Raw genomic sequence first — 144,179 nt, 5'->3', positions numbered from 1 at the left:
GTCTTGCTGTGTTGCCCAGGCTGTTCTGCAACTCCTAGACTCAAATGATCCTCCTGCCTCAGCCTCCCAAGTTGCTGGGATTACAGGTGTGAGTCACTGTGCCCGGCCAATGCCCGTGCTTTTATTTGCTGCCTAATCTTCCTCCCTTTTGGGTGTAATGTTTACCCCAAACCTGAAGGGTAGCCATTATCAGCCTCATTTAACTAATTAGGAAGCCTAGTCTCAGCGGGGTTGGCTGTGTGCCCAAAGCCTTGCTGGGAAGAATGGGGTTCTGGGCCCAGGCATTCCAATGTCAAGTCCAGGTGTGCTTGTTACTCTTCGTGCCTCTCTGTGCAAGAGCCTTGCTGGGAACTGGGGGTTGAGGGCTCCCCCAAGCCTCCTGGCTGGACTTCATTCCGAGCGTTAGTGTAACAGGTGCTGTGTGGGGGCAGTTGGCTGTGCTCTGATGTGTGGCTGGGATCACAGGTGTCTTGAAGTGCTTTAGGAAGCCAGCAGGCGGGGCCCTGGTCGCAGGGGTGGGGAGTACAGGGAGTGCTTGACCAGAGGAGACTTTGGAGGCATTTGTGCTGTTCGCCTGGACTCTGTGGCCATGGCCTACCCTGTGATTGTCATCATTTCTACGTGAGAAAAAGCAGCAGCTGATTCACAGTGAAAGGAAATGGCCGAGGTTCTGAAACTTCCTGTTTGTCTGGTATCTGCAAAGATATCTGTGTTATGCAAATATCCTGACTCCTCAGAACTACTGCAGGCGCATACATACACATGCACACACGGACACGTGCACACACACACACATGCCCCCTCTGCTTGGCCCCATGCAGTGGGTCTCCTCTGTACCCAGTAAACGGAAACATGACTCTATGGTAGCTAGGACGCTGGGGACTCTACTGTTGGAATCCCTGATCATAGATAAGGGACAGCAGTTTTGGCCTTTGGCTCAAAGAGCTTTACAGATGTCCCTTGTAGGTGAGTCTTGGCTCCAGCTCCTGACCCACGGCAGAGCCTGGGAGTAGGGTCGGCAGATAGGCAAGGGGATCTCCCCCAGGCCCAGGATCTCCATTTCCTCTCAGCTTCATTCCTCCCTCCCTGGGCTCCCTGACCGTGCTGAACACAGCTCCCAAGCAGGGGGAGAGTCCAGATGATGACAGATGTTGATTGTTTGCTGTTGGTTCACTGTGTCCTTTTTGCAAGCCTTTCTTTCTTTCAAAATCTATTCAGGTTTGAGCCCAGCACTGCAGCTTGCTGAGTGGGTCTGTTCTTCTGAAGTGCGGTGGCTTCAGGTACAGGCCTGCCTGCGGGCTGCTAGCTGCCAGCTGCCTCTGCAGTGGGAAGCTTTATAAACAGCTGAATGTAAGCTTCAGCGTTAATAGGTGAAAGTGAAAATGACATGTGATTTCTAGACAGTTCTCATAGATTCAAAATAATTGTTCTCTGTAATGAGTAAAATCACACTTCGCAACAGCTGAATGCTTTTCTCACATTCCGAGTTGCCTGAATTAGGGGAAATGGGTATAAATAGCTGCAAGAGACAGTTTTGTGAGCTAGACATCTTTGTATAATCATATTTCATCCTTTAGTCTCTTCCTGTCCGACCCTAAGACCTTCACCTGGGAAGTGGGAGGATGGCTTGGAAGCTGATGAAGCTGAGATTAGAGGAAGCGGTTGATTGCCTAGCTCAGGGCTGGGCCCTCAAAGTCTAGGCTAGCGCCTGCCTGTTGTGAAAGTAGGAGAAGGAGCAGGGGCTGGGACGGCTCAGACCAGGTGGAAAGCTTGGCTCTGTTCTTTAGAAGCGGGGTGATCTTGAGCAAGTTGCTTAACCCTTGCTAAGCCTCAGTTTCCCTTTCTGCAGAAAGGGATTATCATGGGGTTGAAAGGGGATCCAGAACTGGAGCAGAGGATGGGGCGTGTACGTGGAAGGTGACGTAAGGATAACATATGCTGAGACACCCCCCACCCTTTCCAAGGGCACCTCAGCACTGCAGCAGGTCACATGGTGTCCGAAACTCATTTTTCCCCCATTGCGCTGGTTTGTGGAATGAAAAGGGAAGCCAGGCTTCCTTCTTACTAGCTCTGACTGTCTTGCTTTAAGGATCATTCACCCTCCCTAAGGATAGGATAAAACCTTCCTGTAGGGCAGACCGATCTCCTTTTTTATCCCTATGGTTCTCTCGCTGTGGCTGTGGCCTTAGGGGCCATTCCGACTTACATTTCACTGCTGCTTTCCCAGCCAGCTGGATAAAAAAACAGAGACGCGAATTCTGCCTTATCAAAATTTCTTACAGATGGTGCAGAGAGGTTGTTTCTTTTTCACCAGGGACACTCAGGACAAGTCTGGCTGCAGGAATGTTAAGCACTGATAAGAGAAGATAAAATCTCCACCCTCCAGGCCCGGAATTTCCCCACTCCTGAGCCCTGGCTTCCCTGTTTGAGACAGACTGTCAGTCACCTACCAATTCCCAATTTCTCTTTCTGCTTTACCAAAGTACTTGATTTGGAATGGGGTGTGGGGTGGTGGGCAGCAATACATCCAAGTAAAAGACTGTAATTCCCAAATCTCTTGAAACTCAGGACAGCCAATGAAGTATAAATGAAAATTGTTGGGGCTGGGGTCCTAAAAGCATCTCTCTTTTTTTGAGACAGAGTCTCACTTTGTCATCCAGGCTGGAATACAGTAGCAGGATCACGGCTGTAAAATCAAAAGTGTCAAAGACAGGTCTCAATCAATGTAGAAAGTTTGTTTTGCCAAGGTGAAGGGCACATCCTTAGCCTCAGGAGATCCTGACAGCATGCACCCAAGGTGGTTGGTGCCCAGCTTGGTTTTATACATTTTAGGGAGCACCAGGCATCAATCAGTATGTGCAAGATGTACATTGGTTTGGTCTGGAAAGGTGGGACAACTGAAAGCTGGGACTTCCAAGTTATAGGTGGCTTCAAAGATTTTTCTGATTGGCAATTGGTTGAAAGAGTTATTATCAATAGAAAAGAATGTCTGGGTTCTGATGAGGGAGAAGGGTAGAAGGAGGCATGTCTGACTCCCCGTTCCCATCATGGCCTGAACTAGTTGTTCAGGTTAACTTTGGAATGCCCTTGGCTGAGAGGAAGGGTCCACTCAGATGACTGGGGAGGCTTAGAGTTTTATTTTTGGTTTACGGGCTCAGTGCAGCCCTCACCTCCTGGGCTCAGGTGATCCTCCCATCTCAGCCTCTTGAGTAGCTGCAACCAAAGGTGTGTGCCACCGCACCTGGCTAATTTATTTATTTATTTATTTGGTAGATATGGGGTCTTGCCATGTTGCCCAGGCTGATTTTGAACTCCTGGGCTCAAGTTATCCTCCTGTTACTGGAAAGGGGTCCTGATCCAGACCCCAAGAGAAGGTTCTTGGATCTCACACAAGAAAGACTTTGAGATGAATCTGTAAAGTGAAAGCAAGTTTACTAGGAAAGTAAAGGAATAAAAGAATGGCTGCTCCATAGGCAGAGCAGCTTCCAGGGCTGCTGGTTGCCCATTTTTATGGTTATCTCTTGATTATATGCCAAACAAGGGTGGATTATTCATGAGTTTTACAGAGAAGGGGTGGGCAATTCCCAGAGCTGAGGGTTCCTCCCATTTTTAGACCATATAGGGTAACTTCTAGATGTTGCCATGGCATCTGTAAACTGTCATGGTGCTGATGAGAGTGTCTTTTAGCAAGCTAAAACGTTATAATTACCATATAATGAGCAATGAGGACCACCAGAGATCACTCCTGTTATCCTGGTTTTGGTGGGTTTTAGCCAGGTTCTTTATAGTAGCCTGTTTTATCAGCAAGGTCTTTGTGACCTGTATCTTGTGCCATCCTGTGACTTACGATGCCTAACCTCCTGGGAATGCAGCCTAGTAGCTAGGACTCAGCCTTATTTTACCCAGCCCCGACTCAAGATAGAGTTCCTCTGGTTCAAATGCCTCTGGAACTCCCACCTCAGCCTCCCAAAGTGCTGGGATTACAGGCTTGAGCCACTACACCTGGCCTTAAAAGCTTCTTAAAGGGATCTAAGAAATGTGCTGTTCACCCTCCCCACCCTCTTTCCTAACCATGAAACACTAATGAAATGGCTGGAGTTCTAGCAACCATATTGGGCCATGAGGCAGCCTTGAAAAAGGAAGCCACAAACTAAAACATCGACTCTCAACCTTTAATGCTGAGAAAAGAAAAAGTATCCCCTGACATCCAGGAAACGGCCTGACACTTTGAGCTAGGGCTTACTCTTATTAAAACTTGCCTGGATATTCTCACAGACACCGACATCAGTTGCCACTCTGCAACTGTGAATGAAAAGGTCAAGGGACCCCTTCATAACTCTGTCTAAGCACATACAAAAAAATCCCCACAAAACACTAAACACATCCCCACCTGGCTCATTAAGTGACAGCTTATCAACTCCAACTACAGCCTTGATCCTGTCTGCTGTCCTTATAGATAAGGTTTACTAACATACCCAGCAACAGAATTGTCCCATTTCCAGAGAGCAGACAATGCAGAGCGAGCCCTTCCCTGCTAGACCCTCCCCCAATTCACCTAACCAAAGCCCAAAGCCTGTAAGTCCTTTCGAACACCTTTTTACCGAAATGGTTCCCCCATGGTGTCTTCCTCATTGCAACCAGTAATAAGGCCAACTTGTTCAACTACCAGTTTGCAAATAAATCACTTGAGGATTTGTTAAAATGCAGGCCATGGCTCAGTAGGTCTGGAGTAGAGCTCATTCTGTGTTTCTAACAAGCACCCAGTGAGGCACCTGCCTCTGGACCGTGGTCCCACTCTGCGTAGCAAGGCAGCGAAGGGTGGTGGATTAGAACGCTGGACATGCTGAACCTTGACCACAGGACCACTGTATGCATCCTGTTCTGTTTCCCGGTGAAAATATGCCTGTGTTTCATGTAAACCACTGCTAAATATGTCTGCTACTAGCAACTTAACCAACACATTGTCCTTGCCCTTGGAAAAATGTGTGGTTACAGTTAGGTATGTGCAGGCCTAAACCAGGCTTGGGGATTTATGGACCAAATGTGATGCCTTTGAGGTGACACCTCAAGTAGTCTGAGAAGCCGAGTCACTCTGCTTAGTGGACAGGTGGAAAATTCTCAAACGGTCCTAAGCCAGCTCCAGGTTGGGCTGAGGACTGGAGATCTCAGAGGCTCCACCTGCCTGTTCAATTGCAGGTGTGTGGGCCTGGCCCCACCTTGCCTTCCCGCTCCATTGCTCACCGTTCCACACCTAAGGGCGCCATAATGTTTTGTACCCCCTTGCCTCTGCCTTTGCCTTTGCTGTTCTCTTTGCCAGGGATGCCCTTCCCACCTTCCTCCATGTGGCTGACCCTCCCTCAGCTCTGCTTCCAGGCTGTCTCCCCTGGTTGCCGAAGGCTGGCTAGGTGCCTCTTCTTTGCTCCCAGGCCACCCTGTGCCTTTCTCTGCCCAGCTATTTCCCAGCTGTGTAGCAGTTACTTTGTAATCATCTTCCCACTGGTCATTGGCTTCTAGAGGGCAGGGACCGTGTTCTGGGTTATTCATCACTGCATCCTCTAACATAGTCCCCAGCACTTGAGAACTTTGAAACTGCACCAAAGGCTCCAGCTCCCCCTAGCCTGCCCTTAACCTCGAGCCATCTGAAGGGAGATTAGGAGACAACAGTAATAGAAACCCTTCCCTAATGTTTTCCTCATTTAGGTTATGTGAAGTTGGCAGTTCCCAAGGGCTTTAGACTCGAAACTGTGGGCCATGTCCCCTTCGGAAACTTGGTCCCCAAGAGAAATGTATGCTTCTGAAAACCACAGGTGCATGAATCAGTGTTTGGTAAATGACTACGAAACTGAAAGTCCGGACTTATCTATATCTTAGCTTCTCAAACTTGAATATGCTTATCATCTAGATAGCAAAAGCATTCCTACACACCTGCCAGCGTGGGTGTCACCCGGAGCCTCTCGGAAAGGCTCATCAGAAACCACCCTGGAACGACTGAGACAGAATCTCTGGGCACGGGACCCAGGCCTCAGCATAAAACTCCAGGTGATGGAAGAGCTCCCACCTAGCAGGTGTGTTGACATTGTTGTAGGTGACTGACATAATTTCCCATCTCACAACTCCACCTACACTAAGAAAAGCCGTGGAAAATGGAGACTTTGGGCTGGATGTGGTTCATCCCTATAATCCTAGTGCTTTGGGAGGCTGAGGCAGGAGGAGCACTTAAGGCCAGGAATCTGAGACCAGTCTAAGCAACATAGTATATCTACAAAAAATTAAATTTATTCTTTTCTCTTTTTTAGTTTTCATTTTTATTTTTTATTTTATTTTATTTTATTTTATTTTTTTGAGACGGAGTTTCACTCATGTTACCCAGGCTGGAGTGCAATGGCGCGATCTCGGCTCACCGCAACCTCTGCCTCCTGGGTTTAGGCAATTCTCCTGCCTCAGCCTCCTGGGTTCAGGCAATTCTCCTGCCTCAACCTCCTGAGTAGCTGGGATTACAGGCACGCGCCACCATGCCCAGCTAATTTTTTGTAGTTTTAGTAGAGACGGGGTTTCACCATGTTGACCAGGATGGTCTCGATCTCTTGACCTCGTGATCCACCCGCCTCGGCCTCCCAAAGTGCTGGGATTACAGGCTTGAGCCACCGCGCCGGGCCTTTATTTTTTATTTTACATGGCCCACTGCAGCCTTGACTTCCCGTGCTCAAGCGGTCCTGTCTCAGCCTCTCAAGTAGCTGGGAGCACAGGCGCGCACCACACACCTGGCTAATTTTTTTTTTCTTTTCTTTCTTTCTTTTTTTTTTAAGAGACAGAATCTTACCATGTTGCTCAGGTCCTGTTGACCAGGAAAAAGAAAATTGTTTTAAAGAAAAAGAAAGAAAAGAAAAGAGACTGAGAAACCACAGAAAGAAGTGCTGATGACAACGCCTGCTTGCTGATGGTCACGATGATCACAGCAGTGTAGACTTTGTATGCCTGAAGCCTGCGGCTATATAAATGTATGGGGAAATACTTGTAAAGACATAAGCTATTAATGAAATAAGCTGGCAGTCGCTCTCCAATGCCAGCGCCGCCTCTCGCTCGCCGAGCTCCAGCCAAAGGGGGGTAAGTAAGGAGGTCTCTATACCATGGCTTGTACAAAGCAGACTGCCCGCAAATCTACTGGTGGTAAAGCACCCAGGAAGCAATTGGCTACAAAAGCCGCTCGCAAGATGTGAGTCCTCTACTGGAGGGGTGAAGAAACCTCATCGATACAGGCCTGGTACTGTGGCACTCCGTGAAATTAGACGTTATCAGAAGCCCACTGAACTTCTAATTTGCAAACTTCCCATCCAGAGTCTGGTGCGAGAAATTGCTCAGGACTTTAAAACAGATCTGCGCTTCCAGAGCGCAGCTATCGGTGCTTTGCAGGAGGCAAGTGAGGTATATCTGGTTGGCCTTTTTTGAAGACACCAACCTTTGTGCTATCCATGCCAAACGTGTAACAATTATGCAAAAAGACATCCAGCTAGCACGCCGCGTACGTGGAGAGAGTGAAGAATCCACTATGATGGGAAACATTTCGTTCTCAAAAAAAAAAATTCTCTTCTTCCTCTTACTGGTAGTTCTGAATGTTAGATAATTTTTTTCCGTGGGGTCAAAAGGTACCTAAGTATATGATTGCGAGTAGAAAAATAGGGGACAGAAATCAGGTATTGGCAGTTTTTCCATTTTCATTTGTGTGTGAATTTTTAATATAAATGCGGAGATGTAAAGCATTAATACTAGTTAAAATGTTTCAGTGAACAAGTTTCAGCGGTTCAACTTTATAATAATTATAAATAAATCTGTTAAATTTTTCTGGATAATGCCAGCATTTGGATTTTTTTAAAACAAGTAAATTTCTTATTGACGGCAACTAAATGGTGTTTGTAGCATTTTATCATACAGTAGATTCCATCCATTCACTATACTTTTCTAACTGAGTGGTCCTACATGAAAGTACATGTTTTTAATGTTGTCTGTCTTCTGTGCTGTTCCTGTAAGTTTGCTATTAAAATACATTAAACTAAAAATAAAATAAAATAAAATAAGCTAAAAGCATAGTTGCTGGACTATGACTAATTTTTCTCCTTTCTCTCATTTGAAATTAAATATTTGTATGATGTGTATAATAGAAAAATACATGTATTCAATTTTAAAAAGATATTCTTATTTTACACTTTATGGGACAAAAGAGGTTGTGGATTGGGATGGGTCAGGACCCCTTGTGACAACTCAAAAATGGAGATCTTAACCCTTTCTCAACCCACGTTGGGGGACAGGCAGGCGTTCGAGGTGTCAATGCCATTGGGGTAGTTTTTGGAAAAATTTCAGTGCAAGAGACAAAAGCCAAACTCTAACTGGCCTAAGCCAAAATAAGTGGGAAAGAGAGAAGCAGGGACAGGGAGGAAGAAAGAAAGAGGAAAGAAAAGAAAAAGAGGGAAATGTCGAAAGGCAAAATTACAGCAAATTTAGTTAAATGATCGAGTTGGCTTTGATTTGTAATTCATGAATTGGGGCAGCATCTCCTCTCAAACTTTAGGAAAAGTGTTCTGCTGAGCGGAACAGAGGAGCTTGGCTTTATAGGCAGAAAAGGGTGAAGAAAGCAGACACAGGGAAGAAAAAGCAGATTGATGAGATCACGTTACTTCAGGTTACTTTCCTTATAAGGGTTAAAGCAGAGGGGACTTCCTTATCCTGCTGGCTACAACTGGCCTGTTTGGGGATTTGTTTATTATCTCTCTCTGTCTTGAGTTTTGGGAAGGTCTGATGACTTAGTTTTAGCTTGGTGATATGGAACTTAGCAAGAGTGACTCCATCTTGGTTTGGTCTACTGGGGCTTCGTGCAGGAGCTCAGCCCAAATCAGTGACCTCCTATAAATTTCATTTAATAGAAGAAGCAACGAAGGAAGGAAGGAAGGAAGGAAAGAAGGAAAGAAGGAAGAAAGGAAATAAGGAAGGTAGGTTATAAGTTGCTTATAACTAAAAAGACCAGCTGGACCCAGGAGCTCTGGGGTTGCTTTCAGGCCTCTGTACATCTCTTAGTTTTCTATCCTCAGACAGGCTCTGCCCTGCACTGCAGTCTAGCAGTGTTGGTCAGAGGTAACTGACTGGCCCAGCCTGGGCTATGTGTCCTTCCCTGTGGCCAGAGAGATGTACCTCTGTGATGGCTAGGCTTGGGTCGTGTACTCCCTCCCCTACCAGAATCACATGAAAAGAGGGGAGAAGAGCTGCTTCCCCCGAAAGGAAAACTGAAGCGCTATTTGGTTGCTGAGCAGACCAAAAAAATGACACTATCTGCTCCAATGGCTTGGGTTGTTGGTGCTTGGCAGGTTTGCCGCAGGTCATTTTTCAGGTTTGGATAAGACTGAGGGTGACCGCAGGCTTCCGAGAGGAAAGCTGCCATCGGGGGTGTGAGGGGAGGGGAATTCTTACTTACCAAGGTTAACACTATGCACACTGTTCTCCGAGGAAGTGGGAATTTCCACATGGTGAGATCCCTTCCCTGTACAATGAATTACTATCTTGATGAGAAACCCGTGGGCAGCTGGTTGAGAAGAGAAAGATATTCTCTGAATGAGAGGGAATTTACCACTTCCTTTCAATGGTGACAGTTTTTTCTGGTGTCACTGCAGGGTGTGGATTGATTCATATACAAATACACACATCTATGTTGACACCATCCTGCTAGCCTCTGCAAAATGCATGCCTGGAGACCATTTCTGCTGCCCAGGAGATGTCACCTTTGTCACCATCACTCGCTCTCCACCACTCCCACATCCTGTAGGGCCCAGGCACGTGGGTGGGGAGCTCCCCAGCTGGAGGTCAGATTAGTGGTCTCTGTGTGGTGTGGATGGGGAGGGTGAGGATGGGAGCAGGGAGGTAAGCCACTGGCAGAGGTCAAAATTCCATCCAGGATCTGTCCTGAGCCTCTCCTGGGCTGCTGCTTCCAACATTGAATTTCTAACCTGGGTCTCTAAGGTTATGAATGTCTCATCACACATCCTGGGGTGCTCAGACATGTCTCCCCTGGGCCCCCAGCTGGGCTCGTGGCCATGACCATTGTCCTCGGAGTTCCGGCCTCCCAACAAAGGGACAGAAGAAACACAAGGCCCACTTTTCTGGATTCTGAGTTGGAGCCAAGAAACTCAATCTGTTGCTTCTTTCCCATTGAATTATCCCCCAAGGACCCTGAGCCCCTCCAGTCTCCTCCAAAGGCCTACAGCTGCACCAGTTCCCCATGAGAGACACCTGGCTCTTTCCTACCCAAAGTAAAACATAGACCTTTCCCCGGCCTGCACTGAGCTCCTGTGAGTGGCTGGGGAGCTGAGGAGGTGTGAAGAGCGAGTGCAGAGGAAAGAGGTGTCCCCTGCCACCAGGTACCAAGGCCTTCTGCCAGATCACCAGACCTGAAGCTTAGTTCCACCAGCCAGCTGTGAAGCATCTGCCCTGACATCAACAGCTGACCTCCTGCAGGGCCTAAGGAAGCCAAATTGTGGGTAAAAGAAAATGTTGTTTTTTGTTTTGTTTTATTTTTATAAATTTTCCTGGAGAGTCTTGCTATGTTGCCCAGGCTGGGCTTGATCTCCCGACTTTCAGTTCTCCTCCTGCCTCGGCCTCCTGTGCTGATGTTGCAGGTGTGAACCATCATGCCTGGCCAAGAAGCAAATTTGTAAAAGACATGAGGAAAGGCCTGGTGCAATGCTAATAGTGAAAAAAATTTTCAACACTTGCTGTAGAAACTAAAGAAACTCACAATATTTTGCTCTCTATTGGATCATTTCCATCAACATACAAATAAATACACTGTTTTTTTTTTTATCTTTAAAAGATGCCTTCATTATAAATGAGTCAACAAATTAGTAAAGGAGAAGAGAAAAATCTCCTCTATATAGAATTCCAAATACCATATGTAGATACTTTCCCCTCCAGGAGGCAGAGCTTAAATTCACTCTCTTTGAGACTAGACTGGATTTAGTGACTCGTTTCCAAAGAGTAGAGTATGGAAAGGGAAAATAGTAACTTTATAGGAAAGAAACCCGGCAGACACCTTGTTAACCAAATGATGAAGGTTAACATCACTGCTCATAAGTCATGTTGCTATCATGCACCTGCTGATATGATCTCATGAGAAGGGCACTTCCTGTCTGTGGTATTCTTCAAATCCATTGAATTATAAGAAAACATGAGATAAGGCCGGGCGCGGTGGCTCAAGCCTGTAATCCCAGCACTTTGGGAGGCCGAGGCGGGTGGATCACGAGATCAAGAGATCGAGAACATTGTGGTCAACACGGTGAAACCCCGTCTCTACTAAAAATACAAAACATTAGCTGGGCATGGTGGTGCGTGCCTGTAATCCCAGCTACTCAGGAGGCTGAAGCAGGAGAATTGCCTGAACCCAGGAGGCGGAGGTTGCGGTGAGCCGAGATCGCGCCATTGCACTCCAGCCTGGGTAACGAGAGTGAAACTCCGTCCCAAAAAAAAAAAAAAAAAAAAAAAAAAAAAAAAAAAAAAAGAAAACATGAGATAAACCCAAGTGAGAGGGAATTTAACACCTGACGAGTATTCTTCAAAGCCCTTAAGGTCATGATAAACAAGGGAAGACTAAGAAATGATCACAGATTGGATGGCTAAGACATGATGACAAAATGCAGAGTGGTGTCCTGGAACAGAAAAAGGACATTCATGAAAAATTGAAAAAAATCTGATTAGAGTTTATAGTTGCGCTATTATATTATATTATATTATACCAGTGTGCATTTATATTATACCAGTATTATGCCAGTGTGCATTTATATTATACCAGTATTATACCAGTATGAATTTCTTAGTTTTGACAAATATACATGAAGGAAAGCTGGGTGAAGGGTAAACTGGAGTCGCTACACTGTACTGTCTTTTCAACTTTTCTATGAACCTAAAGCTATTCCAAAGATAAGTGTATTAAAAAACAAACAACAAAACCTTACTCTAACATTTAAAGACGGACATGTAAAGAAAGGAGGGGTGGTCTAGAGAGACTTTCTCCTATCTTCCAAGATTCTTTTATCCTGCTGTATTGTGTTTATGGGATTAAAAAAAAAAAAAGTGGGGGAATCCAGGGAGCACCATCTCTGGAAAAGTTGCCCACTGGATATGAGCTCTTTGGCCCTGGTCTTTCCCAGCAGAGATGACTCCTTCCTGACTTAGGCTGAAGATCTGGACTGGGAATTATGTGCTAAATTTCTCAGAAAAAGAGCAATAAGGCCAGGCGTGGTGGCTCACCCCGGTAATTCCAGTGCTTTGGGAGGCCGAGGCAGGTGAATTACCTGAGGTCAGGAGTTTGAGCCTGACCAACATGGTTAACCCTGCCTCTACTAAATACAAAAAATTAGCCAGGTGTGGGGGCGCGTGCCTGTAATCCCAGCTACTTGGGAGGCTGAGGGAGGAGAATCATGTGAACCCAGGCGGTGGAGGTTACAGTGAGCCGAGATTGCGCCACTGCACTCTGGCCTAGGCAACAAGAGTGAAACTCTGTCTCCAAAAAAGGAAAAGAAAAGAGCAATAAAATTTATCCTCTGTTTCTGTCTTTCTCACTGTGCCAACTGTTAAGGAAAAAAAAAGAATAAGAAAAGCAAAAATGATTCACTAGAGATTGCAAGGCTAGAAAGGGAATAAGAAATGAAAACTACAACAAAATGTTATTTTAAATTCGCTTTAACAGCAACTCAGAGATGCAGGTCAACCACTTACGAGAGGGAAGTGCCCAATACTTCAGGGATGGACTCTGGGCAGGAGACAATTTAGGATGAGAACCAGGGAAAACACATCCCCTGCCAACTTGCCGCTGGGTCATAGAGAGTCTCCTTGGGGAAGCAGGGGTTGCTTGAGAGCTTGCCAGAACCATGCACACGTCCATCTGCTGGCAGAAGCGGGCTGCCAGTGGCGATGGGTGGGGGTGAAGGGGCTCAGCTGTGGGGGCGGGAAGTCTTTTCTTCCACCCAAATCCATTGTCTGAGTGTGAAAGTGCTTTCCTCAGCTGCAAACTGTATTTATGGCTTCTCGGAATTTTCCAAATGAAGTAACTTTTTTCCCCAGATCTTTTTCTTCACAACTGAAATTGGATCCCCACAGTCCATGGAGACAAACAAAACAGCATGACATCACCCGCCTGGGAGTTGTCATTTCAGACACCCGGCAGCCTTTTGTTCGAGATCAGATGGATGTGATTTGCCTTGTGGAGGTGGCATTCTGCCCAGGAGGAGGAGGGGATGGTTCTTGGAGCTCCGTCTCGAGGACCTGGGAGGCCAGGAGGGCAGCAGTTGCCCGGGCTGCCTGCAGGGCAGGACTGGGCAGGAGGGGCTGGTGGCAGCAGGTCCCTGTGCCTCCTAACTGCAGAGCTTTGAGATGATGCTCTATGACACAAGTCATGATGAAGACAGCCCCACCCATCAGGAACGCTGACGTCTGTGTCCCTTCTTTCTTGCCTTCTGAGGCTCAGGAGCACAGGACACTGATCTGGAGGTTGGACGGCCTGGATTCAGCTTCTGTCTTGCCTTGCAAAGCTTCCAAGCCTCAGTTTTCTTCTCTGTAAGTGTGGGGAAGTTAAAAAAAAAAAAAAATCCCAGTTCTGTTAAGCTGCAGAGATGTGCCAGGACCAGATATAATCATAAATATATAGAACCAGAAAGCATGGGCTTTCTCGGGGTGGAGAGCTCCAGGACCCTGCTTCTCCTCTCCCCATCACAGCTCTCCACACTCACAGGAAGGGTTCTGCCGCTCCAACTGTCCTTGGCTTCCTATAGGGAAGGCTGGGAAGATTGGCAGGGACTGTGTCCTCTTGAGCTAATGATTAAGGTATTATTTAATGAAAGCTCAAAAAAGAGCTGAAGCCTTCTGGGAACCCAGTTCCTATGGGCCTGACCAAGTACACAAGATCAGAGGTTGGTCTGTCTTTCAGCAAATAAATGCTTTCTAATGCAGCACAAGGCAGAGCTCTAGATCGTGCTTGGAAAGAGGAAGTAATCATATAATTACAGTGATTATTGAGAGCTACTGTGCACCAACATTGTTGAGCAGCTTACACATGGCAGCTGATGCCCTGGTTAGCACTACCATTCCCATGTAATGATGAGCTGAGTCAGGAAGGGATATCCCCATTGAACAGATGCTGCACCTGAGGCTAGGGGAGTTGGGGTAGGTAACCTGCCCAAGGCCACTCCCTCATAGTGTAGGCTGGGGATCCACACCTCACTACCACACTTCTGCCTCCCAGTCACAAAAGAGAGGGTGTCTGTGAGAAGGAGTGCCTTATTTTCTTATGCATCTGGCAAATGGTGAGGTAGATACCAAGTTGTGTGTGTGTGTGTGTGTGTGTGTGTGTGTGTGTCCTGTGGGGTGCTGAGGGTGGGCATCTCAGCTCAACCTTTTATGTCTATTCTTTTATCTCGAAAGCACTGTGTTGCCCGTTACTACTTATTTTATCCAAATTAAATAACAGAAAAAATCATATATACATACCTATTTTAAAAGGCTGACATTGAAATAAGTTGACTGTCTATATTTATTCCATGGTTGGGAATGTCATTTGAGCAGCTGTAAACTAATAAACCAAAGCTGGGCTACTGGCTGAGTCATTAGGGCTCCATTAAAGACAATGAAGAATTTTGGCCAGGTGTGGTGGCTCACACCTACAATCCCAGCACTCTGGGAGGTCGATGTGGGCAGATCGCTTGAGGTCAGGAGTTCGAGACCAGCCTGCCAACAATGGTGAAACCCCATCTTGATTAAAATACAAAAATTAGCTGGGTAGGGTGGTGCGTGCCTGAAATCCCAGCTACTTGGGAGGCTGAGTCAGGAGAATCACTTGAACCCAGGAGGCGGAGGCTGCAGTGAGCTGAGATTGTGCCACTGCACTCCAGCCTGGGCGACAGAGTGAGATTCCATCTTAAACAAACAAACAAACAAAAAGACAATAAAGAACTTCAATCAGTAGCAGAAAGGGAAAGGAGGCTCTGCCACATAATTCTGGAATTGGAATAACTTCTTTGTAGTGAGAATGAGCCTCTTTATTGAACAGAAGTTGCATTCTGAGCAGGGGCAGGTGTTTGGTCTGTAGAACAGCATCATCTCGGGGTGGGAGCTCCAGGACCCTGCTATTTATAGCATTCTCTGAGCCAGGTGCAGAAAGCAAGGCGGCTGCTTACCTTCAAGCTTCTCTTCCGCCAGCAGCTCAAGGCTAGGGCGGGGCAGGCCTTGAAAAAGTATAGAGTTTGTCAAGGAGAAATAAGATAGTTCAGAGCTCTTTCCACTGGGGATGGGGACTGGCACTTCCCAGAATGAGAATTCCAGAATGACTGGACAATGGCTGAAGTCGTTCACTGAGGACATAGTGCATTCCTGTTTCTTGTGACCAACACATTTTTTGAAGATCATAAGAAGTTTAATGGATTTCTGAACCCAGCCATTAAAACATTTTTGTAATTAGGCAAGATGATGTCACAACAGTTCTGAGGTTTTATAGTGTCTGCATAATCCTGAGAGAACAAAAATCATGAGAGAACAGTTTCATGCTTCCTAAACAGAAAAAAACATTTGAACCAGAAAGAAAATACAAGCTTCCATAATTCTCACTGACTCTGAGCTCTAAGAGTAGTTCTATTAGAGGAATACTTTTTGAAAGAGTTTTGCAATGGTGACTACCAATATCTGAATTTTTTCTCATGGAACTCAATCAAAATCATCCTCTTGAGCCTCACAGGATGTGCATTGGGCATTGTAAAATTCCATGATTCCTTAAAAATGATACACTTCCCTGTTCAATGTAAACCTGAGATTGGTCAGTTCAGGGGTTAGAGGCCTGGGCATTTTCCTTCTCCCATCACTGGAGCGGTCTCTGGCTCTACTGAGGCTCTATTGAGATGGGACTGCTAGAGTTCCTGAGATGCTGCCTGGAAGGTTCTATGGGCTCTTATAAGGCCATTGCTATGAAAAACCATGAACAGGATTTGTAATTGATAGTTCATACTTCCTCATTATCTCAGAAATTTTGAGATAGTATAGGGATGAGTTTAGCATAAAAACCTGGAGTTTAGTCAATAAACACATATAACATAGAGCCCCCACAGAGTACCAGGGCCTTTCAGATGTGGGTCTTCTTTCAAAGAAGCACCATGATGGCATAATAGTTAAGCATAAAATCACTAGAGTCAGTTAGACAGCATCTGGTTTCAAAAATGACTCTACTCCTGACTTTAGGAAACATGCTTAACTTTTTAAGTCTCACCTTTTTTAATGGGGATAATAACAGTATCAATCATGTAGGGCCTGGTACACATATGGCACTTAAATAAAAGTTATTATTTTTATTAATCATGATAGATCTGTGAGGTTGCTATTATTTGTTTTAAACATGAAAACAGATTCAGAAAATGTATTTGACCAAGGTGAGTTCACATTAAGTTGGGATTTGTTGGTTTTTTTTTTTTTTAAATACTCCCCCAAATTTTATTGAGTTGGACAGAAAGGATCTGTCTGGCATATCCACTGGGGATGAGGGAGAAGGGGAGCAGGATGGGCGCTGATACAGATTCTTCAGGATTTGCCAGCAGTCTCGGCCCGGAAGGAGCCAGACATTAGGATCTAAGTCTAGGAGGGGAGATATGCTGGTACAAACTCAGGGCCACAGCAAATGGGATCCAGGTTGCAGTGTGGACCCTGTGCCGGGCTGCACCAGGCAGGACCTCCCCTCGGGAGGGTGTTTTCTTGAATAACCACAGCCTCCACTATCTGATCCAAAATTGGAACTTACCTAAAATAACAAATAAATGTGGATTGTTCAATAAAATAAAATAAAAAACTGATAGCTGATGAAATATGCCTGCCTTTCCCCCAAACCAGGGCATCTACAAAGAGAATTACCTAAAACTTAAGTTATAGAGTAAGAATGCAAAAGCACTTTGGGGATTAGGGTAACATTTGGGGATCTCTAAATTTTATTTTTTTCTAAACTTGAATCATAATCTAAAAGAACAGACTGTGCTGGTGGAATTGTACTAACTAGGACTATCCAAAGTAAGTTACAGCTTTTTGCCAGTTTTCTGTGCCAGTGACCTAGAAACTACTTCAAAAACTATTTTTATTTCTTATGGGCTGAAATTTCAGTGAAACAGTCCACACAACTCTGACCCAGAGTCTTCAAATTTAGAAATTAATCCCCAAAGAAAAGAAGTAACTTTTATTGTGGCAGAGAATAACCTTCTCAGAGCTCAATCATGGGAAGAAATAACTAACTCTTCAATACCACATTTCCTCTTTGCAATTTATGATATGAAGATGCAAGAGAATTAGCCTAGCAATTATTCTTAAACCTCCAAAAAGTAACTTGGCCTAGGGACACATAAAAACACAAAAGCATTCTGTAAAGCTGATGTTGCATACCACAAAATTTTAAATGTACTTAAAGGGATACTGTGAAAAAGAAGAAAACCATTGAAATTTGCCAAGATGTATCTATCTGTAAAACAATATATGCAAACATTAATTTGTAAGGATTCCAGCAAATATCTATTTTTTTAAAAAATATCAGGAGATTTACTATGTGTATTTCAAGTTAAAATTTCCTTAGGTCAGAGCTTATGTTTAAATTGATTCTTAAACTAATTCAGACATGAAAAAATAACCCAAGTTAAAAACAACAAAACAACAATAATAAAACTTTATGGGAAAAAAAGGAAGAAGAATCTATTGAACATCCCAAAAAGCGTGATTCCTAAACAGACCCAATGCTTTTATCCTGAGTGTGGATTATTTCTCTTTCTCCTCCTCCTCCTCCTCCCTCCTCCTTCCTCCTCCTTCCTCCTTCCTCCTTTCTCCTCCTCCTCCTCCTCCTCCTCTGTTTTTGAGATGTGATCTCGGCTCACTGCAACCTCCACCTCCAGGGCTCAAGTCATTGTCATGCCTCAGCCTCCTGAGTAGCTGGGACTACAGACATGTGCCACCACACCCGGTTTTTGTATTTTAGTAGAGATGGGGGTTTTGCCATATTGGCCAGGCTGGTCTCAAAGTCCTGACCTCAAGGATCCAACCATCTTAGCCTCCCAAACTGCTGAGATTACAGGCATGAGCTGCCATGCCCAGCCCTATTACCCCATCTTCACACATATTTCACTGGCTTTTCAGAGATGCTTCTAAATATGTGGAAAAGGACAAATAGGAAAACATACTGAAGAGCTTAATACCTTGAAGATATTTCTGGCACACTGGAGAACCAGGCAGTAAATGTTTGTTTTGTTTGTTTTCTAATGCCATCAAAAAAAGGCATTTTATAATCTCAGGGCTTAAGCTGCCAAACGTTCCTGCAACCATTGATCTCCTAACTTGAATCAAAAGCATGCAGCAGACGATGAGCCTGATGAAATAATGGCTTTCATGTTAAGAAAGGTAATGTGACTAGCCAGGGCAAAATGTGGTACCATCATGGCTGCTCTTGAAACCCTGGGGCCTGCTGCTCAGCTGGTTCACAGCATTTCCATGGTGCAAGGTGCTGTACAGAGAAAGTGTATTAATTGAAATGGATTTTTGTTTGAGAAGTGGCAAGATTCTCAGAAGAAAATTGTTTATCAAGAGGAGATAAGTTTAGAGTCTCCTGCTGACACACAAATAGAGACTAGGTTATAGAAATCCACATCCTCAGCTATGACCATCAGCTTGATGAAAAGATCAGTCCATATTTGGCTTACCTATAAAAGTACACAGAACACAATAGTGAGACAGTCTATCTTTAGGTATTTCACACCAGACTCTTGTAATTTTAAGTAATATTTAGAATGGCACAGTGAGGTGGGGGCTGGTGATGGCAGCATGTGCGGGAGGGGCAATATGGAAGAGGGAGGAGCAACAGACTATATCTGGATTCAAATAACGGTTCTGCTCCTTTCCTAAGAATGGAACCATAGTCATTCCGTTCCCCTTGGTCTCCCCACACATCCCTCTCCACTCCAGATGACTTCTAATGCCCTATCTCTAAATTCTCTGATTCCAGTAACTTGTTAATGTTCACTTTTCAGGCTTCATTCAAATGAGTCATCAGAATGCTAGAGTAGAACTTAGGTCATTTCATTTCCATAGTTTAGAATAGTATCTGCTTATTCAGCCAAATGTAAATCCTGTTTTGGAACACATAAAGACACAAACAAGGTAAACTGACATTTCCAGGTATGCTAGAAACCATGATTGCATTTTGAATATGCAGCAACAAAGTATTGTTTCAAATTGCAAAAGGTCAACACATTTTCTGCTGTTATGTTTCAGAAATCAAAAAGTAATTTTCGTGGTAGTTCTATCAAATCATACTAATAGCTGTCTAACTATCCACCCCCATCATAATCTAAAAACAACTTAAGTAGGCTGAAGTGAACATTTAGAACAAGAAAACAAAACTAAAGATGAAGGTTAAAATCAATAGGAATGAGGTTCTAGTAAATCATCATAATGATGTTACAGTTGCTTGTGGTGAAACTCAAATTTGGCATTAAGCTTTTCAGCATCTAGTGTGAAAGATGAATTCTACCTGATCAATTACACAACTTCTAGAGAACATAAAATGAAATCAAAGTAACTGCTCAGCAGAAATCCAGCTGTTTGCGGTAAGAAGCAAAAGTTCCTTGTCAGGGGTCTTCATAAAGAATGGTGCCAACGGCATCCTCAGTAGCTTTCCTTGGAATAGATCCAATGGTTCAGTCCACGGGGTAGAAGACAACTTTTACTTCAAGACAATGTAATCACAACTAAGTAGACAGGCATCACAGCATGATGATGACAAGAGACCCCAGTCCCATTACCTGTGTTCGAATCCCTGCTCTGCCACTTGCTAGCCATGTAACCTTGCGCATGCTATTCAAACCTCCATCAAGTGCCTTAGTTTCTCTAACTGTGAGGTGGGGACAATAGCACTTGTGAAGATTGAATTAATAAGTATAGTGTTACCACTTAATAATGGAGAGCTCAGTAAACGTAACTGGACTGGGCACTGCCATTAGTACAGTTCAAGTACCCAGCTCTCCACTGACCTGACTTGAACTCCAGGCAGATTCTACAACAGTGTGGTCTAAAAGAACTTTCTGCAAAAATGGAAATCTTTATCTGTGCTGCCCAAGAGTATTAGAAATGTGGCTAAAATAATGAGGAAATGAATTTCTAATGTAATTTAAACAGCCTCAGGTGGCAAGTGGCTACTGCACTGGACAGCTATACAGAAAATCTTCAACGCTGTCAAGATTGAATAGACAGTTCTGCTCTAAAGCATCCTCCAAGCAATGCTCTCTAAATACTGTTATCAGCGAAGCTTTTGATGAGTGTTGGGTAATGAGGAACTCCAGATTGTAGTCCTTGAATCTAAGGAATGTAGCCAAACCTTCTTTTGTCCCCAGGAGAATGCTGAGGCCTATGCCTCTGGCTGTGGAGCAGTCCCTGGCTGTGCTGTGCAAAGTCAAGGATGAGCAGCTCAACAGAATGCCAGCCTATTGTGTGCTTTGAGGGGAGCCAAAGCCAAAATCCGCCCGCCTCCGAGAAAGTTGTTTTCAATCGGCCAGGCACAGTGGCTCAAACCTGTAATCCCAGCACTTTGGGAGGCCAAGGCGGGTGGATCATGAGGTCAGAAGATAGAGATCATCCTGGCCAACATGGTGAAACCCCATCTCTACTAATATACAAAAAATTAGCCGGGCACGGTGGTGCGCGCCTGTAGTCCCAGCTACTCAGGAGGCTGAGGCAGGGGAATTGCTTGAATCCAGGCAGTGGAGGTTGCAGTAAGCCGAGATTGTATCACTATGCTCCAGGTTGGCAACAGAGCAAGACTCTGTCTCAAAAAAAAAAAAAAAGAAAATTGTTTTGAATCTACTTGGAGCACAAAGGAATGAACCTAATCCCAAAGTTCTACTTTTATGTAGCACAGTGGAATTGTTTCGGCCTGAACAATTTTAAAGGTGTTTAAACAGATACTGGCCTCATTTTCCCTCAATGTTCTATTAACTTTGGGAAAGCTACTTCCTGGTGTTCACTCCAAGGTAAACTATTGGAAAATGTACATCAAGATGACTAAATAAGGCTGGGCGCAGTGGCTCATGCCTGTCATCCCAACACCCTGGGAGGCTCAGGCAGGCAGATCATTTGAAGTCAGTTTAAGACCAGCCTGGCAAACATGATGAAACCCCATCTCTACTAAAAATACAAAAATTAGCCAGGCATGGTGGTGCAAACCTGTAATCCCAGCAGAACAGCTTCAACTTGGAAGGCAGAGGTTGTAGTGAGCCTAGACAGCACCATGGCACTACAGCCTGAGTGAAAGAGCAAGACTCTGTTTTTTTTAAAAAAAGATTAAATAAGCTAAGCTATAGAATGGGTCCCAGATAAGCAGGACTTAGCAATTGCCAAAATCGATAAAATGATTTCACAAAAATCATGTAATAGAAACACGAAATAAAGGGAAAGAAATTTATAATAAAATGTGTATTTCAATATGTAAATGCTCAGGCACAACTACACTAGAAGAAACCACCAATTAATATCTGTAATAGAATGATGTTGGTGACTTAATTGTAAGTAGCGCTGCTGTCAATAACAAGATTTTTGGAAAGCGGTACAATCCTTTGATCAAGGATTGTACCGCTTTCCAAAACTTTTCAAGTTTTAAACAAAATGAGGTCGAATCTTCCCTTAATTATCTGGTGGTTCTATTCTTGGAAAATTCATGATACATTAAAACTATACCAACAAATACTTTGTTTTAAAATGTAAAATGCAGTTTGGTTTTAGGTTCAGATATCTAAAAGTTTGTTTTTCAAACACATGAATGTCCAGCAGAACATTCAATAATCATGTGGGATGTAGAACAACCTTTTGTTAGGCTAAACTGTCCCATGTACTATGGGATGTAAAAGACCTATGGTCCCTGCCCATGGTTTGCCAGGAATGGCCCCAATTGCTTCTAAAACCATTAGTCCAAGCCCAACATACGCATTCTACCAACCCCACCCCTGTAAGGACTGGTTCATCAATCCAGGCCTAAGTCAACCTGTGTAGGGTACTGGCTGGTTTGAGAATGGGGTCCGTGATACAATGTCAGCCAGTGAAACAGTTTAAGTTTGCATCAAAGTTCCCTACGAGGGAGTCACAGGAAAGACGGTCTCTTCTCTACGTGGTTATAAATGGATGTGATGCTTAAAAATTCTGTACTCACTGCAGAACCAGCTGGAGGAAGCAGCCAACAAAGAGGGCAAGCCAAGAGCACAAGGGAACTGAGCTAAAGATTCTGGATGATGTCACCCTTGGGGTTACCCTACCTCTTTATGTAAATGGGATTTATGTAACTGGACTTGGAGTTACATAAACTGGACATCCAGTTACATAAAAAAAAAAATACATTCCCTATGGGTTAAGCTGTTTTCAATTTGGATTTTGGTTCTTGCAGCTGAAAGCACTTTGATACATGCATAAACAATTTCACAATTCCAAGACTGAGGCATGGTTTTGAAATAAAAATATTAAAACCAAAACAGCAGCAGTGGCAGGTGAATATTGGTCCTGGGCTTCTATACCAAGTGGTAAGCCTGTGGCAGGCATCGCATATCAGAAGCCTGCATGCTCTGCAGGTGAGGGGCTCCACACTGCCCACCTACATAGTTCGTCCATCGAGCCACAGGCACGCTGTGGGAGGAGGACCAAGCACACACAGCTCACACCTGCAGCTTGTTGCGGGGAAGGCATAAAAGGAGCAGAGCTATTCATCTTGAAAAGAAAAAATAGAGCTCCAGGTAAAAAAGTAATGCTATTAGCATTTGTGTACAAAGAACTCTACAGGATGCTCTGTGGACAGATGAGGTTATAAAAACAGACCAAGTCCCTGCTCTCATGAAGCTTAAAATAAACAAGTTAGAAAGAAAATCATGTTTGCAGAGAAATAGATCAAGGAATGCAAAATACAAGTAATAAAACTGAGTATGGTAAGTGGTGGGGAAAGGAGGGATAGAGAAGGAGCAGTCAGGTACGGTTAACTATGGAAGACTTTCTGAACAAGCCAGGGTTGGGGTTTGAATATTAAAGCTTCTATCACTGGGAAGAGTGTGTTAAAAGGGAAAAAAAGTAAGTATATAGGACCACGAGTGGAAAATTTAGTAATGTCCTGCTGAAATGGTACTAGGTAAGGTTCTGGATAAACATGGTTCCATTTCCAGATTCACGACAGCAGGGCAGGAGGAAAGAGCAAGCCTAAGTGGGGCTGGAGCCTCGATCTGGAAGCCTTCTTCCACCAGGTCCTAGCTGTTTGACCTTAGACAAGTTAACCTTTCCTGTGTCAGTTTTCTCCTCTTATAAACCGGGAACATGTGGTAAAGTGAGGTGGGGCATGCTAATAACTTGCATAATTGGGAGGGGCTTACTTGTGGTAGTTATCATCATCCTTAAATCTATAAGCAATTCACTCGAATTTCAGAGTATTTATAAGGCAAACATATATGAAACTCAATATACCTATTACGTGAGGTTTGAAAAAAGCTGTGTTTAAAAAGCAGCTAATTGAAATCCATTAGAAAATTCCCAAATTAAAAGAAAAACTATGATACACTAAAAAAAAACAAAAAACAAAAAACAAAATGTGATCAAGGGATTTATACATACATTTATTAGTGGTATTACTGAACAATGAATGCAGAGAACAGAATACAAAGAAATCAGCACATAAAAGGAAGCATTAATCTTTAAAAATGCTACATACTTACATTTGGACCAATTTTGCATATTTGTTTAGATTTACAAACAAATGTAAAGCTAACTCCAAATTTTTCTTCTGAATATACTTCAAATTTGAATTGTAGTGTTCTCCATTCTACAGCCAGCTGTTTTTGCTGTATTTACACAAACTATGATTTATTTTGTTTGCATCTAACCTAAAAGCTGATCCTGAAGCAGCCAGTTACTCAGGCATTTTACAACAGCTATTAGGGAGGATAAAGCCACATGAAAGAGCGAGCCTCAATACTAGATATATAGATATAAAAAAAAATATCAAGAAGCAAAAAGAATCACAAAAATACCAATTCTACTCTAAAGCATAATTTCTAATTCTAGAAGCAATTCAATTAGCAACAGCTTAGGTGCCTTTATTCCAAAAAACAAAACCATTAGTTCTTTCACTATAATTTCCTGACTTTACCCAGTGAATAATTATCAAGCCTTCATATTCTTTTTTAATAACTCAAAAATATAATTCATACATCACAGAATCATTAATAAAAGAGGCTTTCCAACATACTTCTGAAAGCTGCAATACAGTTTGGGGACCAGATTTCAATTTACATAATATTACCATTCATAAAGAGTTTATAACACCCAGTACAATACTGTTCAGCACTGTTAACTCAGAAATGCTCCACCCATTCTTGCCATCAGAGAACTACAGATATGGATGGGATTGTTAAAAGTCTATCAGAGCCTCTAAATAGGATTGCACATGAAATCATTATGAACTATGATAAAACTGTGACAACACAGCTAGCTTATAGAACTGAGTTTTTCACTATAATAGCACTACAGAATTATGACAGTTAAATATCAGGATTATTTTTCCCTGCTAACTATTCAGTAGAAAAAGAATTTTCTGACTGTAATTCTGACTAACGGTTATCTTTGATGAATAGGATACTGGGGAAAATTGGAAAGTGAACAAAATGAACTCATTTATTTTTCACAGATATTAACAAGCAAAGCAGTTTACAAAATAAAAAAAATAAAAAATCATCCTAAAATAAATATAAGATCAAATCAATCAGTTTTGAACAAAATATGGCTCATTTTCAAAAGTTTTGTTTGGTTTGTGACAAGATTTGAAAATACTAAAACTGAATAGATCCTAACAATACTAATTTGCTATACAAGATGAAAAAAGTACTTCAAGTTTAAGATATCTCTTAACCCTAGAGAAAGTAAAGAAAAAGGGGCTTTTGCAAAAATAAATAAAAACAAAACCACCAACAAAAACTAATCATCTAAGATACTCTTTTTCTTTTTGAATACTTCAATTGGTCCTATATTAGGATAAGGTTTCGATAGTAAGGACTTCCTAGTCTCTTCCTTTATCTTCCATTCTTTAGTCATTTCTGCATTTTTATCAAACAAGGCTATGTGTAGGTTTTCCTACAAGGTCAGGTTGAGTCAGAGGTAGCATTAGGATGCAATATACTTTATCATAGTATGTAGTTAGTTCAAATGAACATATTGTTATCTCAAAGGATTGCAATAATTAAAAATGCAAAAAGAAACATGTACTGCCCTCACTGCTTTGCACTAAGAAAAATTCTGAGAAACTAAGAACAAATATGAGAAGCCAGGAAACAGGCTTAATTGCCTCATCTTCCATGAGCTCCTTTAATGCACCAGTTCAGGCTGGTTTTCCACAAAGGGTAGCACCCCACTCACATAATAGGCAATACCAAGAGACAGCAAAGCAATGACGAAGATCAAGAGCAACACTCTCCAGAAGCCCAGATCCTCCACAAACTCCTGCCACGTAGTTCGGAAGCTGGAAAGGACTCCTTCACCTTGCTGCAGGTTGGGATTGAGGAGTGAATGGCTTTCCATGGCACTGTGGAAGAAGAAAGAGCAAAAAGGGCATTAAAAAAAAACACAGCAATTCCAAAAACATAAAACTATAGGGCTATTATTTAGAAAAGACCAAACTTACAACACTTACAAAAAGAAAACTGATATATACGTATACACGTGTATATGTGTGTGTGTAAACTCTTACATGCTTATGTATCTGAACATATATCCTAAACTGTAAATTGTTAAATGGTAATAAATATGTTTCACTTGGTTTAGAATTTAGCAAAGTCAAGTTAAAAATTCTATCGAAAAGGCCCTGGCTGGGTGTGGTGCCTCATGCCTGTAATCCTGGCACTTTTGGGCAAGGATGGAGGATCACTTGAGCCCAGGAGTTCGGGACCGCTGTGGATAATATAGCAAGACCCCATCTCTCTATTTCTTTTAAAGATGTGCTGAGCAGAAGTCTTGAAATAGGCTAAATGAGTTGTTTCCATCAAGATATTAAATCACAACACATTCTTGTTATGTTAAATTTAGAAGATTCAAAGTGCAGACTCATAATTTAAGAATGTGTTAACAAGAATAAGCAGACATGCAGGTGATGACACCTGAAGAGGACAGTCATCTACAAGTCAAGCAGAGAGGCCTTAGAAGATACCAACTCTGTGACATCTCGATCTCAGACTACTAGGCCCTAGAACACCGAGAAAATAAATGTCTGTTTGAGGCGGGGGCGGTGGGGTGGAATGATGAGTAAATCTTAAAAGTCACTTATACATAGTGTGTGAATCTTAAAGTTAGAAGGGAATTTTTATTAATTTAATGATCTGACCAATGAAGGAATTCCTCTTTAAATGTAATTCTCTAATAATGGAAGCTTACTCCTCAGCCTGTTGTACATGTGGTCTTGTCTAGTCATCAGGAATTCTTTTTTTTTTTTTGGAGATAGAGTCTCACTCTGCTACCCAGGCTGGAGTGCAGTCATGTGATCTCAGCTCACTGCAATCTCCACCTCCCCAACTCAAGCAATCCTCCTGCCTCAGCCCCCCAAGTAGCTGAAACTACAGGTGCACACCACCATGGCTGGCTAATTTTAGTATTTTTGGTAGAGACAGGGTTTCGCCATATTGACCAGTCTGGTCTTGAACTCCTGAGCTTAGGTGATCCACTGCCTTGACCTCCCAAAGTGCTGGGATTACATGCATGAGTCACCACAGCTGGCCTAGTCATTAGGAATTCTTAATAGTTTCTACCTACTGGTTTTAGTCTATCTTGTACAATAAGACAGAGTATGTTCATTTCTCTTCTGCATAAGGGCTAATCTAGCTGGAAATAAGGTAGTACAAACACCATAAAAACACTGATTCTGGTTTCCAGAACTTGATCAGTGAGAAATATAACCACCACAGAGAAACTGCATCTGACTCTGGTACTTGGAAGCACTAAGGGAAGAACACCCATGGTTATATCACAACATACAGGCCCAGTAAGAGGGTATCATTTCAATTAAAGCCATAATAACCAGGATCACAGAAATCAACTAGCTACCGGTTATCAAAGGTCTTGACTATCCTTCCTAAACCCCTTCCCTTCATATCCTTCTAACCATCTGAGGACAATGAAAACAGCATAAAACAATGTCTTAGCATTGCATTCACTATGAACTATGAGTAAACACATGCCAAACTGGTAATTTTTTAACCTACAACTTTTTTACTTCTTGACACCATCAAACAAAAGTCCTTCAGCCTTTACCAGCATTAGAGGTCTTCTCTAATCATGGTGGGCTGACTTCCTAATGGGCCAGTCTGCTTGACACTCAAATATTTTTTTTTGAAATAATTAAAAGACATTTATTCTCTGAGTAAGTGATGATGTTTTCAGTGGGAATCTACAACAATACAGTAATTTCAGAAAACTTTAGAGCAAGCTTAAAAATAAGATTAGAACTTTGAGAGGGCCTATAAGAGTAAAACCATAAACAGATAAAGTTCTGGAGAGGCTTAGTTCGTCTTATCTAAAATTTATTGATTATGAGTTGACACGCCTTTATACTCAAACATGTTAGGTATAAAATGAAAATTCAATGAACATTCTCTCATTGCTCTTCAGAGTTCGTGAAGCTCTGCCAATCAGAATTTTCTATAGAGACTTTATCCAATGAAATGCTTTCTATTGTCCAAGGAATATCTGATTCTAACGTAATGGAATACGTATATAATCTTTTTAAAAAATGCGATATCTACACTGTCTTTAGGGGGTGTGTTTGTATCTTTTTTTAAAAAATGTGATATCTATATTGTGTTTGTTATCCCATACCTAAAAAGCAAAAAGGAATTAAGGTTTATATGGAAGAGTGGGGAAATATTTTTCATTAACTTGGTTTATAGTCCCGTATAAGGCCTGTAGAAGCTGTGCTATGTCTCAGGGAATCCTAAGAGACATGGAAAATATTATAGTAAATACACTTAAAACCTTGCTTTATCTTCTACTCTAGAAAAAGCCATTACACAATTATGGCATAATGCCATATACTAGCCAATGTCTTTAAACCTTTTCCTCTACTTTTGTCGAGATATAATTCACATCCCATAACATTTACCTTTTGAAACTGTACAAATCTGTGGCTTTTCATATATTCCCAAAATTGTACAACCATCTCTTCTAATTCTAGTCCACTTTCAGCATCTCTATAAGAAACTATGTACCTGTTAGCAGTCACTCCCATTGCCCCTTCTCCCAGCTCCTAGTCCACTTTCTAATCTACTTTCTGTCTCTACAGATTTGCTTATTCTGGACATTTCACATAACAGAATCACATAATATGTGGCCTTTTGTGCCTGGCTTCTCCCATGCGGCATGTTTTCAAAATTTATCCACACCGTGGCATGTATCAGTACAAAATAATAATATTAATGATATTCCATTGGATAAACAAATGATGTTTATTCCTTCATCAGTTATTGGATATTTGGGTGGTATCCATGTTTTGGCTATTACGAATAATGCTGCTATGAATGTTTGTATATAAGTTTTTGTGTGGACATATGTTTCAATTTTCTTTGATATAGTCCTATACCAAAATAAGGTATAGTTGGAAATAAGGTAGTACAAACACCATAAAAGACACTGATTCTGGCACTGCTGGTCATATGGTAACTCTATGTGTAACTTTTTGAAGGATTGCCAGATTTTTCAGAAGAAGCTGCTCTACTTTCCATTCCCATCAGCAGTGTATGAGGGTTCCAACTTCTCCACATCCTCAGTAAGACTTGCTATTATCTGTCTTTTTAATTGCAGCTATCCTAGTGGGTGTGAAGTAGCATTTCACTGTAGCCCTCATTTGCATTTTCCTAATGACATTACCTTTCAACTTTCTAATGTAAGCTTCAACCACTGAATTTCTAGGACACTGAGGGGTAGCAGTAAGATAGGAAAACTAGGTAATACAAATGTTAATAACGCAACTTTTGAAAAACGAGCTTTATACAGTGTTATAATGAATACAAATTCTCAGGCTGCAGTGAAATGGCAGGTATGTGAAGGAAGCAGGAGTGCTTCATCTGTTCATCCTATTCATCAATCACTGTTCATCAATCTGTTCATCAATCACTTCTTAGTAAGTAACCACAACTGAGGCAAACTAATGCTAAAAGGTTTGCATTTAGAGGTGCCAAGAAACTGGCACCTCTAATTTCTGCTCAAGAGGTGCCAAGAAACTGGCAATTAACAAAATAAAGGCCCTAAAAATACATTCTTGGTTGTTTTTCATGGTAAAGAAACTTAAAGTAATTTAATAATATTTTTACAAAGATAAAAATAAATTTCAAGTTATTTTGGAGGAACAAATCTTTAGCAAATAATAGTTAACTCAATATTGTTAAAGCGCTTATGCAATTCTGTCAATCCAGAGTACACAGGAGAGAAAAAAAGGGCTTGTAAATAAATCTCTAACTTCTTGTTTATCTGTCTGTCAGTTTTCAGTGAACACTCATGAGGAGTATGCATTGTTCCAGAAGAAAAGCTCTTGGATTTCTTTAGGACTGTATTAAGTGCTTGAAAGTATCTAAACAAAACAGACCTAAGCTCGAGAGTGGAATTAATGATCCCCAAAGAACATCAACTGGCACACGGGAAGAGGAAAGCAATCATGGGTACAAAGGAATCAAATGAAGGGTGAGCTACGAAAAATAGAGAGGATTTCATTTAGAACTCACAGAAACAATGATCCCAGTGGTCTAAATGGACTATGTGATTCTAAATCCAAGTCTTAGTCCATCAGTTAGTAGGTACACAGCTGATGCGGGCCCTTGTTTGTTCTATTTACAATCTACCAAGAATGTTGGGAAGAGACTATGGAAGCTAAGCATCATTCTTCCTTCACTTGTATAATCTGGAAGGCTGAAACTGCATGGTGGTCAATCAGAGTACATGCTACTAGAACTAGGTATGGCCTATTCACTTTACCTGTTGAGCCCAGTGATGCCAGGAGAAAAGATGGTTTGCCATCTTTTCAGAGCTCCCTGAACCTCGTTGTCCATTGCTTCTAAATGAGAAATGATGACCTATTCAAGACCCTGTCAGTCACCACATCTTAGCTTAAATTAGTTACAGGAGTCCAAATTTCATTAGCTCCAACTCATATGAAAGTCACTTTCACTTTCACTTACTGAACTATGCACGTGTTAAATACTATCTTACTTTCCCTCTCCTCTTTTTTGTTTCTCAGCACTCCACTTCCCGACCCTTGAAACTACCTTTTGGTCTTTTCTAAAATTGTACAACTTCTTGGCTTTACTTATACTTCTCTTTTTTTTTTCTTTTGAAAGTCCATTCTTTTTGTGACCTGTACTTAAAATCCTCAAGCTCCAGCTTCCTTCCCTCAGATTCAGCAGTTAACTACCACTCCTCCTTTGTACTGTCAATACAGCAGGTGGCTAACAGAACATTATGTGCACGTGACAGGTAGTACTTTCTGTTAATAGCTTCTCAACTGTAATCTGCAGCCATAAGGTCCTATATAAAGTTCAAGTCGCACTTAAAAGCAAATGAATATTAAAGCTCACAAAGTTGCCACAAAAGATCCAGGTACTTAAAGTGACTTTCCCTTAAAAAATTATATTAATATCTTGCTGGGCATGGCTGCATGTGCCTATAGTCCCAGATACTCAGGAGGCTGAGGCAGGAGGAATGCTTGAGCCCAGGAGTTCGAGTCCGGCATGATTAATATAGTGAGACTTGGTCACTTAAAAAAACAATTGTATCTCAAGTACCTTTCACTCTCAGCTGTCTGCATGGTCTCCAGTTTCGAGTGAGTTCCTCTGTTAAATCCTTTTACCTCCTGTTCTTCCAAAGATTCCAGCAATCGGATGACATCTTTATTTACTCCTCTGCGCTTTGCCAGAACTAAAGGGGTAGCACCTTGATGATTGCTGAAAAAAGTTCACAAAAATAAAAAAAAGTAAGAAGTCATCATAGCAGTCTTACTGCATTGTCAGTTCCATTGTTAGTACCCATTTGTGTAGATCTCGGTGAAGAAAGGATGGGCCTGATTAGGACCTACCCGAGGGCCGTGGGAAACTAAAGGAGCATTTGGCTCACTGCAACTCTTCCATGTGAGCCTTGACCAGCAGGCTGGGATCTCTGCACAGTTCATCACAGAGACCGTTACCCTGTGACCCAAACACATCCCCCACCTACAGCCCCTATCCTCACACTGAATGTCTCCTCAACAGCAGGTTGTGGTGGAAGTTAGAGTCATCTGCCTCTATTTATTTTCTGAATTGTGCTACAGAAACAAGTGTTTATGAAGAATAAACAAACCACCAGAAAAAAAAAAAAAAAAGGATGGGGCCCAATTAACTCAAAAGTAAAACCCAGAGCTGAGCCAAACATCCAGTGGAGCTGAATTTTGAATTAACCCGTTTTTTTTGTTTTGTTTTGTTTTTTACTTCCAGGGAAAAGAAAAAAGAGAACATATAGTCAAAACAGTGAATAAATCTACTTCTAGACTCACTCTTATTTGATATTTATACTTTATGAGAAGAGTACATTTTTTTTTAGTCTAAGAAAAAAATGTCAAATAAGCTGCTTTGGTTCTCACAGCTATTTAGCACTATCAATAGGAGAGAACTCAATCACATTAGATCCTGCAGTCAATTCCTACCCCATTCTGTACTGCAGCAAGAGAAATATTTACTGTCTTATTCAGATTTAGGGGCATTATGGCACCAATAAATTAAGGGAGCATGTAACTGTAATTTAAAGGTCAAGCTCAGTTTTACAGGTGACCTGACATCTTTCCCACTCAAAAAGCAGAGTATCATGAAAACAAACAAAAAACCCCATGACTTCCTCAGATTGTTCAGTCTAAAAAGGATCCTGGACTCCAGGGAGATTATGGAGCTCACATGGTACATTACATGACAGAAAGCACACAAGCTTTAGAGTTAGCAGAACTAGGTTCAAATTCCAGTTCTGTCCCTCATAAACTGACCTTTACTATTCCTCTATAAACTGTGTGACCTTTGTCATCTTTTGTTTAATCATTTTTTGTCTCAACTATCTAATCTGTAAAAGAAGATAACACCTATGGTGAGAGCTCTTCATTCTGAGGACTAAATGAGCTAACAAGTAAACAGGATTTTCAACAAATGTTAGTTCTTTTCTTCTTCTTCCCTTGACATAACTACATAATTAATTAGTAGCAGAAACTGTCCAGTATTTTCACAGAAAAAAATATGCTGCTTCAGCAAAAATCTAGAAGTCAGCCCCTCATTCTTTCACTTGCCTGACAGGATTACACTGTCTTCAATGGCTGTCTGAACTTATCATTTCAATTGATAAATGAACAAATAAAATCAACAGAGACCCAGCGATAAGACTATCAGTTGAGAGAGTAATGGGAAGAAATGACTAGACTTCTAAAACCACAGAGAACTTACCAAATATCAATTTTGAGTCCATTGGAAACCAGAAATTGAATAGTATCCACATGGCCACAGAGGTGAAGAGCTGTGTTTCCTTGATAATCTGTGGCCAGAAGATCAGCACCAAATTTATGCAGTAACTGGCAGATGTCTACATTCCCTCTAGCTGCTGCAAGGTGAAGGCCTGTTCTGCCCCTGCTGTCACGAATGTTTGGGTCAAAGCCACTTTCCAAAAGACGCTTGGAATAATTAAAGTCCCCATCAATACAGGCTTGTAGCAAGGGCACGTTAGTCTGAGAAGAATCATTTACAAAAACGTACGACATTGTTCTGATGTGGTGGATGGAACACGCCTGTAGTGAAATAGGTGAGTGAGATTCAATGAAGCCAAATGAAATTAAGACAAAGAAGTCATTTTCTCATCTTTTTTGGCCTCCTGCTTCTAATAAATAAATTACCTTACCAAACAGAAACAACAACAAAGTTATCAATTATATTTTATTTTTCATTAAAATGTTTTATTTTCTTCACATCTGCTGGATTAAAATTCCAATTCAATTACTATAAAGCTCTATTTTGCTTTTCACCATGTAAAAAGCTTAAGAGATATTTTTTAAGTTAAGCAAGATATAATAGCTTAGATTTAAGTATTACATTGTCAGAACACACAGATAACGTGGTGTTTAAACATCAAAGAAGTATCCATATATAAATGCTGCTGCTAGTAGACATTTTTATTTAATACAAAATAATTATCTTTCATATATTTGCTTTTTATTGTATTTGAGATATTCTATATGGTGACCAAAACTACTTGCATGAAAAGAACTTATACTCAACGAGGACCTGTAGAATGTTATGTTTATAGCACAAATTTTAAGTTCTCATAGAGAGAGAAAGGCTAAGAAAAGTAACAAACTGAATTTAAAAATCAAAAATATGAAATCGATTCAGATTATGCTCATTTTTACAGTATTAATCTTATTCTGCTGTGCTCCGTGGTTATCTCAATATGTGATTATGCCAAATTCCCATTGTCCAAACTTAGAGACGAGGAAAAAAAAGTAGGGCTGCCTGGGAATACCAAGTCAGGAGAAAGCCACAATCCTAACTAGGCCCAATGTGAATTTCATCTCTTGGACTCATCCAGCTCACCAGGTTGCCCACATGTCTTTCATGGACGTTTCCCGGACCACTGGTGCACCTGAACTCCCAGGACATTCTAGGTCTACCGAAGTGCATGCAACTAGGTCTCTCTCTCTTCCCCTAAGTTCGTTTAAGAAAGAGTTAAAGCCTGTTAAAAGAAACTCCACTAGGAAATTGATGAGAAAACAAACAAGAAAACAGAAAGGCAGAGACCAATGCTTTTCTAGAGACAGCGTTTTTATTCTTAGATTACAAAAGCTTCGTCACAGATAGACTTGGCTTGTACAGCTGATCAGGGAGACTCTCTTTCTGAAACACTGATGGAATTGGATGCTGGACCCATCTATTCTTGTGCCTAACCTCAAAGCGATTCAGGGAAGCCTGGTTGCTGAGTTTGGTGAGATTGCTGCCCTTATTCCTTTCCACTTGGCTTCCCAGCAGAGCCATTGTCCCAAAATCTGGGGCTGCCTTATGCAAGGGCTCTGCGGCTGCCATGGGCTTTCTGCGGAAAGAGTGGGTATTAGCATATACTGAGACTGGTTCTGAGCCAGGTACCAACTAGGAGCGCTTAATGAATTTAATCTTCTTAACTCCACAGTAAGGTTTATTTTACCTGAATTTCAGTGAGGAGCCACTGACTGATTTTTTTTTTTTTTTTAATTGAGACAGGGTCTCACTCTGTCACCTGGGCTGGAGTGCAGTGGTACAATCATGGCTCACTGCTGCCTCAAACTCCTGGGTTCAAGCAATCCTCTCGCTTCAGCCTCCTAAATAGCTGGGATTATTATTTCAATGAGTCCAATCCACTGAAGGACTTTTAAAAAATCTTTTCTATTTTTTCCTTTTATATATATATATATATTTTTTTTTATTGCACTTTAGGTTCTGGGGTACATGTGCAGAACATGTAGGATTGTTGCATAGGTACATACATGGCAATGTGGTTTGCTGCCTCCATCCCCCTGTCACCTATATCTGGCATTTCTTCCCATGTTATCCCTCCCCAACCTCCCTACCCGACTGCCCCTCCCCTATTCACCCCCCCAACAGACCCCAGTGTGTGATGCTCCCCTCCCTGTGTCCATTTGTTCTCATTGTTCAATACCTGCCTATGAGTGAGAACATGTGGTGTTTGATTTTCTGTTCTTGTGTCAGTCTGCTGAGAATGATGGTTTCCAGATTCATCCATGTCCCTATAAAGGACACAAACTCATTGTTTTTTATGGCTGCATAGTATTCCATGGTGTATATGTGCCACATTTTCCTTGTCCAGTCTAACATCGATGGACATTTGGGTTGGTTCCAGGTCTTTGCTATTGTACACAGTGCCGCAGTGAACATACATGTGCATGTGTCTTTATAATAGAACAATTTATAATCCTTTGGATATATACCCAGTAATGGGATTGCTGGGTCAAATGGAGTTTCTATTTCTAGATCCTTGAAGAATTGCCACATCATCTACCACAATGGTTGAACTAATTTACACTCCTACCAACAGTGTAAAAGTGTTCGTATTTCTCCACATCCTCTCTAGCATCTGCTGTCTCCAGATTTTTTAATGATCGCCATTCTAACTGGCGTGAGATGGTATCTCAATGTGGTTTTGATTTGCATTTCTCTAACGGCCAGTGATGATGAGCATTTTTTCATGTTTGTTGGCATCATATTTGACTTCTTTTGAAAAGTGTCTGTTCACGTCCTTTGCCCACTTTTGAATGGGTTTGTTTGTTTTTTTCTTGTAAATCTGTTTTGGTTCTTTGTAGATTCTGGATATTAACCCTTTGTCAGATGGGTAGATTGCAAAAATTTTTTCCCATTCTGTTGGTTGCCTGTTAACTCTAATGATTGTTTCTTTTGCTGTACAGAAGCTGTGGAGTGAAGGATTTTAAGTCAAAGAAATGGCACAGTCTGGTCTTATTAGTCTTTCAGAAAGATTACTTGGGTAGCAATATGGAGGGGTTGGATTGGAGAAAAAAAGACCAGAGGCAGGGAGATCAATCATTCGGTCACTGCAGCTATCTAGGCAAGAAATGAAAACCTAACCTAAGGCAGCAGCAGGCAGAAGGAGACATACTGGAGAGGAATAGAGAAGATAGGATTAGCACAACTTAATAACTCACTGGAGATAAAATGAAAGGTGAGAAGAGGCTGTTAAGAATAATTTCAAATAAGAAAAAATTAATCTGTTTATGATTAAAATCTACAGAGGTTAAAAAATCAAAATAAACTTTAGATTATGATACATATGTTGACTTTTGAAAAATCTGGCCAGGCACAGTAGCTCACACCTGTAATTCCTGCACTTTGGAAGGCCAAGATGGGAGGACAGCTTGAAGCCCAGGAGTTTGAAACTAGCCTGGGCAACAAAGCGAGACCCTGTCTCTATTAAAAACATTTAAAAATTAGTCAGGCGTGGTGGCATACGCCTTTGGTCCCACGTATTCAGGATGCTGAGGTGAGAGAATCACTTGAGCCTGGGAGGTCAAGGTAACGGTAAGCTGTGATTGAGCCACTGCACTCCAGCCTGGGTGTCAGAGTTAGACCCTGTCTCAAGAAACCAAACCAAACCAACAAACAAGAAAAACCTCAATGAGAATAATTTACTCAATAAAATAGTCAAGAATTCTTTTGTGATGGTAATCTAAATATTTTTCCCTTATAGCAATGGTGTTCAATCTTTTGACTTCCCTGGGTCACAATGGAAGAAGAATTATCTTGGGCCACACATAAAATGCACTAATGATGGCTGATAAGCTTTAAAAAACTGCAAAAAAAAATCTCATAATGTTTTTTAAAAGCTTATGAATTTGTGTTGGGCCGCATTTAAAGCTGTTCTGGGCTGCAGGTTGGACAAGCTTGCACAGTATTGAATCATAAAAAAGGAAAAGCTATCACTAACCTTTTTAAAAATGAAATTCCACATATCAAATGCTTTTCAAAAGGTTATGTGTTTTGGTTAAATTTTGTAAGAATAGATAATTTTAAATATCTGCTTGGTGTTTTTGATTCAAACACAGTAAGAATTCTCATGGTTTGTAGACCAGGATTCTTCAGAATGTTGGCTCAGCAAGAAATACGAGTCCCTGTGTCTATTTGTTAGGTGAGAATAAGTGTGTATTTTGTCAGTTTCTCTGTGTCCCTGAGCAACTGCTAAACTTACTTCCACATTTAATAAGCCCAATGATAGATATTTTTCATCTTGATCACAGAACTGAATCTGCCCTAAAGCAGTTCAATGAAGGCTTCATATCATGTGAGGAAGTCCACAGTAGTAAATACTCACGTAAGCCTTAAGATTAGATCTTTCGTTCAGTGGTCACACAGCAGTTTCTCTGAATTCTCAAGAAGGTTCAACAAAAATATTCTTTAATGTGCTGGCAAGGATCTGCAATAAATAGAAAATTCAGTTATAATAACAGTATCGTGAGAAAAAGAACTCACCGTTCTATTAAATACAGACAGGTTACTGAGCCTGTAGAAATTCTCTAGAAAATCTGTAGGTGAGGCATCAACTAGTGAGGCCAGAAAAATACCTGACAAGAAACAAAGTAGTGAAGGGCCGGGCGCGGTGGCTCACGCCTGTAATCCCAGCACCTTGGGAGGCCAAGGCGGGTGGATCACAAGGTCAAGAGATTGAGACCATCCTGGTCAACACAGTGAAACCCTGTCTCTACTAAAAATACAAAAATTAGCCGGGCATGGTGGTGTGCTCCTGTAGTCTCAGCTACTTGGGAGGCTGAGGCAGGAGAATCGCTTGAACCCAGGAGGCGGAGGTTGCGGTGAGCCGAGATTGAGCCATTGCACTCCAGCCTGGGTAACAAGAGTGAAACTTCATCTCAAAAAAAAAAAAAAAAAAAAAAAAGTAGTGAAAAGGAAGCAAAGAAGGGCTTAACAGAAGCTGCTCCGTGGCCCACAAACAAGAAAGCAAGACAGAAAGATAAAAAAATAACAATCAAGTCCTGTGCCATCAGTAAAAAACAAATCGGGCTCCAAAAATTCGTTCTCAGTCATTACTTGGAATTCAGAATGCATATTTTTCACATTATAAATGGAGGCTAGATCCCAGATTATTTGACAAAAGCATTTTTAGAAATGAAATGCTATTCATAATTGGAAAAAAATAAAACTTTAAAAAGCTGATACTTACATTTAAACCACCATGATGCATTTAAGAAAAAATATTTCTAATCTACCTTGAATGCTGATACTTAAATCTCTTTAAATCTGTTCCCTTCCCTGTCTCTTCAGTGTGAAAGCAAACCTGGCCCAAATCTATCTGTGATCTTCTTTACGTCGCCTGACCCTGCTTCCCCTGAACTGTGGTGCTTTTCCACCCAGGCTGCACCCCTCTGCACTGAGAGAGACTACGAGGGCACCCTGTCTGCCCACTGAACTCTTCTGTGGAGGGACTGTGGAAGCAGGGTCATGAGCAGGCAGTAAGGACCATAAAAATAGCAATAATTGTTCATAAAACAAACATTTACTGTGTGCCTGAAAAGTGCCAGATACCATGCTATCAAGTCCAAATCCCACATTCCTGGTCAGGTTGAAATACAGGTTAACTTTTTACTGGCCATCCATGCTCACCATTATCAAATCCCTGTGAACAAATTTATAAAGGGAAATAATTAATGGTCTTTTACAAAGCTCCATCAACAATACGTAAGTTAGGTTGTGTCATAAGGGCTATCGGTGCTAGGCTGGAACTGACGACATGGCTGACAAACTGTTATGTGAGAACCAGTGTCAGTAAATGCCATGAGGACACGGTGATACACAAAATACCTCTGCTCCTCATTTCCTACTTTTGCGATACTACAGTATCAGTTTAGACAAACTTCCTATCATGGAGCCACTTAATTTGACTTCCTTAGACAAATACTCTGTATTTACCCAAAGCCTAGTATTTTCTTCTCTTATCCTGACCACTACAGCTGAGTTTTTAATGAGTACAGTCTGTCTCTAATGTATGATTTGGCTTCCATTTTCGATGTTAATTAAAATGGTGCAAGTGGGTTATTCTGAATGTGGTAGAGTTCACATTATAGAAAAAGAATAAATTTTGGTTTTCATCTGGAGATAGAATTATAGTTCATATGGTTATGCCCCCAAATAATCCTAATGTTCTCTTAAATCCACAAGAAAGACAATGTTTCTGCTATTTTCTTTCTTTTCTTTTCTTCTTTTTTTGAGACAGTCTTACTCTGTCACCCATGCTGGAGTGCTGTGTTAGATTTTGGCTCACTGCAACCTCCACCTCCCGGGTTCAAGTGACTCTCCTGCCTTGGCCTCCCCAGTAGATGAGACTACAGGTGTGTCCCACCATGCCCGGCTAATTTTTGTATTTTTAGTAGAGAAGGGATTTCACCATGTTGGCTAGGCAGGTCTTGAACTCCTGACCTCGGGTTATCCACCCACCTTGGCCTCCCAAAGTGCTGAAATTACAAGTGTGAGCCACTGCACCCGGCCTGTCATTTTCTTTTGATATGACAATGGCCCATAAGAAAATACCCTTGAACAAATTACAGATTTGTGTGATTTCATATTAATATTAAACAAATTCATTAGACTAAATTACTAGAAACCTACCAAGAAAACTTCCAAGACCTCAATTAGACCTTAATCACCAGACTCCAGGTTTTGGCCATTATTAAACCTTCTACAAGCATTTGTTTGTATGTGAACGTAAATCTTCATTTCTCTGGGATAATGATCAGGAGAGAGAGCAACCAGTGAGTCTACAAAGGCCTAAAGACTGTGACTAAAAGACTGCTGACCATGAAGGTGTCTATTTTCCCCATTCTAGATCATCTTTGGAGTCATTTGTCTGGGTATCAGGTTATTTAAAAACTTGTAGGACCAAACATTTGCACAGGCACAGGTGGATGTACTGGTATGTACCAAAGGGAGTGTTTAGTAAGAACCATTCTACAAACAGAATTAGAGGCACTAATAAAAGTGTGAATAATGAACCAGTAATCTTTCAAGATTCACTGAGGACTGAGTCTGTTCCCCTGTGAATGGATGTGAAACCTAAGTAAACATAATGAAGCCTGCTTTTAGAGGTGGAAAAAGTAGGGGGGAGAGATATGTGATAGTCTGACTCTCCTGAAAGGCACTACTCTTAGGAGTGTACCATAGAGAGACAATTTTCTTCTTGTCAGATGCTGTTAAAAGAACTTGGCTACTCCACCTGGAACGTGTGTGGAGCTGGACTACCTGGGTTTGAACCCCAGCTCCGTTACTTACTAGCTGTATGACTTAGCACTCAAAAAATAAGTTACTATCCTTTTCAGGTTAGGCACAGCTCTGGGGAGACCGTCCTCCACCATAGAGCAGCTTGCACAGAAAGAGCACTGATCCCCTGGTAACAGAGCAGCTTCTGCTAGTGGGTGACATCTAGTGGGGAGTAAAGACCTTCAGGAAAGAAAAATAAAAGAACTGGTTCCTTCAACTATAGTGCTTTAAGTGGCAGGGTGGGGCTTCATATTTAGTTTACATATTTCCAATGTGCCGTGTGCTGCTGAAAGTTATCAAGAAAACCAGAGGAAAAACCACAATCTAGTGCAAGAACAGTCAATAGGGGAATAACCACAGCCCAAAAAGCATGCTGGTTGCTGACCAGGGCCCTGGTTCCCAAGGAAAAGTGTCCATAAGGAACAGTGTCCACTGACTGGTTCAGAGGCAGACAAGCTCGGATTGTTAAAAGCAGAACTTTGGGGGTCAGGTTTTAGAGGGCTGATGCAGCCTGACATTTAAGACTCCTCTCTGTGCTCTGCGGCACTGCCTGCGAGACTTGAGGAGGATGGAGTCATTCATCCTTTGAGATAATGTGGTCACTTAGATCTCAACAACAAGAGCTTCTTATGTCAACCAGCACACTTGTCCCAATCCAAACAACAATAAAAAGGTTTTGATGGAAACTTGTGATTCACCGACTTGATGAAAAGCCATGCCTAATTTTCTTTTATATCTCAAATTCTGGATCTACAATATTAGGTCAATCTATAAAACTTTAAGATATAATAGTATTCTTAATGGTTAAGGACTAATGGGGAGAATATGTTCTATTAATATATTCTTATGATATAATAACTAAAAATTGTTCTATATCCAACATCAACAAGAATACATAATAGACTGATTTTTCATTTGGAAAGACCATTTGGAAAAGCAAGACTAAGTACCACATTCTTGCTTCAAATGGACTGACTACATTATGCCTACACCAGTAATTTTGGTCAGAGATCAAAGCACCAGCCATTTCAGCAAAATGCAAGGAGAGAACGGCATAGCTGGAAAGATAGTCTATCAGATCTTATTGCCTTTGCAATTTTCTAATGTCAAAGAAAAGAACTAAAACTGAAAAAATGAATGATACACAGTAAATGAAACCTCCAAATTTAGATTCTATCACTTGGTTATTCTTATCCTTTTAAGAGAATATAGCTGTTTCAAAAAATAGTCTCAGAGAACTATAAAACAAAAATTCCAATGAAGTCATTAAATCCTAACTGCTAGTACTTTAAAATTACTGTTTTTAAAACCTGAGCTCTGCAAAAATCCAAAGATATTGGGCAAGGAAAAAAGCCATGTTGAAAGCAAATTTAGCTGTGAGCAACTAAGAATTTTAAGAATTTCAAATCATGCCCAAAACATTAACAATATATTTCTTTAGTCTGCCTATCTTCAGCAGCTATTTAAATAGCAAATATTTCATAATTAGTTTATGTATGTCCAATGTGCCATGAAGCTGCTGAAAGTTGTCAAGATAACCAGAAGAAAACTGTTCAGATAAAACTTTTTTGCTTGTTCACAATTGTCCTAAAATTCCTGCCAGAATATGTTTCTAAAAGGCAAGAAATGGGTCTGATTTGTCTACATATACTGGCTGACTGCGATGCCTGGTATATTAATTTTTCTTGGAAGTCCAGACATAGGAAAATCCAATAATTCTTTCCTGAATGTACACTCAATTAAGTTCATTGTTACAGGATTTTCAAGTGATATTTTTTTCTTATGACTAGCTCTGCAGTGCATTGTAAGAAGTTTTAGAAAATAAATATGAAAAAAGAGAAGAAACTAAAAGTTGCACACAACCATGAATCAAATTTACAATTCAACCAACCATGAATCAAAAATATTTGGGGAAAAACTGAATCTATACTGAATATGTATACATACGTACAGACTTTCTTTCTTGTCATTATTCCCTAAACAATACAGTGTAACAACTACTTACGTAGCATTTACATTGTATTAGGTATTGTAAGTAACCTAGAGATGATTTAAAGTATATGGAAAGATGTGCATACGTTATATGCAAATACTGTATCATTCTGTACCAAGGACTTGAGCATCTGCAAATTTTGGTATCTGCATGAGGTCCTGAAACCCACCCCCAAGGATACTAAGAGATGACTGTATTCTATGTAAGGTACCACAATTTTATTGAATTCCTTAGCACACTGAACAATAATTTATCCTGTATTTTTCCTATTACATAGATTCATTGACATTTTTGGCTAATCAAAATGTAAACAGAATTTTGTGATGCAGATGAAAGCTGTCTAATGCATGGCTGTGGAACCAGTCCCTAACCGGTCAATCTTGATGCAATGCTTTCTTTGCTTACTGTAAAACTTCTAAGATTCTTTTATGGTTCATCCTCAACTAGGCTGGACTTAAGATCCTTATTTCTCTATTTTTTGGAAAATTATATTAGAAGGGCCTAGTAAGTAAATTCTCACTGATCATATGGCTAGTTCCCCAATTTTTAACCTTTCAGTGTGATCTGTCCTAAATAAAGACAATATATGTGAATATTTACTTGGATTCTTTAAAAAAGGAAAATGGTTACTCTCTTTCTGAAGAAGAAAATAAAAGAAGGAACTAAGAACACTATTGTTTTAGGATATCCCAGTACTATGAAGAACATTAGAAGGAAGAAATTTATAAGCAGAACCTTCTGAGTTTTATTTCCAAGGCTCAAAAATAACAGAAGTTCAAATTTTTGGAGCAACTTTTAGGCAGATGTGGATCTACCACAAACAGATATATTTTTATTTTATATCCAGCTTTGTAGAAAACACACATTTTGTGGTATTTCCAACATTTTAATCTAACGTGGTTGTATCTAAAATTCTTAATTCTGTGATGTCTTCAATACAAAGCTATCAATAATTTCATAATTAAAACTATTAATGCAGTAAAGGTGTGAGGTTAATTTGAAGTATGTGAATTACAGAATGATACTTAAAGAAAGGCCCCCTAGCCAGGTGCAAGTGGCTCACACCTATAATCCCAGTGTTTGGGAGGCCAAGGTGGGAGGATTGCTTGAGCCCAGTAGTTCGAGACTAGCCTGGACCACAAAGCGAGACCCTGTTTGTACAAAAACAAAAACAGAAAGGCCAGTTCACTGTGTTAAGTTCATATAATAATTAAAACTCAGTCAGATATTACTTAGCAGATGTTCTTCTGGAACTAAGCTTAATGAAAACAGAAAAAAAAAATTCTTGTTATGTGTTCTTCTGGAACTAAGCTTAATGAAAACAGAAAAAAAATGTTTTCTTGTTATGTCTGCTATTACTATGCAAATAATTGCTGGGCAACAGTTGAGATACACAATATTCTACATTTATTAAGTTATATTGCAGGCACAGTTCTAAGTGTTTTTCCTGTAATAACTCACTTAATCCTCATAGAAACCCTACAAGGTACATGCATACTATCATTATACTCATTTCATGAGTTAAAAAAAAAAAAAAAAAAGTCACTAAGTTTCATAAGATTTTTTGTTTAATGAATTCATCAAACATAACATAAGGGAGAACATTAGTCTAGTGTGCACATTCCATATAACTCTCTACAATCATTTCATTCAAAGTGAACTTCTTCTTCAACTTTAGAAACAATACCTGGAAATGTCTTTTACTTTATAGAAAATAGTCTAGTACACATAAGCCAAATTAACTCTTTGTAATCACCTCATACAAAGTAAACTTTGTAAAGTGTGGGAAAATAACAATAAAATATTTTTGGAAAAGTCTTCTACTTCACAGGTGACTAAATTCTTAGACCAATTATTCTCAAGTACTTCTTACTGGCCGGGATAACAAGAAAACACCTAGATTTTTCTTCCTCCATCAGGAAATAAAAAAACACCAAACAAGGATTTCTAATATATTTCCGGCAATATTTATGTTAACTATTATTTGTTTGCATTATTAAAGTTTAGTTACAATTCAACTTTTACCAAAGGTATTGGCTTAAGACAAATCAAAATTAATTGTTCACAAAAGGAACAGTGGTTATTTTGGGTATTTTATTTCATTCTAAGATATTAAAATCATAGAATGTAATTCTCTACTATGTAATTTTACCATGTTTAAAATTCTTAGCAAGGGACTTCCTCCTCAGGAGGTTTTCAGTTTATAATCTATCATTACATAATAGTTATATGATTCTTTAAAATTGTTTTTTCTAGTTGCAACAGCACTTTATTTATATGGCCTAAGGGTGCCACCTTGTGGCCTGCGTAGGCTTCAGGTTCAACTTCAGCATCTAGCATGGCATAAGGCCAGAACACTGTACCTCTGAAGTTTCTCTGTGCCATTTTGCAGTTATTTACCATAATTCTAACTGTGAATTTGTAAAATCCAAAATTGGGATGAAGTTCAATTTTCCTTTTAAAAAAATTTTATCAAGAAAATTAAAAGCAAACGTATGATTACAGGCCTATGTAGAAATCTAAACCTCATTAAACCCACCTTAGTGGACTTTATATAAAGTGCTATTTAATGGCATTCTAACTTACTCATTTATTGCGTTGTTTCAAAATATAAGAATTGCAGTTTTTGTAAAATATTCCTTATTTTCTAAATAGTCTGCAAAATTTAAACCAGACTTCACCCTAAATAAGTTTGAAGGTATGAGATTGTACTCTTACAAGAAGCTTAAGTGTAGTAGTCATGTGTCACTTAATGATGGGTATATGTTCTGAGAACTGCATCGTCAGGTGCTTTCACTGTTATGTGAACATCACAGGATGTCCTTAAGTTCTTACACAAATCTAGAGGATGTGGCCTGTTACATGCCCATGCTATACATGACTGTATTTTCATAAAATTCTAGAGCTGGAAAGGCCATCCAACATTATTTAACTCAATCTCATAATTTTATAAAGGACACTGAGACCAGAAAGGCTGTAGCTTTGCTACTTTACACGCTACCCCTCGTCCCCAAAGGTTCTAGTCCTATTCATGATTCACTGTCAAAATATAAAATGCAGTATACACTGCATAATCACATTTTGGTCAACGATGCATATATGAAGATGATCCCACAAGATTAGAATACAGTATTCTTACTGTAACTTTTCTGTTTAGATACACGAATGTTTACCACAGTGTTAAAACTGCCTACAGTCTTCAGCATAGTAACATGCTGTATAGGTTTGCAGCCTAAGAACAACAGGCCATACCATATGGCCTGGGTGTACAGTAGGCTCTGCTATCTAGGTTTGTGTAGTAAGTACAGTGTACAATGTTTACACAACAATGAAATCATCTAATGGTGCATTTCTCAGAATGTGTGTACCTGTCATTAAGCAATCATCATCTTCAACATAATAGTTTTTCACAATTCTGTTGTAATTTGTTCCTTTCCAAGCTCTAGATTATGTGCTAGATGGGTGCAATCATGTTCATATGACTACTTCTTGAACATCTTTTAAGGTCCAAGAAATAGGAATATTTAGAAACATTTGTTGACTCCTTCCATAAGCAGGTACATATTAGATAGAAATGCAATATGATATACACCTACTATGTATCCACAAAAATTTTTAGAAATAAGAATTTTCAATTTTTTTTTTAAGAGATGGGGGGGTCTCACTATGTTGCCCAGGCTGGTCTCAAACTCCTGGGCTCAAGTGATCCTCCTGCTTTGGCCTCCCAAAATGCTAGGACTACAGGTGTGAGCCACTATGCCCAGCCTGGAATGTTTTAAGGAGTTAAACGTTCAACACATTTGAAGTAAAAAATTAGTAACATTTCAGAACATTAAAAACCCATAAATTTATAAAAATACAAGTGTTAAACATACATTGTCATTCTAAAATAAATTAGGAAAAGAATAAAGTGAAACATTTTAAAATAAACCATATAAAAATGGAGAAAATTTAAACAATGTCTGGCAGGATTCACCAGTGAACCCACCTGGGCCTGATCCTGTTTTAGGCTATAGATTTTTTTTTTTTTTTTAATTTTGTTATTTTCTTTCTGGGCTCTAGTACTTGCCAGGTTATGAATTTTTTATTAAATTTCTCTAATGAATGCAGGCCTATTCAGATGGTTTATTTCTTTTTGTGTGAATTTTCGTAGATTGTGCTTTTCAAAGAATTGAATTTCATCTAGGTTATCAAATTTGTGGGCAGAGAGTTGTTCATAGTACTCCTTTATTATCCTTTTAATGTCCATGGGATCTCTAGTGATGTCCTCTCTCATTTCTGATATTAGCAATATATCCTCTCTTTTCTTAGTCTGGCTAGAGGCTTATTGATTTTATTGATCTTTTAAAAGAACCAGCTTTTGGTTTCACTGATTTTCTCTATTGATTTATCATTTTCAATTTTTATTAATTTCTGTTCTAATTCTTATTTCTTTTCTTCTACTTACTTTGGGTTTAATTTGCTCTTCTTTTTCTAGTTTCATAAAGCGGAAGCTTTAGATGATTGATTTTGGATCTTTCTTTTCCAATACATGCATTCAATGCTTTAAATTTTCCTCCTCTAAGCACTGCTTTTGCTATTTCCCACAAATGTCAGGCTATGTTTTCACTTTCATTTAGTTCAAAATATTTATTAATTTCTCTAGAGATTTCTTCTTTGACTTATGTTATTTACAAATGTGTTATTTAACCTCTAAGTATTCAGCGATTTTCTGGCTATCTTTCCATTATCAAATTCTAATTTAATTTCTTTTGGTCTGAGATTAGATATTTCATGATTTCTATTTTGGCCAATTCCAAACCAGCTATAGGCTCACTCATTACTTTGTACTTGTACTCTATAGAGATGGTTACTATTCTGACTGCACTGCGGAGCTTTTTTTTTTTTTTTTGTTAACATCAATTATTGCCATGTGCCCAAACATGAATATATTATTTTGACTGAAAATCAACTATGAGTTTTTAATTCCCTCAGATGTCCACTGCCTAACTAGACTCCATTCCTACCTATTCCATTGGTTTCCAACTCTATCACTTTTCACTGCTCATATGCTTTGAAGGGGTCAGTCTTCATTATTTAAAGCCATGTAACATATCACATTCCCGTAGCTATAGAGGTTTATTTAAAGGTGAGCAAGTGACCAGTCCAATAAAACTCTGCTTGGAATGCCAGAGAAATACGTTCACTTTATTTTTCTAAAAATATGATGAGTAAATGAGACATCTAAAATTGCTTTTGTCTTTCTGACATATATTTCATAGATAGCAAGTATACAGTGTGAGGCAGAACAGATAAACAGGGCCAAGCCCTGAGCTTTTCATATTATAGGTATCAATAAAGTATCTTTTTAAGACAGTTTGAATTAGGTTTTCTGTTACTTAGAACAAAATATAAATGACACAGAATCTGAAGTGGTCATTACTATTTGATTTCCACTCACATGCTTCTGTTATTGCTTCCTAAAAAGGAAAAAAAATATTGTTTGTGGTACGTGTTTCAGCAAAATACAAAGGTCAAAGGAAGGGTGAAGTCCATTGATGTTTAACTCTCTTTGAGAAGGAGTTGAATTAAGGCCTAAGAAATCTCAGGTTCAGCATAGGAGCTTGAACACTGACTGAGGGCTGGGTAAATTCTAGGAACTGACTGAGGAGATAACCTGAAGGACAAGTTAAAAAGATATTCTAAATAAACAAGTGAAATAAAAATAAGCCTATTATGGAAAAACTCTTTTATAAGCAATCCACAGTTTTGGATATATTTAAAAAAAAAAATCAGCATTAACAGTAAATGGGTAAAATACAGACAAAAGACTGAGGCTCTCCTAAGGCAGAGAGGCAGATTTAGATTAAAGTAGCAGTACTGCTGGGCTACTGGAAAAAAATGACTGATAAAACTGCCACCAAGGTTAAAATGTCTATATAAACTGTTTAAACAAAGTCACATTCAGAACATTTTTTTTTTTTTTTAATTAAACTTAAGCAGGCCTGGCACGGTGCTCATGCCTGTAATTCCAGCACTTTGGGAGGCTGAGGCAGATTGCTTGACGTCAGGAGTCTGAGACCAGCCTGGGCAACATGGTGAACCTCATCTCCACTAAAAATACAAAAATTAGCTGGGTGTGGTGGCATGTGCCTATAGTCACAGCTACCCAGGAGGCTGAGAGAGGAGAATCGCTTCAACCCAGGAGACGGAGAACGTGGTGAGCTGAGGTTGCACCACTGCATTTTAGCCTGGAAGACAGAGCGAAACACCGTCTCAAAAACAAACAAGCAAACAAACAAAAAACAAAACAAAACAAAACTTAGGCTAACATAAAAAGGCATCGTAATGTAATAAAAGAAGATATAGGTTATTTGGCTAGTTTTAATATGTTTAGCTTAAAAAATAAAATACAGCAGAGTATCTCATGTCATAAAAACCCAATATGGAAAGGCAGCTAAATAAACCATTTCTGCTCTTGCACTTTTTTCTGATTTACTCGGCACCGTACCTAAATAACAACGTGCACAAATCTTTTAATTGATTCTATTTAGAAATTTATTAAAAATACCACTTATTGGATAGGATTTCTAGGGCATATGTGTGTTTAAAGCACCATGAGAGAGCTAGAGACAGGAAAGCTGTCCATTTGTAAATCAAATTAGTGTATACCTCCTGTTTATTCAACATGTTTTGGTCTTGGAATTGTTTCTCTAACAGTGTACTGGCGAGTCAGACATTAAGTTATTTAAGGTTTCTAAACACCGATTTGGTGGAGTTCTATCCTTGTTAAGGAAGGGAAGCTTCAGAAAACCTGAATAGCACTTAAAAAAAGTATCTAATTTGGAAAATAATGATTCCTTTGTAACTGATTTTGGTTTTAAAGTTTACATTGGTAATTCTAATGTCTGTTTGCCAGTTTAATTTTACAAAGTACTTGGCTGGGTGGAGTGACACACACCTGTAGTCCCAGCACTTTTGGGAATCTGAAGCAAGAAGATCACTTGAGCCCAGAAATTCGAGACCAGCCTGGGCAACATAGTAAAAGCCCATCTGTACAAAACAATTTTAAAATAAACTTTGCGTGGTGGTGTGTGCCTATTGTCTCAACTACTCAAGGCTGAGGCAGGAGGATCACGTGAACCCAAGAGGTGGAGGGTGTATTCAACCATGATTGTGCCACTGCACTCCAGGCTGGACAACAGAGCCAAACCCCGTCTCAAAAAAACACGAGGAAAAAAAAAAGTACTTAGCTGGACACAGTGGCTCATGCCTGTAATCTCAGCACTTTGGGAGGCTGAGGCAGATCACTTGAGGTCAGGTTTGAGACCAGCCTGACCAACATGGTGAAACCCCAACTCCACTAAAAATAAAATTGGCTGCGTGTGGTGGCATGTGTCTGTGGTCCCAGCTACTCACCAGTCTGAGGCAGAAGAATCGTGTGAACCTGGGAGGCAGAGGTTGCAGTGAGCCGAGATTGTGCCACTACACTCCAGCCTGGACGATAGAGTGAGACTCTATCTCGGAGGGAAAAAAAAAAAAGTACTTATCACAAAGACATAACCATAAACTTAAGTTCTAATAATAATGAAAAGTTATTTTAAATAGAAATCTTTTACAAACATCACAATAGTGTCTTTTATAGAATACCTAGACAAAACCCAATTCTCTATTTTCCTTATAGGAAATCTAGAAAAAAATCTTTAGTAGAATGGTACTAGTATGACAAATTCAATATTATGGTTATAGTCTCAAAGGTTCTTTCATTTTTAAAGGATAAAAAACAAAAGAAAGTCAACATGGAGTCTGAAAAAAATTCTACACCATAAGCAAAGAAGAAAAGCATACCACTGAGAATTATTTACAATAAGAAACTGAAAAAAAAAAATCCAGAAAAACACTGTGCTCTCAGGGACATACGAAAAATTAAGAACTCAGGGTGGGGGAAAAATAGTATTAGAGACGACTGAGACTTTTGCAAAAAAGACTATGAGTTAAATAAAAACACAATAAAAATTTAAAATCCAAACTGCAAGCAGTAAGGAAATCAGTGATGGAAGTGTCTAACTTAAGAAGCTATTCAAAAGAAAAAAATGAGAAAGAATGTGTGAAATGACAGCTAAGAGAACTAGAAAGGAGAGCCAACCCATGAAAAATTCCTAGAGAAAAACACAAGAACAAAACAAAAGGCACCAACTTAATATCTTTCTTAGCTAAAAAAACCAAAAACACAGATTTCAATGTATAAAGGACCTGTCATCTTTTAGATAAAATTAATGGATTTAAAAAATCCATAGACATAACCCTAAACTTTGAAATATTCTAATCATTTTACATCTACAATGCAACAGATGGCTGTATTTGCTATGGAAAAGATACATTTGTCCTATCAGGATGGTGTGAATCTGGTATTTTACTGCATACCTTGATTATTTTGTATTTGAGTTTGGACATTAACTTGCTGAGGGCAGAAACAAGAACCTGAACTCATGCCTTAAGATAAAAATTGCATTCTTTTTACACACTTACTACCTTTTCCAACTATGCAGTGGCTCAATCATGGCTCACTGTGACCTCAATCTCCTGGGCCCACGAGGTGCTTCCACCTTAGCCTTCCAAGTAGCTGGGACCATAGGTGTGTGCTACCACGCCCAGCTAATTTTTAAATTTTTTGTAGAGATGAGCTGTCCCTATGTTGTCTAAGCTGGTCTCGAACTCATGAGCTCAAAAGATCCTCCAGTCTCAGCCTCCCACGGTGTTGGGATTATAGGTATGAGCCACTGCACCCAGCCCACCCAAGCCTTTTTATGGGCTCTGAAATGTGTTACATAAAAGGGATGAGCTTTATTGGTTTAGAAAGTATAATTATTATGATTAGCAGTAGTATAGCTATTTTATTTCCACCAGTCATTGATAAAACAATCCAGGTGTAGTACTATTAATCAGTAGCTTAAATTAGAAATAAAAATTATTTACTATGGGATTTAAGACAGTGCTTTCAAATAACTGGTAAACAAAAAATGTATAGCTAACCTCTTCCAAAGAGCTGCCCGTACTTGCAGTCTCCTATTCCTTTCCTCCTGTTGTCTCTTGAAATCACACCAACCAGGTTTTCTTCCTCGCTGTCTCCTGAAAGTGCTCTCGCAAGGTCGCCAAAGACCTTCCTATTACTAAATCCAATGGTCATCTCCTGGTCTCCATCTTACTTGACTTGTCAATCAGCAGGAGGTGACACAGCTGGCTACCTTCTCCCTGAAACACTCTTTACGTGGCCTTCAGTACTCCATACTCGCCTCTTTTTCCTCCTACCTTCAAAAGCCTCTCCTCTGCAGTCTCCTTTGTAATTGTGCATCTCTCCAATCTCTGAACATGGAGAGCCCTAGGGCTCAATCCTCATTTCCTTACACTAGATCTCATAGGCTCATGGCTTTAAATACCACCCTTCCGTGCAGGGGTGGCCAATCTTTTGGCTTTCCTGGGCCACACTGGAAGAACTGTCTTGGGCCACACATGTTACACTAACAACAGCTGATGAGCTTAAAAACAAAAATGCAAACAATCTCATAATGTTTTCAAAGCGTTTACAAATTTGGGTTGGACAAGCTTGCATTAGTGACTCCCAAATTTCTGTTTCCAGCTGGACCTTTCTCCTCAACTCAAGTCTCCATAACCCCACTTGAACAGGCATCTCAAACCTGACTAAAACTGGCTCCACCTACCTTCACATTCAGTCTTCTCCATCTCGGTACACTGTAACAAAAGCCTTCCAACAGCTCAGGACAAAGGCCACAGGGTCATGCATCACCCTTTCTCTCATAAGCACATCCAAACCGTCAGCAAATCCTATCAGCGATACTCAAAATACGAAGGCTGCTTACTGCCTCTCTTACTACCCACCTGGTCTAAGCCACCATTCTCTCTGGCTTCAATTACTGCATCAGCCTAACAGATCTCCCTGTTTCCATCAACTCTAACACAGCAACCGGAGTGATCTTTTGAAAACCTTAATCCAGATCCCCTCACTCCTCTGCTCAAAACCCTCCAACCACCTCCCTTCTCACTCAGAGTTCAAAGCAAAAGTCCTTACCTGGGCCCATTAGCTCTCTAACCTTGTCTCATCCTCCTTCCCTCCAGGTGCTCAAAGCCACTGGCCCCTTTGCTGTTCCTCCAACAAGACTCATGGGTTCTGGGTTTTTGCCCTTGCTTGGTATGCTCTTTCCCTAGAGCTGCATGGCAGTCCCCCACGCCTTCAGTTTTGCTAGAGTCTTTTCCATGGCACCAGACTGCGCCTGTCCCTTCCTTGGTGCTTCCTATCCCCCTTTGCTACTTTATTTTTCTTCTTAGCAACTGTTACCATGTGACTGGAGACAAGTTAACTTTCACAAATGTTGTTTACTGTTCCCACCCCCACCTTCTTCCAGTGACATGTTAGCTCGTGGAAGACAAAGACTTCATTTTGTTCACTCTCATATCCCCAGTGCTTACAAGAAAGCCTGGCCATGGAAGGCACTGAACATATGCTTGCTATGTGAATGCTGAATATGCAAATTCTTAAATCTATAATAGACAAGGTTAAGAAGTCTGGGACTACAAAACCCAACTTCTTTCCATAATGGGAAATACAATTTCCCCTTTTGACAAAGAACTGTGAGAAACCTTTATTTTCCAAAGTAACACAATTTGCTCTAAATAACATGCCAAAAATTCCTCATCACTTCACAGCCTCCAATGCCTCTCCTACATTCTGTAAAATATTAACTTACTATCATCAAAAAATCTTTGATTTCCCTCTGGTACTGCTATCATAACATTGCAAAGGCAAAGTGAACTCACTAAAAATGGTATGGAAACATAAATAATGAAGAAAAGTAATAAAGTGTGTTAACCAAATAAATCCATCTCTATTTCAAATCAAGATTGTACTGGCATAATGAGAACCCCAGTCCAAGTTTAACTTTATTATCACTATAGTCCTTAATGCGATAACATTTTTCTTATTAAACTCCTTTTAAATTAAAAAGGACTTCATATACGACTTCTGCATATAGCCATGAAAACTAAGCCAGAGAAAAATCAGTTCAGGCTACAAATCTAATTGATAAACAAAACTGTTAGCACTACATGTTTGGCTAGATAACAGAAGCAGGGATACTGAAGTAAGGGAGATGAGGCCAAATCTCGCTCAGCCTTTGCTAGCTGTCTGACCTTGGACAAGTCAGACTCTCGGCGGCTCAGTTTCCTTATCTGTATAATGGAAATGGTACCTGATAGGGTTGCTTCAAGGATTAAATAAAGGTGCCAGGTATTAAAAGCAATGGCACCATGTCTGACATAAAATAATCACTGAAAATAGCTATTACTGGCCGGGTGCAGTGGTTCACACCTGTAATCCCAGCACTTTGGGAGGCCGAGGCGGGAGGATCATGAGGTCAAGAGATCGAGACCATCCTGGCCAACACGGTGAAACCCCGGTCTCTACTAAAAATACAAAATTTAACTGGGCGTGGTGGGCACCTGTACTCCCAGCTGCTCGGGAGGCTGAGACAGAAGAATCGCTTGAACCCAGGAGGCGGAGGGTGCAGTGAGCCGAGATGGCGCCATTGCACTCCAGCCTGGCGACAGAGCGAGACTCCGTATGCAATAAAAAGAAAGAAAAGAAAACAGCTATTACTAGAACATAAAAATAATCCCCACACCACTCATATTACAGCTCTTTAAGAACCTAGGTACCACTGTCATTTTTTCAAGAGTGAGAAGTGTTACTATTCAATGGCATATTTTTACTTTACGATGTTCTGTAGCCAACTCCGAACACCGTGGAACGTTTTAAAAAACAAACGTTTTTCCCTTGAGGTACTGTAGGGAAAACCTGAGAGAACGATCTGCTTCTTAGCATTGCACGTCAATTAAGAGAGGAAGTTTACGATTACCTGAGCCCTAAGTGGAAGGTGTGCAAATCCTGCCTTTTAACACAGGCACCCCGGTGCCATGTGCCATTCTGGACAGCTCACTCACACCCCAACAGCTTGTCCTGGCGCTTGGACTCTGGGCTCCTCCAAGCCCACGCCGCAACAGCACCGTCTCGCCCCGGCCGAGCAGCTGGACCTGCCGCGGGGCTTCCGTGCCCACCTCCGGATTAACCGCGAGCCAGCGCCGCCCCGGGGCTCCCGGGACCACAGCCATAACCCGCAAGTGCAAACGTAAACCCTCGCAGGCCTCTCCCGGCCCTCGGGAACACACAGACCGCGAAAACGCCCTCACCAAGCCGCGCTCGCTTCCTCGGCCCGGCTCGCTCCAGTCGCCGCGGAGGTGCGGGGAGCTCGGGCACCCTCTCCCCTCAGGACCCTTGGCCAGGCCTACTGGATCTCCAGTCCTACAGGGACGTTGCGGGAGGTATCAAGTGGCTCTCGCCCTGGCGCTGCCCACGGGCCCGAGGTCAGGTACCTGCGACTCCAACGAGCAGCAAAGACCGCAGCAGCTTACACCGCGGCGGCGACGGGTGGAGGGGAGGGGCCAGCCAGGGGCAGGCGGAGTCCCCGCTGGGCCAGAGCGGCCTGGCGCCGCGGCCCCGGAGCGCCCCCTGCAGGTGGGCGGTCCGCACGGTGGCTTGGCCTGCTCTGAGTCAGAGGTTGTGGGAGAGCCTGCTCTGAATTAGGGAAAGCATCAAAACTTGGGGCTTCCGAAGAGAAAGCCAGCCTAGAAGAGGTTTATCCGATCTGAGTCCGGGAGCATTTTGCACTTTTCACGTCCTATTCTAAATTCACATCCCATCCCCTTAGCTAAATGGGGACTTCAGAGGCAAAGGGAATTTTATTAGGTGCTATAAACATCAATTAATAGTTGCTTGCTGCTAGGTAGATCTTCTGTAGACCCCAGATGGACATATTAGGAATAGCCACTAATGGCGGGCTGCTCTAATTCTAAAATATAACCCTGCATTTTTGTTTTTTTCAAAAGCAGTTTGAATTTTTTTTTTTTTTTTTTTTTGAGACGGAGTCTCGTTCTGTCGCCCAGGCTGGAGTGCAGTGGCGAAATCTCAGCTCACTGCAACCTCCACCTCCCGGGTTCAAGCCATTCACACTTTGAATCTTTCCATCCTACTTTGTAGGGTTCCTTGACTTATTGCAACATGTACAGCCAAGACTAAAAGCGTGCTGGGACATTCATATACTGAAAACATTCTTTCATGAAAAACTAGTTTTTTTTTTTCCCTTCAGTTTACCAACTCCAGTCCTACAGCCAAGACAACTCCCACTGCACACTGACCATCCTCTGAATTCTAGCACCCTCATCCAACCAAGCCACTCCCTACAGCAAGCTTGTCCAATCCACGGCCCACACCTGCAGGCTGCATGCAGCCCAACACAAACTCATAAACTTTCTTAAAACATTATGAGATTTTGCAGGTTTTATTTTTTTTGCAAAAAAAAAAAAAACTGGGCCACACATAAAATACACTAATATTAACAATTGTTGATGTTAGTAGTATACATAAAATTCTTCTTCCAATGCGGCCCAGGGAAGCCAAAAGATTGGACACCCCTGCTCTAGGGTGTCTCATAATCCATTCATTCAAAAACCATCTACCGTTTAATGGTTTGTTCTTGAAAATGTTGTGTAAAGGTTTAGGACTATTGTCATATTGGAGGAAATCACTATTAAATTTATTTCATGTAAGAATTATAAAATCTGGCCAGGCAAGGTGGCTCACATTTGTAATCCCAGCATTTTAGGATGCTGAGGTGGGAAGATCACTTGAGGTCAGGAGTTTGAGACCAGTCCGGTCAACGTGGCAAAGTCCCATCTCTACTAAAAATACAAAAATGAACCAGGCATGATGTTACACATCTGTAATCCCAGCTACTGGGGAGGCTGAGGCAGGAGAATTGCTTGAACCTGGGAGCCGAGATCATACCACTGCACTCTAGCCTGGCGACAGAAGGAGACTTTGTCTCAAACAAAAAAAAAAAAAAAAAAAAAAAAAAGGAAAAGAAAAAAAATAAAATGCAAGGACAAGAGCAGAAGTCAGAAGGGAGAAAAGTGCTACACTGCTGGCTTTGAGGATGGAAAAAAGAGCCATGAGCCAGGGATGTAGGTGCCTCTAGAAGCTGGAGAAGGCATGGCAACCATTCTCCAGAGACTCTCCAGAAGGAAAGCACTTCCCACACTTTGATTTTAGCTCAGTGAAACTGATTTTGGACTTCTGATCTCTTGAAATGTAAGATAATTCTTGTTTTAAATGATTAAATTTAGGGTAATTTGTTACAGTGACAATAGGAAACCAATAGACAGCCCTTCCTTGCTCAGGCCCCTTCCAAGACCCTGGGAAGCAGTCTGTAAATGTGTTCACGTGGTCAAATGTTTTTGTAAAGTTTGCAAAATTAAAATACTTTGCCTACAATTGATTAAGATTTGTCTCTTTCCACTCAGACTTCCTGAGTATTATTCTACTGGTTGACTAACATTGGAGTGGCTACAGGCATTTTTGGGATCCAGCCAGGCAGAAATGCAGTTGGGGGTACTTTGATTTCATTTAATGGGGCATGTTAATGTGGTTCATGGTCACTTCCACGCAGCATTAAATTATTGCTGGAGTGTATGAATGGCTTCTATGAGCTCTCCTGTATTGGTCCATTCTCACACTGCTATGAAGAAATATTCAACATGAAGTAATTTATGAGAAAAGAAGTTTAACTTGACTCACAGTTGACTCACAGTTCTGCATGGCTGGGGTAGCCTCAGGAAACTTACAATTATGGCAGAAAGCACTTCTTCACAGGGTGGCAGGAGACAGAATGAGTGCCGAGTGAAGGGAGAAGCCCCTTATAAAACTATCATGAAAACTCACTCACTATCATGAGAACAGCATGAGCGAAACCGCCCCCAAGATTCACTTTTCTCCACCTCGTCCTCCCCTTGACATATGGGGATTACTATAATTCAAGATGAGATTTTGGGCAGGGACACAGCCAAACCATATCAGCTCCTAACAGCCACTGTGTCCAAGTGCCCGGGTGTGGTAACATGAAGGAGTCATAGAATATGTGCAGCATGCAGTTCACTTCTTTAATTCCATCAGAAAAAAAAATCTGTTCACTATCTCTATTTTTTTTTCCTATCAAACAAAAGTGGTAATTCATGAGGAGGAAGAGATAAATTTGAATAGAAGTAATGGAGAGGCTCTCAGATTGTTGGATGAGTCAACTAATGAGGAGTGAATCTTATGAATACATTGGGAAAAGCTTTAATTTCCTTGCTAATTAAAGGAAGACATTATAAACTCAACACACGACCACAAGGAGGACATCAATGACAAACTGATTAATAAATGGCATCAATTTAACAATTACGGATTAGTCATAGCACAGTAAAATGTGAAATGCCCTAAGATCTTATAACCTTTTTTCTTTTGAGATGGAGTCTTGCTCTGTCACCCAGGTTGGAGTGCAGTGGTAAGATCTCGGCTCACTGTGACCTCCGTCTTTTGGGGTTCAAGTGATTCTCATGCCTCAGCCTTCACACGCCATCACGCCTGGCTAATTTTTTGTATTTTTAGTAGAGACAGGGTTTCACCATGTTGGCCAGCATGGTCTCAATCTCCTGACTTTGTGATCCACCTGTCTCGGCCTCCCAAAGTGCTGGGATTACAAACGTGAGCCACCACACCTGGCCATCCCTGCATTTTCTCTGTGACTCTCCTGTCTCCTTATAAGGACCCTTGTGATTACATTGGGCACACTTGGATAATCCAGAATAATCTCCCCAACTCAAGATCTCTCAATCACATTTGCAAAGCCCCTTTTATCATACAAAGCAACAAATTCATAGACTCTGGGGATTAGGAATAGGATGTGGACATGTTTGAGAAACTGTTATCCAGCCTACCACAAGAGCCCTGAAGCTTTATTCTCTTCAGGTAAATCTGCCTCTTCTTCCTCATTACCAAAATCTATTTGGTCCTGAGTTTTGATTGTGAGTGTTCCAATGGTGGGGGAATACCTGTAATTACAACCGGGATAAGTGTCATAAAGGGAAAGAGGAAAAATTCCTTGAGGGCAAACAATATGGGAGCCAATTTAGATAGAAGGGCAGCATTGTCTTTGAATAAGTGATATTTAATCTGAGATGCAAAGCATGAGGAATTATGTAATGAACAAGGAGAGTATTCTAGACAGAGGAGAGGGTATGTGTGGCCTGTGAATGCTGATGGCAGAAGGCTATCCCCTTCTGTGGCAGTATTTCAACCACCGAATCCTTAGAACCACCGCAGTGACTGGCACATCAGACATGTTCAGGAATATTAGCTTAGTAGTTCTCAACCTGGCAGCATGTTACTATCATGCAGCAGCTTAAAAAATACCAGTGCAGCTGGGCGCAGTGGCTCATGCCTATAATCCCAGCACTTTGGGAGGCCGAGATGGGTGGATCATGAGGTCAGGAGTTCGAGACCAGCCTGACCAACATGGTGAAACATCTCTACTAAAAATACAAAAATTAGCCAGGCGTGGTGGCTCACATCTGTACTCTACTCAGGAGGCTGAAGCAGGAGAATCACTTGAACCCAAGAGGTAGAGGTTGCAGCGAGCCGATATGGTGACACTGCACTTCAGCCTGGGTGACAGAGCAAGACTCTGTCTCAAAAAAACAAAACAAACCAACAAAAAGAAGTCCAGTGTCCAGGCCCTAGCCATCAAGTTAGAATTGTTTGGAAGTATGGCTCAGGCATCTGCATTTTTATGGCCCAGGCTGGAGTGCTGTGGTGTGATCTCGGCTCACTGCAACCTCTGCCTCCCAGGTTCAAGCAATTCTCCTGCTTCAGGCTCCCAAGAAGCTTGGACTACAGGTGTGTGCCACCATGCCTAGCTAATTTTTGTATTTTAGTAGAGATGGGGGTTTCGTCATGTTGGCCAGGATGGTCTTGATCTCTTGACCTCGTGATCCACCCACCTCAGCCTCCCAAAGTGCTGGGATTACAAGTGTGAACCATCCGGCCGCATCTGCATTTTAAAGAGTTGCTCAGGGAACTCTAATGTGCAGCCCAGGATTCAGTTGAGACTCACTGTATTAGATACAGCTGAGTGAATGAATGAATAAGTAAAAGGAAATGTTTGCTTTGGGTAGGATTTTCATTCAGAAGAGCATTCAATCAGAAGAGACTGAAAGTGATCTAGCAACTATCCCATGCAACTAGTTGTCTCTGTAGAAAAGAGATATGGTCAGAATGAAGAGGTGTTTGGAAAAAAATACACCTACAAAGTAGGGGTTTTGAGCTCTACTTTCCTGTTCCAGGGTACGTTTGGTTTCTGTAGTACTGATGAATGACCATGAGGGGGAGACATGCTCCTCACAGGTGTTGCTTCCGTGGGTCTCCCATCTCTGAAGCCAGGCTAGCACGGATCAGGTGTTTTCGCCAACACTGGGTTCTCAGGCATAACAATAGAATGAGTAAGCCACAGGAGATGAGATGAGTAGTGCATATTTATCTCCACCAAAGTTAGGGTCATTTCAGTTCCCCAACAGTTTTAAACATGTAAACAACCAGAAAAAAAATGAAGTGTGTTTTGTGTGCCAGACTTATTTGCAAAACTGTTCGAGAAAACATTTGAAGCCCAGGATAATAACATTTTCCTATGGCAACTGGCACAACTAAAAAATATTTTAGCAAAACTTTCAGAAAGGAGGGTATCAAGAGCAAGCTGGAGACTGCCAGGTACCTCTGCCTCTTTTCTTAATTGCAAAGTAAACATCTTAGATGTCTTTGAGTTTCTGAAGTTACTAAGATAACAGTTGGAAGAAAAAAAAATCTTAGCTCCTTGCTGTAATATCTATTTACTTTTTATTTCTCTTTCCACTTACCTACACATGCCAGAACCACACAGATTTCACACACACACACACACACACACACACACACACACACACACACACACGGTGAAATAATGTGACAGGATATACATTTAGGCAAGTTACCTAACATGTGGTACTTGGTTTTCTCATCCACAAAATTAGTTGTAAGAGCCTATGTGTGTGCTGCATTATTTTTGTTTTATGTCAGTTTGACTGAGTTGGAAACTACATTCTCCAGAATTTCCTCTGCCCAATTAACATTCCCTTCCAAAAATCAAGGAATTGATTGTTAGTAACACAATATCTTTTGCAAAGGTTTACGCAAATGCTGTGTAAAGCCTGTAAAGGTGGTCAGTGAAATGCTGGTTTCAGTCAGGGAAGCAGAACTACTGTGTTATGGAATACCGATTTATTCTAGAAATTCTACCTTACACAGCAGCAGCAGGGGTGCAGAAAGTGAAGGTTTGGGGGGAAGCTTTGGAGGATCAGATAAAAAATCACAAACTAGTCTGATGATTCTGGGAAGCCAGGCATGGCTTGTGTCCCCACTGATGTGGGACCACTAAGAGGAAGTTGGTGGAAAGGTCTGTGGACGCTGTTGCCTCTGTGTAGCTACTGCTTCTGAGAGGCCTCCACCAAGCATCTGGTGGTGGGCCTGTGTCTCTGGTGGTCTGCAGGGCCAGCAGTCAGGAAGAGCTGAATATGGACTGGAGGCTGTCAAGAGCAAGCTGGAGACTGGCGGGCGCCTCTGTCTCTGCACATGTGATTGTAAAAAGACCTTCAGAGGGTATCAGCCATTCCCTTATTGTCTCCCAACTCTCATGCAAAGTCCTCTTTGGGCTAATTCTAAACTGGAACCATATAAGAGAGGGGATTCTGGAAAAATGTAGTTCCCAACTTAGCCAAATTGACAAAATGCAAAAATAAGCCAACACACATATAGGCTCTTATAACTAATTCTGCAGGTGAGAAAACTGAGTACCATATAAGTTAGGTAACTTGCCTAAATATACCTTAATAGCTAGAGGCAGAAGCAAGCATAGAATTCAGATCAGAGGTGTCACCTTCCACTGCACTGTCGTGCCTCCCATCTTTTGTGGAACTTAAACACTTAAGTGTTTCAAGCAGATAATCATAGAAATATTTTATGCATCATCTCAGAGTTTCCTTCCTAGGCTAGAGTCCATGAGTAGTTTCCATACCGTCATTATGCCTACGTTAGACTATCTTGATTCTGTCATCTCTGGGCGCCTGGGTTACAGGGGATTTTTGGTGCGAAGTTACGCTTGTGGCCACCAGATCTCAAACTGAGTAGTGACATATGACTATTAGGCATTTTAAAGTAGTGCAGTACTCCCCTCTTACCTATAGAGGATAAGTTTCAAGATCTTCAGTGGATACCTGAAGACACAGGTAGTATCAAATACGACATGTTTTTCTTGAACATACATACCTATAATAAAATTTAATTTATAAATTAGAAACAGTAAAAAATCAATAATAGGACAATTATAACAATATACTGTAATAAAAGTTATATGGGTGTAATGCGTCTCTCAGAAGATCTTATTGTACTGTACTTGCTTATTTTCAGACCACAGTTGACCATAACCAAAACCACGGAAAGTGAAACTGAGGAAAAGAGCAGACCACTATATCTTACCTGGGATTTAGGGTATGAGAACTTGGAGTCCAAAGTTCCTAAAAATGATACCAAAGAATACTCTAGAATATGATTGAAAAAGGCAGTGAAAACTCCAAAGTGTGTAAGAAGTGACAATACCCTCATATGTGGTCATTTATTTTATATTTTCAGGGCAAGCACCAGAAATTCTGAAAGTCAGTAGGTGTCTTAGTCCATTTTGTGTTGCTGTAACAGAATACTCAAGACTGGGTAATTTATAAAGAAAAAAATAGTTTTTTTTTTTTTTAATAGATCTGGAGGCTGGGAAGTCCAATATCAAGACGCTGGCCAGCATCTGGGGAGGACCTTCTTGCTGTGTCATCCCATGGTGGAAGGCCAGAGGGTAAAAGAACAAGAGATTGACCTTAAAGGCTCAAGCCCTTTTAAAATCAGCATTAATCTACCCATGAGGGTGAAGTCCTCATGTCCTGTACATCTCCTAGCCCTGGTGCATTGGGAAAGAAGTTTCCAACACATGCTTTTTGAGGAACATATTCAAATAATAGCAATAGGTTTGATAAATTTGCTTAGAAGCAGGCAAGGAAAAGTTAACAGAAGATAGTCCCAGAAAAGCTCATGGTCCAGGCTTCTCTTACCTCTCCTCCAGTTCCTTTCTGGCCATAGCTTCCTTTCTAATCTTGTAATATTTCGACTCCCTTGAGACCAGGATAGTTGAGGGCATACGAAGTCTGGGAAAAGGTAAAGTTAGGGGTTCGTGCAGGTCCCAAAAGTCTCTGGGATGGCCATTGAGTTCAGATAATGAAGAGATTTGAGGATTCCAGCGATCTGTGTTGTTAAAGGGTTGACTTCAACCCTAGAATGGAGCTTAGCTCACCCCAAGATTTTAAACTGAACTGAAATCTTAGGCTTAGAGGGATCTTAACTCTTGCATTAGGTCAAAACAATCTCCTGACAATCATTCAGACAGAAGCAAAGCACATCTCCTTCTCAGTCTTGAAACATATACCAGCAACTATATCAGACTTTGCCCCAGTTCTGCTCTCCTCCTCTCAAAAACGTTGATCCTGTGGTTGCATCTCCACCTTTACAAAATTGTGTTGCCAATGTCAGGCTAAAGCCTGAGGCAATCCTACTCTGACTTTTGAGGATGTAACCACACTCTGACTACTATTTTCTGCAAATACAACTGAACGAACATATCTTTTGAACATACATTCCTGCCTTATTCCATTCAGGCTGCTACAATAGTATACCACAGACTGGTTAACTTAAAAAGAATGGCAATCTATTTCCCACAGTTCTGGAGGCTGAGAAATCCAAGATCAAGGCACCAGCAGATTCTCTGTCTGGTGAAGGCTTCTCTCTGCTTCCAGGGTGGCACCTTCTTGCTGTATCCTCATGTGGCAGAAGTTGAAAGGGCAAAATGCACATCAACCTCCTTTATAAGAGCACTACTCCATTCACGAGGGACGGTGCCTGTTGACTTAGTCATTTTTCCAAAGGCCCTAAATCTTAGTATGATCACTTAGGGGTTTAAGCTCCAACACATGAATTTTAGAAGGACATATACATTGAAACTATAGCAATTCGTGACCAGCAAGAAAGGAAACTTTTGCCATTTTTATAAGAAAAACCAATAGGTAAATAAGTAAAACAAATTGCTCTTAGCCTGTGCATTTATTTTAGGGCAAACAGAATAGGAAAAGACTCTTAATTATGACTTCAAATAATTTTATTTTTTAAATTTCTTTTGAGACAAGGTGCAACCATGACTCACTGCAGTCCGGACTTCCCAGGCCCAAGTGGACTTCCTACCAAAGCCTCCTGAGTAGCTGGGACTACAGGTGAGTGCCATCATGCCTGGCTAATATTTTTTTTTTTTGAGATGGAGTCTTGCTCTGTCACCCAGGCTGGAGTTCAGTGACTCTCTCTTGGCTCACCATAACCTCTGTCTCCCAGGTTCAAGCAATTCTCCTGCCTCAGCCTCCCGAGAAGCTGGGATTACAGGCACCTGCCACCATGCCTGGCTAGTTTTTTCGTATTTTTTTTTAAGTAGAGACAGGGTTTCGCCATGTTGGTCAGGCTGGTCTTGAACTCCTGACCTTGTGATCCACCCACCTCGGCCTCCCAAAGTGCTGGGATGACAGGTGTGAGCCACCACACCTGGCCTAATTTTTTAAAAAATTTTCTATAGAAACAGAGTCTCCCTTTGTTGCCCAGGCTGGTCTTGAACTCCTGGGCTCAAGTGGTCCTCCCACCCGGGTCTCCCAAAGTGCTCATGTCTGTAACCCCAGCACTTTGGGAGGCCAAGGAGGGCAGATCATGAAGTCAGGAGTTCAAGACCAGCCTGACCAACATGGTGAAACCTATCTCTGCTAAAAATACAAAAATTAGCCAGGTGTGGTGCTGTGTGCCTGTAATCCCAGCTACTCGGGAGACTGAGGCAGGAGAATTGCTTGAACCCAGGAGGCGGAGGTTGCGGTGAGCCAAAAGTAAACCATTGGACTCCGCCTGGGTGACAGAGTGAGGCTCCATCTCAAAAAATATATATATATAGTATATAAAAAAATATATACCTATAAAAATATATATTAAAAATACATAAAAATATATATACATATATATTTAATATATATACAAATACACACACACACACACACACACATATTCATACAAGCTCATGTGGACAGATGGAAATTGCATTAGGATGTACAGCCAACTCTGTGTTCCCGCATTTCTGGGAAAGAAACCACATTTGGTGCAAGAACAGTACAAAATCACTAGGGTCAGCACCTTTAAATCAACAGAATGTCTAACCCCTTTCAAGCTATCACACAAGTAAAGCTATCTGGTTGGCTAAAGACTTTGCCCTAGAGAAAAATACTAGACCAAAGACCCAAGCCCACCAATGACATCATGTCCTTTTCTGTAGCTGTCTAATTTTTCTTACCTGGAGAATTGTGATACAAACAACTTACTTCAGAAGACTACAACTGTTAGCTATTATAAAGTAACTTATGAGCAAAATATATCTCAATAAAGTGGGGAGAAAGTATAATTACAAAGCTTAAGAGCCATCTTGTAAGAAATCATTGGTTAGCCATACTTTTTCTGACTTAACTCAGCATTTCTCTTTGCATGTGACAGAAAAGCATACCTACTTTTTTGACATTTTTCTTAGACTATGGGTGACAGGAAGGAGCCCACCCTGTGAAGGAGAGAGCACTCCACTGTCTTCCACAGTCCTGGGCCCACGTGAGCCACTCCCCTCAGCCCGCCTGGTGGGCCACTGAATCCATACTGCAGGACAAGGGACAGCTACAACAGCGGCTGAGAAAGTAGACTTGCCTCTATTGCTGAGTTTTCTTTTGTAGCTTTCCTTTGTTTGGCATTTTAAGATCATTTTGGCCACTGTTTTCCCACCAAAGGTTGGCACCTACTTGTTTTTTTCCACAAATTAGGATCACCAAGCTCTTCTCAAATTTACTTTGAGGATAGTCTTAAGGCAATTTCTAACTGAAATGTTTAATGCAAAATTTGCTTAAATGTTCATATGGGGATGCGTGCAAGCTGTCTGCTGACCACATGCTGACGTAGACTGAGACCCAGCTCTGGGGAGGATGTTCTTTTTTTCATTTTATCCCAGGGATTTTAGGAGTTATGAGCCAGGAACCATAGATGAAAACCAATATATATGTATCATAACACCACGGGCCACCGGTTGGGCCAGTCCTTCAGTCCCGTTCATGTGGAGTGTGAGCACATGCTGGTGAAGGCGTGTAAACCAGCCCTTCACACTTTTATCTCCTTATTCTGGACAACCAATGTTTTAATTATTTGTTCTACTTCTCTATTACTGAACGATTAAACTATTAGGCCACCCCCGGTTTTCAAACACAAATCCCTTACATCAAAAGAATATGCAGAGCAGGCATGGTGGCTCATGCCTGTAATCCCAGAACTTTGGGAGGCAGAGGTAGAAGGATCACTTGAAGGAGTTTGAGACCACCCTGAACAACATAGCAAGACCTTGTCTCTACAAAAAAATAATTAAAAAAAAAATACAATTCAAAAGATACTGCCTCATTACTAGAACCCATGTAGCCATTAATAATCAGTCCAGTTTATCATAGTGTATGAATGTCTCCCAGAGTAAAGTTACTCAGGTTTGCAGGTTTCCTCTCAATCTCGTTAGGTGCCAAAAACAGGAGTGGTCTTGGCAACTATATAGCTTCACTCTTTCAGGCATCTAGAATAACTGAGGTGAGACATAGTGTCACCCCTTACTCTGAGACTCTTTTGAGGTGTTAATGTAATATTGAATTTCCTCCAATTAATAACCATTTATTTTTTCTTTACTCTCAGCTACTATTTTACCTTCTCTCCGTTAACACCCAAACTTTCTCACCCTTGGAAGGGACATTAGAATTGCCACTGTGCTGGTCTAGATTGTGGGCGGCATTACCAATTTAGCAAGCAGCTTCTCCTTAGCCCACTGCTCTTCAGATAGGGTAAGGTAACACAGGTGTAGAACTAGTGAGCTAATTTTGCTACCAGAGAACATAGCTGCATTCACCTTTTTTTTTTTTTTTTTTTTTTTTTGAGACAGAGTCTCACTCTGTCACCCAGGCTGAAGTGTAGTGGCACGATCTTGGCTCACTACAACCTCTGCTTCCCAGGTTCATGCGATTCTCCTGCCTTAGCCTTCCGAGTAGCTGGGACTATAGGCGCGTGCCACCATGTCTGTCTAATTTTTGTATTTTTTAGTAGAGATGGGGTTTTACCATATTGGCCAGGCTGGTCTCGAACTCCTAACCTCATGATCTGTCCACCTCGGCCCCCAAAAGTGCTGGGATTACAGGTGTGAACCATCATGCCTGGCCCACTCTTGATCTCAATTTCTCAGATGGGGTGAAGGTACAACCCACCCCCATTATCTCCTTAGGAATTCAGACACAAAATTTAAAAATGTAGTTACATCTTCTTGCCTAGAAATCATCCTTGCTTCCAGCACATGTAGCTGTAGCCCTGGTCCTAGGATCATTGCATCAGGTAGAGGAGAGAAAAAAAAAATTTGAGGTTATTTAAGGAAGAAAGAGAAAATTATAGTCATTATACCAGTGTATTCCTCCCTTGGCAAGAACTGCATAGTCATATCAGCATCCTCCTCAATCCCTCTTCTCCGGATCAACCAGAAAACTCTAACAGGGACACTCCTTTAGTTCCATTCATGTTAGTGTGAGCACCTACCTGTGAAGGCGTGTAAGCCAGCCCTTCATACTTTATCTCCCCTTCTAGACAACCAGTGTTTTATACTCATTCCACTTCTCTGTTACTAAACTATTACTCTAAGGAGGTATCTCTCTACTCATCATTGGACATTATGGCTTGTACATTGTTCCTTGGTCTGAAGAAATGACAGTTGTCTGTGCAAATCCATGCATGTCTTCAGTTCTTGTTTTTTTTATGGTGCTTGGAGCATTTTCATCTTCCACTAAGGAAGCAAAGCCCAGCCCAGAGTCAGTGTTTATTCCCGTCAAAACCCCTATGTAGCCGCCCAGGGCTACCAGCATGAGTCTCACTTGCCAGCTCTGGTCAGGGCCTCCCCACCAGGCCATCTGCCCCATAGTCATTGGCAGTTTTTGTCTCTCTTGCTGACAAACAGAACAGTTCTTCTTATTGGTGTTCTGTGCCTGCAAGGATGCAAAAGGAACATGTTTAGATTCAGCCCATCTCTGCACTGCTGCAATATTCCTATATCCACTCCCTTCATGGACCCAGGTGGTGACCACAAGGGCGGACACAGAGATACCTGCTTGTCTATTCCAGTCACCTTCCCAGCCTGGGGAGTAAGTTCTTCTGATGAATATTGACTTATTCTCTTTTAATGTACCCCTCAAATCTCTATAGGGCCATGCCCCATATGGACGGACATTCCTTCAATAGACCACGTTTCCATTGTCCTCTTGCCTGAGTGTATGGCCAGGCCATTGCTCACTGCCCATGAATCAGTAAAAACCCAAACACAGGGGTTTCTACCACTGTTCAGTTCTTCCATTACTGTAAGAAAAACAGCAAGCAATTCAGCCCACTGAACTAATCTGTTTTTACCTTCTTTGAGCAGCAGTCTTCCAAACAGGAGGAGGATGTCCATTCACTTTGGAAATGCTCTCTGTAAACAGAGCAGCTCCTTGTTGGTCAGTCAAGAGCTGTTCACGGGCCACTGTCTGAGTGTCCATAGGAACCAGCAGCACCTCACAGTTTGTGTCAGTCCTGGGGAGTAAAGCGGCTTCCTGCTCATGAGTATCTCCTTCCTACATTCCCCAGGTGGCATGACCCCTAGAAACCATTTTCATTTTATTGTGGAGCTCTTCTAGGCACTGCCACTCCCTGTAGTACGTTTCTCTGATGTCAGGTCTTCAATCAAAGCCTGCACATGCTTTCCTCCATAGGGAACAAAGGGGCTCGGTGGGGCCTGACTGCGATTTAATCAGCTCTGCCCAATAATTATTCTCATGATGATTTGTGTGAAATTTTCAAACTCAGTTGTGTTTGCCAGTAGGCAAATTGCTTATGCTAGTTACTTTAGGAGTATAAACAGCAGCAAAATCTCATATGGATAGATGTCTAGAAGTTGTCCATGCAAATCCATGCATGTCTTCAGTTCTGGTTTCTTTATGATGCTCTGAGCATTTTCATCTTTCAGGAAGCAAATGAAGTGATGTTGGTAGATGTAGACATGGCAGGAGAAAATGTAGCTGCCTGGGGACCATTTTTGCAGGGATATGAGGAGTGAATCTGTAGACAAAGGCATAGGCTGGTAATTGGCAAAGCCATGCCACGTAGGATTAGCTGTTCCTGAAGGATATCAGGAGTCACCTACCTGATAAAGTCACTCACCACTGACGGCTTCTCCAGTGCTGGGGCAGTTGTGCTGTGGCAGGGGCTGCCACAGAGTGAGGTCCTCACCCCCTAGAGTGATGAGGGGGTCTCACTCGTCATCTTCTCCCAGCACCTGCAGCTGCGTAGCTCACTTCGGCAGCTGAAGTTCTGACTTTTTACCCAATGACCAAGTGTTTTGATCCAGAGGCGATTTAAATACCTAAACTTCTAGATAAAAATAGGCCCAGTAATCCCCAAAAAAGGCTAATAGCCCCTTCTTCTCTCACATAACTACTAAGAAATGTATCATTTTACAAAATAAGTTTTGAATTTTGTTTTCTGCCATCCCAGTTCCTTTATTCTTCATGTTATATTTACATACTGTGGGATGCATGTCATTGGTTGTATTTTTCTTCTCATATTCTGACACTGACAATAATCTCAGTGTTTGGAAAAAACCTATTAAATAAAGTGCTTCTGTTTTTTCATCCTTAAAGGATAAACTGCTCTACATATATTGTGGAGATGCTGCATTAGGATATGCATGTATTTCTGATCCCTCCCACCTCTTAGCTTTATCTCCTAACTACCCCCTTAACCTAAAACTTTGCTAGCCCAGAGCAAGTTTACTCATTTTTTCTGCAATGCCACGCTTATTCTCCCAACTGTAACTATCCTTCCCTTTCTCTAGGGTACCTCCACCTTTGACCACATGGCTCTACTCTTTCTTCAAAGTCCCTCTTCCCCTTGGGGCTTTCCTGATGGCCCTGACTTCCTTTGACATGCAGGTCCACACTACACGCTTTTTTTTTTTTTTTTTTTTTTTTTAAATAGAGATTGGGTCTCGATGTGTTAGCCAGCCTGGTCTTGAACTGCTGGGCTCAAGTGATCCTCCTGCCTTGGCCTCCCAAAGTGCTGGGGTTACAGGAGTGAGCCACCATGCCCAGCCCATATACCAAACTTTTTTTTTTCTTTCTTTTTTTTTTTTTGAGACAGAGTTTCACTCTTGTTGCCCAGTCTGGAGTGCAATGATGCGATCTCAGCTCACTGCAACCTCCACCTCCCAGGTTCAAGTGATTCTCCTGCCTCAGCCTCCTGAATAGCTGGGATTACAGGCATGCACCACCATGCCCGGCTAATTTTTTGTATTTTTAGTTGTGACGGGGTTTCTCCACGTTGGTCAGGCTGGTCTCGAACTCCCGACCTCAGGTGATCTGCCCACCTCAGCCTCCCAAAGTGCTGGGATTACAGGTGTGAGCCACTATGTCAGGCCCAAACTTTTGACACCAACTACATATGGTCTGGGATTATTCACCCTCTTATATATCAAGTTGAAACATGAAATTGTCAACACAAAACTCTTTTTGGCCTACAAGGACAGCAGTCATATATGGTTCAATTTATGTGTCTTCTTACCCCAAATACAATTCTTTGCATTCCTGTTGTCTCTGATAGGTTCTTCCACTGTGTAGGTGTTTGTTATTAAAAAGAGATAGAGCTTGACTACTCTTAAATTGGCAAAATAGTAAACTTCCATTTTAATCTGAACAGGATCGTAGTTCACTAATACATTCACTTAGGATGATTTGAGATGTTTGTGAGTCTCTCTGCAAAAATATCTTACTACAGCCTAAAATTTAAATATAAAAACTTCCAGTACTAGGAGTTACAGCTATAGGCATATGTTTATAAATATTATAGGATTTTTAATACATTTCAAAAAGATTATTCACAGAATTTTAATCAACAAATTTTATATTCACGAGGATTAAATAATCCTCATGTATTTATTATATAATTAGGTATACAACCCAGTTAGAACATTAGAACACTGCACTTTTTCTAATTACACTATACAGATTCCTCTGACCATCTCCCTTACTGTGGTCTTAATTCTATACAAATTACATTAATTACCATGAGAGAAATGAATCTAGATAAGGAAAAATCTAGTGAGAAAGTATGCATGTTTTTAAAGCTAGGAGACTTATAAGGTATCTGACACCAGGTGCAGGGCCTTATTGATTCCCAAATTAAAACATTCAAAATAGCATGTTAATTATTGAATTGCCTTCAGTTCTCTAAGGACAGAATACAATTATAACAATGGTCAAACAGAAATGGGGCAGCCTATTACTTTGAGTACATCCACATTGGTAGGCTCAGAATGATGTGAGAAAACAAATCAGCATTTCATCACCTCCTTGCTCTAGTTTTGTGTGGATAGGTCAGAGAAATCCAGATTTCTTTTTCAGCAATTCTGCTTCTTAGAGCCATATTTTCTCCATTGATGAGTCACATCTTTAGAAACTGACCCCAAGTATATTTATGATACTTTATAGTTAGACTTTCATTTATGTAAATTCAGAACACATAGGAGACTTCATGTAGCCATATAAACATCTATTTTAGAGAAAAAATAGAATGGGCTTCATATGAGTTGATTTGAATTTGCCACTTGTCATTTTATGAGCCATTAAAAACAAGTGCTATACTGTCATGATGAAGTGCAAAAATAAAATATAAACTATCTCTATAACTTGGTTCCTATCTTTTTCTAATCTTGAGATTTCCATAGAGTGCTGTTGTATAATATCTTGATGAATACAGTCTTTCTTAATGCCAAAAAAATGGGAAGAGGTTAAATTTCCCCCACTGACGTAGGTAGCCCACCTGAATCCCCAAGTTCTTTCACTGACTTGAGATAGCCTCCACGGACATTTTAAAATATAAGAGTTTTCTTCAGAGATCTTCTTCCTTTATGTTCCCAAAAACGCAGTCATCTTTAGCTATCTTAATCTTGCTTTTTCTTGATAGAAAACTAGAATAGTCTTTCTGCTGTGAAGTAAACAGAGAGGTCAGAAATGTAAATAAGAGGAAATCATTTCCATAAAAATAACAAAGTCAAAGAGGTTCAAACAGTACTGAAAGGACAACAGAAAGCTTATGTTTATACAAGCAACGGTTATTTTAAATAGTTTTATCCTGTAGAAGCTTTATTTTGGGGTGAGTGTAAATACACTCGTTAGGGCTGAGAAGAGCGCCCCCTACTGGTTTTCTGAGCTTGATATGTCCTGACCATCTTTCAAGGCCCTGGGATGTACCCCAGGTAGCATTTAACTCTACCTGTCTTGCCTCTTTCCCCTCTTAAAGCGATGTGGCTTTCAATTTTTAACTTTGCCCAAAATCTTCAGAGCACGTTCCACACAAACACAAACTTTAAAAAAGAGGCCAGTTACAGTGGCTCACACCTGTAATTCCAGCACTTTGGGAGGCTGAGACAGGGGGATCACTTGAGGCCAGGACTTTGAGACCAGCCTGCCCAACAAAGCAAAACCCCATCTCTACCAAAAATACAAAAACTAGCTGGATGTGGTGGTGCACACCTGTAATTCCAGCTACTTCAGAGGCTGAGGCAGGAGAATCGCTTGAACCTGAGAGGAAGAGGTTGCAGTGAGCCGAGATTGTACCACTGTACCTCAGCCTGGGCAAAGGAGTAAAACTCTGTCTCATTAAAAAAAAAAAAAAAAAAAAAGTATTATGCTTATTTTAAAACATTTTAGAGGTTATGGTTACCACAAATCTTTAATAAGTAATTTGCCTTCAGTACTTAACAAAATCTCAAACACTGTCCATGGAAAATGGAAAGTGAAAAAAAGATGTGGAGCCCCTCAATGGGCAGATGGGCTACAGAGTTTTTTCTACAAGGGATTTACCTTGATAGAGGGGCCTCAGTGCAGCGGTTAAAGGGACAAACTAATTTTATTTGTTAAACAACAAATAAAGACTGTTTGGGTTAAAGTACTGGCTCTGATATTAACTGGCTGTGTGATCTTGAGCAAATGACTTAACCTTTCTGTGTTTCAGTTCTCTATGTGGTTAGCCAAGGATATAATGGCGCGTTGGTTGTTTATAGGGATTAAATAAGTTATACATAAAAAGTAATTATAGCAGTTTGTGGCTTGGGATAAGGTCTATATAAGGGTTTGCAAAATAAATTAAAACTCAAAACAGTTGGACACTCGGCCTCTTTCCGACCTGCTGGTCCTGCATGAGGCAGGTTGACCTGTACTAGAGACATCTGAGAGGACAAATGAGTTGATCACAGTTGTGCTGAGTGTTATCCGTTGTTCCAGGACAGTGGCTCTCAAACTTGAACATGCACCAGATTTGTCTGGTGGGCGTGTTAAAGAGATTGCTGTGGCCTTCCCCCAGAGCTGCTGATCCAGTAGGTTTGGGGCCTGAGAATTTGAATTTCTAATAAGAACCATGTGATGCAAATGCTGTTGGTCCAGAGACCACACACTGAGAACTGGTCTTCCAGGATAATGGTTCCAATTCTGGTTGTATATTAGGACCACTTGGGGAGCTTTCAAAAATTCCATTTCCCAGGCCCCTCAGACCACTTAAATCTGAATTTCTGAGGGTGGGGCCCAACCATTAGTTTTTAGAGCTCCCCAGGTGATTCCAATGTGCAGCCAAAGTTGAGAACCACAGCTCCATGCTGTCAGTATGCTGCTAAAATGGGTGCATTAAAATGAAGAATTCATTACCATCTACACTTTACAGATAAAGAAATGGAAGTGCAATGCCAGGGACCCTAATGCAGGTAGGTTTTAGATCTGTGACAATTGTCAGTAAGTGGTGGAGTTTCTATCTCCTCTCTCTGGTCCAACCAGCCAGAAATGCTGTTATTATGAAGGAGAATGCTTTGCATTTATGCTGGTTTATTTTTCCCTGACTGCATTCATCAAGAAAGGACTTTATATACTTACATAGTTATAAATATTGTACATTGATGCTAAGGATCATTACATACATGCCAGTCCCTGTGACAGGTGCCGGATCAATAAGAAATCCCATTCAAATGCTACTGAGAAGCCGCTTTTCTTTCATTCACCTACACTAGGATTTGGACTTAGAAAGGAAGAGTTAGCAAGGGCACAGCTAGATAAGGGCACAGTTTCAGGGTCAGACTGCTTGCTTCCTTCCATCAGTGACTCCTGTGCAACCTTGGGCAGGTCACATAACCTCTCTGTGCCCTAATTTCCTCAACTTATTACAGGGCTGTGAAGGAATGTGTTAATTCGCATAAAGTGCTTAGAATACTGCCTGGCAATAATGAGTGTTCAGAAATGTCATTGATTGTGATTTTTTCCTATTATTATCTGCACAGCAGACTTAAATACTCAAAAAAGTATTTTATAAACTTAAAAGTTGCTTTATACAGAGTGTACTGCAGAAAACCTATGAGACCACAATATACTAGATATACTAACATATACAAAGTAGAAAGAGAGTTGCCTCCAAAAAAAATGCATGGGGTGTACAGAAAAATCACCAAAGAATTTTGTGTTCTTCTTAGAAATTTTCTATGTAAAAATTCTTCGAAGTGCTGTGGGATGCTACAATAAAAATACTATGCTTCTGTAGTGGCCCTCCAATTGGTCCAATCTACAAAGAGGAGCTTCTGAGAAACAGAATTCTGGCTTATTCTTGAGAGTGGGATGACTTTGGTAAAACAGGAAAAAACATCAGATTTATCAAAATTATAACGTATCAATTACATAATTTTACTCACAGACCTGGCTTTGTTGAATGTGGTATTTTTTACTTTTGCTTTGTTCCGGAACTTCAATCTGCTAAACAGATTAGTGAAATGTCAGTCAGCTCAGCCCAGAGAAGCAAGCACACAATCTATTTAGCTAGCACATTTTCCCTCCCATGATAATCCTCTTAATGGTCCCACAGGCTGCCGGTCAGCAGGTACACCTGCTTGTCATCTGTGCATTCCTCTTTCATGTGACAGGGTCTAAATGTTACCGAAAGAGAGACCTCAAAAGTTAAGTAAAACTTAATGTTTCACATTAGTGGTTGCCAATGGATTTTGTGACTTAAGAAGGCTTTTGAAAGAACATCACGCAAAATGAAATGTCTTTCTAAATCCTGAAATAATTCTTGGGGTTGCAATCCATATGCTGACTCAAAGCCCAGCGGGGCTCTGGTTAATCAAAAGGCACCGTTAATCAAATGAAGAATCAAAGTGAAGTTCAAGACACTTGAATATACCTCATGTACATAAGGTAAACCCAATATACCAGCAGGAAACAGATGGTGCAATCTTGGAGAAATTCTTGAGGAGAATGTTAGGAAGGAACCATTTAACTATTTAATGGAGGTGTGGGCAGGATTAAATCAAATCCATGAAGGGATGTTGGGGCCCCCAGGGAGTAGCAATGAAGGGGATTTCTGAAGGATTCTTACAGCCTCTAGGCCTGAGGAAGCAAGGGAGCAGCTGTGACTGAAGCCAGAGAGGAGCTGCAGCTAGAAGGAGGAGAGGCTGCCTGACAGGAGCTGCAGCCTCCGTAGAGGGCATTCCAGCCACAGAGACCCAGCAGGGCCAACGTGGAGAAATAAACACCCCACTCTCACTTTCCTCCCACCTTCCAATCTCCTGCTGGGTTTCCCAATGAACTATCCAGGGGTGTCCTATCTTTTGACTTTCCTGGACCACATGGAAAGAAGAAGAATTGTCTTGGTCCTCACATAGCATGCATTAACACTAATGACAGCAATGACGGCTGAGGAGCTTTAAAAAAAAAAAAATCGCAAAAATAAATAAATAAAACAGAAACCCCAGTGTTTCAAGAAAGCTTATGAATTTGCACTGGGCCACATTCAGAGCTGTTCTGGGCTGCATGCAGCCTGCAGGCTGTGGGTCGGACAAGCTTGAGTTATCCCATTGAGGGCAAGGTCGCAGTACAGAGTCTCCCAGGGCACAGAGCGGAGTGGGGGGCGAACCTGGAAAGGCAGAACACCTGGCACACCTAATAAACACCGCTTACCCAGGGCCTGGGGGGAAAGAGCTCTTAGACTCTTCTTAATGGGAAAGAAAAGAACTGCTATTAAACAACTGTGTATTCGATACGTAACTCAAACAAGGCACAGTATTTATTTAACCTACGACTGTCAACATCTCTGTACTAACTGCCTTTCTCCTCCAACAAATTAGCTCTTTGACCCTGGATCCTCAGGTTTAGCCATCACATGGTAAAAACAGGCATTCGTCAATGACAGAATGAAACAGTGGATTAATTGTTTATTATGGCTTACTACTCATGAGAACAGAGACTGAGACATTTCAAAACCAGTAGGCTAAATAACGTCACTGCAAAAAAGCATTACCTTTTAACTATGGTTAACTTCATTGTAAAATCAATTGCTTTAAGGAGGTATGCATAAGACTTCCTTTAGGTTAGTATTCTTAATGGAAGTGTTCACATATTTAAGCCTATTTCAATAATATTTTATTTTTATTTTGAGACAGAGTCTCACTGTGTTGCCCAGGCTGGAATGCAGTGGCATGATCTTGGCTCACTGAAACCTCCACCTCCTGGATTCAAGTGATTCTCCTGCCTCAGCATCCCAAGTAGCTGTGACTACTGGTGTATGCCACCATGTCCAGCTAATTTTTGTAGTTTTATAGAGATGGAGTTTCACCATGTTGGCCAGGCTGGTCTCAAACTCCTGACCTCAAGTGATCCACCTGCCTCTGCCTCCCAAAGTACTGGGATTACAAGCATGAGCTACTGCGCCCAGCCTCGATAATTTTTAAATAACCAGTTAAGTCTTGGTAAATGAGAAATTAACACTCTGATGTCTTATGCATTTTGCTACTATTATTATTATTTTACAATGTTACATTACAGTCTTTAAATAGCCTTGCACCCATGAAATATAGAACTTGGAGGAAAATCCTCAGAATTTTTCTCTCTCCTAAACTTCTTCCCCTTCTGCTCCCTATGTCAAAGTAAATAAAATAGAACCACTACAAATGTTAAGCAATTTCCTTGACTTGTTGCAATCAGACCTTCAATACTTTATATACTAGGGGGAATAAAGCTGGGGAAAAAAGCAAATCCTTTTTCATAATGCAGTATTTCTACACTTTCTTTTTCATCAATAGAGTAGTTTCTGTTAATAACATAATCACTTTTATCTGTACAGTAATTTCCCCCTTGCTCTCTAAAACTGTGTTCTCCTGCTATGCTCAGATCATCCTCCTGAATGCCATACACAGTTTTTCCATTTTCCGCATCAGACCAGCTCTTCAAAAGCCTAACATTCCTCAGATATCAGAGGCCATTGCCCTTGGTGTTTCCCCTCCTCACCATATAATAGAAACATGTTTAAACGTGCCAGTTGCCTTTTAAATAGTTTCACCTTGCCTAAAATGAAAGAAGAATGGAGGGGGAAATACATCTAGTGATGGTAGTTGAGGATGGAGTGAGAGGTATAAGGTAATCAGAATTAGAAAGCCATCTTGTTCTTTGCCGTTTTTGAGGGAAACTAATTTTGAGATCAGATCTACTTTTAAGAGAATCAAAGGAAAAAATATACAAACTAGGTATAGATTACAAGGTAATCAGAATTAGAAAGCCATCTTGTTCTTTGCCATTTTTTGAGGGAAACTAATTTTGAGATCAGATCTACTTTTAAGAAGATTAAAGGAAAAAATATATAAATTAAGTATAGATTATTAGAAATATAAATTGTCTGTTTGCCAGGCATGGTGGCTTACACCTGTAATCCCAGCACTTTGGGAGGCCAAGGCAAGCTGATTGGTTAAGCTCAGGAATTTGAGACCAGCATGGGCAACATAGTGAGACCCCTGTCTCTACAAAAAATACAAAAATTAGCTGGGCATGGTGGTGTGTGCCTGTGGTACCAGCTATTTAGGAGATGGAGGTGGGGAGGATGGCTTCAACTTGGAAGGCAGAGGTTGCAGTGAGCTGAGATTGCACCACTGCACTCCAGCCTGGGAGACAGAGCCAGACCCTGTCTAAAAAAAAAAGAAAAGAAAAAAAGAAATTGTTTTTAAGTCGGAAAATTATTCACCAGCATATCCTGATGTTTATCTCATATATCCAGATTATGGTTCAATATAAACAAAATAACAATGCAGTTTCAGAAATTCCTTAGGAACACATCTGCTGCATAAAATACATCTACTTTTTTTTCTTGGTGTCTTTTGGAATTCTCTAAATGACAGAGGTTGTTGGTAGTCTACTCCATTATCCATTCTGCCCTTCTTCCTTAATAATTATACCCCGTTTTATTTGAATAAACAACATAACCTGCTAAAAGACCACATTCACCAGACTCCCTTGCAGCTAGGTGTGGGCCTGTGGTGTGACTATCTCTTGGTCAGTGAGGTGTAGGGGAAATTCTATGTGAGACTTCTGAAATTTCTCCTTAAAAAAAGAAGTGAGCCCTTCTTCATATGTTCCTCTTACTTGCTGCCTAGAATGCGAATGTAATGATGGTTGTTCTGGTAGCCATTCTGGGCATGAGGTGAAGGCCACACACAGAAGATGGCATCAGAAAGGTCTCTGTTGATATGGAGCCATCATCCAGCCCTAGTCTGTGTACCTCTGGACTTCTTTCAGATGAGAGAGAAACAAACTTCTATGGTGCCTAAGACACTTGTTTTATCTTTTGTTTTCTATTATATGTAGCAAAACCTAACTCTAACTAACATACTTTATTTTTACATAAAGCAATCCTTTATAATTCTGCTCTAATTAAGAGCAGCCAATATTAAGGAAATTGATTCAGGCTTTTGTATAGGAGTATAGCTTTAAGAAGATTGTTACACTTTTTTTTCTTCTGGCTTATGGTTAATATTGCCTTTAAGGGCCAGGTACAGGTGGCTTATGTCTGTAGTCTCAGCACTCTGGGGAGCTGAGGTGGGAGGATCACTTGAGCTCAGGAGCTCAAGACCAGCCTGGGAAACATAGGGAGACCTTATTTCTACAAAAATAAAAATAAAAAATAGCTGGATATGGTGGCACATGCCAGTGGTCCCAGCTACTTGGGAGGCTGAAGTAGGAGGATCACCTCAGCTTGGGAGGTTGAGGTTGCAGTGAGCCATGATTGCACCACTGCACTCTAGCCTGGGTGGCAGAGTGAGACCCTCTCTTTAATATATATATGTGTGTGTGTGTACACACACACACACACACACACATATACATACATATATATATAGCATTTAAGAACTTAACATGATATTTTTGTTGTGGCTGTATGTTTACATTATTCTTTAGTGTATTTGCTTGACCCAAATTTTAATGATGTTTTCATAAACAGAGCAGAAGTTTTAGCTTTGAAAACATTACCTAAAACTAAGCTAATTAACTTAGCAATACATTTCTTTTTTCCCTCATTCCTTCTTACGAGGATAAAACTAGCAGTATTTAATCTGCTTCTAGGGACCATCTGCCTTATTTATGGGGCTCATTTGGTTACAGTTCTGTCCCCTGCTCCAGATTCTTTAAGGTGATCAAAATCTTGGACTCAGAACTTGCCCTGCAAAATAAAGACCTTTGTGCCTCGTCCACACAAGCCTTCTATAAGTGCTATGTGTCAATTTTGACTTTGTGTGTTTCCCTAGAAAACAAGCAAATGTCACCACGGTACATTTATATGATTCCTTTGAGCCACAAAATGACTTTAATCGACTGTACTTGTGAGGAGATCCAGTACTCTGGATGAGTTCAAATAACTGAATTGTCTGCTCTCTCTACGTCTACCCAGAGCTTTGTAGATAAAATTCTAGATTAAAATGCAGACTATTCTTACAAAATCCTCTTGGAAACCCAATTTTCAAAATGAAAGGTCTGAACTTTTCATTTCAAGAGCCAAAATAAGTTAAAAAAAAAAAAAGAGTTTCTGGAAATAAAACTTGTTAAATAGTTGGATAAAGCAATACAAGAGTACTGACTAATGTGATTTTGCTAACCTCGGAGATAAATTACGGACTTCGATTCATGTGCAAACTTAAGGAATATAGTGCGGTTGTTTTTCTTGGAAATTTTAAATAGATTACTACTTTCTCTATTTTATTAAGTTAATTCTTCAGCTATTCATCGTACAAGTACTTCCTGCTTCAAGTACCTTACATTTTATTCATCTACATTTGAGAGCACTTCTCCTTTTTAATGAGACTACTTCAGTTAATTAATTTCTCTTTCTTCTTTTTTATACATATAATAATCTCAGCCTAAGAGGGCCCATTTTGCCTGAGATGTTGGAATTTTATTATACTACTCTTTTCAAAAGAGTCTCCTTGATTTTTTTATTGCTTTGATTTACTACTCTCTAGTACATTTTGAATTGTTCAATCACCAAGAGGCAGTGAATTTATTTTCCCTGGAAAAGGTATGTTCAGTTCTAGAAGAAAGAGAAATAGGTACAAAACACAACTATTTTCTTAGAAAAAAGCTGGAAAATCAAGTAAGGATCAATGTTAACTAAAGATATCACCCATACTCTTAGACTAAATGTAAATGAAAACATGAGGAAAGTTTCCCAATATTTTTTATTATATTTTTAAAGATCAATGTAATATTCTACAAAAGAATTAAGTTTATGAATGTCAACCAGGCATTGGTATTTCTTTTTTTTTTTTTTCAGACGGAGTCTTGCTCTGTCGCCCAGGTTGGAATGCAATGGCATGATCTTGGCTCACTGAAACTTCCGTCTCCTGGGTTCAAGAGATTCTCCTGCCTCAGCCTCTCGAGTAGCTGAGACTATAGGCACATGCCACCACACCTGGCTAATTTTGTATTTTTAGTGGAGATGGGGTTTCACCATGTTTGCCAGGCTGTTCTCAAATACCTGACCTCGAGCGATCTGCCCACCTCGGCCTCCCAAAGTGCTGGGATTACAGGTGTGCACCACCATGCCTGGCCCCTTAGGCTAATTTCATTTAGATTTAGTCTAAGAGGATGAATGACATCTTTAGGCGTTGGTATTTCTAATCATTAAAAAAAAGAAACAAATCATACTGTCCTGTTTGGGACACACTTATGATGATGACTAGGCAATTAAAACAATTTAGGATCTAATTTTTTCACAGCCTTCTCACCAACCCTTTTGATGAGTTACTAGGCCTTTAATAAACAAATGTACACTAGAACAATAAAGGTTAATTTTATATTGAGGAAAAAAATAGCCTTGAGAGTTTATCTGACTCCTTCCCCCACTGTTAAAGGCATTTTCATTTGGCACAATGGAAGTATCAAGAGGCTGTGGATTCTTTCTAGAGACAAACTCATAATAAGATCATCCTCACTGTGTTACAGATCTCCTCAAGACCACGACTTAAAGATGTAGCTTCTATAATAAATCTGAAAGCCTCCGTGTCAGAGAAGGCTGAAATAAAACAACACAGAGTCGAGGGTTAGAATTCTCAGTAACCCAAAGATGACTTCTCATTGGAAAAATGACTTCAGTTCTAAAGACAGGCTTCCTTCTGCCCTGCCATCCTGATCACTGAGCTGCCAGAGGGAAGAGGAGCTCACTTCTGTGGTTTGGAGCCCTCCCTTTTGGACCAGACCTGCTGGCCCAGGGAGCTCCTGAATGTAGTGTGGTCTTCAACTATTGGCTTATGGTGGGAACGTAAAGTGAAAAATACACACGGGTAAGAGCACTCACCATTTCTGGATTCTTAGCAGCTAGCTTTACCATGTTTTCTGAGATCATCTTTTTCAAGCAGCTACTCAGCAAAAAAGCCTAAGAAATGCAGGAATAAAGAACTCTTGTAACTGAAGAAATCTTCACCCTCTTCCTCCCCTCCTCACACCACAAAGCAGATTTTGAGCTCTGCTCTCCAATAGCACACTTTCAAGAATTTAGATTTCTTCATTACCTTCTAGAAATTTACATAAGGTGCAATTAGCAAGTAACTACAAATTTTCTCAGTTATGTGGATCTATTTTCCAGCAAATTTTTTAAAGACATGAAAAATGGCCAGGCTCTCACTATTAATATTTTTCCTCTGAAAACTCACCCCCTTGCATCCCATGTTTTCTATTATTTTGTAAGCAGATCATGTTTTATGAGCAATAAACAATAAAAACTAATTATTATTACTACAAAGAGATGAACTGATAATGGTAAATCATATATTTAATTGCATACACTGTATACATAATTACTGAGAGACCTATATTGAGCATAAATAGTAACTGGATTGTTTGAAAGAATATATTAGTACCTTATTGCTTCTACTAAACTGAAAAAAAAAAAAGGTTAGCTGTTTTTCTTCACATTCTTATTTTTCTTTTCTTTCTTTTTTTTTTTTTTTTTTTTTTTTTTGAGACAGAGTCTTGCTCTGTCACCCAGGCTGGAGTGCAGTGGCTGCCATCTCGGCTTATTGCAACCTCTGCCTCCTGGATTCAAGCGATTCTCCTGCCTCAGCTTCCCGAGTAGCTGGGATTAGCCTGCCACCATGCCCGGCTAATTTTTTTGTATTTTTAGTAGAGACGGGGTTTCACCATGTTGGTCAGGCTGGTCTCAAATTCCTGACCTCAAGTGATTCACCGGCCTCGGCCTCCCAAAGTGCTGGGATTACAAGCGTGAGCCACCTCACCCACCCCGCTTCTTATTTTTCTAGTATCTTTAATCACTCACTTTCTAGACTGATAGTCGCCTCCACTATCATTCGTGGCTTAATCATCATTAGTGCCAGGACACTCATTGTTGTACATCTTGCTACACAAAAACTGCTTCCTTATTCCAGGCTCTTCACTGCTATGAGGCAAAAGGAAGGTTCCCTATGGTTTTCCCATTTGCTCCTTTCCCCCTAATCCTTTTTCTCTCTTGTCCTGCTCTTAATTTTTGACTTGCTGTTTTCTCCTTTGGTCCTACTAAGGTTTGGGACAGCTGACGCTCAAAGTTGAGGCTCCAGGACCTTAGTGCAGGGCTGTGTTCAGGGATGGTCACTGTGTTGGAGGAGGGGATGGAGAGGAGAAGGGAGGAGAGAGTGAGAGAAAGCACAGGCTGGGGTGGTGGCCCGAGCAGAAAGTGCTTGGAGAGGAGAACACAGAGAGCAGAATTAGAGGGAAAATGAGCTACATACAGCTCTGAATGTCCTGCAGGGGTATACAGCATGACCGGAATTAATTTTATTTACAAGGGGAAAAGAGGGAAGAGAGAAAAAAGGGCTGACATCAATTTTTAAAAGAGTTAACAGATGTGACATTTGTGCAAACATTTTGACTTCCTAGTTTTGCTAAGAACTAGCCCTGTTTATCCGTGCTCATATGTGACCTACATGAAACCGGATAATAAAATAAACAACAAAACCCTGAGCAAATGCAGCTAGGAAGGATGTTTAATAATGTCCAATAACATGCAGACCAATTCCATATTCCTATACCATGTACACAAATACACAGGTCAGGGCTCTGCTATAAACTAAGTCAGGTTTATTAAACATGAAAAGATTGAAAATGAACAAAAAATTTTAAAAAGACAAAGTAAAAGGATAGAGTTGTTTTTTTGAGATGGAGTCTTGCTCTGTCACTAAGGCTGGAATGCAATGGTGTGATCTTGGCTTACTGCAACCTTCGCCTCCCAGGTTCATGGGATTCCCCTGCCTTAGCCTCCCAAATAGATGGGATTACAGGTGCCCACCATCACACCCAGATCATTTTTGTTCTTTTAGTAGAGATGGTGTTTCATCATGTTGGCCAAGTTGGTCTTCAACTCCTGACCTCAAGTGATCTGCCCGCCTCGGCCTCCCAAAGTGCTGGGATTATAGGCATGAGCCCTCATGCCTGGCCAAGGATTCAGATTTTGTTTAAAGGGCCTAGAAAAGATTTGGGCCCAATCCTTCATTTCTATTTGCAAGGCACACAAGTCACATTTCCACCTTTTGCAAAAGTAGCCCTTGAGTATGTACAACTATATGTATCCATAAAAATTATAACATCTTTAAAAAGTATCCCTTGGGTGTACATCAATACACACTCCAGAGGAAATAAGACTCTACTAGGAATCATTTGAAAGAATGTTTATTTCACCTCTTTATGGTGGTTTATACTCATTTGCTACTGACTAGATTTTAAAATCACAGTAAAATTTAACTGCACTTAGCATTCTGAGGTTGGGAGGTAGTTTTACTACCCAAATGTCTCTCCAAGTGACTGATAATCTTGCCTCAGCAAACCATTCTACCATTTCCTAAAGATGTTTCATATTTAAAGTGAACCTAAGGACCCCCACCTTTCACCTAGGATTTTGGCTTAATACTTCATGTTTTCAGAGGACTTTGCTATAAGTAGAGTTGAAGTAGAAGTAAAGAGTTGAAAGGGGTCTTGGTTACCTGAACCAGAATGTTCCATGGAACTTAGCATGATCACCAGAGATTCAAGTTGAATATAACATTAATACAAAGATTACTATTTGAATTTCATTTCAGAACATCTACAGTTTTGGTTCCAACTTGAAATGGCTTAATTTAGTACTTTTTTGGATTCGGTTTTTAGAAATGTTTTTTCTCTTTTTTAGCATTTCTACTCCAATTTTAGTTGAAAGCCTATGGTAGACATGAATAGTTAGCTACCCAACAGCCATTGCCCCTTCTTCTTTCGTAAGAGACCCTGATTTTGTTTGGGATGATAAGGTGCTCAACCCCAGGCAATGATTCATGCTTACTCTAAGCCAATCTTAAATCCTGTTCCTCTTTGCTAGTTGCTTGGTTCCCAGACTCCCTTGCAGTTAGGAGTGGTCATATGATCCAGTTCTGGCCATTGGAACGTAATAGAAGGTCTACTGGAGGATTTCTGGGGTAAAGCTTTTGCTTTCTAGATAAGAGAGATACTGGTTGAGCATCCCCTAATCAAAAAGTCCAAAATGTGAAACTATTTGAGAACTTACATGATGCCACAAGTGGGAAATTCCATACTTGATCTCTTGTGACTAGTAACAGTCAAAATGCAGGTGTACAGCACAGATTCTGCTGCTGTTTTTTCACAGCCAATACAGGTATTCTGGTGATGCTATTGTGCTGCTTAGTTACCCTGAACACACAATTTTTCACTGTATCAAGGATATGTCATATTTTCTACTGTTGATTATTTACATGTGAATAAGTATAAGAAATGGATTGCTTATCAGTAGCATATAAATTCAGAGTCAGGAATGATGGTGATGCACAACAACCACAGATGGTCCACATGGGTGGCTGAGGTAGTGACACCTTTGCTTTCTGATGGCTCAATGTCCATGCACAAAATTATTTAAAATATTGCATAAAATTACTTTCAGGCTATGTGTTTAAGGTATATGTGAAACATAATTGAATTCTGTGTTTACACTTGGGTCCCATCCTCAAGATATCTCATATGCACAGTCATACATCACTTAATGATGATGGGGATATGTTCTGAGAAATGCATCATTAGGCAAGTTTGTCACTGTGCAAACAACATAGAGTGTAGTTTCACAGCCTAGACAGTATAGCCTACTATACACCTAAGCTAGATGATAGAGCCTCCCACTCCTGGGCTGTAAACCTGTATAGTGTGCTAGTGTACTGAATAAATGCTGAGGCAATTGTAACACAATGATAAGTATGTATATCATCTAAACATAGAAAAGGTGCTGCAGGAAGAAAGTAAAACTTTTTTTAAAAAAAACAAGAAAGGTACAGTAAAAATATTGTATTATAATCTTCCGGGACCACTGCCACATATACAGACTATCGTTGACCAAAATTGTAGGCACCACATGAATGTATATGCAAATATTTCAAAATTTAACAAAATCTGAAGTTGGAAACACTTCTGGTTCCAAGCATTTGGGATAAGGGCTACTCAACCAGTAGCTTTTTATCTGCTTGGAAAAGGTCAAGAGAATAAGAGGGACGCCAATCATCTACCTTCAGTATTCTTATTGAGATCATAAACATCTGTATTGCCTAAGACAGGGGTTGGCGAATGAGACCAGATCACCCTCTGTTTCTATAAATAAAGTTTTATCGGAACATAGCCAGGTCCACTTGTTTATATGCTGCCTATGGCTGCCTTTAACAGAGTTGAGCAGTTCCAACAGAGACTGTGTGGATCTCAAGGCCTAAAATATTTACTATCTGGTCCTTTAAGGAAAAGTCTGTGGACTCCTGGTCTAAGACACTGTTAGTTGAGTCTTTCTATTACTTGGTAACTAAAGTCATTTCTCTCTGATACAAAGGCCATGGTGACTTGCAAAATAAAACAAAACGTATTACAGTCCAAAACAAGAGTGCATAGAATACTCTAGTGTCCTGCTTTGGTTGAGTTAGGGTCATGCATTTCTCCACCCAGCAAGCAAGACAGCATTTCAGCACAGAGGGTTTTCAAGGTCTGCCCTGAGAACTCACCTGTTTGGTGTAAATAACAAACCACTGCCAGCGACTGTCCTCACTGTATTGAAATCTAAGCTCTAAGTTCTGGTTGAGAGTTCTCTGGGGCCCATCCACATCCAGCAGAGTTCCCTACAAAGGAAAATGATTTTGTATTCAATATAAATTTAAATGCTCATTAATATGTTGGGCAAAATATCAGAATGAGGGAGACTGTTTCTATTTCCAAGACGGTATCAGTCTATGGAGGAGCCCTGAAAGTGAATCACCACGGTTTGATATATTAATAGTCGTGTTAGGAAACAAATACAGGTCTGTGGAAGTAAACAGGATGGGCACCTAACCCAGGCTAGGAGGGTAAAGGAAGGCTTCCTGGGAGGGCCATCAGAGGAGAGGTAAAAGCTACCCAAGTTTGTTGTGGTGGTTTTCTTTCGGCAACGCGTAGGGGAGGTGAGAGGTGATTTCTGGAAGAAGAAATATAGCAAGTGCAAATGTCCCGAGGCGTGTTGCAGACACTGCGAGGGACCATCCGTGTGGCTGCAGCACAGGCTCCAAGGCATGGAGGGTGGTATGAGAAGAGGCCTACAACCAGATCCTGAAAGCCTGGTAGGGAACATGTGTGATTTTTGCTTTGCAGCATCTATCATTCTTTCTCCTAGTAATGGAGTCTCAAATACCCTTGGAAAAACCATCCCTCTTCTACTGTTGGCTATCTGTGTCGGACTGTCAAGGAATGAAGTCAGAGGGAGGCACATGACCCAATTTCAGGTTAATTGGACAAGTAATTCTCTGTGCTTCTCTTGTTATTCCAGTCATAGAGATCTAAACGGCAGGTCCTGATAGAGTTCCTATTTCTTAGAAAGCTTGAGCTCCTTCGGTTCTTAACTTTCTCAAGCCTCTGCACCAATTTTTCCTTTGAATCTGTAGGTTACTCCATATCCTCCCAGTAAATCCCTTTTTCCACTAGAGTCCAATGTGTTGGTTTCTATTGCTTGCCATCAAAGAGCCCTACCACTAGGGGGAACAGACATTATCCTAAGGACAACGGATTAGCCAGGTGTGGTAGCTCATGCCTATAATCCCAGCACTTTGGGAGGCTGAGGCAAGAGAATCCCTTGAGCCCAGGAATCCAAAGCCAGCCTGGGAACCATAGCAAGACCTTGTCTCCAAAGAGCAGGAATTAGATTTATATCTTAGAAATATTAAAAACACACAAAAAATTAGCTGCGTGTGGTGGCAGGTGCCTGTAATCCCAGCTACTCGGGAGGCTGAAGCAGGAGAATCGCTTGATCCTGGGAGGTGAAGCTTGCAGTGAGCCCAGACTGCACCCCTGCACTCCAGCCTCAGTGACAGAGCAAGACTCTGTCTCCAAAACGATGATGACAACAACAAACAAACAACAAAAAACCCCACAAAAACCATAAATTGGAAAACAGCTGTTTTCAGACACTGAACAACAGATAATGCAGTACTGTTAACCCAGAGAGAAGGAATACTAAAAGAAGTGAGCCCCATAATTATCCCAGCTTATTGCCTGAAGGGGTTTCCAGGATATAACACAAAGACAGGGAACCCAAACAGAGCCCAGAGGTCTCAACAAGTGGAGGAGAAAGACGTAAAAGTTTCAAGAAGTTGAGATATGGATCTGTGGTGCAGAATACCAAAGACTAGAGCTTTATACACAACAAGAGCTCTAGAGAGTTTCTGACAAACCTTTGGCTGAATAATGACCTGTGCGTGTATATAGTAAACCTATATGAGACTGGGGAAAGAACATCTGAAAAGCAGTAGGTTGGACAATTGCAGGAGCTGACAAACAAGACTGGAAAGAGTTCACGTCCCCATCAGCCAGAGCAGAGAGATGACAGACAAGATGTTAGGTAGAGTCCTAAGAATGGTAGCTAAAGCATAAAGGGCTAAATTACCCCTAGACCAAAGATTGCTCTGCAACTTCATTAAGTTTAAAAGCAAGCATCAAAAAAGCAAAATTGGCTAAGCATGGGGCCTTATGCCTATAATCCCAGCATTTTGGAAAGGTGAAGCAGAAGGACTGCTTGAGGCCTGGAGTTCAAGACCAGCCTGGGAAACACAGCAAGACTCTGTTTCTACAAAAAATAAAAATGAGCTGGACATAGTGGCACAGGCTTGTAGTCCCAGCTACTTGGGAGGCTAAGGCAGGAGGATCTCTTGAGCCCAAGGGGTGGAGGCTGAAATAAGCCATAATTGTGCTACTGCACTCCAGCCTCGGTAACTGTGTCTTAAAAAAAATTTTTTTTTAAAAAAAGTAAAACCGGGCCGGGCGCGGTGGCTCAAGCCTGTAATCCCAGCACTTTGGGAGGCCGAGGCGGGTGGATCATGAGGTCAAGAGATCGAGACCATCCTGGTCAACATGGTGAAACCCCGTCTCTATTAAAAATACAAAAAATTAGCTGGGCATGGTGGTGCGTGCCTGTAATCCCAGCTACTCAGGAAGCTGAGGCAGGAGAATTGCCTGAATCCAGGAGGCGGAGGTTGCGGTGAGCCAAGATCGCACCATTGCACTCCAGCCTGGGTAACATGAGTGAAACTCCGTCTCAAAAAAAAAAAAAAAAAAAAAGTAAAACCAATCCTAAGTAATTTAACTGCATGCCAGAACAAAATCTAATACTCTTTAAAGGAATTCAGTAAAATGCAACATTCAACAATGTAGAATTTGCGATGTTTAGCATACTACAAAAAATTACCTGACATGTATAGGAGGAGGAAAATATGATCTGCAAACAGTAAAAAAAATCAATCAATAGTGCATACTCACTGCCAGGTGATAAAAACAAACAAACAAATGAAAAAGAAAAAAATTCAATCAGTAGAATTAGATCCAGAAATGACGGAGATGATGGAATTAGTAGCAAAAATATTAAAACGGCTATTTAAAGTTTTTTCCATACACTCAGGAATTTGAAGAAAAATAGAAGCATAAGAGAAAGGGAAAATACGTAAAAGACCTAAATGGAACTTCTAGAGATGAAAAATACAGCACTAGAAGAAAAATTGTACTGGATGGGATAAATAGCAATGTTAGACATCGCAGGAGAAAGTATCACTAATCTTAAAGTTACAGCAATAGAAACTACCCCAAATAAAGCAGAGAGAGAAAAATACTGAAAATAAAATCACAGCGGAATACCATGCCACATCTACTAGGTTGGCTATAATAAAAATAACAAGTACTGGCAAAGACTGGGAGAAATTAAAACCCTCCACTGCTGGTGTGGATATAAAATGGTGCAGCCACTTTGGAAACTAGGCTGGCAGTTCCTCAAAGAGTTAAATACATAATTCTCATTTGACCCAATGATAATTCTACTCCTAGGTACATACCCAAGAGACATAAAAACATATGTCCACACCAAAGCTTGTGTACACATGTTCACAGCAGCATAATTCATAACAGCCAAAATACCAAAAGCAACCCAAATGTTATCGATAGATGAATGGGTAAAATGTGCTATAACCATCAGGTGGAATATTATTTGGCCATAAAAATAATAAAGTACTGATGATATGTGCTACAAGAATGAACCTGGGAAATGACTAAGCAAAAAGCTAGTCACAAGGACCACAAGGTATATGATTCCATTAATATAAAATGTCCAGAATAGGCAGATCTGTTCTATAGAGACAGAAAGTAGATTAGTGTTTGTTAGGGCTGGGGGGATAGGGAGGTGACAGTTAAAGGGTATGGGGCTTCTTTTGCAGGTGATAAAGTGTTCTAAAATCAATTGTGGTGATGGCTGCACAACTCAGTGAGTATACTAACTAAACACCACTGAATCGTATACTTTATATGGGTGGACTGTATGGTATATGAATTATATCTCAATAAAGCTGTTGCAAAGAAAGACAATTGTATGATACTGATGAGGGAATATACACATAGATCAGCAAAACAGAACAGAGAACCTAGAAACAGACCCACACACACATGCCCAACTGATTTTTGACAAAGATGTAAAAATAACTCAATTGAGGACAGACAGCCATTCCAACAAATGGTGCTGGGGCAACTGGACCTCTAGAAGGAAAAGAAAAAAAAAAGCTGGGGAGAGCAGGGGATAACTACCTTCTCTCTCTCTCTCTCTCACTCTCTGTCTTTTTTTTTTTTTTTTTTTTTTTTTTTTAAGACAGGCTCTTGCTTTGTCTTCCAGGCTGAAGTGCAGTGGTGTGATCTCAGCTCACTGCAACCCTCACCTCCTGGGCTCAAGGGATTTTCCTGCCTCAGCCTCCCACGTAGCTGGGATTACAGGTGTGCACCACCACACCCTGCTAATTTTTATATTTTTAGTAGAGACAGGGTTTCACCATGTTGGCCAGGCTGGTCTCAGACTCCTGACCTCAAGCGATCTGCCCACCTCAGCCTCCAAAAGTGTTGGGATTACAGGCGTGAGCCACTGCACCTGGCACGATAACCTTATCCTAAGTCTCATACTCCATACAAAAATTAACTGAAAAGGGATCATGAACTTACATGTAAAACCCCTAACTATAAAACTTTTAGGAAAAAAAAAATAGAAAAACCTTAGAATCTATAATAGGATTTGACAAAGAGTTCCTGGACTTGACAGCAAAAGCACAATCCAAAACAGAAAAATGATGAATTAGATTTCATCAAAATTGAAAATTTTTGCTCTGCAAAAGACCCTGTTTAAGAGGATGAAAAACTATAGAGTGGGCTGTGCGTGGTGGCTCACGCCTGTAATCCTAGCACTTCCGGAGGCCGAGGCGGGCAGATTATTTGAGGTCAGGAGTTTGAGACCAGCCTGGCCAACATGGTGAAACCCTGTCTCTACTAAAAATACAAAAATTAGCTGGACATGGTGGCAGATACCTGTAATCCCAGCTACTTGGGAAACTGAGGCAGGAGAATCCCTTGAATCTGGGAGGCAGAGACTGCAGTGAGCTGAGATCGCACCACTGCATACCAGCCTGGCGACAGAGAGAGACTCTGTCTCAAAAAACAATAAAAACAACAACAACCAAAACTATAGAGTAAGAAAAAGTATTTGGAGGAAACCAGATGGCCAACAAAAAACTTGTATGTAGAATACATAAAGAACTCTGAAAACTCAATGGTAAGGAGCCAAACACGTGTAAAAGATATGAGAAGACATTTTACCAAAGAAGATACATAGATGGCAAATAAGCACATGAAGAAAGTCAGCATCATAAGCCATGGGAAAATGCAAACTGAAGTCACAATGAAACACCTTTATACGCCTATTAGAATGACTGCAATAAAAAAATAGTGACAACACCAAATGCTGGTGAGAATGTAGAAAACTGGCTCACTCGCACACTGCTGGTGGGAATGGAAATTATATAGCCATTCTCAAAAACAGTTTGGCAGTTTCTTTAAAAAGTAAACATGCAATTACCACATAACCGAGCAATTGTACTCCTGGGCATTTATTCCAGAAAAATAAAGATTCATGGTCAGACAAAAACCTGTATGTGAAGATTTATAGCAGCTCTATTCGTAACAGCTAAAATCTGGAAACACGAGAGGTTCTTCAATGAGTAAATGGTTAAGCAAACTTTAGCACATCCAGACCATGGACTGCTGCTCCACGATGAAAGAGACAAACTACTGATATAGTCAGCAACCTGGATGAACTTCCAACAAACTGTGCAGAGCAAAAGCGAGCCTATCCCTAAGGCAATTGCTATTTATAGAATGTTCTACCCAAAATGGAAGGCACACTCTTTTAAGATACATGTGAAACATTTACCAAGATAGATCAAATCTGGGGCCACAAAACAAGTTTCCATCCATTTCAAAGGGCTAAGGTCATACAGTGTATTTTCTCTGACCTCCAGGAAGAAAGAGCGGTGTGGTGAGAAGGGTTAGGAAGCTGTTCAATCCATCCATTCTGGGCACATTGAGACCAAGCTGTGAATGGGGAGATAGAGGGAATTTTTTTTTTTTTTTGAGACAGGGTCTCACTCTATTGCCCAAGTTGGAGTGGAGTGGTGTAACCTCGGCTCACTGCAGCCTTGGCCTCCTAGGCTCGAGGGATCCTCCCACCTCAGCCTCCCCAGTAGCTGGGACCACAGGTGTACACCACCAGGCCTGGCTTATTTTTGTATTATTTTGTAGAGATGGGATTCTGCTATGTTGCCCAGGCTGGTAAGGGAGACTTTTGAGGGAAAGTAAAGTATATTTAGTACTTTACTAAATGTGTAGGGTGAGAGAGAAAGGAAAGTCGGAGATAACTTCAAAATTTCCATGGTAGTAGAAGTTCCCTTGACCAAGACAAGGAATACAGGCAGAAGAACCCCATGATGGGCAGAAGGCCGAAAGGACACATCTGCTTTGGGGAAAGGCTGTGTTTGAGATGTCTGTGAGACACCTGGTGAAGGCATCTAGAGGTAGAAAAAACTGGGCCTTTGAGAAGGATCTGGGTGATTGATTTCAGATAATATGTAGAGGAAAGATGCTAGAATGCAACACCAGGGGACACCAGCATTTCAGGAATGCTCAGAGGGAGAAGTGGCCCACAGAAGTAGGTAGGGAAGGAAGGAGACAGATTTTTAATAAGGAAGAAATGGTTGACAGTATTGAATGCCACAGAGAGGTCAAATAGGAGCCCAGCTAAAAAAATCCCCAGGGATTCCATGGATTTAACAAGTAGGCATCATGCTCTGATAGCTTTTGTCCTCTATTAGTTAACCTCAGTTTCCTGTGTAAAGAGGATAACACCGCTTAGCTCACTGGGTTCTTATGGGCTGAGTTAAATAACAGATGAGACAGTGCAGCACAGCCCCTGGTACAAAGTGGGCACTCAATAAATCTGATAAGGTTTCTCTTGTGAGGAGCTGGCAGTGCAAGCATGATGCCAAGGTGCTGTAAGAAGAGCTCTGCCAATCAATGCCTGCCTTGAAGGGTAGAGACCTTGTCAGCACTGCGCACACAGTAAGCACTCAACAAATAGTAGCTGTTATTGCCATCTGCTGTTATTGCTACAGCCACCCTTCAAGCAGTAGGGAGGCCAGCTGTTGGAAGGTGGGAAGATCAGTATCTCTGCTTCTCTGGCTGGGGAACCTGTATCACTCTACACATAGGTTTTACCACTAGGTGATATTTAACGTGGCTTAGATGTCACTCCACTCGAAGTACAGATTCAAATGGCAAACCTATCTCCCTAGTGTCAATTTTGTCATCCAAGGGTGCTAGGATTTTAAGTCACGGGCAAAGCGAGGTGCCAAGATACTCACAAGGAAAGTGACCTGCCAGCACTTCACTCCGCTCATCTGGAAAACGGCATCCTGGGTCTGGCCGTCAGGCAGGGTGATGCAGCAGCTGATCTCATTATTGCCAACAGAAAGAACAGCTCCAGAGCCCGGCTCTGGGTAGTCACAGGTACAAGGATCCAGCTGCAGGTGTCCATAGTGTTGTACCTCCTGGGCCAGCTCCAAAAACTGCTCCAAAGAGGGTAATGGGGCCGGGGGGGTGAAGACAAGAGGAAGCAAAGGGCCACTTGAAACAGATGAAAACGTCATGTCAGAAGCTACTGCCATTCTAGAAGAATACATGGAACTGAGTCACAGTAAAAGCGGCTTTTCTTCTTGACCATACAAATGGAGACAGTGCCCCGGTGTTGACCAGAAATTGGGGGAAACCAATGGAGTGTCCTTACAGGGAGGGACCATTCCTACTCCCTTCACTGTTGTGTGTCTGACCCTGTTATGGTGCTTGGTGCACAACGGGAATGAAAATATTCCATGAGTAAATGAAGAAAAGAGTCCATAAAATGAATGAACAGATATGATTCTGTCTCAGCAGATTATAATAGCAAGTAAACAAAAAAGTGTATATTTAAAATGCTGGCTTTCAAAAAACTAAGCTGAGATCCATGTAGGAAGAAAAGCAGTTCATTTTTATAGGCTGCTTTATGTGATGGTGATATTAATTGCCAGAGAAGGACATTTTAGAAATGGCAATGAAATGAGGGCACGAGCTGGTCTGCTTTCCAAGTAGAATTCCAGAGAGCCCCCAGTTTCCAAGGGAACACTTTTATGTGACTTTTAAAATTTAGCTTTTCCCTCTGCTTCTGAAGTGACCTAAGAACTGAGGACAGTTGCAGTCACACCACTGATCAAGGCAACCTGTCTCATTAACGTCTATCCAGGGCTTTTCATGTTATTACTGATTGCATTCAGATAAGCTGCTGTAGGTTTGGTGACCTCCACTCTCCTATTCCAGCTTTCGCCATGGGCCTGGTCTAATGGCATGAGGTGTGCATTAGGAGAACAGAGTTCCCACTTTAGCACGTGGTTAAATCAGAAAGAAGACCACCCACTGACAACTTGTGATCCTTTCCTGAAGCAAGGTAACTCACACCTCCTTTACAAAGACTCCGGAGGCGTTCTCAGATACAGCAAAACAGGCCGAGACAGAAGCAGTGAGGGACAGCTGACTCCTGATCTCATGCTGGCAGAAGTATTCAAAGCCACTGATCCATCCAGCCACATGTGCCAGCTCATTGTGCTATGGGCCAGGCTTCAGCCTGGGAGATGCATTAAGGCTGACCTTCAGTTGGGTCAGTGAGAAACTTCAGAAAGAACAGGTTGTGAGTACATGGTACTTGTACAGTGATTGGGGTCAGGGGCTGAATCATCTTGTCACAGAACATACAGAGAGTAGTGTGATGCTTTGCTATGATACTTTCTTACTTATATGGTATAAACCTATTATTGTTTATCTTATTGTTTGATGACGCTTTTTAAAATTGTAACAATCTCTTGGCTGAAATGAACTAAAAGTAAAAGTTCTATTTTGCAAGAAAGTTGGTGATGAGTAAGTAACTTATGTAAAATGCTTGTTGACATTTGACATTCAATAAAAGGGTGTTGTGATATTACTATGTGAACACCAGAAGATAGAAATCTACAAGTGTTATCTGCTTGAAAATTAGTTAAGATTGTACCTAAAAAAGACAATTTGCCAGGCACAGTGGCTCATGCCTGTAATCCCAGCACTTTGGGGGAGGACAAGGCAGACAGATCATGAGGTCAAGAGGTGGAGACCATCCTGGCCAACATGGTGAAACCCCATCTCTACTAAAAATACAAAAATTAGGGAGGCATGGTGGCGCAGTCCTGTAATCCCAGCTACTCAGAATGCTGAGGAAAGAGAATCACTTGAATTCAGGAGGCAGATGTTGCCACAAGCCGAGATTGTGTCACTGCACTCTAGCCTGGTGACAGAGCAAGACTCCATCTCAAAAAAAAAAAAAAAAAAAAGATTGTATCTAAAAAAGACAATTTAACACACACAGTTGCAGAAAGTATGTTTATGTTAATATATTTTCATTTTGATCAGGGACTGCAAACTTTTATGTAAAGACCCATCTAGTAAATATTTTCAGCTATACAGGCATATGGTCCCTATTGCAACTACTTACCTCTGCCACTGCCACACAAAAGCAGCCTTAGACAATACATGAATGAATAACTGTGTGCCAATAAAACTTTGTTTACAAAAAAAGTGGCCCATGGACCACAGCCTTTCTCCGATTTAGATCAAATGATTCTTCTTTAAGTTAATTTCACTCATTTTCAATTCCAAGTTTTCTTGTACAAGTATAGCTGTTAATGTGTTTGCTCCATTAGCAGAAGAACTTCACAAACACATAATGTTGGTTACATATCAGTACATGCAGATGCTTTGAGAGAAAGTAAGTTTCAATAATAATTAAATTTTTTTCATTCAATTTATGTACTCAAAGCAAAGCTTTTTAAAAGAGCATTATTACAAATAGTATGATAAATTCATGTAAAATGTTTATCATAGAAGATAAAATTTATTTTGTGGAAAAACTACAAATACATATTTTGGCAGAGCATGGTAAGAACAATATTCTTACTAAATTTGGAGGTTTATAGGGCAGATACTTATGAAGATTTGGTTGTGGTATAAACAGTTTGTAATTGCATCTAAAGTAACAGCGATACTCTATCCATCAAAACAGAAGCTGCGCTCGTCAAAATTCACAAATACACAGAGAACGTGAGCTCCTTTTATCGTGACAAAGCTGAGGTAGAACACCAGAGAGAGGAATACTAAATTGTGGCAGTATGTGGCTTTTCTTTCTCTTTTTCTGTAGTCCATCAATAAAAATCTCAAAGTGTCTGAGCCTTTGAAGAATTATTTTCTGTTAAGTATAATGAGTCCTCTCAATTTTGATTGTATTTTGTTCAAAAATCAATGTTGCAATTGTGAACATTGGAAAAGTCAAAAGAGTTTTTAAAAAGACAACACAATGAAACAGAGGCCATTTCTTCTGTTAAAATATGTCCTGTCTGTCAGACTCACATTTGCTGTTTGGGGGCAGGAGGTATGTGAGTTGGTAACACCTTTGTGGGAGCTTTAAAAATGAATATTTAGAAATCTATTCTAAGTATTATAGAACACGTACTCAAAGACAGAGGATGTTGGCTGCAGTGTTCAGGGACTTCAGCCAGGAATTGTACCAGGTGCTGTGAATACACAGAGTATGTATAAATTAGACACAGCCCTGGGCCTCATGGCTCTTGCTGCCAAAGTGATTTATAGCAGCAAGAGCTGGAAACAACCTGACTTCCAATAATAGAAAAGTGGTTAGCCAAACAATAATATAACCATAAAATGGAATACTCTGTAGTCACTAAAAATAATGCAGAGGATCTATATTAATTAACTTAGAAAAGACTCACAATATACTGTATTTTTTTAGAATCTTTAAATAATAAGCTTTTATTAATTCTGTACTCAGAACAATCAATGAAGGTATTCTTATTTTTTAAGAAAGAGCCCCACTTTTACTGCTTGGTAGGCTTATAAATGACAGAAACAGTTCAATTCTAACATGTTTCTTTAACTCCCTTTCAAGGGATTTCTCTTGGAGCAATATTTGATTTACCTTTGTTTGATTGTCTTCTTTCTGGAGAGTTTCCAATTTCTGCCTCTGTGCCTGTGTGGGTTTGGCCCATTCTTTTTCAATGTCCTGTACTGCCTTAAAATAACATAAGTGGTAAAATTAGCAGCCTTAGAAATTAATCAATCCGACAAAAACATACTCTTGCATGAAGGGCTATAAAAACAAACCCAAGTGGATATATATTTAGGGATTTAGCATGTTATAAACCTTATTTTTTAAATTAGTAAGAAGAGGTTGTTCAATAGTTTGGGGGGAAAATTGGCAACACTTGGCAAAGAAAATAAAATGAGCTCTTTCCCCACACCACCCAATCAAATAAATTCCAGATAAAGATTTAAATGTATAAGACCATAAAAGAATTATGGGGAAAAAAGGTAAATATTTTTATCTGATCTTGAGGTAGGGAATATCTTTTTTGGGGGGCTTTTGAGTTTCTTTTATTTTTACTATTATACTTTAAGATCGGGGGTACATGTGTAGATCATGCGGGTTACATAGGTATATACACGTGCCATGGTGGTTTGCTGCTTCCATCACCCCGTCATCTACATTAGGTATTTCTCCTAATGCTGTCCCTCCCCTAGCCTCCCACCCCCTGCTATCCCTCCCCTAACACCCTACCCTCAAGGGAATATCTTTTTTAAGATACAAAAGCAAAATGTCATAATGAAGAAATAGTCATATATAATTATGTGAAAATATAAAATTTCTGTAAATAAAGTCCACCAAGAACAAAACTAAGAATCAAATGGAAAACCATGGAAAATGACTGCATCCTATACAGCAAACAGTTAATATTTATATATAGTAACAGGAAAAATGTAAGTATCCTCAATAGGAAAAGGGACAACAGCTATGTACTGGCAATTGACAAAAAGGAATTGCAAATAGGGAATATATTTGAATCATAAACATAGATATGGGGAAAAATATGTTGATAGGCCATTGCTTCTATTGCTTATAATAATGAAACATTTTCAATTTAATATTAGCAAGCACATGTATAATGCTTACTATGTGTCAGGCAATGTTCTAATTGCTTCAGAACAAAAGTCAGTCCTTACAGCCACCCTGTGATGTAGGTACTGTTATCAAATGCCCCAAAATAGATAATTGAGTTTGGGTATAACTAAATAATAGGCTATGCGATTATTAAAAATTACACAGAATATTTAACAACATGGGAAATGTGTGCAATGTACATGAAAAATATCAAATTGCCAAGTAAAAGTCTAGTAGTAGACCCTAATTTTTATAAAACAACAAAAAATAAACAACAAAAAATCCTCCTATGGATACTTACAAGTCAAGGAAATGGATGTGCAAATACATGACATATATATGAAATAAATATACCCAAAGAGTTAATTAATAGTTTATATGTCTGCTTGATTTAAGATTTGGGGTGAAATATACTTTCATTTTTGAACTCTTCCATGGTTGCAAACTTTTTATAAGATAAAAACTGATTTTATGTTAAAAAAAATTAAAGTTGAATATATTGTTGGATTCTGTCTGGTCAGCCTAGGGTAACCAACATCAGCAAGCATTCCCAAACTCCAAATCCCTAACGGGCTTCTCGGTTGCTTCCTAATCCACTGGACTCAAAGGCAGAAATGGCCTGGAAGGCAACTGCCCACTGTGGAAGTACGTCAGGACTGTGGTGAAGCAACGTGAAACATGGAAGTAACAAAGCCTGTGGTCTCAGCCTCCCTTCCTGGGCTAGGGAGTTGTTCCTGCGCTCTTCCCCTCTCCTCTCGGCACCCAGCTTCCTTACCCTTTAGCCAGTCTGGCCTCAGGGAGGCGGTGATATCAGCTGTCCACCTACTCGGCCTGTGCTGCTCTGACTTGTCATGATGCAGCAGAATTGGCTACTGTCCCTCCGTTAGGCTGTCAAGCCCTCAAGGGAAGACCCTGTGCCCTTTGTCCCACTGTGTCTTGCCCAGTGTCCTACATATGGCAATGCCCAGCAATTCTTTGCCAATTATCAGGAGATTATTTTCACCTTAGTCTGAACATAAGCCTGTCTATTACATCCCTCAGTGATATTGGCAGGCTAAGCTTTATCTCCAAGAGAAGAATGAAAAGCTGAATACACTTTAAATATTGCTGTTTAAGGCTGAGGGAAAAGGACATGGGATTTAGAGAGGAGAAGAAAAATAACTAATATTTGTTGAAAACTTGTTTGAGATCAATTTTGTCACTGACTTTTTCCCAACTACAGCAGTTCCCCTTATCCTCGGGGCATACTATCCAAGACTCCTGGGGGGATGCCTGGTATTATTGTAGATAATACCAAACTATATATATATATATATATACTATGTTTTGCCTGCATATATATACCTATAATAAATTATAAAAATAATTTATAAATGAGGCACAGTAAGAGGTGAACAACAATAACTAATGAGAAAACAGAACAATGGTAACAATATTCCAGCATCACCACTCTTGCACTTTAGGGCCAGTGTTAAGTAAAACTGGGGCCTTGAACACAAGTGTTGGGACACCAGGACAGTGGGTCTGATAACTGAGATCACTACTAAGTGACTGACAGGTGGATGAGGCAGACAGCACGAATCAACTGGACAAAAAGATGATTCATATTTCGGACCAGCAAGACACTTCATCACACTACTCAGAATGGCATGCAATTTAAAACTTAAGAATTGTTTATTTCTGAAATGTTTCCATTTAATATTTTCAGACCATGGTTGACTGCAGGTAACTGAAACCACAGAAAGCTAGACCAAGGATAAGGGCTGCCTACTGTATTCTGTGGGAAGGAACAATACCACCATTTTACAGATGAGCAAATTGAGGTTCCAAGAGGTTATAATGTTCAAGATGACCCAGCAAATAAGTGGCAGGAGTTAGAACAAACCCAGGACTGGGCACTACACCAAGCCTTCCTACCCTTGCCCAAGCCACTGAATTCTTACCAGGTAGGCTATCCACCCCAAGACTTTCTCCTTGTTGCCAATTCTTCAAACCAAACCTACAGACCATCAAGAAAGCATGAATGTGAAGAACTAAACACTGCTTTCTTTCCTGAATTGTACTTGATGGTAGTGCCCTGCAAGGGCTGTTAGCACAGGGCAGCAATATCGAAGAGAAGGGATGGCTGTGTAAAGATAAACAGGAGTCACGGCAGTAAGTGCTAACCCAAGACATGCCATTCACCATCAGAGCAACTGGATCCTCAGGCAGAGATGCAGGTGGCCTATAGCAAAGGTAATGGAACTGTTTTGATTCATTACCTATTTTTGATTTTTTTGAGACAGAGTCTCTGTCACCCAGGCTGGAGTGCAGTGACATATTCTCGGCTCACTGCAAACTCCACCTCCCAGTTTCAAGTGATTCTTCTGCCTCAGCCCCTCAAGTAGCTGGGACTACAAGTGTGCACTACCACACCCAGCTAATTTTTATATTTTTAGTAGAGATGGGGTTTCACCATGTTGAACAGGCTGATTTTGAACTCCTGACATTAGGTGATGGCCTGCCTCAGCCTCCCAAAGTGCTGGGATTACAGGCGTGAGCCACTGCTCCAGGCTGCTTCTTAGTCTTTCACATATCCCAGCCACCCAGGACACAGGAGGAATGAGACAGTCTCTGCCCTTGGCCATTCAGAGTCTGGTTGGGAGAACTGGGAGGAAGTCAGGCATTTTCTTCTGGGGAAAGCCAAGGCAGACCTCCCAAAACAGGCAGCAATTGTGGTCCTGACTCTCCTGCTGACCCTGGGGCCAGCTTTGACTTCTTAGCTCCTCTACCCAGATTCAGGGAACGACGATGATGATGATAAAGATTATTATGACATCAACTCCAATTTTTTGGAGACTTTGCCAGGCAATGAGCTAAGATTTGAATGACAGTCTATTAAAGCTTGTAGAAAACTTAGAGACGATGTTAGTTCTACCTCATCTCTACAGAGAGGTGGCGTGGTTCAGAAGGATGCAGTGGCTGGCCCAAGGTCACCCAGAGAGAGGGACAGTGGCAGAACAAGGGACAGAACTCATTTCTGAAACTGCAATTCAGTGTGCCTTCCATGAAGCCACCTTTTTTTCTAGCTGTGAGCAGAGGTAGTATCATCATCCATTTTCCCATGGTTTATAACTCCTTAATGAAGACAGATTTAAAAAGTCACATTATGATGCTTGAATCTCTGACCTGTCATCACAATGAGAAGCAAAAGACATGCCATAAGGATGATATTTCCCACAGGAATGATTTTAGAATGATGTGATACAATCTCAACCCAAGGATGTGATATCAAACCAGACATAGCTAATAATGCATAGCAGCAAGGAAACAGTAGCAAGAATGGGCTTCAATAAACATTTAAAGTAGTACATTCTACTCTAACTCACATAACACAGGTACACTGAACTTTTTTTTTTTTTTTTTTTTGAGACAGGCTCTTGGTATGTTGCCCTGGCTGGAGTGTAGTGGTGTGATCACAGCTCACTACAACCTCTGCCTTCTGGGCTTAAGCCATGCTCCCCCATCAGCCTCCTGAGTAGCTGGGACCACAGGCACATACTATCACGCCTGGCTGACTTTTGTATTTTTGGTAGAGATGGGATTTTGCCATAGTGCCCAGGCTAGTCTTGAACTCCTGAGCTCAAGTAATCCACCTGCCTCGGCCTCTCGAAGTGCTGGGATTACAGGCGTGTGCCCCTGTGCCCATGCTGAACATGATTATACATGGATTAATGTATAGTATGAATTCAAAGCTATATTCCAGCCATAAAAATACAACAGTGAACATTAAACGTTTAATAAATGACATTTTGTTTTGCCCTTTTAGAATTTAGAAGAGCTGGCTGGGCATGGTGGCTCATATCTGTAATCCCAGCACTTTGGGAAGCCAAGGTGGGCAGATCACTTGAGGTAAGGAGTTCGAGACCAGCCTGGCCAGCATGGTAAAACCCCATCTTAAAAAAACAAAAAGAATTTAAAAGAGCTTTGGGGTCTTGATCTCTAAAAGTCACTTAAGGAGGCATGGGCTAAGTTTCTTTCCCTCTTCTACACCCTCTAGTAAGCCAGAGTATCAAAACCTGCCCACTGACCTTTTTGCTATACCCAAAGTACTGTAATAGGTTTCATTAACATTCCCCTGGAAAAGCTCATTAAAAGTAATAACCTATCCACCATCTCTCTCCTCTCTCCTGAGTTTATAAAAGCTACTGAGTATAGTAGCTTAGAATCACGCTAAATAAAAGCCACCTACAAATAAGTGTTGTTAAATTTCTTTATCTACATCCTGTATTAATCCAAACCCACTACTCGATCCTTTGTCACACACCTATCATTTTTCTTCTTGAAAATGCGGATGGTACCAACTGCCTTACAGAGTTGTTGTGAAGCTCCAGTGACATAATGCACTTAATTAATATGATGCCAGGCCCACCACAGGGCTTAATGCTGACATCGTGCCAGGAATGGTTCCAGTTTCTAGGGATGCAGCAGTGAACAAATAAATACCCACTTTCACGGAGAAATCATTCCAGTAGAGAGAGTGTAAACAAATGCACACAATACATACACACACTTACATAGTCAGATGGTAGAAATGCTATGGAGGAAATAGAACAAGGACATTGAGATTTGGGGTTTAGTCTGAGTGAGCTGGAAAGCCTGGGTGGGGTTGGAGCAGGGGAGGGCTGTGACCCGCCACCCTGCCTGCTGCTTGAGAATAGCCTGTGGGATATTCTCAGGGAACTCAATGAAAGACGTTTCTGAGCTTTCTTCCCAGAATTGTCGAGCCAAGCTTGGAAAAGATCAGGTCTCTGAAGATGGCAGCGTGGTGAGTGTGAACACCTGGGGCAGCTGGTGACCTGGGTGTGTATGTTGGGGGCAGCACCAGCTGACCATTCCACTGCTTGGCAGAAGCTTCACCACATGAAGCAGGAGAAGGGAGCTGAGGCCAATCTCGAATTTTATGGGAGGCTGGGGGTAGGGGTAGTACGTAAGGCCAACTACAGTACATAATTTTTTTTTTTTTTTTTGAGACGGAGTTTCACTCTTGTTACCCAGGCTGGAGTGCAATGGCGCGATCTCAGCTCACCGCAACCCCCGCTTCCTGGGTTCAAGCAATTCTCCTACCTCAGCCTCCCAAGTAGCTGGGACTACAGGCTGAGCCACTGTGCCCAGCTAATTTTTTTTATTTTTAGTAGAGACGGGGATTCACCATGTTGACCAGGATGGTCTTGATCTCTTGACCTAGTGATCCACCCTCCTCGGCCTCCCAAAGTGCTGGGATTACAGGCTTGAGCCACCGTGCCCGGCCCCCAACTACATAATTTTCAGGGTCTACCTAGTGCAAAATGAAAATGCTGTTCAAAAATTAAGAATTTTGGTTAATAGGCGCAAAAAAAATTAGAATGAATAAGACCTAGTATTTGCTAGCACAACAGGATGACTATAGTCAAAAAAACTTCAATTGCACATTTAAAAATAACTAAAAGAACATAATTGGAGTGTCTGTAATGTAAATGATAAATGCTTGAGGGGATGGAAACCTTATTTACTCTGATGTGATTATCACACACTGCATGCCTGCATCAAAATATCTCATGTAACCCATAAATATTATACACCTACCATGTACCAATGAAAATTTAATTTTTTTTTTGAGATGAAGACTCGCACTGTCACCCAGGCTGGAGTACAGTGGCGCAATCTCCACTCACTGCAACCTCCTCCTCCCAGGTTCAAGCAATTCTTCTGCCTCAGCCTCCTAAGTAGCTGGGATTACAGGCACCACATCCACCTAATTTTTTGTATTTTTAGTAGAGACAGAGTTTCACTATGTTGGCCAGGCTGGTCTTGAACTCCTGACCTCATGATCCTCCTGTCTCTGCCTCCCAAAGTGCTGGGTTTACAGGCATGAGGCACTATGTCTCGCCAAAATTTTAATTATTTTTTAAATAAAAAGTAAAAATAAAATGAAGAATTTCAAGATGGCAACAGTGATATTATAGAAGCGTGGGTTCTCTGAGCACAGAGCCCAACAATACTGTGCAGGCCATACACCCACCCAGCTGGATCCAAGGGCAGGCAGGCTGCTTGTTGGCTGAGGGGCAAGAGGCTATGTTAGGGTGAGAGTTAGGGTCATGTGTGGCTTTAAATTATCAGGGATATCCTTTCTAGGCTCATGATGACAGTGTATCGGCTGCAAATTCAGAGAGGGATTGTGAAAGCAGAGATGGAATTCCTTTTCTTTCTCTAAACTCCTCTACTTTTTACATTTTATTGTTATAGTGGTAAAATATATACAACATGACTTGTCATTCTAACTGTTCACAAAATTCAGAGTCATTATATACATTCACAATGTTGGATAATCATCACCCCTATTTAGAGCTAAAACTTTTTCATCATCCCCCAACAAAAACTTGTACCCATCAAACAACAACTTCTCCTTCCCCACTCCCCCCAGCCCCTGCTAACCTCTGTTCTACTTTCTGTCTCTATGAATTTGCCTATTCTAGGTATGGAGGTAGAATTATTAACTACCACAAAATGTTTTTAAGTGATTCCAGGCCAATATGGCCAGTGATCTACGGTGTTGTCAGAGCTCTCGGTGATCCTCACCTGCATGTACAGCAAATCTATGGCTGCCTTGCAATCCATCAGCATGGAGTCGAGGGAGGGATCCATATACCTGCAAAATTCAGTAATGTGCAATTCATTCCTGTGACATGGCTCATGGGCACACCTGGCAAGTGCTTTGGAAAGTGATGGCCCTCCACCCTATGAACGAGGGCTCCCTTTTCCATGAAGCCATACCCTCCACCAGCTGGCTTTCACTCAGCCCCTCCACCTCTTTTGTTTCCTAATTTCTTTACACTGTAAGCTCTTGCCTAGAGGGCCTATGCCAGAATCTCCCCTCCGGAGACCGGAGACCGGATCCTCATCACTAACAACGGAAGTGGGACCTCCTTTCTTCCCAGTTCCCATCAACAGACACAGTCTGCCTGCGTCTGAGATGCTGGCTTATAACTTGGGGGAGATGTTTTCTCTTGCACATATCTAGAATTTACCTATTTAATAAAGACATAGGCAATGCCTAATTTCTAATTCAATCTTCAAGATAAGAAGCAGAATCCTCATCTCTCCTTTGATCTCAAATTTTCAGGAGAGCACATAAGTGAAAATCTAAGCCCCAGGAATTTTTTTTTGTTTGTTTTGCTTCCTGTAATCACCGTCACCATCAATATAGCAGTCACAAACATGACCAAAACTTCCTGAGTATATGGGATTATTTTATGTAACTCTTACAATAATCCTATGATGTAGACACTATTTTTGTTATTCCCATTTTACAGATAAAGAAATTGGGGCTTAGAGAGCTTGAACAACTTGGCTAAGTTTATGCAGCTAAGATCTGAACAAGCCGTGACTTAGATTCACACACTCTGATTCCAGGAACAACTGTGCTCAGCCACTCACTACAGTGAGCAGCCTCCAGAACAGCTGTTCTCTAAACCATTGGATGGAACCAAGTCCTCCTCCTGTTCTCAGGGTTTCACACTTCAAGATTTTTTTATTTTTGAGACGGAGTCTCGCTCTGTCACCAGGCTGGAGTGCAGTGGCGCAATCTCAGCTCACTGCAACTTCTGACTCCCTCATTCAAGTGATTTTCCTGCCTCAGCCTCCCGAGTAGCTGGGATTATAGGCATGTACCACCATGCCCAGCTAATTTTTGTATTTTTAGGAGAGGCGGGGTTTTACCAGGTTGGCCAGGATGGTCTCAATCTCTGCCCGCCTTGGCCTCCCAAAGTGCTGGGATTACAGGCGTGAGTCACTGCTCCTGGCCACCTCAAGAGTTTGACCATTCCTCAGGATACTTCTGAACAGCAGTTTATGAACTGCCTTGCTGAGAATGTCCTTCCACAATTCAAAGTTACAAACTGGAGTTCTCAAGCAAGGCATCACAAGGTCAAGGGAATTCTTAGATTTCAAAATACCTTTCTTTAAAGCCTCTGTACTCAGATAACTGTTTATTACCGCAGCCATGGTAATAAACGTGGGAACTGCAGGTTATAGGAGTGGAGGTGCATAAGGTCCTGCTGCTCAGTGCTATTTTCTATAATATTTTGTTCTCCACAGGCCCCTGTTACTAGATGAAATGACAATGTTTTCTGCAGAGGGATATTTGTGTTCTATTGATCTAGGAATATGGAAGGCCCTGGTACACATCCTTTAGACATGTATAAGCCCAATACTTAGAGTTCAAATTCACTGCAAACTGGCTGAATCCACCCTTCGACTTCAGGGAACACCACACTTCTATGGATGAATCAGATCTGCTTGTAATCACCAAAAGTCCCTCCATTAATACAGTCAGTGATCCATTGCAAAGCAGCCCAAGGCCAGCCATTTCCTGCAATTACCTGCTTCAGTTCAAGTCCCCTGGCCCCGCCCATAGCCCATAGTTTTCAAGTCTTACTTTCTTGTTCACCTATTAGTAGAGATGCAGAAAGATGGCCGCCCTTCTCATTTTAATACCCCACCCTACCCCGAGTATTTACCTGAGACTAGTGAAAGTCATCATCTCCTATTATTTTTTTTTGAAGACGGAGTCTCACGCTATTGCTGGGGCTGGAGTGCAGTGGCACGATCTCAGTTCACTGCAACCTCCGCCTCCCAGGTTTAAGTGATTCTCCCGCCTCAGCCTCCCAAGTAGCTGGGATTGCAGGTACCCACCTCCAGGCCCAGCTAATTTTTTCATATTTTTAGTAGAGATGGGGTTTTACTATGTTGGCCAGGTTGGTTTCAAACTCCTGACCTCATGATCCACCTGCCTCAGCCTCCCAAAGTGCTGGAATTACAGGCTTGAGCCACCACACGCAGCCAACATCCTATGCTTCAGGACAAATATTCAGAAACTAGCTCATTTCATCCTCTCATTTTCATTGCTTTTCTTTTCTTTTTGAGACAGGGTCTTGCACTGATATAGCCCAGGCTGGAGTGCAGTGGAGTAATCTCAGTTCACTGCGGTCTCAATCTTCTGGGCTCAAGTGATTCTTCTGCCTCAGCCTCCTGAATAGCTGGGACCACAGATGTACACCATCCCGCCTGGCTAAGGTTTTTGATTTCTAGTGGAGATGAGGTCTTGCTATGTTACCCAGGCTGATCTTGAACTCCTGGGCTCCAGCAATCCTCTTGCCTTGGTCTCCCCAAATACTGAGATTACAGGCATAGACCACAGCGCCTGGCCTCCACTGCTTTTCTTATGACCTTCCCTAAGTTCTTGGTCTCCAGCTGACAGGCTGTGAGCAGGATGTGACGTGACTCTAACAAGTCCTGATGGGCAATAGCAAGACATCCTCAAAAGCCTTCTGTCACTTTCAGTACCTACTTACCACTTTCGGAGTCCAACCTTACAGTTTTCCACTTCAGAACTTCCAAGATGAACATAAGGGAGTTCAAAGTCTGCCAATTTTTTTACAACTAGGGAAAGGGGAAAGCCAGTCTTACTGGTTGAAACAGTACAGACAGCTTGTATACAGCAGCTTTCAATTGAGAAAATAAAACCTATTGAAAATAATAAAATCATAGTAAGAATATCCTCTGTATTTATATGTAATTTTAACTTTCTGAAGTTCATTCAAAAAATAAATATCATTTGATCCTCATAAAATACAGCCCCTTGAGTGGGAGATGTTTTACACTGTGATATAGATGAAAAAACAGGTCCAGAGACATCCAGAGCCTTCACAGATCACCACGGTGTCTAGCAGCCAACCTGCTACACAAACCCTTTAGCTTCCAACTCAAAGCCACCCCCTCATCTGCTTGAGGACATTTATAAACTACTTTAATATAACTGATACCATTTCACACAAAAAACTTTGTAATATCTAGAAACATACTGTAGAGAAAACAAAAGATAAGATGAGAATCAGATTGTCATCTCACACTATCTCATTACACTTGAAAAAAAGAATCTATTAACTCGTTGATATCATCCACAAATGTTCCTTAAAAAGGAGAAATGAGGCCAGGCAAAGTGGCTCATGCCTGTAACCACAGCACTTTGGGAGGCCGAGGCAGGTGGATCACCTGAGGTCAGGAGTTCGAGACCAGCCTGACCAACATGGAGAAATGCTGTCTCTACTAAAAATACAAAAAATAGCTAGGTGTCATTAGGAGCCTGTAATCCCAGCTGCTCGGGAGGCTGAGGCAGGAGAATGGCTTGAACCTGGAGGCAGAGTTTGCGGTGAGCCGAGATTGCACCACTGCACTCCAACCTGGGCAACAAGAGCAAAACTCCATCTCAAAACAAAAAACAAACAAACAAAACAAAACAAAACAAAACGAAAACAAGGGGAAATGATGCTGTGGTGGGGCGCCCTGACACCTGGAGTCCAGCACTCCATTCACAGGAAAGGGTGCCAACGGGTGGTCAGTGGTCAGGCCTGGGCCTGGGGTAAAGGGAAGGGGGACAGGATTAGGGCTGGGGGTGCACAGGTGCAGTTACTGGACCACCAAAGTATAAGCGGTTTGCCTCCACTCTCCCCTAACAAGGATACAACCTCCCATTCCCCAAACCCTTAATCCAGTGACTGAGAACAGCAGTAGGGACCACACCCTGGGGGTTGGCCAGCCCCTCAGCTGTGACTCTTGCATCGAGCCCCTGCTCATACCTGTCTACCCCATCTCCTAGCTGATTCATCTGTTCCTTCCTTCTTACCAGAAAGCTTGTCCTCCTTGCCAACCCGAATGAGAAAGAGGCCGAAGTAGCCCAAGAGCTCCCGACACAGTCCAATTTTGTGTGACACCACCTTTAACCAAAAACAAGCAGAAGGGGAAAAAGTGAGCTGTGCCCACTGTGCATCCTGTGACATGCAGAATTGGAAATGGGCTGGATATATCCATAAAAAGTGCTGCCATTGGTTAGTGAACACTCAGCTTTTTGGAATCCAAAAGTGGCACTCATTTTAAAAAATGTAAAAACACAAAAAATTAGAATAAAGAAAATAAAAATCAGTCCCACCCCAACAGACAGAGGCTGGCCCCAGTTGAGGTTGGTCATCCCATCTCAGATGTGGACACACTCCTGGATCGTGTTGGCCTTTATTTTCCCCTGGAGGGCAGCAGCCATGCTCCAGGAACACCTGTCCTTCTGTGACATCTGTCCCTGGAGCCTGCACACTAATTTACTTTCCTGTGGGCTGCATTACCAGATATTTGGAGAAGGATCGCTCCCCACCGCTTGTCTGACATACAAACGTGCATGCGCTATGCCCACCTTTGGCATGCCAGGCCTGCTTCTCCTTGATGTTTCCTGTGATGGTCAACATGTAATTTACTACGATGTTTGCAAAATGAAAACCTCAGATCCCGAGCATAGGCTGCCTTCCTTCACATTCCTCTTTGACCTTTATAACAAACGGCTTTCAACAGCAGTGGCTTCATTTTTACCATCAGTCTATCAGGCTGTCCCCTCTCAGCGTTGGGCATCTACTCACCCTCCCTTAGCAGAAATTTCTGTGTGACCACAGCCTACCTCCCTGCCATCCACCCAGCACAGCTCCTCAACACTGGGCTCTCCAGTAATTTCCTCGGACTCCTGGTTTTAACTCCTTAAATCACTTGCGTAACACTCAAGTAGCTGCCTCCAGGCACTGCCTGCGAGAGATGCTTTACCCATGGCTCCCAGTCTCTAAGTGGCAGTTGTACAAATACCAGGCTCAAAGGGGGCCTTCTCTTGTCAGAGATCCATAAACTACCCTGAGGAAACAGTCTGATTAGGTGGCAGGTATGAGTGGGTGTTCTCAACATAGCTTTGAAAATAAAGAGCAGCCCAGAAATAGTTTCAACACTTTCAATGTAATTCCCTTTCCCCTTCTTTCTGTCTCTCCCTTTCTCCCATGTTTTGGGTTGCAAAACACCCAGAAGCCAAACACAGGGCTCTTCTGTGTGTGGGTGAGTGTGTGGTAGGTAACAGCATAATAAAGACATCTTTCCCAGAGTAAAACTGACCCAGGTCCACTCAAATGAGATTATTTTCTTTTGTCTAATTTAGGGAAATCAACAAGCTTACATGCCAAGGCAGACAGAGGAGAGATGTGGGGGCAAAAGGAAAATCAAGAAGCCTTTCGCATTCATACAGACATAAACACCTTCTTTTGAAAGGAGTGAGCATCAGCAAAAAATACATAATATTTTTCCTCTTAGCAAATGTTAATGATGATTCAAAACACAAAGGCCATCACTAGCACCACAGTAGTCCTAGATTTTAGCTTGCTGCTGGCCTTTAAAGAGCCCATTGAGGCTGGTGCGGTGGCTCATGCCTGTAATCTAAGCACTTTGGAAGGCCAAGACGGGCGGATCACCTGAGGTCAGGAGTTCAAGACCAGCATGGCCAACATGGTGAAACTCTGTCTCTACTAAAAAAAAAATATATATATATAGCTGGGCATGGTGGCAGGTGCCAGTAATCCCAGCTACTCAGAGACTGAGGCAGGAGAATTGCTTGAAGCCAGGAGGCAGAGGTTGCAGTGAGCCAAGATAGAGCCATTGCACTCCAGCCTAGGTGACAAGAGTGAAACTCCATTTCAAAACAAACAAACAAAAAAACCCATTGAAAAGTAAAAGGCAGGCTGTGGGTGAGGCAAAGTGAGAATGGCAGCAAGCGTGCTGGAGAAGATGCAGAGGTGACTTTTAATTATAAAACTTAAATTACGGTTTTATGCAGCCTAGAGAATGTCCCAGTTCCTGGAAGGAAATTCAAACCTGTGGCTGGCCAAGTGATCACTCCACCTGTTATGGAAACTCTACCACTTCTAGGGTAGAACCTTCAGTTAAACTTATCTGATCCAATGATGTCAATGTCTTGGGTCTGACTTTCTAACAAGCCAACATGATTGGAAGAGGGGAAGCACATTTTTCTGACTGCAAATGTACCGCATCAAATATATGCTATTAGTTTCAAGGTAAATGGACAAAACAGATGGTACCACAGAACCCTAGAGGTATCTCCCTACTCGGTATTATTCAGCACTCCCTCCAATATCAGTACCAATACCAATAGTGACCAATAACCACAATGGCCATCGTCTCTGGAACGTGAACTATTTCTGTCTGTAAAGTAACTTACCCAAATTCACACGGCCATTACACAGCAGCACTATACAGATGTGTGTTGCTTAATGACAGGAATACATTCTGAGATGTGCATCGTTAGGCGATTTCGTTGTGTGAACACTGCGAAGGGAACTTACACAAATCTAAATGATATTGCCTACTGTATGCCTAGGCTAGATGGTATGGTCCGCTGTTCCTTGGCTATTAGCCCAGGTTTGTAGTAGTATAGTAGGCGTGTGGCTGTACTAAATACTGTAGGTAACTGTAACATATTGGTAAATATTAATGTATCTAAACATATCTAGATATAGAAAGAGTACAGTAAAATATTATATCATAACCTTATGGGATCACCATTGTACATGCTGTGCTATGTTGACCAAAAAACATTGTTATGTGGCACATGACTGTAATTTGAATCTAGGCCTCATCCTAAACTCAGAAGATAGGAGACCCCACACTACCACCACCACCACTGCCTTCAGCTACAGGTATGTCTAGTTTGGTCAGCAAGCCCAGTGTGTGAAAAAAAAAAAAAAAAAGTCAATGATGATGGCTTTGGGCAAGGCAGGTGCTCTCCTGTTTTGAACAATTCCATCCATTTCCAGATTATCTCCCCTCCTGCAGCTGTACCCCAGAGCTACCTGCCTGGCCCCAGATGCATGCAGTCTATGGCTCCCATTCTATTACTGCCTTTCTACTCCTCCTTCACTTATGAATCTGTCTCTCACTTCTAGGTCCTGGGCAATTGAGGAAACTGTGTTTTTATGGTTTTTGTTTTGGGGTACAAACTCCCTCAAGCATCAAGGGCCTTTCATACTCTTTAGAAAGACTATGCTGGAAATCAGTACCGAAGATTAGCAAGACTAGAAGCAGGGAGGCTAGTTTAGGGGCAGCTGTAGAGATCCAGCTGGGAAATGATGAGGGCGGGACTAAGGTCCAGATGTGGGATGGAGAGGAAGAAATGGAGAGGTGATGAATATGAGAGAGGCTGGAGATACAGGAATAGCTTAGGTCAAGGCAGGCCTGAAGAGCTAGCAGCCAAAATGGGAGTGCTTCCATTTCTCAGCTCAGAAAGGGTCAGACACCATAACCCAAGCACAAGAACTTTCCGGCCTTTGAAAAGTCCTAGAAACTTTCTGACTCTTCTTCATGTTTATAACTTTGCATTTTCTCTTGTATGTTTCTCTGGAGGATTGGAACTAAGACCTTCCAAAGAAAAAGGCCGCCCCAGGAGCAGGATGTGGGTGTGAGAAGACAGCGTCCCCTCTGTGGCTCTGCTCAGCAGATGGAAAAAGGGTCTGGGAGGCAGAGCTGCTGAAGAAGGGAGAAGCCTTCTGGGTCTTGCCTTGTTAGTCCTCAGAGAGTGGACCACCACTCACATCTGGATCCCCTGCACCCAGAATTAGCTCTGATGAAGCCCTGGTTTCAAGAGTTTTCTCTGTGGGAGAATAGGAACCTTCAAGAATTCCCCTACCACCCTCTGCCAGGACCTGTCACCAGCACACCGAGATATGGCCTGTTTCAGACTCTGCCAAGCTCTACTTTCCTTCCTGCCCCCAGCTGTGGGGCATCCAATAATAAAGCATTTTACATATTTATAGACCAGAGCCCTGGCTAAGTGCCAGGGAAGTGACAGCAGGCTTCCAAGAGATCTCTGGAAAATTGGTGCCCCCAGGGAGGGCGAAACCAAAGAGGCCCTGGAGGATTGGCTGTATTGCAGGTTCCTTGATCAATCTCCCAGGAAATGCCAGTACCTCGGCAGGTAAGTCATCCACAGAGTAAAACAACAGGCCAGAAACTTCTGGAAGGTAACCATATCCCACTCTCTGCTTTCCAAACAGAACTATTCCTAGATTCAGTTCTGGGCTGGAGTTTAAACAAAGCTCACCTCTAGGATTCGTTCAGCAGTGTCTGATGTTAGAATTTCTACCTGAATACTCCGTTCATTGGGCAGAAATATGTCCAGAGAAGCTTTCTTGGTGGCGATGCCAAATGTATCCTGTAAGCAAAAGAAAAGCAAAATTAATTTCCACATCATTTTTTTTCTTTTTTTTTTTTTGGAGGCAGAGTCTCACTCTTGCCCAGGCTGGAGTACAATGGTGTGATCTCGGCTCACTGCAACCTGCATCAGCCTCCCGAGTAGCTGAGATTACAGGTGCTCATCACCACGCCCAGCTAATTTTTTTGTATTTTTAGTAGAGATGGGCTTCACCATGTTGGCCAGGCTGGTCTCGAACTCCTCATCTCAGGTGATCCACCTGCCTTGGCCTCCTAAAATACTGGGATTACAGGCATGAGCCACCGCGCCCAGCCTCCGCACCATTTTTTAAAGCTGTACCATTGCAGCAAGTGAACAATCCATAGCTTCCTCTTTTGGTGCTCTTCCAGCATATGGTACTCAAAGTTTCCAAGAGACACGTGCAGAGATTGGGAGGGTTGTTTACAGGGCATAGTGGAGGCAAGGCAAAGCAGTAACGTGAAGCTTAAAGAATTCCCAAGTACACAACTGAGTATCTATGTTGGAGAAAACAGCTTTTGATAAAGTCCATCCTTGACAGTCTCAGAATTAACTTGCCACATTTTCAGTATTTCCAGCATCCTTAAAGCCCATATCCCTGATTCTTTCTGACACTAAATGTTGGGGGGAGGTGAAGGGAGGTAGGGGGGAAGTATTTCCTTGTAGCAACCAATTCTCCAATTCTTGAACATCAAAATGGCTGTCCAACAATGCAATTGGATTCTGACATGCTTTACCTGGAGTTATCCTCAGATCCCACAAGTTCAAGGACTCAGCTCCACAAGACTACTCCCTTTACATGCCAGCAGCAAATATGGGGCCCAAGTTACCCACATTTCTGCCCAGCTGACTACAAATTCTGGTTTCCATGTCTCCATCTCAGGTTTCATAGTTGCCAGAACAACTCACAAAACAGAAGAAAATGGTGAACTTACCACTACTGCCTTATCATAAAGGCTACAACTCAGAAACAGCCAAATGGAGGAGATACACAGAGCAGGGTGTGGGTGGAGTTGCCATGCTCTCGTTGGGTGCCCCACCCTCCCAGCACCACCACGCATTCACCAACCTGGAAGCACTTCAAACCCCATTGCTTAGGGGTGGTTGTTTATGGAGGTGCCATTATGGAAGCCCCTCAAACCCCGTTGCTTAGGGGTTTCTTATGGAGGTCCATGACATAGGCATAATTGATTAAATCATGGCCACTGGCAACTAAACTCAATCTCCAGCCACTCTCCCTTCCCCGAAGGCTGAGGGTTGAGAGGTGGGTGGGGGCCGAAAGTCCCAATCCTCTAATCATGCCATGGTCTTTCAGGTGACCAGTCCCCATCCTGTTGCTACCTCAAAGCCCTTCAGCCAAGAGTCATCTCATCAGCATAAACTCAGGCACTGCTGTAAGGTGCTTGTTAAGGATAACAAAAGGCAGTCCTAACACCAAGGAAATTCCCAGGAGCTCTGTGCCAGGAACTGGGGACAAATATCAACTTTTTTTTTTTTTTTTGAGATGGAGTTTTGCTCTTGTTGCCCAGGCTGGAATGCAATGATGCAGTCTTGGCTCGTGGCAACCTCTGCCTCCCAGGTTCAAGCAATTCTCCTCCCTCAGCCTCCCAAGTAACTGGGATTACAGGTGCCTGCCACCATGCCAGGCTAATTTTTGTATCTTTTTAGTAGAGACAGAGTTTCACCATGGTGGCCAGGCTGTTCTTGAACTTCTGACCCCATGATCCACCCACCTCGGCCTCCCATCAAATTGGTTTTTTATTTTACCACACCATCTATGCAGTAATTTATGATTTTGCTACAGCAAAAACCTGAACTGCACAAAATTTGAGGCCAGTGAAGAGATGTGAGTTACCATCTAGTGAGCGAGTTTCCATCTAAAGGAGCAGCCCCAGCTAGACACAGCTCTGCAGGCTTAAGTATCCTGTGAGGGGAAGGATGTGTGCTAGAAGCAGGAACAAGTCTGGGGACCTGTGACATTCTCAGGATGGAGCTGGAGACATTGTTAGGCCATCAGAGTTCAGGGAAGCACTGGCTGAGCTGGTGCTCCAGTTATAGGGAGAGGTAGGACCCTAGGAGGCGGCGGGTCCAGAGAGGCCAGTGGCTGCTTACATGGGGCCTCACAGGGCAGCAATCTGGGGGTGGACCGTTCCTCCGCATCTTCTGAAGGTGACACTGTCAGTCCACAGACATATTTTCATCTCTGGCTGATTGAGGTCACAGTCTTTCTCATCCCAGTTTCCCTGAGAGGATTAAACTCTAATGCCCAAGGCACCTATAGTATACAATAAATTAACTTATCTCCTAGGCATTCAGAATGGTAGTCATACCTCGGGAAGATGGAGAAAGGAGCCACATCATCTTCTCTGTTCAGAGACTGCTATATAAGCCAGAATACTAGTCACACAGCGCAGGTGGGAGTGGTAGGGAAGTAACCTCCTTTCTTTTTTTAAGACTAATATGTTTATGGTATATACCTGAATTTGTGGTGTGAAAATCTGATGCCCATTGTGAACATTCTCTATCATGTTTAAAATAATTTCAACTTTTATTTTAGATTCAAGAGGTACACTTGCAGTTTTGTTACATGGGTTTACTGTGTGATGCTGAGGTTTGGGGTCCAGTTGATCCCATCACCTTCCAGTTGTCAGGATGGGACAGGGAAGATCCAAATGCCCAATAAGGAGATTACTGGGGGATCACAAAGTTGGGGCTCAGGTCAGCAGACCAAGTGAGACCCTGTCCCCACCGTGGGCACAGCTCCCCTTTCCTCAGTCCCTCTGACTTTTCAGACACAACAGATGCTGCAGGCTTTGTAGGGACCTGGGGAGCCCCAGCAACTCAATCACATTGCTCAGTTAGCCCAAAAGGCTGATCACATGGGCAACAGGCTTGTTTTTCATCATTTCATTATCAAAGGGCAAGCTTTGACTTTACATTTTAATTCCCTCCCCCCACATGCTTACAGTTGCTAAATTTCTATGATTCTGAATCTAAGTTCTTTAGGAGAGAAAATTTGCTCTCTTCTACATTCAAAGGATTAGTGCAAAAAAAGCAATATATTTATGTATATCTATATATATAAGAATCTGTGTATATAGCACATCATTTATGGATAAAATATCTATATATTTGTTATATACAAATATTTTATTAGATCATGATCCTGATAATTGGGCTCGTTTCACATATAGTGGCTCACTTAATTCCTATAACAACCCCATGAGGCATATATACCTTTACTAATTTCATTATTTCTTCAGATGAAGTAAAGGTTCACAGAGGTGAAATAACTTGCCCAGGCCGTGCAAGGGTCTCAGGGTGCACGGAACTCAAGCAATGCATAAGCTGCCTCATGCCTCAAAGCAGTTAATCACGCGGTACTCAGCCTGTCTGGGAGCTACTCTGGGCCCCATCGGACACCACCTAGTGGCAGGGGTTCCTCAAGAGATGTATAGACGCTCCATCTTTGCAAAAAGTAATCTCTCAGCATGGCTGGGGAAAGAAAATGGACTGGCATTACAATTTTGCTTTTTAAAACCTATGTCTCATCCGGGCATGGTGGCTCACACCTATAATCCCAGCACTTTTGGAGGCTGAGACAGGTGGATTACCTGAGGTCAGGAGTTCAAGACCAGCCTGAGCAACATGGAGAAACCCCATCTTTACTAAAAATACAAAAATTAGTTAGGCATGGTGACGCATGCCTGTAGTCGCAGCTACTCAGGAGGCTGAGGCAGGAGAATTGCTGGAACCCAAGAGGTAGAGGTAGTGACTACCACATATCTATTAACATTGTGCCAGATGATATGCTTTAAGGGTATCAGTTAATTTAATCCTCAAAGCAACCCCAAGAAACAGGAGCTCTTCTTCCCATTTTACAGATGGGGAAACTGAAGTACAAAAAAGCTGAGTAAATTGCCCCAAGTCATATAAACCAAAAGCAGGACAGGCAAAATTTGAACCAAAGCCCTCTCACTACTTAGCCTAAACTCTTAACCCCTAAACCAAGTTTGAGGCTGCTGATCTTAATCAAAGGATTCAGACGGCTAGAGCATGATATGAGGAGCTGGGGTTTAAAGCTTTGATGCTAGACAGTCTGCTCAGGCCTTAGGGTAGAACGCTCATAAGAAAGTGCTCAGAAACAGAAACAAGATCTGGAAATGCAACAGATTCGATGAATTCAACTCAAGCCCCTCCCCAATGCTATGTGTCAGCAAACAGCTAGCTCACAACAGAAGCCCCTTTCAAAGTTCATTGATGACCTACAGATAGCTGGCAAGGGACCTATGTAAAACTCCTGCAAGAAAGGAAGAAAGAAACATGACCAATGAAAGGCAAAAAACATATACCAAAAAAATTACATCATTATGCAGATGAAAATGATGGATGTGTTGCTAAAAAGGTGTTTCTGAACGAAGACCTCGAAGAATAAATTAAAGCCTCAAGAAAGAAGATAACCAAAAGATATAAAAGTGAGCTGGCAAAGTTCATGGAAGAAATGGAAGAGGAAAATAAAGCTATTACAAAAGTGAAAATTTCATTAGATTAAGTAAAAAGAGACACTAAAAAACACAGTTAGAGGCATAAGGTTTTTGTATGAAGTCACAAAGCCAAAATATTAAGGAACTAAAATCAGGTATAAAACCTTTCAAATTATCAGGAAAAGAAGATATGTAAAACAAAGCTCGAAAACACTGAGTGATCCCATGAATGATCGAAAGCAAAACCCATAATGCACGCCAGAAAGATGACCAAAATAAAATCAACTTACCATTATATGTGCAGATATAGAATGATCTGCAAGACATAGTTTTTAAAAGGTCAATTTTTAATTTTTTTTTTCTGAGTCAGAGTCTTGATCTGTTGTGCAGGTTGGAGTGCAGTGGCACGATCTCAGCTCACTGCAACCTCCACCTCCCGGGTTCAAGCAATTCTGCCTCAGCCTCCCAAGTAGCTGGGATTACAGGCATGTGCCACCACGTCTGGCCAATTTTTATATTTTTGTAGAGACAGAGTTTTACCATGTTGGCCACGCTGGTCTTGAACTCCTGACCTCAGGTGATCTGCCCACCTCAGTCTCCCAAAGGGCTGGGATTACAGACGTGAGCAACGGCACCTAGCCATTAAAAAGCAAGTTCAGGCCGGGTTCGGTGGCAAGACTCTGTCTCAAAAAAAAAGCAAATGCAAGTTCAAAAAGTGTGTTGAGTGTTGTGTGCTTGTTTGTAAAATAAAATGGATATGGGTGTGTGTGTGTGTGTGTGTGTGTGTGCGCGCGCGTGTACATACGTAGGTACACACACACACATATAGTCATATATCCCTTGATGACATTTTGGTCAACGGCAAACTGCACATATGACAGTGGTCCCATAATATGCTAGTAGCATATTTTTACTGTGCCTTTTCTATGTTTAGATACATGAACACTTATCATGATATTATAATTGTCCACAGTATTAAGTACAGTAACAGAGTGTACAGGTTTGTAGCCTAGGGGCAGGCTCTACCATCTAAGTTTGTGTAATACACTCTACAGTGTTCACACAATGACAAAATCCCCTAATGATGCATTTATCAGAACGAATCCATTGTTAAATGACACATGATTGTGTGTGTGCGTGTATGTATATATATGTATACATATTGCATGCTTATATATGTGGAGAAATGTGTAGAAGAGCACATTAGACTATTACCAACATGGCCGGGCGCGGTGGCTCAAGCCTGTAATCCCAGCACTTTGGGAGGCCGAGGTGGGTGGATCACGAGGTCAAGAGATCGAGACCATCCTGGTCAACATGGTGAAACCCCGTCTCTACTAAAAATACAAAAAAATTAGCTGGGCATGGTGGTGCGTGCCTGTAATCCCAGCTACTCAGGAGGCTGAGGCAGGAGAATTGCCTGAACCCAGGAGGCGGAGGTTGCGGTGAGCCGAGATCGCGCCATTGCACTCCAGCCTGGGTAACATGAGTGAAACTCCGTCTCAAAAAAAAAAAAAAAAAAAAAAAAAAAAGACTATTACCAACACTTGTCACTGAGGAGGGGGACCACGAGGAAGATAAGCTACTTTTCATTGTACACACTTGTGCTATTTGAATTTTACTACCATGACCACTTCTACAACAAACTTTTCAAAGAATAAGAAAGTATGTGTATATATATACCATCAAGCAAATGTGAAAACATGAACCACTAGAGAACAGAAGGCGCTAGGGCCATTTATTAGGTTGAGTAGGCCAGTAAATATACCAACACATTTCAACCCCCGTCTACATGAAATTTGTTCTGAGAACCGAATGGGAATTTTTTTTTATGAATGAATGAATGAAATGTGTTCTAGCTTTTGCAAATCTGATCATTTCTCCCTGGCTAAGGATCCAGTTCACTAGTATCATATTATTGTAGAAATTCCAATTCTTTCAGAGATTTTTCAGCCAAGCTCATGCATACAGACATAACAATGTTTCTTTATGTGCCATTAGAATGAGTGTTGTGCTAAACAAACCTACTTAGCAGTTTCAGCCTGGAGGCAAGTGTGATTCTTTAGAGCAACAAAGGAGAGGGAGCTGCTGTATGTCATTCTGTTCATGCTGAATTTTCTCCATGATTCATTTACAATAAAAGTAGGAGCAGAGAATATACAAGCAATCGCCAGCATGGCCTGCTCTCCTGATGTCTTCACTGTGGCCCACTTGGAAATCTCAGCTACAGAAGCAGGGTCACAGACATCTTATGAGATCCCTTCATGATAAAGGCTGTAGTTCTCATACTATACTTTAAGGTCCTCTTCTTCACATCCTGTTTTGAGATGTATAATTCTTAGGCTACAGAAAAATGGATCTGCTTAATAAAATGAGCCAACAGTCAAGTGACACACTTCATTTTCCATCTAAAATCTAAACCTTCAAAAGAACAGAATAGGAACCATCCCCCAATTGACTTGAAATGAATATATTTGGCCCAAGTCCAGGCTCTGTGGGGCTGTGGCCAGAGTGCACACATGGTTCATGCACACTTGGGTCACGAAGAGAGTGTCCTGCAGAGGAAAGATGGCCCCAGTAAGGAAGAGCAAGCTTACCAGTTGTACCAGTTTTAAAAACTCAATGAAGACATCACTTCTCAACACGTTTGGGTCCATGGTTACTGAAAAACATGGATGGTGAGCCAGGTTAGCATGGGCTGGGTGGGGCCTTGCCTATTAATTGCTATGTCCTCCAGAGATCACTCCATGCCTTGCCAGTGCTCTGTCTCCTCCTTGAAGTGATGAAAGTTGAAACCTTTCAAATACAGGAAAACCCCCAAAGCTTGCCTCCTCCAGGCAGCCTTACCAACAGGAACCCATGACACCCATCCAGAGTGACAGTGTTCCCAGGCATCTCACTGTATTTATACATACCCATACTACTCAACATCCATTTTGCTGCCTTACCAGCATAATAATGAAGTTTATATGAAGAAGCAGAAAGATCTTAAAACCTGCATCTAGACTCCCAGCCTAGCAAGAAACGGGGTAATTTGAAATTTTAATTCAACCAAGAAACATCGATTGAGAGCACCTCTTTGGAGTCTTGCCCTGACTCTCGGGCTGGAGAGTAGGGGCATGATCTTGGCTCACTGCAACGTCTGCCCCCTGGGTTAAGGTGATTCTCCTGACTCAGCCTCCCAAGTAGCTGGAATTGTAGGCCCCCACCACCATGCCCAGCTAATTTTTTTTATTTTTAGTAGAAACGGGGTTTCACCAAGTTAACCAGGCTGGTCTCAAACTCCCAATCTCAGGTGATTCACCCACCTTGGCCTCCCAAAATGCTGAGATTACAGGCATGAGCCACAGTGCCTGGCCGAGAGCACCTCTTTGAATGATAAGAGTTCTCAAGATGTTACCAAAAAGAAGCAATGATAAGGCAGTCAAAGAGATTTAAAATATTTCATTCTTCTATATTTTATGAAAATATTTTCACCCTTAGTTTTAAAGCTCCTGATACAAATAGCCAGGAGCTATGGGAAGAGTAGATGAGGCAGACACACCCCCATGAGAACTGCAAACCCACAAGGTGTGGCCCAGCCTGGTTCCTCCTGGTTCACCCCCCTTGCCACAGGTCCTCTCCTATATCCTGTGCTTCAGCTACACTTACGTACTTACTAAATGCTCCCAAATTTCCTTCTGTTTTCATTGCTGTTTTACTAATTTTTTTTTTTCTTGACAGAGTCTTGCTCTGTCACCCAGGCTAGAGTACAATGGTGCAATCTCAGCTCACTGCAACCTCCACCTCCCAGGTTCAAGCAGTTCTCTTGCTTCAGTCTCCCAAGCAGCTGGGAATATAGGCATGCACCACCATACCTGACCTATTTTACTAATTTCTCAAACATCCTCTAGCAGCATTCAAAAGTACCACTGACTTCACTGCAGGCTGTGCCTTTCCCAAATGATGTCATGCTTTTCAAAATAAACTAAGAGAGAAAGTCCCTGCAACATGAGAAACTATTTATAAAAAGTCTTCTACGCTCGGCACACTTGCTCATGCCTGTAATCCCAGCACTTTGGGAGGCAAAGGTGGGCAGATCACAAAGTCAGGAGTTGGAGGCCAGCCTGGCCAACATGGTGAAACCCCATCTTTACTAAAGATACAGAAAATTAGCTGGGTATGGTGGCATGCAACTGTAATTCCAGCTACTCATGAGGCTGAGGCAGGAGAATCGCTTGAACCCAGGAGGTGGAGGTTGTAGTGAGCCAAGATCGTGCCATTGCACTCCAGCCTGAGTGACAGTGAGAGATTTCATCTCAAAAAGAAAAAAAAAAGGCATTTTGTCTTTTCTGAGGGGTAATTCTGGTGGAAGGTAGGGGGCAGGGAGAGCCCTTGCATTATTTTCTGAAATATAATGGGGCATATAGGCAAGCTATTAATAACTATATTCATTAACATAAATTCTTGGGAATGGGGAAAGCTGCTGAAAAAGTATTCACCCAACTGGTATTTACTGCATGACTATTAAGTACCAGTACCAGGATAAAAAACTTTGCATATTTTAGCTTATCTAACCTTTATAACAAACTCCAAGGTAAATATTATCTCTATTTCATGGGTAAAGAAACTGAGGCTCAGAGAAGGTAGAAATCTTGCCCAAGGCCACACAGCTGGTGAGGAGCTAAAGTGGGATTTGACCCTGGGTCTGATTCTAGAACCTGTGCTCTGAGTCATGAGGCTAAGCTGCACTGTCTCCTTACTTGACCTTATCAAAGATGGTACACAAATCATCCTGACGATGTGAATAAAGACCAGGCCTGGAAAAGTGAGCCCTTAAGCATTGTGATCATCAGTAAAAAGTCCAGGTATTAAAGGAGCATTTTGCTAAGATATGAGAAAACAAGCCAAGGGAGAATGAAAAAGCAAAAGATATTGCATTTCGAACTTGAACTTTGAAAGAGCTGGTTCAGCAGGTCTAAAAAGAAGTATGGTCTTCTTGAGAAAAAGGGGGGAAAAAAAGAAAGAAAAAGAAAAGAAAAAATTAATGGGAAATAGATGGCTTCAAGAAATTTTACCTACTATGGTTTAAGAAAAATATGAAGCCATGAAAAATAATGAGATAAATCTATGACTGCTGAGGTAGGCTGATCTCTAAGTTATATATTTTAAGAGAAAAAAAGTCAACTTACAAGAAAAAATCTTTCTTTAGCTATGAAGGACATTAGTATACTAGTTGGTGACATTTTATTTATTTTTAGAGACAGGGTCTCCATCTGTCACCCAGGCTGGAGTGCAGTTGCCCAAATCATAGCTCAGGAGGTCGAGACCCGCAGTGAGCTGTGATTGCACCACTGCACTCCAGCCTGGGTCACAAACAAGACACTGACTCTTAAAAAAATAAAAAGAGATGAGGTCTATGTTTCTAGGTTGGTCTCAAATTCCTGGGCTCAAGGGATCCTCCTGCCTCAGCTTCCCAAAGTGTCGGGATTACAGGTATGAGCCACCATGCCAAGCCTAAATGTCTCAGCAGTTATATGTTTGCTGACTTTATTTTGTTTTTTGAGAGAGGGTCTTTCTCTGTTGCTCAGGATGAAGTGCAGTGGTATGATCAGAGCTTACTGCAGCCTGAAACTCCTGGGCTCAAGCCATCCTCCCATCTTAGCTTTCCAAGTAGGTGGGACTACAGGCATATGCCACTATATTGAGCTAATTTTTTGGTACAGACAGGGTCTTGTTATATTGCCCAGGCTGACCTTGAACTCCTGGGCTCACGGGATCCTCCTGCCTTAACCTCCCAAAGTGCTGGAATTACAGGCATGAGCTACCATGCCCAGTCTAATAGTTGGTGAAGTCTAAATAAGGTCTCTAGACAAATTATCATATCAATGTTGTTTCCTGATTTTGATAACTACACTGTGGTTATACAAGAGAATCTCCGTGAGCTTAGGAAATACACAAAGTATTTTATTTTATTTTATTTACTTTTTTGAGATGCAGCTTCACTCGTTACCAAGGCTGGAGTGCAATCACGCAATCTGGGCTCATGCAGCGTCCACCTCCTGGGTTCAAGTGATTCTCCTGCCTTAGCCTCCCAAGTAGCTGGGATTACAGGTACCTGCCACCATACCTGGTTAATTTTCTGTATTTTTAGTAGAGATGGCTTTGCCATATAGGCCAAGCTGGTCTTGAACTCCTGGGTTCAGGTGATCTGCTTACCAAAGTCACAAAGTATTTTTAAAATAAGATGGCTGAGGTATGTAACATTCAAGTGAGTTTTAAAAAAAGATATATAGAAATGCATATATACACATATACACAGAAGGAAAAAAGTGATAAAATAAATGTAAAATGTGGATATCTTGGAAATATGGGTGGAGTATACAGAAATTCTTTGCATTATGTTTTCAACTTTTCTGTAAATCAAGCTTTCAGAATAAAATGCTCTAAAATTCAGGTACAGAAAAGTATGTATAGTAAACCTCAATTTGTGTTGAGCAAAAAGGGACCTACATAAACACAAATCGCTGCTAGGGAATATACAAACAGCCTGGGGTGGAAGGCGCACTTACCTTTCATTGTATATTCTTTTTCTTTTCTTTTCTTTTCTTTTCTTTTCTTTTGAGACAGAGTCTTGCTCTGCTGCCAGGCTAGAGTGCAGCGGGGTGACCTTGGCTCACCGCAACCTCTGCCTCTGTGGTTCAAGGGATTAGCCTGCCTCAGCCTCCTGAGTAGCTGAGATTACAGGTGCGTGCCATCACGCCCAGCTATTTTTTGTATTTTTAGTAGGTACAGGGTTTCACCATGTTGCCAGGATGGTCTTGATCTCTTGACCTCGTGATCCACCCACCTTGCCCCCCTAAAGTGCTGGAATTATAGGTGTGAGCCACTGTGCCTGGCCTCCCATTGTATATTCTTTTGGGTAGTTTATATTTTTAAAAAATATTATGTGTATACACTTTTCCAATTTTAAAAAGTTTAAGTAAAAGTGCCAGTTTTTCCATTTCCCCTTGACATCCTCTTTTCCATGAGAGCTGTGCATAGCATTTCTAGGACCCAGGTGATGGGCAAGCTGTTATACCGTAAGCTTCACGGGGGCCAGAGCTGAATGTCCTTGGTGCCTTAGCATGGCTTCCTGGTAAGGACTAAGATGGAGGAACAAGCTCTGGCACTGCTAAGAAAGACCTCCAAGGTCTCTTAAGAGCTTTCCTGTAAGTGGTTCATCTCATCATTTTGTTCATTCCTAATTGAGAAACTTTTTTCTTTTTTTGACCTCCCAATCAGAGCCAAAATACAGCACCCAGTATGACTCTAAACATAAAGTAGGCCGGGTATGGTAGCTTGCCCCTGTAATCTCAGCACTTTGGGAGGCTGAAGTGGACAGATCCTTGAGGTCAGGAGCTCGAGACCAGCCTGGCAAACATGGTGAAACCCAATCTCTGCTAAAAAAAAAAAAAAAAAAAAAAATACAAAAATTAGCTGACCATGGTGGGAAGTGCCAATAGTCCAAGTCTACTCAAGAGGCAGGAGGATTGCTTGAATCTGGAAGGCAGAAGTTGCAGTGAGCCGAGATCATGCCACTGCACTCCAGCCTGGGCAACAGAGCGAGACTGTCTAAAAATAATAATAGTAATAATAATAAAATTAAATTAAATACTGTCTGGGTGCAGTGGTTCATAATCACAGCACTCTAGCACTTTGGAAGGCTAACATGGGAGGATTGTTTGAGGCCAGGAGTTTGAGACCATCCTGCGCAATATAGTAAGACCCCATCTTTATTAAAACTTTTTTTTTAATTGGCCAGGCATGGTGTGTTGCACATATAGTCCCAGCTACTTGGGAAGTTGTGGTGGGAGGATTGCTTGAGCCCAGGAGATCAAGGCTATAGTGAGCCATGATCATGCCACTGAACTCCAGCCTGGGCAACAGATAAAGACCCTGTCTCAAAAAATCAAATCAAATCAAATCAGCAAACATATAACTGCTGAGACATTTAGGCTGGGTGTGGTGGCTCACACCTGTAATCCTAATACTTTAGGAAGCTGAAGCAGGAAGATGACTCGAGCCCAGGAATTTGAGACCAGCCTGGGCAACATAGTGAGACCTCATCTCTTTTTATTTTTTTTAGAGTCAGTGTCTTGCTGTGTCACCCAGGCTGGAGTACAGTGGTGCAATTATGGCTCACTGCAGCGACCACCTGTGCTCAAGCCATCCTCCCACCTCAGCTTCCTGAGTAGCTGGGATTACAGGCATGCACCACCACACCTGGCTAATTTTAAAAATTTCGTTTAGAAACAGGATCTCTCTATGTTGCTCAGGCTGGTCTCAAACTCCTGGCCTCAAGTGGTCCTCCTGCCTCGGTCTTCCAAAGTGCTGAGACTACAGGTGTGAGCCACCATGCCCAGCCAGACTTCATCTCCTTTTTTTACAAAAATGTATTTTGAAAATCAAATACAAAGAACCCATACTATATGATATGATCCCTTATATATGAAATGTCCAGAATAGGCAAATCTTTAGAGATAGAAATCAGAGTAGTAGTTGCCAGGGCCTGGTAGGGAGGGAAAGAGGAAGTGACTGCCAGTGGGTATGAGGTTTCTTTTGAGGGTGATGACAATATTCTAAAATTAGATTATGGTAATGGTTGCACAATTAATTATATAAATATATTTTTAAAGCATTGAATTGTACACTTTAGCAGGTGAATTTTGTGGCTTTACTTACATTGCAATAAATCTGTTTAAATAAAAAAAAAAACTGCAAAGACATACCATTTTGCAAATATTGTTCCAGCTGGTCCCTCCTCTCATCAGCCATAGCTGTGGTCATCGCCAGATAGTACTTTGGGGGGAAAGGTGGCAGGCAACTTCCAAAGACCCGCCTTAGCTGAAAGATCCAGAAAAATACAGTTAAGGTAGGCAAGCCTCCAATTCAGAGTTGATGAGATAACTAAAGCCTTTTCTTAGGGCAAGCCCCATCCCAGCACTTTATTTCAGATTAAGCCTTCCTGGTAGCCCAAAGGAGGAAAAGAGGACAATTTGATTTTCTTAAGGAGGAATTTATTTCAGTATATATCCTGGAGATGTTACTAGACATATCACAGACCAACAGCTCCAGTTTAAGTTTGGTAGAGCTGAGGTGTATTTTTATTTTTCATTTGTTTTACAAGACTAGCCAGTGCTCACATTATACAATATTATCTTGATTTATTACACAATAGTGTCTGTGATATCAATGACAACAGGAATTTAATTCCTCAACCCTACCTCCACCAAAGCTGAACTTGACAAATGCTTACACCCCTGTTACCTAATGTGGTAGCTGCCAGGCATCTATGGTGAATGAGTACTTGAAACATGGCTAGTTGGGATTGAGATGTGTTGTAGGTGTAAAATATATTCCAAATTTCAAAGAAAGAATGTAAAAACATCTCGCTGATAATTTTTTATATTGATTACATGTTGAAATAATATTTTGGATATATTGAATTAAATAAAATATATTATTAATATCAATGTCATCTGTTTCCTTTTACTCTTTTTAACATGCCTATCAGAAAATTTTAAATTGCATAGGTGACTCGCATTTTATTTCTATTGGACAGTGCTGGTTATAGAATTCCTATAAGGCTGACATATAATCCCAATAGAAACCAGCCAGGCCCTTCTCTCCACTTACTCATATGTGACCCATGACCATGGTAGTAATTATTTTTATGAAACCTAAAAAGTGGATGCATTAAAAAATAATTTTAAAATTAAGAACTAAAAGTGTGCTTCTTTATACCAGCCCCACACTTGCAGTGGCCGCTTGAAGGTAAGGCACAGAATCATTCTCCTGAAAATAAGAGAGAGGAAACCACTCAGAAACCCAGTCAGGTTTTAACATGGTGCCTCTGAAGCAGAAGGCTGAAATCTTACCATCACCATCCTCACTGTTTTAAAGAAAATGTAAGATGGAATAAGAAAAATGAGGTTGCAAACAGTAAGAATTTTTAATTCCATGGCCTTTGTCACAAATACAGTGAGTATCTGGCAAATATTTACCTTGCATAGACCCTCACTTCAAAAAAGTCAAGAATCTGATGACTTCTCTCCATGCCCACTACAATTACCCTGGTCCAAGCCACTGTCATCCCCTTTCTAGATTATTGCAGTATGCTTCCAACAAGTCTCTCTGCTTCTACCCTTGACTCCTTCAGTCTATTCCTAACATACCATTTAAAGCGATACTTTATTTTTTTATTTTATTTTTTTGAGACAGAGTCTTGCTCTGTCACCCAAACTGGAGTGCAGTGGCATGATCTCAGCTTACTGCAACCTCTGCCTCCCAGGTTCAAGTGATTCTCCTGCCTCAACCTCCTGAGTAGCTGGGATTACAGGTGTGTGCCACCATTTCCCAGCCAGTTTTTTGTGTTTTTGGTAGAAACAGGGTTTTGCCATGTTGCCCTAGCTGGTCTTGAACTCCTGACCTCAGGTGATCTGGCTACCTTGACCTCCTAAAGTACTGGGATTACAAATGTTAGCCCCTGCATCCAGCCTGAAGTGATGCTTTAAAAATCTAAGTCAGCCAGGTGCAGTCATGCACACCTGTAGTCCCAGATACTTGGGAGGCTGAGGCAGGAGGGTTGCTTGAGCCCAGGAGTTCAAGGCTGTAATGCACTATGATAGCCACTGCTCTCCAGCCTGGGCAATATAGCAAGACTCTATTATCTCTTAAAATAAGGAAAGTAAGTCAGAACATTCCACTGCCCTGCTCAAAATCCTCCTCAACTTCTTATCTCACTCAAGTAAACCCAAAATTCTTACAATGACCTAAAACTGTGCCATCTAATATGGTGGGCATTAGCCAGCTGTGAGTAAATTTAAACCTAATTAAAATAATATAAAAATTTTAAATTCAATCTTCAGTCTTGCTAGCTACATTTCAAATGCTTAATAGCCACTTAAAATATTTTAGTTTGCTACTGAGTTGGACAAAGCAGATATATAGCATTTCCATCAGCACAAAAGTTCCATTGGAAAACGTTGGTCTAACATCTGGAGAGGTTATTAACTGCCTGCCTGTGGGCAAAACACAGTTCTCTGATGCATTTTTTTGGTGGTTGTTTGATTTTTAGATAACTGGAATTTGGTGCCTGCAGTTATTCATGTGATTTAAAATTTTAAAAGCTTGTATCTTGAAGAGAATACAGAATATTACAAACACTTTGGAAGACAGCTTGGCAATTTCTTACAAAGCTAAACACAGTCTCACTATATAATCCAGCAATAGGTACCCAAACGATCTGAAAACTGTCCATACAAAATGTTTATGGCAACGTTATTCATAACCCCCAAATGTTTATGGCAAGTTTATTCATAACCCCCAAAACTTAAACAACAAAGACATCCTTCAATCAGTGACTGAACAAGCAGACTGCGATATGCCCATACGATGAAATGTTATTCAGAAATAAAAAGAAAATATGCTATCAAAATACAAAAGATATGAATGAAACAAAAATAAATATTGCTAAGTGACAGATGTCAGTCTGAAAAAGCTATATACTATATGATTTCAATTATGTGACATTCTGGAAAAAGCAAAATTATAGAGACTTTATAAAAAGATCAACAGCCACCAGGTTTTGGGGTAGGGAGGTACTGAATAGCTGAAATACATGGAATTTTTTAGGGCAATGTAACTAGTCTATACAAAACTACAATTGTGGATATATGACACTATGCATTAGTCAAAATTAACTGAACTTTATAACAGAAGCTTAATATTTCCAAATATTTTTAGAAATAATTTAGGAGGTTGTGGGAATCCGAGAATGGAATGTAGAATGTGATAAAACTATATTACAAATGTATGAAACCAACCCACCAAATGTGGTGAGGAAAAAAGTGATGACCTAAGTCACTTTGAAAATGAGTGGGGTCTGTAAAACTAAAGGCAAAGAAAGTAACCATATGCAGGCATCGGACTCTAGTTGATAAAGTTGTTTCCCACAGGAGCATAGGTTAACAGCACTATACTACCAGGTGTGTATACAGAATCAAACAATTAAGTAAATGAATGGCAGACAGTGGGAGTCAGGTTTTCAACTGTTAAACAGTGGGAGTTTACACATAAGGGGAAGAGGCTAGAATGATCCGCATGGTAATGCACTAGAGTTGAATACATTAGTATGACCTAATGTTTAATATGGATACAGATGATTACATATAGAAATATTTATACATGTCTGTATACATGAGTTCATATACACACATCTATTTCCTTGCTCTGTCAGCTGACAGGACCTAGATGCAACAACACTCCAGCAGCAATGAACATCTCCAGTGCCCAGATCTTAGTTTCCAACACCATTCTACAATAAATGGAACCAAGGATCCATGGAAAAATGGCTGACTCTAGGACTGAGGCAGGAAATATACAAGATGAGCCTGGAGTATCTTGTAGTTCCAGAAAGTAAGGAAATATTCAAAACAAATTTAAAAAAATCAGGAATGGGAGTATGCCAGAGACAAAGGAGCAAAATGAAAGAGCTTCCATGGGCCAAGATGGAACAATTTGACCAACCAAGTAGTAGTGAAATATATACCCAAAGCATCAAGTGAATATCCATGAGTCCTTATAGACTTGTTATTAAATAGGAGCAACTAGACAAATCTCTTGGGCAGAAGAACATCAGATAATGTCTATAGATACTCACTCCTCCAAGAGGGGAAACATAAATCCCCACTCTAAGTATGGGCTGCATGTAGTGACTTCCTTCCAAAGAGGACTATGGAAAGAGAGGACAAAAGAGTAACTTCATTGTGGAGAAAGCTGACAAACACTACCTCACACAGGTGAAGATCAAAACCTGACAAACACTACCTTGCCCAAGTGAGGAAGATCAGAACCTGACTAACACTACCTCACACAGGTGAGGAAGATCAAAACCTGACAAATGCTAGCTCACACAGGTGAGGAAGATCAAAACCTGACAAACACTACCTCACCCAGGTGATGAAGATCAACATTAAGAGTGTAAGATGATAGTAGGTACCCTTGATACTATATGATTAGAGTGGCACTTTATCTCTGGGGTCTTCATCCTCTCCAATCCATAACCTCCACCTAATCATGTGGAAAATACAAGACAAATTCCAAGAAGGATATTCTACAAAATATCTAACAAATACATCTTAGAATTATCAAGGTCATTAAAAAAAATTTTTTTTAATCCAAGAAACTGTCACAGTCAAGAGGAACTTGAGGAGATCTAACAACTCAATGTAACGTGGTGCCCTGGCCGGGGTCCTGGATAAGCAACAGGACATTAGGTAAACACTAAGGCAGTCTGAAAAAGTATAGATTGTAGTTAATAAGATCAATACTGATTTGTTAATTGTAGTAAAGGTACCATATTCATATAGAACCTTAATAATAGAGGAAACTGGTGTGGACTATGTGGAAACCCTCTGTACTATCTTTTCTGTAAACTAACATTGTTTCAAAAAATAAAGCTTTAAAAAAAATAACTGATGTTCTGGCTTCTCTTGAAAACTGAGAAGATCTGAAATCCCATTAGGCAACTGTCTGGTGAGGGGACCTAAGCCATTCCGCCCACGCTCCATTGTCTTTCACCTGATCCTCATCTCTCATTTAAAGTACTTGCTGGTTGGCTGCAGTGGTTCATGCCTGTCATCCCAATATTTTGGGAGGGCTAGGTGGACAGACTGCTTGGGCACATGAATTTGAGACCAGCCTGGGTAACAGAGCAAGATGTTGTCTCTACTATAAATACAGAAGATTAGCCAAGTATGGTAGTGTGTGCCTGTAGTCTCAGCTACTCAGGAGGTTGAGGTGGGAGAAAAATCTTCGCTAGAGACATCAAGTCTAAGGGTACAGTGAGCCGAAACCACACCACTGCCCTCCAGCCTGGGCCACAGGGGTGAGACCTTGTTTCAATATATAGTTTCAAAAAAAAAAAACATATATATATATATGTTGCCTGTAGCCATTTAAGTTTGTAATCTCTCATCTAAACCTAGTATTTTTTTTTTGAGATAGAGTTTCATTCTTGTTGCCCAGGCTGGAGTACAATGGTGCCATCTCGGCCCACTGCCACCTCTGCCTCCTGTGTTCAAGTGATTCTCCTGCCTCAGCCTCCCAAGTAGCTGGGATTACAGGCATGCACCACCATGCCCAGCTAATTTTGTATTTTTTTTTTTTTTTTTAGTAGAGACAGGCTTTCTTCGTGAATGTTCAGGCTGGTCTCAAACTCCTGACCTCAGGTAATCTGCCCACCCTCAGCCTCCCAAAGTGCTGGGCATTTTTTTTTAAAGACAGAATCTCACTCCTGTGGCCTAGGCTAGAGTACGGTTAAACTTAGTATAAAATATTATAGCGATAATTCTGTTTCTTTTAAACTCAAGGAAATTTTTCTGCCCTTCCAGAGACTGTCAAAAGGAACTCCAGTAGGAGCATCGTCCCAGACAGGGCTGCGGAAACAACCCAGGACTGAGGCACCCATCTCTGCTAATTCCATTAAATAGAAGCAGAAATTTGACTTCTTGGCATGCAATTATTTCTTGGCTAACTGATTAAGTGGTCTTTAAAAGGCAATTGTCTTCCTTGGCCTGTGTTCATAAATGTCACAGATGTTCCTGAATTGGTTCTAATCACAGCAGCCCTGAATCAACAGGGCTGCCTGAGTTATCCATCTGCAAGGCAGTATCTTGGAGAAGATCTGAGGCCAAGATCTGGGGAAAAGTCAACAAGGATTATGGTTCTAACACCTATCACCAAGCAAAAACCCTCTCAGCAGGTTTCACAACCTGAACTGACTTCTCAAGGGATCTTTCCCCTCCCTTCTCTGATACTGGTCTAAGGGGATGATGAACACAAAGGCTGGGTAAATGTGCCAAAAGTCAACAATCAAATCCAAATTCAACCCCACCAAAAAAGGACCTTTTCTGTGAGTCTCAGCACACAGTTGGGCTACCAAAACGACGAGTGTACTGAGAATTACCTGGTACTACGGTTAAGCCCCATCTGTCTTTCAAAAAACTATTTAAAGAGGTCAAAAGGAAAACATCTCTCTTCTGCTCTTTTGTTATGTGGTGTTTTTGTTTGTTTGGGGTATTGAGGGGCTTAAGAATAAAAATATATTTTTTTAAATTCCAGAACAGTCCAGGTACGGTGGCTCATGCCTGTAATGTCAGCACTTTGGGAGGTTGAGGCAGTCAGATCACCTGAGGTCAGGAGTTCGAGACCAGCCTGGCCAACATAGCAAAACCCTGTCTCTACTGAAAATACAAAAATTACCCAGGTGTGGTGGCAGGCACTCGGGAGGCTGAGGCAAGGAGAATCGCTTGAACCTCATGGGTGCAGGTTGCAGTGAGCCAAGATCACACCACTTCACTGCAGCCTGGGTAAAAAATCGAGACTCCATCTCAAAAAAAAAAAAAATCCCTGAACAATCTCCTGCACCAACTTCCCTTTTGTACAGCTCTGCCTTTTAACATTAAGAGGTCTTTACAGGCCAGTTGAAAATGTCACCTACTTCTCCCATCTTCCTTCATTCATTCACAGCCCCATCCCCACACCTATGCCAAAATGGCAATGGCCTGGAACAAGCAGAATTATAGACACAAATGGTGTTTGTTTCTAATGTCGACCCATTCACCCCACCTCTCCAATTCCCCTCAGAGTTAAAAGCCCAAATTCACCAGATAAACGGCCACAGCTCAGAGTATGTGTGGTGGCGTCTAGTACCCAAGAGCATGGCCTAGAGCTTGTATATTATCCCATTTGTTCCTCAAAACAGCACGATGAGGTAGATAGATCATCAGCTCCATGAACATTGTTGTCTGCCACCTTGAGCAGGGGCAACCTCAGACTCAGAGAGATGAAGTGACTTAAAACTGGGACATCCCCACCAGTGATTGGCAGAAGATGCACTCTGTGTTCTCACTGCTGTCATCATCAACACCATCATCTTTTCCACCAAACCTCTCTTGAGCAACTACCAAGGTAGAACTCCATGCTGGGCATTCCATACCCACAAACCTTCATTTTGTCCCTTCGTTCAAATATTTGAGTTTTGCTTGTAAATTATCAGAGGAGACAAAATATACACAGAAAAAGAGGAAGGAGCATGACAAGGTTTAAGCACCAAGTGGCACAGGAATCAGAGAAAGGCATTTCATGCAATCAAAGGGGACTTCCTAGAGGAGGTGGGTCTGAGGTGGGCTTTGAGAAACAATTGCTCCCTTGACAGGTAGACTAAAACCAGGTGTCATTCCAGGCGGAGGAAGTGAGCCAGGCACAGACAAAGAGTGAGTCAGCCTGATAGGAACAGGAGGTATGGGTACAGAAAGAGGAGATCAGGTTAGGTCAGAGGGGAAGCAGCCAGGTGGTCAGCACTTGGCAGGGAGGACAACTGAACCAGTGCATACAGGCTGCACAGCCCTTCCCTCCTGCTGGCGAGTCCTTTGCAAGCTTTCCCAACTTGTCCGCATTGCCATGTCTGATGCTGGCAGAGTGCAAAGAAACAGAGCCCCATGGCACTTACACAGGATGACCTCATCTCTAACTTGGTCAAAATGAGTTGATTAAATGTTTCCCTCATAGATTTCTTTAAATCTATTTGGGTGGGGTGATGCTGACAAGGGCAGGGGCTTAAATCAAACGGGTTTTGTTTATCTAAAGGCACAGAAAATGGTTGGGCCAGCCAGTTCGCACCGCAGGAAGATGGGCAGCACTGAGCAGCAGAGGGGCAAGCTGCCAGTCTTCGAGGGAGCCTTGCTGGGCACAGGACTGCAGGTGAGGACAACAGGGGGCTCAGGTCACAGCTGAGTGCATAGAAACACACCCACGTCTTCCTCAGGTCCAGTCTTTCTTCATTTTTGTTTTTGTTTTGAGACGGAGTCTCCCTCTGTTGCCCAGGCTGGAATGCAGCGGTGGGATCTCAGCTCACTGCAATCTCTGCCTCCTGGGTTCAAGCAATTCTCATGCCTCAGCCTCCCAAGTACTGGGATGACAGGCATGTGCCACCACACCTGCCTAATTTTTGTATTTTAGTAGAGACGGGGTTTCACCTGTTGCCGAGTCTGGTCTCAAACTCTTGAGTGAAGTGATCCACCCACCTTGGCCTCCCAAAGTGCTGGGATTATAGGTATGAGCCACTGCATCTGGCCAACCCAGGTCCAGTTTTGTGCATTAGCTCTCCACATACCCTGCCTGAGATGGACTAGAGGCCACCTCACCTGTGCCAGGTACAGCCCCTCAATCTCAGTTCTTCAACATGCAAAATATGTCTAATTCTTAAAGATCACACATGCTAAAATAATAGTCCTAATTTAACAGAATGCACGGCATACAATAAAAACTTAGTAAATATTTCTTAAGGAAGTAATCAGTTAATTCAATAGATGAAAACTATTCTATCAGGATGTAGAACTTCCCAGAAAATAAACTGGAAATAAACTCATATTCCCCAAACACATACACACAGATGGGACCTTTCTACTGCTTCCTTTTTTTATAGTGCTTTATATTAAATCAGATTAAGAAATCTGAGCCGTTTCACATCCTCCACTGAATAGGAGGAATAAAAGCTAGCTGAGAAGCATCTGGGAGAGGTCACCCAATGTTTCAGTAGCAGATTTAGGGTAGCCAGATAAAATACAAGACGCCCAGTTCAATATGTACCAAGTGGTGCATGGAACATACTTATACTAAAAAAATTGTTTGTTGTTGACTTGTAATTCAAATTTAACTGGGGGATATTGTATTTTTATTTGCTAAATCTAGCAACCCTACTCAGACTCTTTTTTTTTTTTTTTTTCCTGAGACAGGGCCCCACTCTGTCACCCACGTTGGAGTGCAGTGGCACAATCTGGACTCACTGCAACTTCCACCTCCCAGGCTCAAGCAATCCTCCCACCCAAGCCTCCTAAGCAGTTGGGGACTGCAGGAGCACCACCATGCCTGGCTAATTTTTTGTATTTTTGGTAGAGACAGGGTTTTGCCATGTTGCCCAGCTTGTCTTAAAATCCCATGCTCGGGCAGTCTAATCTACCTTCCTTGGCCTCCAAAGTGCTGGGATTACAAAGTGAACCACATCCGGCCTCAGACTCTTTACCTATAAAATGAGAGTGATGACGATGATGATTGAATGCTGACCTTACCGGGGCTTGCTGGAGCAAAATCCTATGCCTGGAACTCTCATGACAAAGAGTAGACGTTGGATGCCTGGGGTCAGGGTGAGTAGAGGGGACTGAGAGCAAAAAGGATGTAGGGGCTAGCTCATAAGGCTATGTAAAAATTAAGCTAACACAGGTAAAGTGTTTGATGCCAAACTCAGCACACAGTAACTGCTTATTATTTCAGATTAATAATAAATGCCAGTAGCCACATAGGATGTAAATAGTTTCTTTTAAAATATAGCAGTTTGTATAGAAAGGGAGAAAATGATAAGTAATATAAGATATATGGAAGTTGGAAACTAGACAATGAAATTTCCATTTTTAGGGTTTTGAAAAATCTGGGACAAATATGAAATATTAAAATTTATTTTATTAAAATCTATTGTATACCCTACTGAGGACATGAGCTGTGGTAATTCAAAATTTATAAAGGCCCCGATAGTAAATAACAGACAATTTCTACTTCATGTCTTACCAAATAGAAGGTCAAGAATAAAATTTGTTCACTTTATGCCTCTGCTTCTGGACCTGCTAGGATTTGGTTCATCTGAGTTTTCCTGAAAATAAGCATTTGCCAGAGTCTGTTGGGTAAGGAGAGCCGGATTCAGGAATACTTGAAGCCTCTGAGTCCACAAATGTTTGCTGACATATATTATGTACCAGGCTCTGTGAGCAGCTGGCCCCTGATCTTCACAAGCACCCTGTGAGGCTGACATCCATAAGGACCTATTTGCTTATTATTTCTGATGAGAAAATCGAAGGTCAGAGGAGAGGTGAAGCACTCAGCCAGGATGCGGTCGGTCAGTTACAGGCTCTCTCGCTGCCTCCGGCTCCGCTCCTTCCCCTTCCCCACCTCACACTGCAGGAAGACAGAGGAGGGTAGAAGAGGATACCCTGCCTCCCCCTGCCAATGCCTAAGACACCCATCCTTTCTCTTCCTTTGAGATCCTGCCTGCCTCTGCAGTCCTCCCAAGTCTCCATGTGTTTCAGTCACAAGTAGCTTCTTATCTTCCAGAAGTCTGAATCCATGCCATTCTTCATTCAGTCACTTGACAATCGTTCCTGAGGACCTACTGGGTCACAGAACTAGTCACCAAGATGACTACTCAAATTAACTAGTAATGACATTACAACTGTTCTTGGTTGACTCCAAAGATACTTAATCATACCTTGAAAATGGACTTTTCCAATGCACATGATGTACGAACAAGAAGGTTTGCTACAGAGACCATTTCAATAGCAGAAAAAACAAATTGGCTGGGCAAGGTGGCTAACGCTTGTAATCCCAGCACTTTGGGAGGCCAAGGTGGGTGGATCACTTGAAGTCAGGAGTTTGAGACCAGCCTGACCAACATGGTGAAACCCTGTCTCTATTAAAAACACAAAAATTAGCCAGGTATGGTGGCACACGCCTGTAATCCCAGCTACTTGAGAGGCTGAGGCATGAGAATCGCTTGAACCCAGGAGGCAGAAGCTGCAGTTAGCCAAGATTGCACCACTGCACTCCAGCCTGGGTGACTGAGCAAGATGCCATCTCAAAATAAATAAATAAAGCTAAACCATTGGTCAACAGAAGATGGTTAAATGAAACATGGTATATCCAACTCACTAGAAACCCAGAGACTGTCTGAAAAAGCTCTCTTAAAAACAAACAAACAAACAAACAAACATTAACAGCTGTTGCCTCTGGGCAATTTTTTTGTTTTCTCTCTACTTATTTTTTTCTTTTAAATAGAGACAAGGTCTTGGCTATGTTACCCAGGCTGGTCTCAAACTCTGAGACTCAAGTAATCCTCCTGCTTCAGTCCCTGGCCTATACTTTTCTATTTAACATTAGGTATATGCTCTTCATAACCTAAAATCTAAAACAGAAAACAAAAGGCACTATTCACCCGGGAGTGGAGGAGGAGGGTAAAGTTTATTTCCAAACTTTCATTTACTTCTCTAACCCATTTTGAAGACTTATAACACCTCCTTGTAAGAACAATGAAACCCATTAGAGCAGACTATTAAATCAGTCTGCCTTCCAGAGAAAATACAGCAGCAGGGTGAGAAACTATCCTAGCTTGGTAAGTCAAGTTTCCTGGTTCCCAACCTGCCAGTACTTGAAGCCTCATGGCCGTTCGCATGCAAAACTAGAGACACACCTTTTTAAAGGGGGCAAACTTTAGATCTGGAGACAAAGGAGATTAAACACCCATGTACAAGACGCCAAAGACTCTAGGCCTTAGTTTAGACCCGGTTTGCTCATTTTGGAGGGAGACATCATCCTGGGGAACAGCGGGCAGTGAAATGGGGCCCAGCATAGCCCCAGAGCCCTGCTAGGCGGGGCTGTGGGGGTCACCCGGCTGCGAGGGGCTTGGGAGAATCACCTGCGCCAGGTTCCCTCATCTCACAGCCGTAGGCGACCCGGAGCCGCAGCGTGCATTCATCCAACTGTATGCCAAGCAATTCAGTTCATCCTTACCACGACCCTGTTTCACAATAGGAAGCCCGAGGCCCTGAACGGCTCAGTGTCTTGCCAGAGTCACGGGAACAGAGCGCTTTGAAGACAGCTTTCTCCACCCGTCTCAGTGGAGGCTCATACCCGCCTCCAACCCGCTCACCTGTTCATTCCAACCGTGCAGCTGGCTGTAGCGCACCCTGCAGAAGAGGAAGCCGTCCAGGTACACGGAATACAGCTGCAAACACACAGACACCGCGTCCCAGGTGAGCCGAGGGATAGGTGAGCATGGTCACCGGCCCCCTCCCTGCCCAGCCCGACCCCGGCCCTGGGCGCACCACATAGCGGCTCCCCAGCGCATCGAGCCGCTGCTGGGACACCGGGATACAGAAGTGCATCTTCATGGCTGGGCCGTGGCCCCGGAGCAGCGCTGGGGGCCCGACCTGCGGCGGCGGTGGCGCGGTGCGCGGCTCTGAGTTCGGCAGCGGTATTCGCTGCGGGGCCCGCCACGCGACTCAGGGCTAACCCCCTCGCCCGCTTGCCCTGGCGGGTGGCGTACACATGTGGTGCCGGGGCCGGGTCGCGCCGCCTCCCAGTCCCCGCCCCATCCAGCTCCGCCCCTCGGTCTCGGGACGGGTGGCGCCCAGTGCTGGGGCGCGCCCACGGCCACCCCACCCGGGACCTTGGCCACTGTTGGCATTTTCTCCAAGTAAGCCCACGAGGGGCTTGAAAACAGTTTGTGTCTCATTACCTGCCAACACTGCCTGCAGGGCACTAATTAAGATTTCTTTAATTACCTAGATGTAGTGACTGCCTTATGATTAGCAGAATTCTGTTTGGTCAGTTTTTTGCGTTGACATTTGTTAAATGTAACACAAGACGTGCAGCAATATCTACAACCCTGCTTTAGTATTTTTTCAATCTTGTTTTTTCCCCTTAAAATACCAGAACCCCCCCCCCCCAACACACACACACACACACACACACACGCACACACAAAATGGATATGACTTGGGTCTCTGGATCCCTGAGAAGCCCTAGTTTTTGGACAGGTGTATTCACATAAACACTTGGTTCTCTGGGCTACCCAGCCCAAGTTCTTTCAACAGTCTCTCATTTTTAGTTGCTGTGGAAAATAATCCTACTGATTCTCTTATTTTAGTTAAATGAGATTGGAATTCCTCCTGCCTTGCAGTGATCACTAAGCACAGTGACGCTGCAGCTCTCGCCAGCCTGTTCTGTTGGTAGCAAGTCCCCGGGCTGGCTCCATTCTTCCTTCTCTCCTTTAATCCACCCATAACTCTTCCAGGTAAACAGAGGACATCCTACCATGGACAAAACAGGCCTAGGGAGTGGAAAAACTTGTCCAAGCTCACGGGGCTTTTTTTTTTTTTTTTTCCCCATGGCTCTGAGTCGTTTACTGCAGGATGTCATCAGGATCATTGAAAGTCCTTTCAAGTGCCAGTCATCCCTGGGTTTAGAGCTGCATGCCTGAAACCAGAATCTGAGACTAGGGAAGGAGAAGTGACGCCAGCCAAACACCGGTGCCTCCTGCATGCTTGCTGTGTGCCAGGACCTGATGTATGCTATGCCATTTAATTTTCACAATCACCTGTGGGCTAGGAACCGTTGATAGTTCTGGTCTTACAGAAAAGGGAATTGAGATGTAGGGCCATTAAGTTAGGGAAACTGTATCATCTAGTAGTAGGAGAGCCTAAGCTTATTTACAGATTAAGAAAAGAGGAAATTCTGTGGTGTGGTCCATGGTATACAGAACAAGTGCACTATTCACCAATTTCAAACCTTTAGGCATTATCTGCATGTCACCTCTCATCTTGGTGTATAATCTTTTTGGCTCTTTGATATCTGGTACCCATATTCTTTCAGAGGTATGGATAATGAGGTATGGCTCTGTCTTGTTGTAGAACTTTCCACCTCTCCTGAGTCCTTCCCATCCTTGGGGCTCTGGGATGGGGAAGGCAGTAGGGTCCACGAGGGAGCCAGGGAGGTGGATCCTAATGGCTGGTGCTGTGCACTGCAGGAGCCCAGCCAATGTGCATTGTGGGTGTCCTTTGCTGCATCTTTTCTTATAGCTCAGGCTTTGGGCACATCACCCCAACAGTCAAAGCTGTGGCCATATGAAAACAAGGGTATTGCGAAAACAGAAGAGATTCCTGGGTGGTGGACACCTATTTTGAGCAAACACCCAAAGGGAGAGGAGCTGGAAGGTGTGGCATGCAGAGTTAAGGCTTCACATCCTGTGTCTTTCTTCACCTGTCTGTGTCCTCCTCACTCCTTTGAGGTTTAGACCGGTGAGTCAGAAGGGTAAGGCTGGAGGGCTTGGGATGTGTGTCTTTCTCTGTCTTTACCTGTATTGGTCTGCACTGAGTGCTCTAGGGTCTATTGGAATTTGTGGAAATGTATAAAATTATATAATACATAGGAAAACTACAAAATCACACCAGTGGTTCTAAAATGTCCATGGTTCCTGGAGGATTTTCTGGTCCAGAATACCTCAACTCAGAGACTGACTGTAGTTGGTTGAATAGTGTCCTGATTTGGAAATAGGATCTTGGCAGACATCATTAAGATAAGGCTCGAGATCCTACTGGATTAGGGCAGCTCTATATCCAATTAGTATGTCCTTATAAGGCACAGAAAAGGATACACAGACACACAGAGGAGAAGGCCGTGTGAAGACAGAGGCAGAGCTGGAGTTGTGCTTCCAGAAGCCAAGGAGCACCTTGGGCCACCAGAAGCTCAGGAGAACAAGGAGAGTCAGCCCTAGAGCCGTGAGAGGGAGCATGGCACTGCCAACACTTTGATTTTGGACTTCCAGCCTCCAGAACTATAAGAGAATTCGCTTCTGTGGTCATAAGCCACCCAGTTTGTGGCACTTTGTTATGGCAGCCATGAGAAAACCCTACTCTGATGCTGCGGCCACAGTCAGCCTCATGCCAGAGAACAGAGGGCTGAGCCCTTAGCCGCGTGTGTCTGGGAGGAGAATGGAACAGAGAAAAAGCAGCCCAGAGGAAAGGAGACCTGCGATCCAAGGGACAGTGTCCTGAACATAGTTACAAAACTGGCCAATCCTACACAGCACTCCCTCTGGGCCAGACCAGATGCGACTCTGTGTAACATGCCCAAAGTCAGTTAATGCTTGCAACAACCATCTGTGCTTGGTAGGTTTTGTTTTTGTTTTTTAGACACAGTCTTGCTCTGTTGCCCAGGCTGGAGTGGAGTGATGTGATCATGGCTCATTGCAGCCTTGACCTCCCCAGGCTCAGGTGATCCTCCGACCTCAGCCTCCCAAATAGCTGGGACTACAGGCATGCACTATCACACTCGGCTAATTTTTTGATTTTTTGGTAGAGATGGAGTTTTGCCCATGTTGCCCAGGTCAGTCTTGGATTCATTGGTCTCAAGAGCTTCTCCCACCTCAACCTCCCAAAGTGCTGGGATTATAGGCAGGAGCCACCACCCCGGCCTCTCATGTGATTGTTATCCCTATTTTACAGGAAAGAAAACTGGCATTGAGGGAAATCAATAACTTGCCCAAAGTCACACAGTTTGTAATAAAAGAATCAGGGTTCAAATCCAGGCTGTCTGGAAAGTCTCCAAAGCCCTTGCTCCCTAATCACTTCTCCAAACAAAAACAACTTTTCAGTCCGTACTTACTCATGTGAGAAACTCTAGAAAGTCAGGAGTCCCAGATTTAGGGGATGATGTCAGGAAAATACCACTCTATGGAAATGAAACTGCTGGGAATTGAGGCATGGCAGAAGTGACCCCACCCCAGAGGACCTGGGAGTGCACAGCTGAGAAGCGCGCATCGCTGCCAGGGCCTCTGTACAGGCACTGCATTCTATGTGGGAATGGAAAGATGAAGATGGAAAAAGTGAAGATGCGGCCGGGTGTGGTTGCTCACGCCTGTAATCCCAGCACTTTGGGAGGCTGAGGATTACTTGAGGTTAGGAGTTTGAGACCAGCGTGGCCAACATGGTTAAACATTGTCTCTACTAAAAATACAAAAATTAGCCAGAGGTGGTGGTACATGCCTGTAATCCCAGCTGTTCAGGAAGCTGAGGCAGGAGAATCTCTTGAAGCCAGGAGGCAGAGGTTGCAGTGATCTGATATTGTGCCACTGCACTTCATCCTGGGGACAGAGCGAGAATCCATCTCAAAAAAAAAAAAAAGTGAAGATGGAAGGCGGGGCCAGCTACAACAGCCTCACTGCCTAGTAAGGGGAGGCAGACAATACCCAAAAACTGCTACATACCAGCACCTTGTGGAGGGGGCATGGTGACGTCCTGTCTGCCACGACAGCACAGGAGGGACATTGACCCAGCAGGATGAAGGTAGGAGGGGGTGGAAAAGGCTTTCTGGAGAAGGTGATGTTTGAGAGAGATTCTTCAGGATGAGTTAACGGGTAAGAGCATTTTAGGAAGGCAACACAGCAAAAGCCTGGGATGATTAAAAGAAACAAAAACAAAAAGTCAGGTGATATGGTTTGGCTGTGTCCCCACCCAAATCTCATCTTGAATTGTAGCTCCCATAATTCTCATATGTTGTGGGAGGGACCTGTGGGACATAATTGGATCATGGGGGTGGCTTTCCCCACACTGTTCTCATGGTAGTGAATAAGTCTCACAAGATTGGATAGTTTTATAAGGGGTTTGAAGCCCCTTTCACTTGGCTCAGCCTCTCTTGTCTGCCACCATGTAAGAAGTGCCTTTCAGCTTCTGCCTTCTGCCATGATTTAAAAACATTTAAGAAGCACACTTTGTCTCTCAGGTCACCCTCTTGCCCCTCTTCCAAGTGTACTTTCCTTCCTTTTTTTTTTTCCTTACTAATCTAAAGCTTTTTAAGAAATTTCCACTCCTGCTCTGAAAAATAAATAAAAATAGCTGGGTACAGTGGCTCACACCTGTAATGCCAGCACTGTGGGGGGCCAAGGCGGGCAGATTACCTGAGGTCAGGAGTTTGAGACGAGCCTAGTCCAACATGGCAAAACCCCATCTCTACTGAAAATACAAAAATTAGCCAGGCATGGTGGTGGGTGCCTGTATTCCCAGCTACTTGGGAGGCCGAGGCCAAAGAATCACTTGAACCTGGGAGGCAGAGGTTGCAGTGAGCCGAGATCACGCTACTGCACTCCAGCCTGGGCAACAGAGTGAGACTCTGTCTCAAATATATATATTTACATTTTTAAATGATTGGGAAAAGAAATCAAAGACTAATATATAAGAGCATAGCACAAACTATGTAATTAGCTAGAAATGGCTCCCGTCCTTAAAAAGCCAAAAGATAACCATTTAGGGTTTAATGATTTGTTTGACCCTAAACCACTTTGTGATCCTTTCACAGTGTGTTGCAAAGTTTGGCTACTTATACTTGATCCACATTCTGGAGGTTTCGTGTCCTTTCTCTTGGATCCTCTCTTCATGTTTAATGCTTGCTTTCCACAATGATTCCCAGATGTGACCCTGCTCTGTCCCAGTCTGGCAGCGAAGAAGCATGGAAAAACTGAGCTGGGCACTGAATCCTGAAGAAACACAGGAGCAAAAGCAAACATTCGACAGTCATTCATCATGCTAATGAAGCTTACACAGGAAGAGGCATGCCACTGGATAGCAAACCTAGCAGTAAATTGATATTTTGTTAAAATGTAATTGTGAAAAAAAAAAAAATGAGGAGGGAAAGTGACACAAGATTTGAATTAATCATGCATGGGAAGTAAAGAAAATGGAGAGAAGGGAGCCTTGAGGCTGCCTCTGGGTTTGGGTGGACAGGCTTGCTGAGACCTCATTTGGGGAGGCAGCAGGGGTAGCCGTGGAGTCCAGACTGCGCTTGGATGTGCAGGAAGGAGGTCCGGCTGGAGGGCTTGGGAGCCAATCTGAAGTGGAGGGACAAGACGGGGATTGGGAATATGGGTGAAGGTCAGGGTCACAGGAGAGGGTGCAGTCACCTGGCGAAGACCCAGAGGTGAGGAATGAAGCGGACTTATGCTCTTGAGCTTTGTTCAAAGCCTGCCAGGTATGGCCAAGGCAACAGGAAGACTTCTTTGGGAGTGAAGTGCAATTCGACCTGTGCTCTAGCCAATGCCACTGTCCTGTGAGTGTCTGGGAAAGGATGTGTATACTCAGGGTCCTGAGGAGTCAGTGGAGTGCCTAGGAGGGGCTCCCAATAAGCCAAGGCTGCTCCGAGGTCTGTTCAGAGGAGGAGGATGTGCACCTTGTAGATGGGGATTCTAGTCCTCAGTACAGGTGCAGAGAAAGTTCAGCAGGGTAAAATTTCATTCAAGACCATCCAGTTTTCTCTGCTTTGAACTGATGTTCACCAAACAACCTCTGATTAATCATTCGGGTTCCTGAGAATACCAGGAAGCGGGTGTGCTCTGCAGAGCCCAGACAGGAATATCCTGTCACGGAAAGTGCCCATCCTCCTGGCACCTTAATGAGTCAGAGCCTGGCTGGCACATCGGTCTCCTGGGAACCTGGTCCATATGTCCTTTCTGAGCCTGACCTATTCCCCAGAGTGGGCAGGAAGC

General features: G+C 41.8%; 2 protein-coding genes and 1 pseudogene across 4 annotated transcripts; 1 reads left to right on the top strand and 2 right to left on the bottom strand.

Annotated features, from left to right (window-relative positions):
• The first annotated feature begins 6,930 nt into the window (after positions 1-6,930).
• Positions 6,931-8,051, top strand: LOC116530067 (annotated as a pseudogene).
• A 15,605-nt stretch (positions 8,052-23,656) lies between these two features.
• ANKRD46 (ankyrin repeat domain 46) lies at positions 23,657-54,402 on the bottom strand. Of its 3 annotated transcripts, none has more exons than XM_032248004.1 (5): positions 54,331-54,402; positions 36,961-37,062; positions 32,544-32,881; positions 30,873-31,031; positions 23,657-25,636 (listed from the first exon to the last, which is right to left on the bottom strand). In XM_032248004.1, exons 3-5 carry the CDS (start codon positions 32,852-32,854, stop codon positions 25,420-25,422), a joined length of 687 nt encoding a protein of 228 aa, XP_032103895.1. In that variant the 5' UTR covers positions 32,855-32,881; positions 36,961-37,062; positions 54,331-54,402; the 3' UTR covers positions 23,657-25,419. The 3 variants fall into 3 exon arrangements, with proteins under 3 accessions (XP_032103895.1, XP_032103899.1, XP_032103888.1); XM_032248008.1 differs by having other exon boundaries at positions 54,247-54,336; XM_032247997.1 differs by lacking the exon at positions 54,331-54,402 and adding an exon at positions 54,148-54,286.
• Positions 54,403-70,011: 15,609 nt separating this feature from the next.
• Positions 70,012-138,111, bottom strand: SNX31 (sorting nexin 31). Its single transcript, XM_032247985.1, has 14 exons — positions 137,968-138,111; positions 137,793-137,867; positions 125,767-125,881; positions 119,614-119,678; positions 112,404-112,514; positions 108,117-108,207; positions 106,786-106,873; positions 104,012-104,081; positions 96,395-96,487; positions 92,709-92,912; positions 85,473-85,586; positions 80,762-80,839; positions 73,846-73,902; positions 70,012-71,098 (listed from the first exon to the last, which is right to left on the bottom strand). Exons 1-14 carry the CDS (start codon positions 138,031-138,033, stop codon positions 71,003-71,005), a joined length of 1,323 nt encoding a protein of 440 aa, XP_032103876.1. The 5' UTR covers positions 138,034-138,111; the 3' UTR covers positions 70,012-71,002.
• Positions 138,112-144,179: the final 6,068 nt, after the last annotated feature.

The sequence above is a fragment of the Sapajus apella genome, unplaced genomic scaffold (genome assembly GCF_009761245.1).
Source record: "Sapajus apella isolate SASKATOON/1434 unplaced genomic scaffold, GSC_monkey_1.0 scaffold3, whole genome shotgun sequence".
NCBI classification, from domain to species: Eukaryota; Metazoa; Chordata; class Mammalia; order Primates; family Cebidae; genus Sapajus; species Sapajus apella.
Note: the sequence above shows the minus strand (reverse complement) of the source record. Positions and strands in the feature narration are given on the sequence as shown.

Bases quoted from the DNA above. Each gene is read 5' to 3' on its own strand.
- ANKRD46 (XM_032248004.1), bottom strand. From the start codon at position 32,854: ATGTCGTACGTTTTTGTAAATGATTCTTCTCAGACTAACGTGCCCTTG. The intron at 31,032-32,543 runs GTAAGTTCTCTG...AACTTTTTTCAG, and splicing joins GGACTCAAAATTGATATTTG to CAATCATCAAGGTGCTACCC. The intron at 25,637-30,872 runs GTACTTGAGATA...CTTCTTCCACAG, and splicing joins CAGACAGCTGAGAGTGAAAG to TGCCATGGAAAGCCATTCAC.
- SNX31 (XM_032247985.1), bottom strand. From the start codon at position 138,033: ATGAAGATGCACTTCTGTATCCCGGTGTCCCAGCAGCGGCTCGATGCG. The intron at 125,882-137,792 runs GTGAGCGGGTTG...TGGATCTTTCAG, and splicing joins TGCACGGTTGGAATGAACAG to CTAAGGCGGGTCTTTGGAAG. The intron at 85,587-92,708 runs GTGAGTATCTTG...TTTCCTTTGTAG, and splicing joins GCTGGCAGGTCACTTTCCTT to GGAACTCTGCTGGATGTGGA.